Raw genomic sequence first — 144,179 nt, forward strand, 5'->3', positions numbered from 1 at the left:
TGTGCTTGGTTCCCAAATCGGACCGTCGGATTGAAAGATATCACAAGATCAAGTTTTCACGGTTTGCATGTATTCATTTGGGTGGAACTGATCACATGTGATTAATTGAAATTAATTTTGATTGGTGAATACTTAAAATTAATTAAATAATTTTTTGTGATTGGTTGTTGATTTTGATTAAAAATAAGTTTGGTTGTAGGGGAATAAAATGAATAGTTTGATAATGTTGAAATTGGATTGATAATTAAGTTTTTAGGATAATTATCTCTAAGATAATTATTTTTAAGGATTTAATTATCAAGTTAATATGGGTTTTATTAGGAATACAAGTCCAAAATACGTTTAAGTACAATTCCAGGCTTAGAAAAACGCCCAAAAAAAGAGTCCAAAACGTGCAAGAAGGCAAAATTGGACGAAGCACATGTAAGTGCCAGTCGACACTTCAGTAGTGCCGATTGGCATTTCCATAGTGTCGATTGGCACAAAATAAAATCTGAGCCCAGATACGTTTGGTTCAGGTCAAGACCTATTAGATTCGATTTTTTAGAGATAAAACCTAACCCAATTCGTGTCTGCCGATTATCTAAGCAACCCAAACTTATTTTTTAAGCAAATGCACCTCTATAAATAGAGGAGGAAACCCAAAATTCAGCACCCCTCTCTTCCCCTACATTAAAGAAATTATGGAAGCTCTAAAAAGATTCATTCTCTTTGAATTCTAAAATAATCCCCTCTTGTAGAATACATTCATACAAGTATGTTTTTATCTTGTTGTTTATAAGCATGCTTTTACTTCCACTATATCTTTCATGTACATGTGTTTATTCCTTTCATTGTTTAAAAATTGTGTTCTTGGTATGTTTATTGCATGCTTTACCTTTTAAGAAAATTCCACATGATCAGTTTGGATTTTACTGTGTTGATTATCATGCATAGATCTTAGGTTAAATTTCTCTTAAGATTTTAGATCTGCAAGAAAATCTATCACAAAAATTTCATTCTTTTCTACTTTTAAATGTTAGATTTGTATTTTTCAAAACAAAAACCAGATCTGTATTTTTCAAAAAAGTCTTATCTGTATTTTTCAAAACAAAAACTAGATCTGTATTTTTCATAAAAATCTTGTCTATATTTTTCAAAACAAAAACCAAATCTGTATTTTTAAAAACAAAACCAAATCTTTATTTTTCATAAAAAATTTACATTTTCATAAAAAAATTTGTTTTCTCTTATATTTATAAAAATAAAACCTTATCTGAATTTTTATTAAAAACTCATTCTTTCCACCATGGAAACTCAGATCTAAACTTTTAGTCAAGCAATCTCATCAAACCTTTTTCATACAAAATAAGATTGCAGATTTAAGATTCTTAAATAGTATTTTAGCCCTAGATCTAGAATTTGACATGGCATTTGTCGCATCTTATTCACATTTTGCATATGGGTACTTGATGATCAATTAGAGTTTAAAAGATCTCTGTCTGAGCAGAATGGATGCCATCTCATCAAACCTTTTTCATACAAAATAAGATTGCAGATTTAAGATTCTTAAATAGTATTTTAGCCCTAGATCTAGAATTTGACATGGCATTTGTCGCATCTTATTCACATTTTGCTTATGGGTACTTGATGATCAATTAGAGTCTAAAAGATCAGACTCTGTCTGAGCAGAGTGGATGTTTAACGCCTTCCCATTCTATAATCTAACTCCCGTACCATAGATTTTGGTTCATAGAGTAATGCTTTATCTTTTCTTTTGATAGATTGTAACTAGGAAACAAAGTTTTGTAATCTTTTAATATTAGATTGTAAGCTATAAAATAAAGCTATATATAGTTCTTTTCATCAAATTATATTCATTCAAATTAATGAAAATTTGTATTATTTAGATATTTTGTACTCTTTTGTATAGTTCTTTTATTTTTCTTATAAAATAAGTGGTGACTCCATATAATCCCAAAAGAGGGGCGCCGATGTAGACACTCGATTTTGCACCCATGATTTAATCAAGGCCGATGTAGACACTCGATTTTGCATCGATGATTTAATCAAGGAAGATGATTAGAATGACCCTTCATGTACCCAAAATTCATGATTGCATTACATGTATTAATTTGTTCATTGCATATCATAAAAATGATCTTGAAGTTCTAACGGTCGTGATGGTATTCCCGGTTTCCAAATTGAACCGTCGGATTGAAAGATATCACATGATCAAGTTTGCATGGTCAGCATGCATTGTGTCTAAGTAGAGTCGACCACGTATGATTAATTTAAATTAATTTTGATTGGTTAAATAATTAAATAATTTTGTGATTGGTTGATAGTTAGTATCAAAAATAGGATTGCTTGCATGAGAATAAAGGGGTAATTGGATAACGATAAAATTGTGGATAATCTAGACTTTATCAAGATCTATTTTAGAGTATTTATCTATAAGATAATTTTTGATGAAAATGCCTGAATTATCTAGAAAAGAGTTTAAAATTTAGAATACGGATTAAAAGCGCGTCTATGTGCAAGTCTCGATTCAAAAAACCAAAAAAAAAAAGGAGTCTAAAACGATTTGAAATCTTGGTTTTATTAAATGAGAAATAGTTCATAGACGCGCTTGAAGTATTAAAACCAAGATTTTATTAAAAACAGTTCTCATTTAATAAACACAGATTTGACTTTTCTTTGCCAAAACTTTTTTTTTTTTTTTATCACAACACAGATCTGATTTTTTTAACAAAGAAGAGGATGCATTCATAATTAGACTTATGTGATTTAGTTTTTTATGTGCACAACATATCATTCATAGCATGCATAAAAGGGTACATTGGTCATGAGAGTTCAGAAGATCAGACTCTGTCTGGGCGGAATGGGTGTCAACACCTTCCTATTCCGTAACTTAGTCTCCAAATTTAGTGTCTTTGGATAGGTAGACCTAGATTTTATCTTTACTTTTATTTTGGGTAGATTGTAACTAGAACAAAAAGTCATGTATTTTTGATAGTTTATAATTAGGACCCAAAGCCATGTAATACTGAATTTATCAAATATGTATTATTTTTTATTCAATCAATGAGAATGGAACAATTCAGTCATGTAAATTTGTATTTAATTTTTTCTTATTTTTTTGTATAAAAAATAAATGGCAACTCCACACCACTTACCCAAAAAGAGAGGTGCCTTTAAAAAATACCCAAATATCTTTTTTGAGAGCACCCTAATTTTCCCAATGCCTATCTATTTTGATTGAGAGCACCCAAAAACCCTGGTCTCTCTCTCATAGTGGTGTTTGGGTTGTGGTCTAGTGTGGGTTTTGGTAAATTTTGGTTGTGTTTTTTTTTTTTTTTTGTTGGTGATATTGGTTATTATTTTTGGTGTGATTTTGGTTGGTTTTTTAGATTGTTTTGACAATTTCGTTGTGTAGTTGGTTGGATTTTGGTGGATTTGTGTTGTGGTTACAGTGGCTGGTGGTTATGGGTGGATTTGTGTTTAAGGGTTGTGGGTTCAAAAGTATGGAGAAGAGGATAAAGTGGAATAAATTTTGAATAGGGATGGTTTATATTATTTTAATGTGATGGAATTATAAAATAAAATATATGATATAGTTGTAAAATAATGTGTTAAAATAGATAAAATAGATTTTGACATATTGAAATGACGGCTCATTCTACGGTACCCACTGTTTTTTTTGGTGGGTACCGTACCCCCATAAATCTTGATCGTTGATTTTATTTGTTTTAATCCTGATCATTTATTCATTCATAATGTAATACCAATTACCGGTCAAGCAGGTAACGCATAAAATTAAAAACATGTGGAAGAAAAAAATGGTAGCTCCCTTTGGACTTCTCTCTTGCGTTCTCTCTCTCTCTCTCTCGTTTTGCGTTCATAGAAAAATCAAAGGGACTATTTTTTTTCTCTTTTGTTCTTTCTTTCAAATTGCTCTCTTGCTTTCAAATCAATATCCTGGGCGAATCTCCTATTGGAATCTGAATGTTTGCTCTCTCTTTTCTTAGATCAAAATAGATTTGTAAAAGGTAAGGATCAAAAAGACAAAACCCTAATTAATGCAAGCTGTGAAATCCTTGATTTCAACCGTTCACTGCTCTCTCTCTAATCTCTCTCTCAATTTGATAGGATTAAACACTCATCGTGCTTCAATTGGGTACTTCAGATAATGTTTTCAAATTTCATTAGTGTTCTTATGCAACTTACTACGATAGAGATAAAGGGTGGGAATAGAAGAAACTATGATAATCTGCTTATCTAACTCTTTTTTGGGGTTGGGATTGATAAATATTGATTTTTGGAACTTAAAGACATCTTTTCATTGAATTGCATCTATTCAAACTATCAGTCATCTTGAAATAAAGATCGGTAAATTATCACTTAATTCATAAATAAAGATAGGTAAATTATATTCATGACAAAATTTTTTAAAAATTTATAATGATTTATTTTCATTATATAATTTTGTTTTGTTTATTTATTTATTTATTAGTTTTTTATTTTTCATTTTTCAAACATGCTTGATTTTTGGTAATACAAGTGGAGCTATGAGAAGGAAAAAATTGAAGAAGCATAAACTATGGAGTGCTGTTGGCTGGAGTACTAGTTAGGCCTCGGATAATTGTTTTCTGCAGAAAGAGAGTCTGGTCGTTCTTATCTAATGATTGAATTCCTTTTGAAAAGGGAATATTGCATCTTCATTGTGGAACTTCCAATTCTAATAGTTGTAGAAGATACATTTATTCCATATGATCAATTCTTTAACAGCTTGATAGAATGAAATTGTGCAGGTTCCATACAGACAAAAGTTACATGTTTTCACCATATATGCAAGTGAAATGTGCAATTTATATATGTATATATTGTTTAAATTGCACCAGCAAACCTGTGTAGAGTTGTTATATGATATGGTTTGCATCGTACGGTTCTCATCAAGAATTTGTCACCCTTCTTCTAAAGTGACAAGAATAAATTAAGTGATAAAAAATGGGCTCATTGGGGTCTAATTTCTATTTGATAGAGTTTACTCTCCACTTGGAAATCAAGCTTTCTTGCATGCTAAAGTCATATATAATTTGCAAAAAGCAGAACCAGAGCTACAAAGAAGAGAGAGAATAATATAACGTTAAAAAATAAGTAGCAATGCGCTACACAAGTGTTAAAAGTAGGAGTACAAAAGTGACCTCAGTGATAGCCTAAATGTAAAATTATGGTCAGATGTGATATTGGTAGTGCTTACTGTGACGATTAAACTATCAATTGTAAGGAAAAAAATAGGGTACCACTGAATGTGACAAAAGTATGGTTAGGAGTAATGTGGGTACTGCCCAATGTAATAATGGAACGGTCTAATTTGAGAATAAAAAAATAGGGTACCACTGAATGTGACAAAAATAGAGTCAGATGCGATGTTAGTACTATTTAATGTGACAATGGAACCATCAAATGTGAGAAAAAAGTAAGGGAACCACTGACTTATCCTTTGACAAAATGCATTTTACTTGTAATTGGGTAGATTTATGATGTTTTTAATACTTCAAGAAACAAGGGTTCAATATCAAGTGTTGAAATCATCAAATTTGTTCAAGAAATAAACTGAGAAGTGCAAATTCATTAAAACTCGATAGCTGGTTCGACAGCTGCATCTATCAAGCTTAAGAAAGCTGTTTCAGCCCGTGTGCTCGACACCTGCTCGACACCTCCTATCTGTCAAGGTTTAAAAATTTCAGAATTCTGATATAATTTTTTTGGGATCCGTGAATGTGTATTTGGGCTTTCTTTTCTCCTAACCCTAGACATATAAAATGATTGTTTTAAGGGTCGTCAAACAATTCACAAGTTGCACAAGTATTGAGCAAATTCTGTTCAAGCAAATTGTGACCGGAGACGAAGTTCTTGCCCTAGTTCATCTTTTTTTCTTGAAGAAGTTGCTGTATATATGCATCGTAGGGTTTTGTGACCAAGTATCTTCTTGATCTTCATTGTGTGGATGAACTGAAGAACTTTGCAACCAACAATCTTCTTAGTTGGTAATTGAAGTCGCGTATTAGAATTCGCGCAATTAGTTAGTCATGTACTTAGGAGCCGTGCATTGAAAGGGAAACCGTTACTACAGAACAAGTCCAATTAGGTATTGGGGTAAGGGTTCAACTGTAGGTTGGTAAGGTACTTGAGATTCCTTTACTTGTAACCGCTTGTTGTGATAATAATGGAGTTTCGGGAGTGATAACCTAAAAATCACTCGGTGGAATTTTTGCCGCGTAAGTTTTCCCCATTCGTAAACAAATCACCATGTCATTTATTTTCCGCTACATATTTAGTTGTTTGGTAATTTGTTTGTGCTACCACGTGTTTTGCATGTTAATTTGATTAATTAATAAACTTAACTAATTAATCAATTAATTAATTACAAGGGGGTCAATTCGTTTTTGGCCTATTAGATGGAACCATCAAATGTGAGAAAAAAAAGTAAGAGAACAAAAAATATGAGAAAATAACTGTCACATGTGATATTGGAACTGCACAATGTGAGGATGAAATTATCAAATGTGAGAAACAAGTAAGGGAACCACAAAATGTGACAAAAGAACTTTCACATGTGACAAAAATAGATTAGATGCGATGTTGGTACTGCATAATATAACAATGGAACCATCAAATTTGAGAAAAAAAATAAAGGAACCACTATATGTGACAAAAGAACTGTCAAATGTGATATTGAAATTATACAATGTGATAATAGAACCATCAAATGTAAGAAAAAAAAAAAAGGGAACCACCAAATGTAAGAAACAAACTGTTAAATGTGATGTTGAAACTGCACAATGTGAGAATAAAACCGTCAAATGTGAGAAAAAAATAAGGGAACCACCAAATGTGACAAAAGAATTGACACATGTGATGTTGGAACTGCACAATATGACGGTAGAACCGTCAAATGTGAGAAAAAAAAAATCACCCAATATGACAAAAGAACTGACACATATGATGTTGGAACTGCACAATGTGAGGATGGAACCGTCAAATGTGAGAAAAAAGTAAAGGGAACCACTAAATGTGAGAAAAGAACTGTCACATGTGATGTTGGAACTACACAATATGAGGATGGAACCGTCAAATGTAAGAAAAAAAAAAAGGAACCACCAAATGTGACAAAAAAACTGACACATGTGATGTTGGAACTGCACAATATGAGGATGAAACCGTCAAATGTGAGGAAAAAAATAAGGGAACCACCAAATGTGACAAAAGAACTGACATGTGTGATGTTGGAATTGCATAATATGAGAATGGAACCATCAAATGTGAGAAAAAAAAGTAAGGGAACTACCAAATGTGAGAAAAGAACTGTCACATATGATGTTGGAACTGCACAATGTGAAGATAGAACCTTTAAATGTGAGAAAAAAGTAAGGGAACCACCAAATATGAGAAAATAACTGTTACATGTGATATTGGAACTACACAATGTGAGGATGAAACTGTCAAGTGTGAGAAAAAGTAAGGGAACCACCCAATTTGACAAAAGAACTGACACATGTGATGTTGGAACCGCACAATGTAAAAATGGAACCTTCAAATGTGAGGAAAAAAAAGTAAGGGAACCACCAAATATGAGAAAAACACTGTCACATTTGATGTTGGAACTGCACAATGTGATGATGAAACCGTCAAATGTGAGAAAAAAGTAAAGGAACCACCAAATGTGAGAAAAGAACTGTCACATGTGATGTTGGAACTACATAATATGAGGATAGAACCATCAAGTGTGAGAAAAAAGTACGGGAACCACCCAATGTGACAAAAGAATTGTCATATGTGATGTTAGAATCGCACAATGTGAGGATGGAACCATCAAATGTGAGAAAAAAGGTAAGGGAACCACCAAATGTGAGAAAAATACTGTCACATGTGATGTTGGAACTGCACAATGTGAGGATGGAACCGTCAAATGTGAGAAAAAAGTAAAGGAACCACCAAATGTGAGAAAAGAACTGTCACATGTGATGTTGGAACTGCACAATGTGAGGATGAAACCGTCAAGTGTGAGAAAAAAGTAAAGGAACCACCAAATGTGAGAAAAGAACTGTCACATGTGATGTTGGAACTGCACAATGTGAGGATGAAACCGTCAAGTGTGAGAAAAAAGTAAAGGAACCACCCAATGTGATAAAAGAACTGTCATATGTGATGTTGGAACCACACAATGAGAGGATGAAATTGTCAAATGTGAGAAAAAAAAGGTAAAGGAACCACCAAATGTGAGAAAAGAACTATCACATGTGATGTTAGAACTGCATAATGTGATGATAAAACTATCAAATGTGAGAAAAAAGTAAGGGAACCACCAAATGTGAGAAAATAACTGTCACATGTGATGTTGGAATTGCACAATGTGAGGATGGAATCGTCAAATGTAAGAAAAAAGTAATATGATGTAGCAGGTTACCTATTAGTGGGTACCGTACCCTCCCCTTTTTTTGGGGGGTACTGTAGAATTACTCTTGAAATGGCATATGAGATAGCACAACTTATACTAGTGTTCTTATACTTTATTAGGAGAAGCAAAATTCAAATCCACATCCTGGTAATTATCAAATTATAAAAAATAAAAAATGAGCTCTAATCAACTTGTAAGAGATTTCGGGTTCAAAACCTCACTTGCGTTAAAAAAAAAAATTCAGTGCCTTAAAGGTGTGCAGAAAACCCACCGACCCACCAAACCCGACCTAATCCAACTCGACCCACCGGGTTGGGTCGGTTTTTAAGGCTTGGTGGGTTGGGTTGGGTTACAAAAATTTTTTTTAATGGTGGGTCGGGTTGGGTTTGGGTCATAAAATTACAAGCCCACCAAACCCGACCCGATTCACCCATATTTAATATATATTTAAAATATATTTTATATTTAATAATTTTTTTTAAATCAATTGTAGGGCACTTTTATATATATATATATATATATATATATTTAAATATATATTATATATTTAATAATTAAAAAAAAAAACCAACTGTAGAGCAGCATTTCCTCAGTTCCTCCTATTAATATTAATTTAATATATATATAAAATATATTATATATGTAAGGTCTGTCTCTGGGGCCCAGGCCCAAAAGTAGGTTGTTCTGGCCCAAAGGACCTTAGACAATAAATATGTAGAGAGCGGGTTACAGAACTAGGGTTGGACGAAGTGAGCGTTAGTTAATTGCATGTCATGCAGCAGTTTGAACGTAAGAATATCTCCTTAATGTCCACAGGATACTTAGTCCGAGGAAACATATGGGTGCACCTCTAGTTCTGATCAAAGACTATTGCCTTGCTCTTTCTTCCTATCTCCTTTTTGTTTTCCAATTTTCGATCATTTCTTCATGGGGATTCCCTTCTCTTATATAACCTCCTTAAATTGATAAGAGTCTTACACTTGTTAACCATTTGGACCTTCACTTGAGTGCCTGTCCCATCGGACATCCACCTTATCTTTCTGTGAGTTGCATTGGCCAATGTAACATTGTTCGCTTGTCTTCTCCACATTAATGCGGCTGGAAAAGTAGCTTCCTTGCATTTAATGCGGCAGTTGTGGTCTCTACCTAGACATCCTATGCTTTTGTTCTTCTCCCTGCTTTGTGAGGCTTATCCTTATAACCAATATTTGTTTGGAATGATTCCTTATTATGGATAGGGTGCATGTTGGGCTCATATTTGGCGCGTTCGAGGAGACACTCCTCCTCGACCGTCTCCTTTAAATAAGTTTGGACTTATTAGGGTTGGGCTGACAGTTGCTTTGGCGGCCCATTTTCCCTTTGGTCGTAGTTGGACTCTGTATAGGGCCCAAGGCCTGTTGTTTGACTTGAGAATTTTACCCTTACAATATAATTAATAAATTTTTTCAAATAGCCAATTCTTCCTATCCTATATAAAAGTCAATTAATTTACACAAATCCTAATAAATTACTATTGTTGTTTAGTCATTAGTGTTGTTTACCTTTAAGGAGTTACATTGATATTAATTTTTAGGTTTTTTTAATATATTAATATATATATATATATATATTTTTTTTTTCTACTCAATTTAATAATAATAATAATAATAATAAAAAAAATTTGTCAAATTCATGGGTTCAACTCGACCCAACCCGACCCATGTGAGTTGGGTTGGACTTATATGATGGGTTGGGTTAGGTTGAATTTTTTTTGACCGACCATGATGGGTTGGGTCAAAAAATCCCCTCAATCCGACCTATGCACACTCTACAGTGCCTTATCAAAAATTTTTTTTTTTGGGATATTATGGCACCAACGATAATAAAGAGCATTTATTATAAAATAGACGTGATTGGTTAAAATTTGAATAGTGTCTAATATAAAAAAGAAAATAAAAGGTACTCTCCATCCATCAAACATCCCGGCACCATTGTGGATCTAGTAATCCAATTGCCAAACACGGGGAATAGTAAAAGCTGCTGCAACAAGCTATTCCAACCCCATCCCCCGATTTAGATTTGAGAAAGAGAGAGATCCGTCATCCATGGCGGGCGTGTCACTCAAGTGCGGTGACTGTGGAGCCCTGCTGAGGTCTGTAGAGGAAGCCCAGCAACACGCAGAGCTGACTTCCCACTCCAGCTTCTCCGAGTCCACCGAGGCCGTCCTCAACCTTGTCTGCACCACTTGTGCCAAACCATGCCGATCCAAAACGGTTCTTATTTTATTAATTGGATTTGTACTTTCTAGTAATGTGCTTTTTTTTCTAGGTTTTTGTTGTAGGGAAATATAATGTTTTAGATTTCCTAGTCTTAATCGTTTGTTTTTGCTGATGACTCGTAGTTAATTATGTTTCTACAATACAAAATTGTTTTGTTTTTGTTTAGGAAACTGATTTGCATACCAAAAGAACTGGGCATACTGAGTTTGTTGACAAGACTGCTGAGGCCGTGAAACCAATAAGTTTGGAGGTTCCAAAGTCTGTTGCCGACTGTGCCAATGCCAGTACTAGCCACCCTGAAGGTACTATTCATTTTAGTTGGTTTTTTGCTTTCTGGGTTTGATTTGAATTTGCTGCTGATGTATTTGGAAGTATATTACAATTGGATATATGCTCATTTCTGTAGCTAGCTAGCTAGAGTATAAGTTGTTTGGATGGCCACGCCTTGAAAATCTCAATCGTGATTGCTTATTATCATCATGCCTAGATCTCTTATTCGACGATAATATACTTTGCTAGTTGAGCTAACTGGAACCCGCAAATGAATAAATAAGTAAATACACATAATTTTACTAATTAATGGGATTTACATTCCCATCACTTATAAATTTCCTTGTTTGGTTTTAATATTTGTAGAAAATTTAAAAGATGGCAATTGTAAATTTTTGAAGTTTGGAAATAATCAGAAAATAATAGAACAACAAAGGCCACCTTTGATCCTATTGCAAAAATATCTCATCACAAGAACGATATCAAGATAAATAAATACAATACAGCTCACCAAATATCATAACAAAAATGAAACATATATCCTTTCAATGGCAATCAAATACTTTCATTCCCTGAGTTAATTTCACAATAGAACAAACAGAGCAAAACACTATTTTTAGGTTTTGGGTATAACTAGATTTATAAGAAAAAATGCGATCCCAAATGTAGCCAGGGTTTTAGCTTTTTACTTATTCATATTTTGAACAAGGGTTTTTGCTTTTAAGCTGCAAGAAATGCAATATATACTTACAAAACAGAACACAAGGGATCAAACTTTAAGAAGTGGTCTCTGTAATACTAAAGAATATAATCTATGCTAGAGTTCACAACTGTCAACTAATTGGCCTGTCAACATACCCAAAAGGAAAAAACCAAAGATTTTCTGCTACTCTTAATGATCATATATAGTTTTGTGGGTAAAAAAATGTATTAATTTTACCTCAAAGCTCCAGCCTTTTTTACCACCCCCCCCCCCAAAATGCAAATCTCTTAATAGTTTTCAAGAAGTGTGCACAGAAAGTATATCAGACTGGTGCGAGTGTGACCAACCAAATTGGAGCTGTCAAAAATGGTATAAAAGGTTAGAGCCTGAATCAAAAACAAGGACTGGATCCCTTTCAATTGCTGGGTGGGGGTGGGAAGGATTAAATAGATGATAAATAATATTGAGGAGGATAAGAGACTTTGGCTGCCTTGTAAGAGTAAGGGGTTCACGGTTAGTTCTTACTACCATCTTCTTGTTGGTCATAGTGAGCATTTTTTCCCTTGGAAAAATATTTGGAAGCAGAAGATCCCCTCTAGAGTGGCTTTTTTTGTCTGGACCGCAGCCTTGGGGAAATGTTTGACTATTGACAATCTTAGGAAAAGAAAGGTTTGCATTTTGGATTGGTGTTATATGTGCAAGCGTAGTAGTGAAAGTGTTGACCATCTTTTCCTTCATTGCCCGGCTGCTTCGGAGTTATGGGATATGGTTTTTGGTTTATTTGGAGTGTGTTGGATCATGCCCTCGTCTGTTGTTGGTCTCTTTGCTTGTTGGCAAGGTCACTTTGGTCGCCTCCGCAATGGAGCCATTTGGAAGATCATTCCTCTTTGCTTGATGTGGTGTATTTGGAAGGAGAGGAATAGTAGATGTTTTGAAGACTCTGAGCGTGCTATGCCTGACCTCAAGCTTCTTTTCTTCCGAACCTTACTTGAATGGTTCTCTGTGTGGAGAAACCATCCTTTTTCTATTTTGGATTTACTTGACCTTTGTAATTTTCATTCTTGACTTGCTCCCCCTTGTATACTACCTGTGTGCTTGGGTGTATCTTTTTTCTATCAATGAATTCTTATTACTTATCAAAAAAAAAAAAAAATATTGAAGTAGAATTTGACAGGGTAATGGGATGGGAATTGAAAGAGAAAGGAAAAAAATTTTAGAGAGAGATATTGAATTTGAGAAGGAAGAGGGAAGAGACTGAATAGTGGAGTTTATAAATATAAATCACTGGGTCTTGAATTCGTTGGTGTGATGAGAATCCTGCATTACTGTAAATGGAGAAATTCCATCTATTTAGATATAGATTTAAGGTCGAATTTTTTTTTTTGCCGCGGGGGAGGGGTGGGGGGGGGGTGATTTGAAGCCAGAATTTTGCCCACCCCAAATTCTGGCTTAAAATCCCACATGGAAATTCGAAAATTCTTCCTCAGATATTCTACCCAAACAAAGGATTTAATAAATGCCATCTCCAAATTCCAGCTCCAAATGCTCTAACTAAACACATGGGATATTGGTTGCATAATATATTTCTTTCTTTACCCAATTGGTTATGTTGTAATTAATATGAGCATTTTTCTTTTTCATCAGAATTTTTTTATTGGCAAGGCTGTCAATGCTTTTGGTGGTTTGGGTCAAATTGGGATTCTGGAAAAATAAAAGGAAAATGAATAGTTATAGTTATTTCCTAAGTGTGTTTAATCCATATAATTGTGAAAAGTAACGAATTGATGTTGGCTTCTTGGAACCAGTCAATTATTGTTGGTTACCCATAATTTCTTAATTCCTTGATTACCTAATTTATTTTATGTTATTCTTCTAGAAATGGTTGTGCCTGAAGTTGACAAAAAACTGCTTGAGGAACTTGAAGCAATGGGCTTCCCAACAGCGCGAGCAACCCGTGCACTTCATTATAGTGGTTAGTTTATTGTGAAGTCCTTACAAATACTACCAGTAATATCTTTCTTCTCTGATTTTATTTTTTGCAATAACTTCTCATTGATTAAATGTTGTGGCTACTATGTACGTATGTTTTATTGGGCTCATGGGAAATGCTTTAGGCTGGGAATGTAAAGGATACTGATGAAATATTGATTTATCATGTCAGATCGGTTGAATTGTCTTCTCTCATAGGGAATTAAGTTAAAATTTAGTTTGAATTTGTGGTTGGAATCCTTGGAGGCTTTTAAGATTGAAAGCTTTTTGTTAAAGGATTAAAGTGTGGTAATATGGAATGCTTCATGACTTATAATTTTTTTTATAGGTTATAGAACTTTTATTGAAAAAATGAACATCAGGATCATGATGATGAACACCCTGGACATGAAGAAAATACATGAAGCTCAAGAGCTAAAGCTAACAACTAAAAAATGGTAGAAAGCAGGGATTGAAATACATTGTGCAAGGCCCCAATTACGAGCCCATCGACACCTAAATTATAAGTCAGCTTCATGACTTATAATTTAGGTGTCAACTTTCCTTAGAGGTTCTGTTTCACCTAGCCTAGAAATCAAGACTCTTTGGAAATGGTTAAGGAGATGCAATGGAAATATTATCAATAAATGCTAGACCCATCAGTGTATGATGCAATGATACTTGATGGGGTTGTCTTATGCTACCTGTAGGCATTTTATAAGATTGATGGGTTTGTCTGCCTTTGGATTTGGGAATTTTTTACGGTATTCATTTGCATTTCACTGGTTATTTTAATTGTTTTAGTTTTCTCTTCTTCAGGCAATGCTAGTCTTGAGGCTACTATTAATTGGATAGTAGAACATGAGAATGACTGTGATATTGATCAAATGCCCTTGGTATGATATCTGTTATCTTTTTATTTTCATTTTTATTTTTTTAACTACTAGTTTCTTAATGTCTATCCTTCTTTTTATTTATTTATCTGTTTATTTTCATTGCTTTTAGAGACTAAAGCATTACTTCACTTTTTAATTGAAAAAAGGGTAACTGAAGGATTGCTTTATGATGATTTAAGTATCTTACTAGCTTATGTGTGCTCAGATACCTGTTAATACAAAAGTTGAGGCTCCAAAACCTTCTCTTACGCCAGAAGAACTCAAAGCCAAACAACAGGAGCTAAGGTAGAGAGTAATTAATTAATTGTTGACATATCTTTATCTAGTATCATGTTTCTTAATAGTTTTGATGTTGGTAACATGTATATATGTATGTATGTATGTATAGTATTTCTAACTATTTGCAACACTTTTGACAACATTTTTCTTTAGGGAGCTATAATGCACACTTTAGTAACTTTAAAGGCTAACTAATTATTCAAATTATCATTAGTCACAATGCATGTTAATTTTTCTTTTTCAATAAATCTCAAGGGAAAAGGCTCGCAAGAAGAAAGAAGAGGAGGAGAAGAGAATGGAAAGAGAGAGGGAAAAGGTATTTCTAAATGTTCTTTGTTGCTTCTCTCTAATCTTCTTCTTAGTTGCAATCCTGGCATAACTCTATCTTGATAATGCGTGTGTATGTGAGTATATGTTTTTTTTTTTTTTTTTGATAAATAATGTAAGAATATTATTAATAATAATAAAAAAAATTGCCAAACTGAGTACATTGGGGATGTACTATGGAGGCACAAATCAGGAAACAAAAGAACAACGGTCAAGAAACAAAGAAAAGGAAGAATAAGAAAAATGAGAAAAAACCACACTCCATTCAAAGAGAGTGTGTAAGAAGAAAGACTTAATCTCCAGCAAAGAGCGTTCACAACCCTCAAAACTTCTAGCATTCCTTTCACACCAAATGCACCAAATCAAGCAATGAGGCACTAGTCTCCAAACATCAATATGACGACGTCGCACTAACTTTCCTTGCCAGGCCTCAAACAACTCAAACAACATCAATATGACGATCGTCTGCAATATATCTTTTTGAAGAACCTACAATCTTTAGTTGCCAAGGTGATTTTAATCAGTGGATTCATATTTGCAATTGTCCATTACAATTTATTCTAAATTGGTTGTGTAGTAATTACCAAAAAAAAAAAAACCAGAATACTCTCAAATGGCAATTAAGAATGTGAGCATTATATTGATAAAATTAATATGTAAACGTAATCTGTAATTTTAGTTCATTTTGGTAATATCTTAATCTATCCAGTGTGCTTTTATACTATTAAGGTAATTGCCATTTTATCTGCAAACTTAATGCTAATGGCTATTTTGATAGATTTAAAATTTTATGCTCTGTTTTTTTTTTTTTGCATAAAACATTTTTGCTTGTAAATTTTGTTTTCAATAGAAAATGATTTGGTATCTTTTGTTTGGTTTGCAAATAAATCTCTAGTATTTGGTTGCATTGAAAATTCTTGTCTTTTTTTTTTTGGGGGGGGGGGGGGGGGGGGGGAGGGGGAAGATCCCTTTCAATTTTTTTTTTTTTTTTTAAAAAGATGGTTTATTATTATTTATTATTTTTTTTAAGATCATAGGATTTTTAGACTGTCATGTCTCTTATTTGGCAAAAAAGTGGAGGATTTAAATGGGAGTGGATCCTTTCCCAAAAAGAGGGGGAGGTGGTGGTGATGTGGATGAAAGGGGACAGAGGTGTTGTTGGTGTGGGAGTGGGGGAGAAGTAGGTGACAGTGGTGGTGGTGTGGAGGGTTTCATTTTTCTAGGGGGGGAGGTAATGGTGGTGACGGTGAAGAGTGATGCAGCACAAGATTGACATAGGGATTTGTAGGGAAACAAAAAGAACCAAAAAAAAAAAAAAAAAAAAAAAAAAACGATCAAGCGAGTAATCAATGGTAGGGGTTGTTTGGAGTCAACACTAAGGTTGTGTTTGTTTTGCTAAAATATTTTTCCCAGTTGCAGGTGTTTGGTGTGACTAAAAATGCTACTCAAATCTTGAGTTTAAGTCTTTTTTCTTTCTTACTCCTCTCGAATGGTGGTTAGTTTTACCTGCTTTTTCTTGTTTATCTCTTCCTGCTTTGTTTGATCTTTGTAATTTGGTTTCTTGATGTTTTTGCCTTGTTAGTACATTTCCTATGTACGGGGCTGAGTTCTTCTTTTTATATATCTTCCTTTACTTATCAAAAAAAAAAAAAAAAAAAATGCTACTCAACCTGAAAATGATTCCAGTTTGACTGTAAATATGGGGCATTTTCAGTCCAAATATTTTATGCCAGCCTAAAGCCCCAACCTCAACCCCCATCCCCACTGTCAGCAGCCCAACCAACCACTATAGATCTCCGATCTTGTCACTCTCTAATCTTGCAATCTCTGATCTCATCAATCTCAATCTCTCTCTCTCTCTCTCTCTCTCTCTCTCTCTCTCTTATTAACAAAGTTTATTTTATTTTATTCTTAATTTTTTTGGGTTGGAGTATGTTTATCATATATCTGTTTGGGAGTTGACAAAATGTGGAGAGTAGTAGGAAGTATGGTTGTCATTACATTTTCGGGTATGCAACTAAACACTTGAAAATATTTTCTTTTCCGGAAAATATTTTCAAGTGAAACAATATCAGCCTAAGTGGTAGAAAAAATGATAAAATGTAGGAGTCAGTACTAAAGAGTGTGTTTGCAAGGACCTGGGGGGGGGGGGGGGGGTGTGGAGGGAAGGTGATGGGGTGGGTTTAATGAAACTTTATTTGTATATTTTTTAAACAGGGAGGGGGAATGGTTTAAGGGGTTTTGGAATGGAATCTTACCCCTCCAAACCCCCTCATTTTTAATTTCTCCAAATTGGGGTAGTTTGGAGGAACGGGGTGGAGTTTTACTTATATTAAAAAAAATTTAAATTGTCAAATTTGTTCTTATGATATCAATTTATATCTTTATCTTTATAATTAGCAAAAGAGGGTCGTAATTGTCAACTTATGTGATTCTTCCCCTCCCCTCTTCTCCCCCTACTTAATTTTTAGAACATCCAAACAAAGGGGAGTGATATTTATTTCCCCTACTTATTTTTTAAAATATCCAAACACAGGGAAGGGGTAACCATTCCTGATGCAGGTTGTGAAAAGCCATTCTCAGTTTTTTTTTTTTTTTTGGATAGGTAATCAGAGAGCTGTTATTGATGAGAAAAAATGAAAAGTACAAGTTGTTCATGATGATGAACAACAAGAAACAAATGTAACAAACAGCAAAACAAAAGATAGGGAAATCAGAAAGATAATCTAAGGGAAAACATAAACTTTGAAAGAGACGAAGAATCAGTAAAGCCCCAACAACGAGACCACTCAAAATGACTGCGCTGGCATAAAACCTTTAACTCATCCAACGTCTTCTCCATGTTCTCAAAGGAGCGGTGATTTCGTTCCAACCAAACAATCCACATTAAGCACCCTAGAATCAAATTCCAAATATTCGAGTTATGCTTCCCAAGCCATTGATGCCAGCAAGATAACAATCCCGCCACTGATCTTGGCATAACCCAATGAATACCAAAAGCCTGAAGCATGAAGGACCATAAGGTATGTGTAACTGGACAATGAAGCAGAAGATGGTCTACCGATTTACCAAAGGGCGACCCCTAAGCATGAGATTATCCAAAGTGAGAATCTGATCGTGAGCAGCTGTTTACACGAAGAAAGCCACTCACTTAGGAATCTTTGGTTTCTAAACACCCTTCCAAGGAAACAAAAAATTCGGAGTACCCTGAATTGCTTGGTAATAAGATCGGGTATCAAACTTACCATCCCCTTTGAGCTACCAACAAAGGGTATCCCTCCTATTCCCCCGAGGAATACGAGGATGGATAAACTGAAGTAGAGAGTAAGATGCAGCTAGCTTCCAATCTTTAAAAGCTCTATAAAACCTTAAGTCCCACACTCTAAAAGTACCTCCTTCCGGAGTCCACAAAACCTCAGAGATGCATGCATCCTTGGCAGCTGAACACACAGAGCTCAGGATAGAGATTTTTAGGGTATTATCCCTAATCCACCTATCATGCCAGAAGCGGATACGAGTGCCTTCACCCACTACAAAAGACAAATGCTTAAAAAAACTCTCTCACCCTTCATGAATGCTTCTCCAAAGACTACATCCATGAGTCCTCCTGCACACTTTTGTACACCACCCTCCTTGACCCTCACCATATTTTGTGGAGATAACTCTCCGCCAAAGATGGGTAACTTCATGCCCAAAACGCCACAACCATTTCCCTAATAAAGCTTGATTAACGACGCCACACTTTTTATCCCCAAACCACCCAATTTAACAGGTAAACACATATTTTCCTAAGCCACCAAAGGATATTTGAAATTCTCCTCAGAAGACCCCCAAAGGAAATTCCTTTGAATACGTTCCATTCTAGCAGCCACAACTTTAGGAATAGTGAAGAGAGATAAAAAGTACGTTGGAAGACTTGATAGAGTACTCCTTAGTAATGTGAGCCTACCACCCTTAGATAAAAAGAGACGCTTCCACCCTGAAAGTTTCTTCTCCATCTTCTCCAAAATAGGATTTCAAATCGAAGCTGTCTTAAAAGAAGTTCCCAACGGCATTTCCAAATATTTCATAGGCAAACTCCCTGCTCTACATTGAAGAATACTAGCCAATTCAACTAGATTATTCACCTCCCCAACAGGGACAATCTCACTTTTCCCAACATTAACCTTCAAACCCGTAAACGCCTGAAAACAAGACATCGCCAACCTTATGGACAGCAACTGATCCCTAGAGGCATCACAAAATAAGATAGTGTCGTCCGCAAACAACAAATGAGAAATCCACACTAATGGTCCATTAGGCCTTATTTTGGGTTTTTATTTTAGTTATTTAGTTGGGCTTAGTAGTAAAAGCCTAAGGAATCCAAGTCCAAGTCTTATTAGAGTTTTAAGAAATCTTAGTTCAACTAGGAGTAGGTATTAGACTTCCATTTAAAGAGTTGTAATCCTTTCTATTGGAGGCTAGTAATATATTTTCAGAATTTAAGAGTTATGAAGCTTTCTTTTATGGTTTGTGGGATGCAGCCTTCTCCGAGGTGTAATGCCAAGGATAGGTGTGATGCTTAGGAAGTCTAGGTGTGATGCCTAGAAAGTTATCTCTTCTTTCATTTTACTGTTTACAGGTTACTCTTCACAGCACTGGAACAGCAGCCCAAATCCTGAATTTTCTCCTTTGTTTCATCCCAAACCCTACTAATCCTTGTCCCCATTTGAAACCCTATAATCCTTATTATAATCTAGCCTTTTCCCCACCAATAATTTTATTAATCAAGCAAAATCCTTTAAATAGAGTTCCCAAGTTACATCAAGAAAATAAAGGAATTAACTTTATAACTGATTAAGAAAAGGAAAAAGCTCTTAGCCAGTTACATTAAATATGAAAAAAGAAGTAAATAACATTAAATTTACAAATCAAATACGATCTAATAAGTCAATTAGACCGATCTAGCAACAGGCCTTCATCGTCCATCCATTCATTGGGCGGACATCTTCTTGTGTCGGCATCCATAAACACATATGATTGGGGGGCCTATATTTGGTGTTTGCACCAACTCCCTCAATGTAGGGAAAACTTGACCCCTTGAGTGTGGCTCTTAGTGGCTTTTATAATACTCTAGCAAGTTTGAGTCAAGTTGTGCTCATCTCAAGTGATTCATGAGTATTCAGAATATGGTCCTTCCCTATAACAATGTGTACTTGTTCAAGGCCTACAATCTTTGCATCCCATAGACTTCAATGAGAGACTTCTTAGTGTGGGAGATTCATGTTGGTGGTCTTTCAAGACATTTTGGGCATTGTAAGACCATTGAGAAAGTAGAGTGCCAATTTTATTGGCCAAGCCTAAAGAGACTAAGAGAAATGTTCACAAGACAATTGGCCAATGTTGTACATGTTAGTTGGCCAAGCATCACAAGAATAACCCTAGCCTCTACACCCTATTACCCATGTCAGATTGTCCCTGTTAGACATAAGCATGGATTTTGTGCGTGGACTCCCATGTATAGTTAAGCACGGTTCCATTTTAGTGGCAGTAGATAGATTCTCCTAGATACCCCACTGCATCCTGTGCTAAAACCTACGCATCCAAAGTTGTGAAGTTTTATTTTATTGTTAGTATTTTTTATGAGATTGTAAGTTATATGATGTTCCCAAACCATGGTGTCTGATAGGAATGTTAGTGATGGAGGACCATGGCAGCAACCATTGAAGACATATAAAAGGTGTCCTAAGACTTTTAATTAGTTTTAAGTGTTAGGGGTGCTTTAGTAATTTTCTGTTTTCTGGAATGGGCTGTGTTATTAGTCCATTGGGTTTTATTTTAGATTTATTTAATTTGGGTTTAGTTATTTAATTTGGGTTTAGTATTAAAGCCCAAGGAGTCCAAGTCCAAGTCTTATTAGGTTTTTAAGAAATCCTAGTTCTACTAGGATTAGGTTTAGTCTTCTATTTAAAAGAGTTGTGGTATTTTCTATTGAGGTAGAGATTAATAATATTTTCAGATTTTAGAGCTATAAGTGTGTTACGGTTTGTGGGATGCAGACTACTCCTAGGTGTGATGCTTAGGAAGTTTAGGTGTGATTCCTAGAATTTATCTATTTTCTTTTATTTGCTGTTCACGGTTACTATTTACAGCACTGTTCACAGCAACCTAAATCTTGATTTTCACCTTTGTTTCATTCCTAAAGCCCTATTAAACCTTGTTTCCCTTGTCCTACGTCAGTTAGGTTCATGAACTAATTATGGAAAATCATGTTGCACATGGTAGACACAAAATTAAAGTTCTCAATGTCATATCATTCCCAAACAAATGGTTGGATTGAAGTTTTCAAAAGGAATCTTAGAAACCTCCTGAGATGTCATGTGGGTGAAAACAATAAAAAATAGGATTTAATTCTCCCTGCAGCCAAATTTGCATACAGTACTTCTGTCCATAGGATCATGAGTCCATTTGAAGTCGTTCATGGCTACAAGCCTAGGAAGTTATCCAAAAAAGAATTTTTTTTTTTAATAAAAAAAATGGCTACAAGCCTAGGAAGTCTTACGACTCTTATCTCTCTCAATGCCCCTACATGTTAAGAGTCTCTTGAATCCGCAAAAGCATTTGCATGTCAAATTCATGAATTAATCATGAGTTCCTTAAAAAAATTCAAGCAAGTTTCTTTATAAAATTTAGAATGATCCTCATGGATGCTATATGGAATTTAAAGTAGGGGTTATGTCATGATTCAAATTAGGCTTGAGCAGTTTTTCTCTTGAACCTTATAAAATTGCAAGACCATAGTATTGGACCATTCAAAGTGTTTAAAGGGTTGAACCAAATTTTTATGTCATTGATGATTGACCTTCCCTCAAACTATAGAATTAACTTCACTTTTAATATCGAGGATCTAATTGCTTATAAAGGTCCAACAGTCATCCCAACTGATCATTTTGGTGATGGCAATGAGGCATAACTTGCAAAGGAACCTGAGAAGATTGGCGGCTGATGGCTTGACTTTGACGTGGCGGTCTGCACAATTGCTCTTGGTGGTTGTGGTTGGTGATCTGTTGTGGGGAGTCTGGGGACAGATCTGGTGATTTGATGTGAGATTCGCTTGTTGGCGAAGTGGCTTTGGGATTTTTTGTGTGTTATGATTTTTTTTTTTTTTTTTTGGCAGTGACAGTGGGGTGGAGTGGCTGAATGTAGCTTACAGTGGTTGGGTTTTCTGTAGTGGTAAACAGTCAATGGTGAAGGATTTTATTTTTTATTTTTGGAAAAACTGAATGGATCAGTTTGCTTTGATCCCAAAATTGAAGCAGGACAATCAAGAGGAAAATAAAGGAACAAGAAAATTACAAGATAACCCTAAGAATCAGCACCTAAGGGGTGCTTGGAATCAGCACCAAGCAATAAAACCTAGGCATCAGTACCTAAGGTGTCAGCACCCAACAATTTGGAAAATTTTCCATCTGAAATTTCATTAATCTACTGTCTCCCAAATACAACCATCTAGAACCCTTTTATAGAGCTTTTAGGAATAGAAGATAATCCTATCTAAAAATGAAGCTAATACAAAAACTAATCCCTAGCTAAACTCAAATCTAATCCCTATCTAAACTCAAAAATAAAAGTTTACAATAATCCAATCTCCAATGAGATAAAGAAAATTTGAAATAATAAATTTGAAAATAATTTTGTTTGTGCTCCTGCATCACTCAAAGTTTGGCTTCTAGAACCCATCTGCCATATCTGGGAAACAGTTTTATATATCTGCTTATTTATTTTTCAGGAGAGAATTCGAGTGGGCAAAGAACTCCTAGAAGCAAAGAGAATTGAGGAGGAAAATGAAAGAAAACGGTTTGTCTTCATCTGGTGTAATCTTTCTGTTATATCTTACCTATCAAAAAAAAAAAAAAAAATCTGTTATATCTTGCATTTGTGTTCCAATCTACCATTGTGTGACAGAAAATGCTCTTTTTCCAGAGGCCACTATAGTTTTTTTATGGAATGAAAATTCTGTTGTGTTCTTACAGGATATTGGCCTTGCGAAAAGCAGAGAAAGAGGAAGAGAGAAGGGCTAGGGAAAAAATTCGGCAGAAATTGGAAGAAGACAAGGTATGCATCTCTCCAGCCACGTTGTCTAATGTATCGATTAGTTCTCTCATTATGACTTTTAGTAAGGCTTTTTTTTTTGGTTTTGGATAAGATGCTAGCCAAGTACATGGGCTGTATACATTGAGTAAAACACAGAACAGAAAAGAAAGAAAATTAGGAAGACAAAAAATTAAAAATAGTAGCAAGGCATTTATTTTCTAGTAATGTTATCATGTCTAAATGCTTTTTATACATTATAGGCAATTCTTATTTTATGAAATTAACCTCTCAAATCCGGCAAGCGAAATTCCATTTTTCTCTTGAGAGCAGGCTTGAGTTAAGCGTTCTTGACTACAATAAGAATTGCATGATTGTAGGCAATTCTTGTAAATGTTGGATGACTTGTGAAATATAAGTATAGCCAAAAATGGATGATACCTAAAATTAGGTTTAAATTGATTCATCCCAGCTCCCCCAAAGGGCAAGCATGTGAGATGAATATGTAATAAGAGGCCATGTGTCCATTTCTTTTTTGATAAGTAAGAATGATATATATGCAAAAAGGCTGCTCTATGCATGAAAAGCACAGAGCATGCCAACATTTACAAGAAAAGGAAAAAGAGAAAAGAAACAGAAAAAAGAAAAAAAAAAAAAAGCAGCAAATTAATTACAAAAGAGAAGAGAACTAAGAAATGAAGGGAGAGAATCACTAGTCATGAGTCCCTAAGCCCGAGAGCAATCGAATAAAGTTCCGCTAGAAGAAGCAAGCATCTGATCTTGGGAACTATCCAAGTTCTCGAAAGTCCGCTGATTCCACTCCTTCCAAAGACACCATAGTCAGCACAACGAAACTAAATTCTAGATAATAGATGAGTGCTTCCCCAACCAACTCCACCAACCAAAAAGCAGACCTAGAATCGTTCTAGGTATGACCCATGATATACCAAAAGAATTAAAAACAAAACTACACAATTGATAAGCCATCTCATAATGAAGAAATAAGTGATCCACTATCTCCCCACAGCGATGACACATAATACACCAATTTGCAAAATCAAAACCCCTTAGTCTCAAGTTATCACCTGTGAGGATCTTATTCCAAGGTATAGACCAAATGAAAAAGGAAACACGCTGAGGGGCCTTAACTTTCCAAATCCCTTTCCAACGAAAATCAATAGAGGGAGTATCTCGCAGCTTGTTATAAAACAACCAAATGTCAGAGTCCCCATTAGGCTTCAACTTCCACCTCATCTAGTCTCCAACATCCAATAAAGGAATAATAGCTCCCAAAATATGAAGAAAGTTCAACCCTTCATCCATCTCCCAATCATTAAATTACCGGATGAAGCGAACACCCCAACTTCTTCTCTCCTCCGTCCCCAACCTTGTCAAAGAAGATTCTACAGAAGCCTCCCTGTTAGTAGCAATACCATACAGCCTCGGGAAAGCCAGTTGGAAAGGTTGATCCCCACACCATCCGTCCTGCCAAAATCTCAATCTATTCCGATCCCAACAACAAACTTAGTATTTTTGCTAAAATCCTCCCAACTCATACGAATACCTCTCCATAAACCACACCCATGAACTCCCCTACCAAACTTAGAAGTCCATCCCCCCCATGTGTCTATACCCATGAATATAATGAAACCTTCATCTGAGATTCCTTTTATTATGATTATTATCCTACATTATTTTCCCATTCAACTAAAGAATTCTTTTGGAGAAGTGTAACTTATCAAAAAAAAAATTCCATTGGAGAAGTGTCAGGCCACAGATTTGTGCAATATTTGTATGATTTTGAAAGTTACCTCGTAATCTGTAACAGTGAATATTCTATCATTTCCATTCTAATTTTGTATCTAGATTAGTTGTCAGAGGTAAACTGTTCTCTGCAAACTCTTTTGTTCTTATGCAGCTGCTAAAGTTCAGTTCTGGTTGGCAGTTACTGTCAAACCTGTAGCTGTTATTCCTTGGAAATTGACTGTAGTGAATCCCAGACCCAGATACAATAAGGACTGGGCAAAGCTAGTTAGGGTGTTTTCATAATTGATGTACCTCATTAGCACCCTTAAGAAGGGGGCAACAGGTTCTCTACCATGAACTTATGTGGTTAAACATGGTCATATATTAACAGATCATTGTAATATAAGGGAGGAGATTTAATGTCATCTATATTTTGCATGAAAAATGAACTAGGTCAAAGATAGCAAGATGATTAAAAATTTAATGGAGGACATCCAACAGCATCCATCCATGGATGCAAGGAGCACAGTCAATTTTATGTCAGAATATTTTGTTTTTCAGATTTCATTTTTCAATTTTGGATTAGATTTCTTTTTGAATTTGGGCATTAGTGTTGATGAGGATTTTATGGGATTTAGTTGTGCCTTTATGTAATCCCTGGAACTTATTAAAAAGAGGATCTAGGAATAGTTTGAAGCAATGCTATTTTAGTAAAAATTCTGATTAGAGATGATTATCTAAGCTTGATGGTGATTCCAAGCACCCTTGAGTTGTGAAGCCTAGGTTTTTATTCAATTTTTTTTCCTTCACCCTTAGGTTTTTATTCAAATTCTAGGTGGTGAAGCGTAGGATTTGTCCTATTCTTCTTTCTGCTATTTTTATTTACTACCCATTTCGTCTTGTGCCAACTTGGTATCAGAGCCAGATCAAATCTATGTGGTGAAACCTAGGATTTGTCCCGTTCTTCTTTCTTTTGGATCCTAGGAATTCTGTGATAGCTTGTTTGCTGTGTGCACTTTAGTAAAGGGGTAGATTTGTAATTCCTGGACTTCTAGAGGACGTTCATTGTTCAAGATGTGTAATAATTATAAGTCCCTTTTGTCAGGAAGTTAAGGCTCTCGGTATTCAGGTTATGCATGCAGTGACTTACTTTGTGGTGTATGTATTTAGAAGCTCAAAGTGGTGTGCAAAAAGTGGGTTTCCATTTTGCTTAGCATTTATTGGATTGAATAATCCTTTCCCAAGGTAGAAGAAGGGTACTGAGACTGCTATTATTTCATTTGGCAACAATACCTCTCAAAATGCCCCATTGTCCTTTTCAGTAAATTGCTTCTTGTAGGTTGTTAGGCAATTTCTGTTGTTTTTGAGTGAATTATTTATGTCTTTACAGGCAGAAAGAAGGCGGAAGCTTGGATTGCCACCAGAGGATCCTTCAGCTGTAAAACCTTCTGCACCTGTTGTGGAGGAGAAAAAGGTATTGGCTTGTATGGATAAAGAATTGGCCTTTTGAATTTCATTCATAATTTTCTTGAGATTAGTGTAAAGCCCTTAGTAAAAATATATTGTTCTATCAACTTGCAGAGCTCTTTGCCGGTTAGGCCTGCCACAAAAGCAGAGCAAATGAGAGAGTGTTTGAGATCTCTTAAGCAAAATCACAAGGTAAATGCATATGTTATTCCATGACATTAACATTACCTGAAAAACTATGTTCAAATCTTCAATTATACCACTATGAAGTTGTGTTCTTTTCTGAATGGAAGATTTAGTAATTTAATTGCTTAAGGGCATATGATGTTTAATACAGCATTCATATAGGAATTTTTAGTGTTACTTGGATCGTTTATCCCGGTGCTCATAGTAGTCTGTAATAGGCAATGGTCCAGGTCGAAATGTTTCAAGTTAAAAAAAAATAGACTTGGCACAGCCTTCTGTTATCTTCCTGTTTGACAATGTATGTTTTAGTTTTACACTGGGGTTTTTGTTTCTTCTACCTTTTTGGATATTTTTAGATCTTATTTTTCCCCCCCTTTCATTTTGAATCTCTTATGTGTTTTCCATGTACAAGGGCTATGCCCTTCAATTTTCTCATTTGAATCTTATTACCCCCCAAACACCCACCCACACACACACACACACAAACAAAAAGAAACCAATTTTCTTGTGCTAACTTGAGCAATAGACAAAGAAAGGATCCCCATTTATTCATGGGGATTTAGTTGTTAAAACCTTGTGATGCGGGAGACGCAAGAAGAGTTTTATTTAGTATTATTTATGTTTGCAAGTTAATTGTATTTTTATGTTTTAGGTCCTAGTAGTATATTAGGCTATTAGTATTTTAATTTGGAAGCAAGGTTATTTTTATAATAAGGCAATTAGGGTTTCTTAGCCAATTAGAACTAGGGTTTAGCAATCCTTTATAAGCAATCTATTGTACTCCTTGAGAAGGTGGTTGATATTTTGATGAATGAAAAAATGGCAGTTTGGTCTCTCTTTGGTCTGGTGTTGACTCCAGGTCCACCCTAGGAGTGCTGACTCTTAGTGGTTTTCCCGCTTAGTGCTGACTCCAAAATAGGCCTAGGTGTTGACTCTTAGGTCATATCTTTTATTTTATTATTGTTTAATTTTGTTTTGGTTCTCCTGCATCGGTTTTGGTATCAGAACAAACATCGATCTATTTGAAGCATCACCTCCGTAGTCACGAACCAGAAAAGTATTTACAAAAAAAAATCTTTTGCTTTCATTATTTTCCACCCATCTAAATACTACCACACCACACCACACCACACCACTGTAACCCAGATTTCAAACCAAACAGAGAACCTACCAAATTCCCAGACCCAACGTGAATCACCAATCTCTCCTTCCTCAAGCCATATCGCCACCATTAACATAAACATCCCAGCCGGTCCAAGACCCCAACCCCATGGCCATAGATCCTATGTCCACACTCAAATCACCAACCCTTTGCGACCATGAAGACAGGGAAGAAGTCCTGTTGCTGCCGACCCCGAATCTTCAATTTGTGGCCTTCCTTGCGATGGAGATCCACCTCCATCGATTCCCATCTGCCGTTGTGACTACCACTATACTCACTCACAAGCCCCAGTTGCGGCAGCCCAGCATGAGCACCTTCCATCCTTGCTTCATGCCACCATGACCTTCACTTGCTCACCATCGGTCCGCTGCAAGTCTCCCATCGACCCGATCTCAAAGGTAACCCAATACAGACCCCTTCCGCGTTATCCACTTTCTTAACCAAAAAAAAATCCTAACCAACCCATTTTAGAAACAAACCCTTGACCCGGCCCATTTGTTAACAAGCCCTAACCCCACCTTTTACAACACTAGTTTTCTTTAAAAATAAAAAAATAAAAAAAATTCCAGCTCAACTTCAAGCTAGCATTTACCCGACCCAACTACCCCATTGAAGAAGAAAAACTCATAGAAAATGACTTCCTTTGATAGAGAGCTTGAGAAGCAACTTAAAGATAAAGAATTTGAGAAGCAGCTTAAGGAGGATGGGAATAGACTCCTTAACCCTCCTTCCTCCATTGATGATCTCCTCACTCTTCTTGATAAAGTTGAAAATTTGTTAGCATATGTGGAGCAAGAACCATCGAAATCAATGTGAGATGCACTTTTACCCTTAGTGAAGGCGTTGATCATTCAAACTTTTGAGACATGCTGAAATGGATGTGAAAGTTTTAGTTGTATCGTGCATTACTGAAATTGCAAGGATAACAACACTAGATGCTCCATATGGGGATGAGCAAATGAAGGAAATATTTCAAATGATTGTAGCAATATTTGGAAAATTGTCTCATGTGTCCACTTACTGTTATAAAAAGGCAATTTCAATTCTTGATACTTTTGCCAAGGTTAAGTTATTCCTGGTGATGCTGGACCTTAAGTGTAATGCATTGGTTGTTGAGATGTTTTAAAATTTCTTTAAAATAATTAGGTCCAACCATCCACCTACTGCATTTTCAGCCATGGATACAATTATGACTCTGATCATAGATGAAAATGAAGACATTTCCTTGGATCTTCTTAGTTTACTTTTTGCTTGTGTAAGAAAGGAAAATTAAAATGTTTCCCCTACTTTGTGGAAATTGGGGGAGCAAATAATCACTAGGATTAATGCCCAGCTAGAAAAGATAATGGCACCCACTCAAAAACTACCCAGCAAGGTTGAGGGTGGACATGATGTGAAAATTGAACTTGTTGAATGTGCTTCTAATCAACCCTCCATAGTGCTTGAAGATCTACATCTTGGTGAAGTCGAAGAGGTTAAAACCACTGAGCTTCCTATGGTTCATAAGGTACAAGATGATATTATGCTGATTCCACACATTGATTTTTGTGATTCCTGATGAGTTTGATGTGGTGGAACTCAAGGTTTTTATTTTCTCTATGCTCCCTAAGGTGATTCCAGACTTGAAGTAAGTTTTACTTGTTAGCATTCTAATCCTTCAAAGCTTTAAAACTCAAGGTCGAATTTTCTCCAACCAGAGGAGAATGATGCGAGAGACGCAAGAAGATTTTTATTTAGTATTATTTATGTTTGCAAGTCAATTGTATTTTTATGTTTTAGGTCCTAGTAGTTTATTAGGCTGTTAGTATTTTAATTTGGAAGCAAGGTTATTTTTGTAATAAAACATTTAGGGTTTCCTAGCCAATTAGAGTTAGGGTTTAGCAATCCTTTATAAGCAACCTTTTGTACTCCTTGAGAAGGTAATTGATATTTTGATGAATGAAAAGAATGGCAGTTTGGTCTCTCTTTGGTCTGGTGTTGACTCTTAGTGGTTTTCCTGCTTGGTGCTGACTCCAAGCCAGGCCTAGGTGCTGACTTTTAGATCATATCTTTTATTTTATTGTTGTTTAATTTTGTTCTTGTTGTCCTGCGTCACCTTGTGTATCTCTTATTTTAAGAATCAACCTAGGTTTCTCAGTCCAATGGAATTCAATAATTTGCAAAATTTCGGGGTATTTGTTCAATTGTGGTGCTTGAACTGATTCTTGAGAGAGTAGATTCCCGAAGGAAGAGATCAACATAAGCTGAGAGAGTTCAATTTTGAAACCCTAGAATGCCTCAAGTTATGCAAGGTAGCATAGCTAACTTTCTGACAAATGTGTAATGTAATCTAAAATAATAATATTGTTAAATAGATCTACAACTAAAAGACTTCTCAATAAAAAGAAGAAATCTATAATTAAAAGACTTCTCAAGAATCTCAACTAAAAAATACTTATCTATAAAATAGACAACTTTTAGCCCTACAACTAAGAAAATCCTCAGTATAAAAAAAAGCATTGGATAGTGGATACAACTTAATTAACTATAACGCTAATTTATAATACACATGATGGCGGAATCATAACATGGTTAAAGAAAGGATATTCTCTTTGGAAGCCTAAGACTAAGGCAAAGCCCAAGAATAAGTGTCAATGACAGTTAATTAAGTTTTTATATTTTATTTGGTTATTTTTGAGTCAAGGGTATTTTAGTAATTTTACAATTGTTGGGTATGGGTCATAGTTATAGGCCATGGGTTTTATTAATAAGTCTTATTTAATTATGGGTCTTTATGTTTGAGCTTTGGTTTAATTTATTAGGGTTAAATAGTAGTCCTTGTACTATTAGGAATCTTAAAATGTTGGCCTTTGTTGTTTCTTTCTCCTTCTCTCTTCTATTTATTTTCTCTTCTTTTCTTTCTAGGGTTATTGTTCACGTTTAGTGTTCACACAGCCCCTAAACAACCCTAACTTCTCTCTAATTCTTCTTCTTTCCTAACCCTGAACCCACCACAACAAAAGGTTAGACAAATTCCTTATTTGTCCTACATCAAATTGGTATCAGAGTGAAAATCCTACAACAACTTCTTTGTGAAAATCTTCTTCAGCCAACTGCTTGACAGAATTCATTAAAAAAAAAAAATGATGACTAACGCAGAATTAGAGTCTTAATTCAAGGCTTTTTCTCAAGATTACGAAAGCACAAAGAAGACTTTAAATGTGTTATGTGAGAAGGTGAATTCCATTGAGACAAAATTGGAAGACTTATCCGCCATGAGAGGTGAATTCAATAAGCTGTTGGCAATCATTCTTAGCAAATTTTCTGCTGAAACCACCTTTGAATAAGACCCCAAGTTCCCCAATCAGGTCCAAGCACGGCCCCTGTATTCCCCTCAAGTTCAATGCCTTTTTCTTCCACAAATTCCTTTGTTCCAAGCACTAGTTAGGTGCCCCCACAGCAAACACAACCCAATATTGTTTTTCCTCTTGAAGGTGCTGGTTATATGGAAGGGAATCAGCCTTACCATCCATCATCGGTCCGTTCTTATGGGGAGCCTTGATTAACGGATGTGGATAGAGGTGTTAAACTAGAAGTTAGTGATTTTTATGGGGGAGGGCAATCTGGAGGTGTTCTTTGATTGGCTGAATAGTATTGAAAGCTTTTTCAGATGGTATAGCTTAAGTGAAGAGCGAAAACTCTTTTTTGCAGAAGCTAAACTCAAAGGGACAACTAGAATATGGTGGGAAAAGTATCAACAAACTCACTAAATTGCCATTCAATCGTGGGAAGACATGCAAAGTGCTATGACTCGTTACTTTATACCACCAAATTACAAGCAATGAGCCCGCTTACAATTTACACAGTCGGTGCAAGGAAGTTATTCAGTTGAAGAGTATATACCAATAAACTCTATAGCTTGGCTATGAGATTGGGATTCCCATGAAATGAGGATGTGATGATTTCTATGTATCGCCAAGGTTTGAATCCTAATATTTCTTCGGGTTTAGCTGCAAGTAGGCTTTATACTATGGTATACGCAATTCAAATTGCATACCAAATGGAAGAGGAGACTAAAAAGAAGGCCTTAATGAGAGCTCCAGTGGCAAGCAATACCCAAAATTAAACCCTCCCATATTTGGAAGCCCAAACCCCACCGGCCCTCTTTGAACCTTTTTCAGTCTATTCCCACTCTCCCTTTCTCTCCGTCTCCTTCAGCCTCGAGTAGCGTCATGTCCGACGCGGAGCAGCATCTCACCCTCTTGGATCCGACAGGCACCGACAACCTTCTTTCTGCCCTGGACAGCTCCGACGCCTCCGTCACTGAGTCTATGGCCTCCGATGGCTCTTTGCCTCTGACCCACTTTGAACCGTCAGGCACCGACAAGATTCTTCCTGCCCTGGTCAGTTCCGACGCCTCCGTCTCTGAGTCACTGGCCTCCGATGGTTCTTTAAATGATTCCTGGTGCTCCGATGATGATGTGGATTTGCAACGCAACATCCAACAGATCATTCAGCGGCACTCAGAGGATGCCGTCAGGAAATGGGGAAACTCCGACCAGTGGGTTCTCGAATTACGAGATGGGAAGAGGGTGGCAGTTCCGATTCATATTTCTTTGCCTCCGGGAGATGAATTTGCTGGAGTGGACAACTCAAACATTTTAGAGATAGTTCCGGCGAAGGATTCGGAATCTACGGAGTGCTGTTCTGAGTCGGAAAAAGGGATTGAGGTTATTGTGGAGGATTGGTCTCCAGTTTTTTCTTCCGAGAATGCTCAATTCTCTGATTCTTCGCCTCCCCTCAATGTCGATCCTCTGGCTGTCTCTTTTCCTTTGGCTGACTCGGAAGTTTCTGTTCAGCCAGCAACTCTGGTAGTTGAGAACTTGCTGGGTAAAGGCAGTTACTCGGAATGGTTCCTGGATAAATTCCGTGGTTTTGATGATTTTCTTGGGACTTCCCTTAACGGATTAGAAGAGCCAGCAACCAAATTCTTGTTGGCTGTTGAAACTGAGATACAGCAGAGGGAAGTCAAGGATAAAATTGACAAAGTCGAGAAGAGCTCAGGGAGGAAAGGAATAAGAGAATTAAGGGGCTTATTCAGCTCTGTCAATTATGGTTCTGCGTCTTCAAGACGCTCTAGTGTTGGTAAGGACAGGGCTCTCTTTGTTTCCCAATGAATCTGAAGATTATATCCTGGAATGTTAGAGGGTTGAATGACAAAGATAAACGGCTCAAGATTCGCAATTTTTTACGCTCTTGGAGGGCTGATATTGTTTGTTTGCAAGAAACAAAACTGGAATGGGTTACTAGAGGCCTAGTTAGAAGCATTTGGAGTTGTCCCTTCCTTGATTGGTTATATTTAGGCTCTGAAGGTGCTTCCGGTGGTATCCTCCTCATGTGGGATAGAAGGGTGGTGGAAAAGTTAGAGGAAGCAGTGGGGAACTTTTCGATTTCGTGTAGGTTCAAAAATGTTTCTGACCATTTTGAGTGGGCCTTCTCTGGCATCTATGGTCCAAACTTAAACAGGAATCGGCATCTTATGTGGGAAGAGCTGGCTGGCTTGATTAGTTGGTGGAATTTGCCTTGGTGTTTGGGAGGTGATTTTAATGTCATCCGCTTTCCCTCGGAGAGATTAGGGGCAGGAAGATTCTCTCGCTGCATGTATGACTTCTCGGACTTTATTGCTCTTCATGGGCTTATGGATATTCCTTTAGAGGGAGGTCTCTACTCTTGGTCTAATTCCGCCTCTGCCTCTAGAATTGATCGGTTTCTCTTCTCTCCGACTCTAGTTGATCACTTCACTCATTTATCCCAAAAAAGGCTTCCTAGAGTGTTATCCGATCACTTCCCTATTCTTTTGGAGAGTGGGAGTCATCGAAGAGGGCGAATTCCTTTTCGTTTTGAGAATATGTGGTTGAAAGCGGAAGGGTTCTTTGATAAGGTGAAGTCCTGGTGGGAGAATTACCATTTTCATGGGTCCCCTAGTTACATTCTTGCCAAGAAGTTGTCTGCTCTAAAATCGGACCTAAAGAAGTGGAATGAGTCCGATTTCGGCAATATCTCAGCAAAGAAGCAGCTGCTATGGAGTAAGTTGAATGCTTTAGATGTCAAAGAGGACTTTCAACCCTTATCTGAAGAGGAAAAATTGGATCAAGCTTCCCTTCGTGTCGATCTTGAGAAGGCTGCCTTGCTTGAGGAGATTAGTTGGAGGCAAAAGTCCAAAATATTATTTTTAAAGGAGGGTGACTCTAATACAAAGTTTTTTCATAGAATGGCTAATTCTAATAGAAGAAACAATTGTATTGAAACCCTTATGATTGATGGGGCTGAGACTACCAACCAGGATAGGATTGTTGATCATATTGAACAATTCTTTATACACCTATACTCTGAGCAGCAAGTGCAGCGCCATTTTCCGGATGCTTTGGACTTCCCTTGTATCTCTGGGGACAATGCGGATTGGTTAGAAAAACCTTTCGAGGAATCTGAGGTTTTAGAGGTCATCAAGGAGTTTAATGGGGATAAATCTCCTGGGCCTGACGGTTTTTCGATGGCTTTCTTTCAAGCTTGTTGGGGGATTCTCAAAACTGACATCATGGCGGTGTTCCATCACTTCCATGTCTCTGGCCAGTTTGAAAAAAGCTTGAATGCAACCTTCATTGCTCTTATTCCAAAAAAAGCCGCAGCTGTGGAAATAAAAGACTTTCGGCCTATTAGCCTCGTTGGGGGAGTTTATAAAATTCTTGCTAAAGTTTTGGCTTCTCGCTTGCGCTTGGTTTTAGGCGAGATCATCTCCGCTCCTCAGAATGCCTTCATTCTTAATAGGCAAATTCTCGACTCTATCCTCATAGCTAATGAGTGTCTTGACAGTAGACTGAAGTCTGGTCAATCTGGGCTGCTATGTAAACTGGACATTGAGAAAGCTTTCGATCATGTGAACTGGAGCTTTCTTACCCTCTTGCTTGAGCGTTGTGGCTTTCCTGATAGGTGGAGGCGTTGGATCTCTTTTTGTTTATCTACTGTTCGTTTTTCTATCCTTATTAACGGTACTCTCCATGGGTTCTTTGGAAGTTCTAGGGGGTTACGGCAAGGTGATCCTTTGTCTCCCTTATTATTTGTTCTGGTTATGGAGGCTCTCAGTAGGATGTTGGATAAGGCGGTCCTTGAAGGTCGCTTGTCAGGTTTTAATGCAGGTGCTCCTACTGGTAGATCTCTGATGGTTTCTCATCTCCTCTTCGCTGATGATACTCTTATTTTCTGTGATGCTAATATTGATCATCTGCTGATTCTCCGTTTGGTGCTCATTTGGTTTGAGGCTGTGTCTGGTCTGAAGGTCAATTTGGGTAAGTCTGAGCTGGTGGCTGTGGGGGCTGTCCATAACATGGATCTTTTGGTGGCTATCTTAGGCTGCAATCAAGGGTCTCTCCCAATGAAATATTTGGGTCTTCCTTTGGGGGCAAAATTCAAAGACAAGTCTATTTGGAACCCAATTCTTGAGAAGATGGAAAGAAAATTAGCAGGCTGGAAAAAATTATATTTATCTAAGGGAGGTAGAGTCACTTTAATTAAAAGCACGCTCTCTAACCTTCCTACTTATTTTCTCTCCTTATTCCCTATTCCTGCCTCTGTGGCCAACCGTATTGCTAGACTTCAGCGGGACTTCCTGTGGGGTGGCCTAGGAGATGAGCCCAAATTTCATTTGGTTGATTGGTCTACGGTGTGTACCCCGCTTTCTTCAGGTGGTTTAGGGATTAGGAACCTGAGAACTTTCAATATAGCTCTTTTAGGGAAATGGCTTTGGAGATTCGGACTAGAAAGGGATGCTCTCTGGCGTCAAGTGATAGAGGTAAAATATGGTTGTGATCGGGGTGGTTGGTGTTCTAGCTCTTCCTCTAGTCCTTATGGTGTCAGCTTGTGGAAAAATATTAGCAGGGGGTGGCACTCTTTATCTCGGTTTTTTATGTTTGAGATTGGTGATGGTTCAAAAGTGCAGTTTTGGCTTGATCGTTGGTGTGGGACTTCCTCTCTCGCTGTCCGCTTTCCTGATTTATATAGGATAAGCAGTAGCAAAGAGGCAAGTGTGGCGGATCTTATGAGATTCTCCAATGGAGTCCTCCATTGGGAGATTCAGTTTTGTAGGGAGGTGCATAATCGTGAATTGGAAGCTTTCAGGAGCTTCATCAACTCCATTTATAGCACTCCTGTAAGGGGAATTGAGGAGGATAAGAGACTTTGGCTGCCTTGTAAGAGTAAGGGGTTCACGGTTAGTTCCTACTATCATCTTCTTGTTGGTCATTGTGAGCATTTTTTCCCTTGGAAAAATATTTGGAAGCAGAAGATCCCCTCTAGAGTGGCTTTTTTTGTCTGGACCGCAGCCTTGGGGAAATGTTTGACTATTGACAATCTTAGGAAAAGAAAGATTTGCATTTTGGATTGGTGTTATATGTGCAAGCGTAGTAGTGAAAGCGTTGACCATCTTTTCCTTCATTGCCCGGTTGCCTCGGAGTTATGGAATATGGTTTTTGGTTTATTTGGAGTGTGTTGGATCATGCCCTCTTCTGTTGTTGGTCTCTTTGCTTGTTGGCAAGGTCACTTTGGTCGCCTCCGCAATGGAGCCATTTGGAAGATCATTCCTCTTTGCTTGATGTGGTGTATTTGGAAGGAGAGGAATAGTAGATGTTTTGAAGACTCTGAGCGTGCTTTGCCTGACCTCAAGCTTCTTTTCTTCCGATCCTTACTTGAATGGTTCTCTGTGTGGAGAAACCATCCTCTTTCTATTTTGGATTTACTTGACCTTTGTAATTTTCATTCTTGACTTGCTCCCCCTTGTATACTACCTGTGTGCTTGGGTGTATCTTTTTTTCTATCAATGAATTCTTATTACTTATCAAAAAAAAAATATTAGAGGTGAGAGAACAATTGTGGATGTTAATTTGGAGAAGTCTATTGATAAGTCTCAAGGTAATTCTTATCCACCAAACAATAATGTTTGTTCTAATACTTCTACATCACAAGGGAGTAGTTCTAATTCTAGAGCAAAGTGCTTTGATTGTGGAGGTTTTGGCTTATGTTTTTTCAATGTCCTTCAAAACTAGTTGCTATGCTCGGAAAGGATAGTCCTAGTCAAGAGGCAATCAAGGGATCCAAGCAACTTGAAATTCAAGAAGAGATTTGTGAACCTCTCAATGCTAACTTGAAAGAGAACATTGATGACTCAGATTTGGATGATGTGGGTATGCTGAACATTGATGAATTAGTTCTTAATGATGAGGGTATGCTAGGCATCATTCATCCACTTCTTACAGCATTTAACTAAGATGTTTAAGTGAAGAAGACCGCTATCATAGGGGAAAATTTTTTTTAACTCGAGTTAATTGCAAGAAACAAATATGTTCTTGTTAATTGTCACTGGGAGTGGTATTAATACAATATCTGAGGATGCAGTGCAGAAATTGGGATTAAAAGTAGAGCCACTCCTAAATCCTTATTATGTTGCATGGGTCACAAACACAAAGTTGAAGGTTGATAAGCAGTGCCTAGTCACATTTGAAATTGGCAAGCTTAAGGAGACTGTTATGTGTGATGTGCTGCCCCTTAAGCTTTGTCACATAAATTTGGGTCGGCCATGGATATGGGATCACGATGCACGCCATGCTGGATGTGCCAATACTTATTCTTTTTTTGAAGGCAACAAGAAGTACACTCTCACATGTGCAAGAGACATGCCAAACTTGAAGTTAAAGAAGAGTTCCTTCCTTATTCGGAAAATTGTGCCTTCTGATGGTATTTTTGGTCCAACTCCTAACTTGACAGAGTCGAGTTCTTTTCAGAGGGGGAGAATTGATGGCAGAAGCATAACATGGTTAAAGAAAGGATATTCTCTTTGGAAGCCTAAGGCTAAGGTAAAGCCCAAGAATAAGTGTCCATGGTAGTTAATTAAGTTTTTATATTTCATTTGGTTATTCTTGAGTCAAGGGTATTTTAGTAATTTTAAAATTGTTGGGTATGGGCCATGGTTATATGCCATGAGTTTTATTAATGAGTCTTATTTAATTATGGATCTTTTTTTTTTTTTTTTGATTAGTAATAAAAAATTTCATTGATAAAAAAGAGAGACACCCAAGTACACAGGGGGTATACAAGGGTGAACAAATCAAGAACGAACATTACAAAAATCAAGAAAATCCAAAATAGAAGAAAAATGATGATTCCTCCACACAGACAACCAGTCCAATAAAGTTCTGAAAAATAGAAGCTTGATGTCAGGCAAGGAACGCTCGCTGTCTTCGAAACACCTACTATTTCTCTCCTTCTAAATGCACCACAACAAACAATGAGGAACAACCATCCATATATCTCCATTACGATGGTGACCAAATTGACCTTGCCAGCAAGCTAAAAGCCTAACGACAGACATTGGCATAACCCAATAAACTCCAAATAAACCAAATACCATATCCCACAACTCCGAAGCAACCGGGCAATGAAGGAAAAGATGGTCAACAGATTCACAATTTGATTTGCACATATAACACCAATCCAAAATGCAAACCTTTCTTTTCCTTAAATTGTCAATTGTCAGACATTTCCCCAAGGCAGCGGTCTAAACAAAGAAAGCCACTCTAGAAGGAATCTTCTGCTTCCAAATGCTTTTCCAAGGGAAAAACTGCTCACTATGTATGGATCTTTATGTATGGGCTTTGGTTTAATTTATTAGGGTTAAATAGTAGTCCTTGTACTATTAGAAATCCTAATACTACTAGTACAAGTAAGAGTCCTTATATATATTGTGCTAGATGCATTCAAAGAAAATAGAATGAGTTGATTAATAAAATTGAGTGTTTTGAGCAATAGGCACGTTGGCCTTTGTTGTTTTTTTCTCCTTCTCTCTTCTCTTTATTTTCTCTTCTTTCTTTCTAGGATTACTGTTCATGGTTAATGTTCACACAGCCCCTAAACAGCCTTAACTTCTCTCTAATTCTTCTTCTTTCCCAACCCTAAACAACTAAAGGTTAGACAAATCCCTAATTTGTCCTACATCAACACAGCTTAAATAAAACTAAATAATTAAATAAATTTCTACTTTTAATGTTTAAGAGGAGAAGTTTGACTAAACAATACTTGGAAAATTTTTGATTTTGAGAAAACTTCTAACAATCCCATGATGAAGCTTACAGAAAAAAAATGATTATTTTTTGTCAAAATTTTGAAGATGGCTTAGGTAATTGTTAATCATAATCCATAATCATACTCTTACTCAAAAATACAAGAGGCCTGTTACCTACTATGCACAGGTCATAGGTTTGGATATGGATATTGGTACAGGTACAAAGAAACAACATTTCTTGAAAAACCTAGGATAGGATACTTAATTAATTAATAAATATTTATTTTTAGGTATATTTAAATATTTTTGGACATAATTTATGTTTATTTTAAGTTTTAAAATTAAGTAACAACAATAAAATGCTTGAAAGCATATCTAAAATTAATTTAAAGGCAATAATAAACAACAAACAAGTACAATGATACCCATAAAATGTTGTCTCAAATACAAACCAAGAGTTCAAATAAACGAACACCCATGAAGTGTTGTTTAAAGTGCAAACAAAGGGTTCAATGCTTCAAATAAACTACATTTAACATCAAACAAAAAAACAAAAAAGAAAAGACAAGCCTTCGAGATGACAACATAACAACAACATTCTCTTCTTCAACATTGTCCTCATCAATTTCAACAAGCATTACCTCCAACTCTGGCTCATCCAATGATAAAAATGCAGTCTCAAGTAACCTAGGTCCTCCAAATGACTCATCACAAGAATCACCACCAATGTTCCACTTTTGAGATTTTCCTTTAATGTACTCTTTGCTTATTGAAAGAAGTCGAAGATTAGAATAAACAAATAGTAAATCTTCAACATGTTTAGTAGCAATTTTGTTCCTCTTCAAAAAATGAATAAAGCCATTTATCAAAAAAAAAAAAAAAACGAAAGGGAAAAAAGAATAAAGCCATATGTACTCCAATTCCTCCCGGCGCATGATGACTAACAAGGTTGTCCAAGAAGCCTTACAGCTATGCTTTGAAGCATAGGTAATGAGGACCCATGGACTAACCACTAAAGCGTTGGATCTAAGTTATATCTTTCTTCCATGCAATCACCATCATAGGACACATGTCCTGAAAATAAACCGAACTCCATATGCACCTTCTTTCTATCTTCCAAATCTGGAAATCATCTTTTCAAGCACTTTTCTAGGATCATGACCTTTCCCCTCATCAGTCCATTGATTGGTATAATACCTAGTTAAAAATAAATATATAAGTAGTAATACTAAAAATTATGAGTTTATTTACTTCAAAAGGAAGAAAAGAAAAATTAGAAAAGAAAGGAATCTTACTTAGAATTCAAGGGGTGAGCAAGGCAATGAAGTAGTGTGCAGTTTTTGTTCCACCGATCAATGAGTACATTGTATACCACATCATAAAATATACACTACTCGTGTTCTTGCTTACCCTCTAACCGGTATATTTCTTTCTTTCTTTTTCTTTTTTTTTCTTTTCTTTTTTTTTTTTTTCCTTTTTTTTTTATAAAAAAAATATCATTGAATCCCACGTTTCATACACCTCATGAAGAATAGCTTTATCCTTGTCAGCTACTTGAAGCATCTCATAAATAGGTCCTTTGAATTGAAGAATATAGTCAACTTTGTCCCATCATATCTCATCCAAAATATATTCTCTCATAGTTTGACCAAGTGTAACTATCACCCTCCAAAGAGATATCCATTAACCTATTAAAGAGATGAACTCAGAAAAATTATGCATATCCCAAGTGAAGTTTTCTGCCCCCAACGTTCAGGAGGAAAACAAATAGCATTGAAATCACCACCCACACACCATGGCAAATTCCACCAACTATAAAGACCCGCTAACTCCTCCCACATCAGCCTCTTCTCCCTACCCACATTAGGACCATACACACCAGGGAATGCCCATTCAAAATTGTCTCCCACATTCCTAAATTTACAAGACACCGAAAAATCACCCACAACCTATTCCAACTTCTCCACCACCATCCTATCCCACATTACCAAAATCCCACCTGATGCGCCTAATGAGCTCAAGTATACCCAATCAACATGTTGACAACCCCAAAGACTTTTAATAAATCCCCTCGTGATAAGCTCCATCTTAGTCTCCTGCAAGCAAATGACATCAGCTTGCCAAATTCTAATAAGGTTCCAAATTTGAAGTCTTTTATCCTTCTCATTCAGCCACCTCACATTCCAATAGATTATCTTCAAATTCATTGGGACACAATTACAGCCCTTTCCCTATTGGAACCTCTTGCTTTACCAGATGTGGAATCATAATTAATAGAGCTCATCAAGCTCCTCAAATCCCTTAGACCCTTACCTAGTCCCTTTGGTTTTTTTCTCAAAGCATTCCTGGCAGCCCTTTGTCTAATTTTCTCCTCAATAGCCAAGAGGAAATTAGATGCAAGTTCTTCCAAACTTTCAACCAGAGTCTCCAAAAAAGAGCCAAATTTCTAAAACTGCTTTGAAAACCATGGCGACATACTAAAATGGTTTCTAGACTGACCATCTTCCAAAAAGACAAATTAGTTATTGACTTCTTGGGTCTCAATATACTTCGATATAGCTAACGGAATCACATTTAAGGGTTTTGAAATATCCGAACCTCGTCGATCAAATTCAACCATCTAGCAACCTTCTTTGGACGAACTCTCAGAATCTACATCCTCCACCAACACCCTATCCCACTTGGATTGTACCTCTAAAGGCCTCAAAGAATTTCCCGAATAATCCATGGCATTAAGCTTATCCAAAACAGAGCCCCTAAAAAAGCTGTCTCTCGATCTCCATCGGCACCACCACTCTCTTCCCATCATCGAGTTCTAAAACCCACTTGTTTGAAAAGCCCCTCAATTATTCAAGTCCATAGCACTATCGACCTCGGAATTAGACTTCGAAGCCACCATATTGGTTCAAGTGGGAGCCGATATTTGTGGAGTGGAGACTAAATCAGCATGTGGGTTCTCAAGTTTCCTGTAGTTATGCACCTCATTGACCAAAAATGGTTCCAAAAGAAGGGGGGGAGCTGGATTTAGAATTTGTGGGACCAGAAACTCAAAACTAACCTTTGGGTTTTGGATTGCAGACTCAGATTTGCCAATATTGGAGCATGCACCATCATCGGCAAAGGAGGAAATCACCACCATGTTCACCGGCACCACCTCAACAAGAATATGAGACTTGGGGTCAGCTTGGGAAAGAGATGAGACACTTGGCACATTTGGGAGCACTATTGAAGGACTTCTCACGTGATTGGGGTGTAAAGAAGAGGCTGGCTGTTGGGCTTTGGGCTTTTGAACAGACCCAATATGGCCCAAGAAGCTATCCCGAGGCTTCCAAGCAGGTTTTAATATGGGCCTGTTCTCTTTAGCAGGAGCTGGCTCTTTAGTAGGAGTTGGCTGGCCACTGGGCTTTAAGCCCACTTCCTTGACCTATGAAAAAACAACACCCCACTTCCCCTCAAACCCACGTTCCACACGGAAACAAATATCCATTTTTCACCAACGTAACTTCCGCCCCAAACCCAGCTGTTTCTTTTCCACAAAGATCATTGCTGAAATCACATTGATTTCCACTTGAACCTTTTCTTTCCAAGTTTCTTTAATCATCCCCAACAACTTGTCGACATGTCCCATCTCTTTTTGCAAGAGCGTAGTTCTTAATTTATTGTAACTCAGAGGAGCATAGCCCACTAAATTATTATTAGCTGCATTTTTTTAATAAGTAATAAGATTGTATAAATCAGGAAAAATGAGTCTCCCAAGTATAAATGAAATATACTGGGGTAGACAATTAGTTACGAAAATTGCATAAATCTAATAAATCAACAATAGAAAATAAAGAAAGGTTCCTCATGGCTGTTAGCCAATCTAATAAGGTTCTAAAAAAGAACAACTTAAGGTTAGGCAAAGAACTTTAGGTGTCCTCAAAACTCTTGTTATTTCTTTCCCTCCAAATGCACATCAAGCAATGGGGATAACCATCCAAATATGACCATTTCGATGATGACCAAAATGACCTTGCCAACAAGCTAAGAGCTCAACTACAGATTTCAGCATCACCCACGAAACTCCAAACAAAACCAAAATCATGGACCACAAATTTGAAGCAATAGGGCAATGTAGCAAAAGGTGATCAACATATTCACCATTGCATTTACACGTATAGCACCAATTTGTAATCCTTACCTTTCTCTTCCTTAAGTTGTCAATAGTCAAAATTTTACCCAAAGCTGCAGTCCATACAAAGAAGGCTACTCTTAGAGGGGCTTTTGATCTACATATGATTTTCCAAGGGAAAGGATGCTCATTGGTGATTGCAGCTGTATCCAGAAGATGGTAATAGGTACCAACCTTGAAGCCCTTTTTCTTATCAGGTTTTTAGCACATCTTATCCTCCCCAATCCCCCTAAATCTAAAACCATAAATGGTATCCATGAAAGTCATAATGGACTCCAATTCCCAATCTTGTATGGCCTGTGCAAAGTGTAGATCCCAATGAAGAACCCCATTGGTGAACTGCATTAAATCCGCCACACTTGCCCTCCTTATTATGACATATCCAAAATAACGAGGTAGCAAACAGCAAGAGAACTCTCCCACTCCATTGGTCTTGCCAAAATTTCACCCGCGTTCCATCCCCAACTTCAGATAGAATATGGCTTGACACAGATGGCCATCCTTGTCTAATAGTTCTCCACATACCAAATCCATAAGGGTCAAGAATCGGATTAGAACACCATCCCCCCCATTCATTACCATACTTCACTTCTATTACTCTTCTCCATAATGCCTTCCTCAGTTCCTCTCATAACCATAACGCCACAACCATTTCCATTTTCCTAACAAGGCTTCATTAAAAAGCCTCAATCTTCTAATACCCAAACAACCTATAGATAGAGGAGTACAAACATCTGCCCATTTATCAAAATTTATTTCAAAGCTGAAATTGTCTCAAACCATATAAGAATCATACGGAGAAGAAGTAGCTGATCAAGATCTGCATCACAAAAAATAAGAGAATCATCAGCAAAGAGGAGATGAGACATAACCAAAGAATGGCCCTCTACATTGCCTATTTTGAATCCTGATATACGGTCCTCATTTACAGCTTTTATCCAACATTCCCATGGTGTCCATGACAATGACAAATAACAAAGGAGACAATGGATCTCGTTGTCTGAAACCCCTAAAGCTTCCAAAAAAGTCACAAGGAGAACCATTAATCAAGATGGAGAAACGAACAGTATATAAACAGAAGAAAGTCCACTGCTTCCACTTTTCAAAAAACTAATAAAAGAATGAGAAAGTTCCAGTTCACATGATCAAAAGCCTTCTCTACATCCAACTTATGTAGGACCCCTGGTTGTCCAGACTTCAATCTAGCATTCAGACACTCATTAGCAATCAAAACAGAATCAAGAATTTCCCTCTCCAAAAAAAAAGCTTTCTAAGATGCTAAGATGATATCTCCAAGGACAACACACAACCAAATAGCTGAAAATTAGCAATGATTTTATAAACCCCCCAATCAAACTAATAGGACGAAAGTCCCTCACTTCTACTGCCTCATATTTTTTGGGACGAGAGTTATAAATGTAGCATTCAAGCTTTTCTCAAACTGACCTTTACCTTGAAAGCATCGGAATACTGCAAAAAGATCAGATTTAAGAATTCCCTAGCAAGGACAACATGCAACCGAATAGCTAAAAATTTAGCAATGATTTTATAAACCCCCCAATCAAACTAATAGGACGAAAATCCCTCACTTCTACTGCCTCATTTTTTTTTTTTTTTTTTTTTGGGACGAGAGTGATAAAAGTAGCATTCAAGCTTTTTCAAACTGACCTTTACCTTGAAAGTATCGAATTACCACCAAAAGATCAGATTTAAGAATTCCCTAGCAAGATTGAAAAAAAAGGACATAGGGAAACCATCTGGTCTAGGGGATTTATCTCCATTAAAGCCCTGTATAACCTCATGGATTTATGCTTCTTCAAAGGGCCTTTCCAACCATATTGCCTTCTCCCTAGAAAGCTTACGGAACTCCAACACATCCAGGAATGATCTAGAGACTTGCTGCTCAGAATATAAACTCCTATAAAATTAAGTGATACAATCAGTAATCGAGTCCTGATTATATGTTAAGGCGCCATCCACCATAAGACTTGTAATACTGTTGTTTCTTCGATTAGAGTTGGCCATACAGTGAAAGAACTTTGTATTAGAGTCCCCTTCCCTCAAATGCATCCTAGACTTTTGTCTCCAACTAATTTCTTTCAATAGCGTAGTCTTTTCAATATCAGCACGAAGTTGTTCCTCCTCTAATTTTTCCTCACCCATTAAAGGGTATCTTTCTGCTTTAATATCCAAAGCATTTATCTCACTCCACAACTTCTGTTTCCTAGCTGTGACATTACCAAACTCCAATTCATTCCACTTTTTTAAATCCACCTTCAATGCTTTAAACTTCATGGCCAAAAATATAACTAGGTGTCCCCTGAAAACAATATGTCTTCCACCAAGATTTCACCTTTTCCACAAAACCCTCTGCCTTCAACCACATGTTTTCAAAATGGAAAGGTCTACGCCCTATTTGTTGATTTCCTCCCTCGAAAAGAAAAGGAAAATGATCAGATAAAACTCTAGACAATCTTCTTTGAGAAAGATAAGGGAAGAAGTCATCCCAATGATGGGTAAAAAGAAATTGATCTAATCTAGAACCTAAGAAGAATTAGACCAAGTATAAAGGCCACCCTCCAAGGGGGTATCCAATAGCTCATGAGAAGTAATGAAGTCAGAGAACTTATGCATAGCTTGGGTGAAATTCTCAGCTTGTAATCTCTCTAAAGGAAAACAGATTATCTTGGAGGAAGGAGGGAATTATTTTGCGTTACGTATTTTTGAACGGGGCAAATATTTCATGAAGTCAGTGTTTATGGGCAAAAGCGCGGCATTATGGTTGATGAAAAATATAGAACTTATGGTGATTGGGGTGAATCCCAAACAATTTTTCACGCTTAGGGAAGGAGATACTGCATATACCTTGCAACGGGGATCAAACTCTTTTGGTCAGTTTTGCTAGTGACTGAACTCAAAACTGGTGGGCTCCGGAGGTCTGTCATAATCCCGGAAGGGAAAGAAAAATATGGTTGGAAGGTTTTTGGTTTAGAATTGAGGAAGATGTTAGAACCCAACCAATATGCCTTTGGTGGTTCAGGCCAAGTAAAGTTTATTCCTTAGGCACAGAAACGTAATCCATCTCGGTCTTTTGTTGAGACAGTGAAGGGTCCAATGCAGGCAAAGGGTGGTATTCATCCTTTCCATAAACCAAGGCTGTAGGACAGAATATTATAGATGATGCGATGGGGGAGAAACAGCAGAATAGGATGAAGGAAACGATGGCAGTGCCGCTGAATCAGAAGCAGGTGGTTGCTGGTCCGGTGGGTCAGCCTGGTACAGCAGCCGTGAGGGGAGGGGAGGGGAGAGGGAGGAGCATTAATTTGGGCATTAATGTAGGTGAGAATTTACCGGTACAGAATCAAATCAGATCTCCATTAATTTTTGGTTTGAATTCAAATAAAACTGAAAAGGGGAAGGGGCGTGATTTGAGGGATACACGATGGACTGGGAAGGGATTAATAGTGGTGGTGGCTGAGAATGGGAAGAGACGGGTTTTCTGGGATAATTATAAAGAAGGAAAAACTTCCTTTAAATGGGTGCCACGGGCTGTCACAGAGAAGCTGAGTTTCGGGTTGGGCCCAAAACAGCCCGTAACCCATTCTGTGTCTAACTTAAGCCCATTGAGTACAAGCCCATGCAGTTTAGAGGCTGGAGAATGCTCCAACGCTTTTTTAGGCCCACTCTCATCTAAACTTAGTCCCGATGAGACTGAAGAGAGTTCCAGGATACTTACAACTGGGTTAGCGACGCCGGAGGTTTTGTTGAGAGACGATGAAGATGAAAGGAGTTTATCGGTCAGTCCATTGCATGTGGTTTCGTCGGTAGGGGCGACGCAGACCAAGGCAGAGGGAGTTATGCCAATTAATCAGCGTTGGGTTTCACCGGTGGAAGTGTCGGGGCGCACCGAGATTCCTCTGAAAATGGGTTTCAAGCTCAGTTCTGACCGGAATAGTGTTTTGGGACATAATAAGCTGTCGGGTGGGTCGATTTCTGAAGGTAAGAGGCTGGTAACTCTCGAATTTGTGCCGAGATTGATCGGACCTTCTTTTCCCGATCAGTTTCTGGAGTTTTTGCGAGCTGGGTTAATTGGTTTTGGAGTATCGGGTCAGGAAGTTAATACTTTCTCTAGTAAGGAACTTTTAAGTCTTCCTAGGGAGGTCATACTTGTGGAGGATGCAGTTGATTTTTCTGTGGGGTTTGGTGAAACTGAAGTGTCAGATTGTTTACCTCTGCAAATCATTGATCTGGGTGTGTCAACAAAGTTGGTAGAGTTGGAGGAGGGCACTGAGGTATTGAGTATTGAGAATAAGTTAGATATTTCTAGCTGGGTGAAGCACAAAATTCCTGGGTTCAGTAAATTGGTTGGGTTGTCAACGACTAGACATGAGAAGTTGTGCATTGCTCTCTTACAGAGGCTAGAAACTGAGATGGAAGCAGCCAATGTGTTACACAGGAGAGAAATGGGTAGTAAAAAAGTGGCTAAGTCCAAAAACAAGGGACGTAGAGAGTTGCAAAACTTAATATGTTTGGTGAATTATGACAGGAGATAAAAGGTGGTCTTGTGTTGGTGTCAATAGCAGGGGTTAGTTTAGTGTTTATGAAGCTAAGAATGTTTTCGTGGAATGTTAGAGGTTTAAATGATCCTCAAAAACGTCTTGTGGTGAAGAATTTGTTGCGGGAGTGGAAGTGCGATGTTGTTTGTTTACAAGAGACAAAGATTGCTAGCATAAATAGACAGTTGGTTTGTAGTTTGTGGAGCTGTCCATATGTGGATTGGGCTGTTTTGGAGGCTGATCGAACTGCTGGTGGTATCTTGCTTATGTGGGATAAAAGGGTTTTGGAGATGTTATGGTTGGCACTTTCTCAGTTTCGGTAAAGTGGCAAGGGGTGGGGGATGGTTTTATATGGGCATGTTCAGGGGTTTATGGCCCTAATGAGAATATTGAGAGGGGTCACATGTGGGATGAGTTGGTGGGTGTTCAGCAATATTGGAGGTTACTGTGGTATTGCTTTGGTGATTTTAATATTGTTCGCTTTCCTAGCGAGCGTAGGGGTGAGGCACGTTTGACCTTGGCTATGGAAAAATTTTCTGAATTTATTGAGGACCTTAACCTGGTTGATTTGCCTTTAGACGGAGGTAGATATACATGGTCAAGTGGTACTGATAACCCAACGATGTCCAGGATTGATAGAGCGTTGGTCACTCTAGATTGGGAGGACCATTTCTCAGATGTTCTTCAAAGGATTTTACCACGTCCTATTTCAGATCACAGTCCAATTCTTTTGGAGGCAGGGGGAATGGCAAGGGGGAAAAGTCCGTTCAGATTTGAAAATATGTGGTTGAAGACAAAGGGATTTGTGGATAGAGTTCAATTCTGGTGGAATCGGCATTCTTTTGTAGGTACACCTAGTTTCGTGTTTGCAAAAAAATTGAAGGCTCTGAAAGAGGAGATTGTGCAATGGAATCGCCGAGAGTTTGGTAATGTAGAGCGTCAAAAGAAACAATTATTGGAGGAGCTGAAAAAATTAGACACCAAGGAAGGGGACTTTGGTCTCACTGATGGGGAGAAAGGGCATAGAGTAGCTTTGAGGTCCCGGGTGGAGCATCTTCTTTCTTTGGAAGAAATTTCCTGGAGACAAAAATCTAGGATGTTATGTATCAAGGAAGGGGACAACAATACCAAGTTTTTTCATAAGGTGGCTAATTCTCATAGAAGATTTAATCATCTAAGGACTTTGGAGGTGGATGGGGTGGTGTTTGAAGAGGAATCCGAGGTGACTAATCAGGTAGTACAATTTTATAAAACTTTGTACAAGGAGACTGAGGGGTGGAGGCCTTTTGTGGAGGGTTTGGAATTTGATCGTATTGGGGATGTGGAGAGGGTTTGGCTTGAAAGGAAGTTTGAGAGGGAGGAGATACTTCAAGTTGTACGTGATTTGGAAGGGGACAAAGCTCCTGGTCCGGATGGGTTTACTATGGCATTTTATCATCATTGTTGGAGAGTAGTGGAGAAAGACGTCTTAGCGGTCTTTGAAGAGTTTTTTCAACATTGTAAGTTTGAAAAATCCCTTAATGCTACCTTCATTGCATTAATTCCTAAAAAGAATGATGCCTCTAATATTAGAGATTTCCGACCTATTAGCTTGGTGGGGAGTGTGTATAAAATCTTGTCTAAGGTTTTGGCAAATCGATTGAGAGTGGTTTTAGATCAGTTGATTTCTGAGACTCAGAATAGCTTTGTGGGTGGGAGACAAATTCTTGACTCGGTTCTTATTGCGAATGAGTGTGTGGATAGCCGAGGGAAGAGTAGGGTTCCTGGAGTCATTTGTAAACTTGATATTAAGAAAGCCTATGATCATGTGAATTGGGAGGCTTTGTTGAATTTGTTGCATAGAATGGGCTTTGGAGTAAAGTGGTGTCAGTGGATCTGTACTTGTATATCCACAGTTCAGTTCTCTGTTATGATTAATGGGTTTCCAGCTAATTTCTTTGGTAGTTCAAGAGGTTTAAGACAAGGGGATCCACTATCTTCTATGCTGTTTTTGATTATGATGGAGGTGTTTAGTAGGATGTTGAAAAGAGTGGAGGGAGCTGGCTTGATCCGGGGTTTTAAAGTTGACGGTAGGAGGGGTGGTGGGGAATGTGTTACACATCTACTGTTTGCAGACGATACTATCCTATTTTGTGATGCAGATGTGGAGCAAATCATTCATATTCGATTGTTGTTACTTAGTTTTCAGGTGGTAACAGGTTTGAAGGTTAATGTGCATAAGAGTGAAATGGTTCCAATAGGGGAGGTTGATATTGTGCATGCCCTGGCTGATATTTTGGGCTGCAAAGTTGGAAAGTTGCCTATGTCTTATCTTGGCATGCCTTTGGGGGCTTCACACAATTCCCCTTCAATTTGGAATCCTATTTTGGAAAAATTTGAGCGGAGATTAGCCGGGTGGAAGAAACTGTATTTGTCTAAGGGGGGTCGATTAATGTTACTCAAGAGTACACTATCTAGTCTTCCTACCTATTTTCTTTCGCTATTCACAATTCCTACTCATGTGGCTAATAGAATTGAAAAGTTGCAAAGGGATTTTCTATGGGGTGATAGCAAATCTCATCTGGTAGGATGGGATAAAGTTTGTGCGCCTATAGCCAATGGTGGGTTGGGGATAAGGAAACTTACTACGTTCAATAAGGCCTTATTGGGGAAATGGTTGTGGCGGTTTGGGAAGGAAGAGGATCGGTTATGGAGGAGGGTGATAGTTTCAAAATATGGGGAAGAATGGGGGGGTTGGACCTCAAAACTGGGTAGGGGAGTTCATGGGTGTGGTTTGTGGAGAGGTATTCGCATGGGATGGGAGGACTTTAGCAAAAATTGTCAATTTGTTGTTGGGTTGGGGAATAGAGTGAGGTTTTGGCAGGATGGGTGGTGTGGGGATCAACCTTTTCACTTGGCTTTCCCAAGGTTGTATGGTATTGCCATTGATAAGGAGGCATCTGTTGAAGCTTCTTTGTCAAGGCTGGGGGCGGAGGATAGAAGAATTTGGGATGTTCGTTTTATTTGAGAATTTAATGATTGGGAGATGGATGAAGGATGAAGGGCTGCATTTTCTTCGTATTTTGGGAGCTACTACTCCTCCAATGGATGTGGGAGATCGGATGAGATGGAAGTTGAAGCTTGATGGGGATTTTGATATCCGGTCATATTATAACAAATTAAGGAATTCTCCTTCAATTGTCTTTCCTTGGAAAGCTATATGGAAAGTAAAGGCCCCTAGGCGTGTTTCCTTTTTTGTTTGGTGTGTAGCTTGGAATAAGATCCTAACGGGTGATAATCTAAGATTGAGGAGATTGGTTTTTGTGGATTGGTGCATTATGTGTCGAAATTGGGGAGAGACAGTAGATCACTTACTTCTTCATTGTGAGATGGCTTATCAGTTATGGAGCTTTGTCTTTATAACCTTTGGCCTGTCTTGGATTGTACCTAGATTGATCCCAGATTTGCTTTCTGGCTGGTGGAATTGGTTGGAGAAGCACTCGTCTCAGATATGGAATTTAGTTCCATTGTGCATCTTTTGGTGTATTTGGAAGGAACGGAATCGGCGAACTTTTGAGGATTTGGATAGTTCCAGTGATCAGATTTGCTTCTTTCAGTGGGACTCTTTTTGATTGGTCTCGGGCTTGGGGACTCACGACTAGTGATTCTCTCCCTTCTTTCATTAGCTCCCTTTCTCTTTGTAATTAATCTGTGGATTGATTTTCTTCTTTTTTTTATTTTTTTTTTATTTTTTGTTTTCCTTCTTGTATTTTCTGGATTTGCTCTATGTTCTTCATGCATAGAGTAGCCATTCGTATATATAACATTCTTACTTATAAAAAAAAAAAAAATCTCTACCCAGAACCCATGATGGCAATGTCCACCAACTAAAAATGCCCACCAATTCCTCCCACATTAGATGTCGCATACTGTCTAAGTTTGGACCATAAACACTAGAAAGATTCCCACTCAAGTTGATCACTTACATTTTTGAATCTATAGGACATTGAATACTGACCCACAACTTCTTCCAATTTTTCTACCACCCTATGATCCCACATAAGCAAACTTCTTCCAATTTATCCCCTGTTTCTGTTTCTTAGCTTCCTCTGCCCTCTCTTGTATCATATGTTCAACAGCCAGCAAAATATTTGTTACTTGGACCTCTAAACCTTTATGAGATGTATGTCCCCAAAAATTCATCAAACCCGTGAAACCCTTCAAAAGTATGTCCCTTAGTCATCTTAGCTTCTAAATTTTCTGACCCATTGAAATAGCTATCTATGTCCCCCATTGGCTTAGAGAAGGCCAACGACTCAACATTCAAAGGCTCCAAATGCCCTTCGTCTGACTGGGTAGCCTCTTTAGTTCCAACATACTTTTCTGAGAAAGTATCCGAAACCCAGTCTTCCACGGTAACTTTGTCCCATACTTCCTGTCCTTTTACCAAATCTAGAAATCTCACTGGCACCAACAACATCTCTGTCTCATCAGAGTCAATGACAGAACCTGGTGAGAGAGGAATTCGGATCAATACTACAACCCTCCTCCCATCTCGCAACTCAAGGAGCCACTTCTCTGAATTTCTTCATATTTTGATTGTGTCATCACTGTGCTTGAGAAGGATCCTTTGGAGTTCCTGTTGGATGACCTCATCATTCTTGGTGGGTTTCGAATGTGCCACCACAATTTCTTTTGAACTGTCGGGGAGTGTCCGCTCTGATTCAGTTGTATCAGATCATAGGTCCTCATATTCGAGTTGGTCTTCAACTTGAAAAACCTCTGATACTGAGAATAAATGATCCAAGGTCACAGAAGTTGATGCCGCTAACTTAGTGCTACTGGTGTTAAGATCCATGATCTCCTCCACTAGTGAATAGTGGGTAAGGTCGGCACCGAGTGATCAAGCATGGATTGATTTGGAAAAGGTTTGAGAAGGGACGAAGAACTGGAGTATGTAGAATCTAGGTTGTGTTTGTGGTTTCGGGGTGAGGAAGGTTGGGAAAAAGAGCTGAATGTGTTTGTTGTTTTGGATGTATCTGGGTTGTGTTTGTGGTTTTGGATTTGATGTAAGGCTGAGAGGTGGGCGGATAAGGAGGAATTGTGAGTTGAGAGGAATTGGGCTTATTAGATGTGGGTTTAGTATATGAAGGTTGGGGTAGAGGCTTGTTTTGTGTTTGAGTGGTATTGGGCTTTGAAGAAGATATGGGGTTATTGGTAGATTTAGGCATCCAAATCAATTTTTTCTTCAAGTTGGTCTTAGCCCGATGGCCATCTCCACCAACTTTGGCCCATAAAACCTTCCAAAGACCATCTGAAGCCAGCTCAATATTCATATGGACATCCAAAATAACTCTTGTTTGACTCTTTATTGTGTTTGACTCAAGGTACAGATTTACCTTCCCGCACAATGATGGATCCCCTCCTCCATCCATTTAACAATTCTGAAATCAGTAAGAAAGAACCATGGGCATTGGAACCCTGTTGTAGTATGAACTATGAAGGCTTTATCATTCTCTCAGATTGATCTAACAAAATTTCCATCACTTTTTAATGATATTAATTCCTCAATGTTGAGTAACAAACACTTAGCACATTTTTTTCCTAGAAAAATCGAACGTAAAGAGTCACGACCTCTTTCAAAATTCTGTAACAAGTAGTACGTCCCTCCCTCCCCAACGGAAAACTCAAAAGATTTTGATGCAATGAAGAAAAAAACTGACCCACCCATTACAACAGAAAAGAGTAACACAGAAAATAAGTTCTATGACTAATTTGAGGTAGCCGGGCCTCTCCTATGACACACACACACACGCACATATATATATTATTTGCTGCATATTTAATCATCTCATTTTTTTAATAAATTTTTTTTGTTACCTATCAAAAAAAAAGTATTTAATCATCTCATTAAAATATGGGTTCTTAGCAAAGTGAAAGGGTAACCCACCAGAATAGAATGTCCTAGCAACAAGACTATCTAAATGGTCTCGACATGATATTGACCATTAAAAGCCCTCTCCAAAGGATGATTCCCCCATTCAATTTCTTTTTCTGAAATGTTTGACTTGTACCTATAATACCGGCACTATGAATAGGATTAGGACCAGTGGGTAAATGTCTGGCTTAGGCTTCTTCCTTCTTCCTCTGATCAGCCTCTTGGCTTGCATCTTCTATTTAACGCAAAATATGCATTTTTGCAAGATTCTCATTTGAAACTGTAGCTACCTTTATTCCATATTTGTGATTTTTTAACAAATGTGCTATCACCCTAGAATAAGACTCCTTGAAAACATCTCTACAGTAATTACAACTAAAACTAAATACAGTGTTTCCACCACCACCACCACCACCACCAACTACTTTATTCAATATAGTAACAAATCTCCATAGAGGATACTTTTTTCTTCTTCATCTAACTGAGACTAATTATTGGCAAATTTATCAATCAATTTTTGGGTGCTCATTTTACCTACAAACTAGTATTATTCTTGTGCATTGCACAGTTTTGGCTATAAACTTTTAGAATAATTTTGTTAAGAAATAATAAATTAATAATCACTTAAGTCTAGATCATATAAATTGTATATAAAGTATTGTTCTTAAATGCCTCAAGCAATCACACAACATATTTAAATGAAAAAAATTCTTAAATTTAATAATTAAAAACTTAAGGAAACTTAACTAGAGGTTTTTCATTTGCCAGGAAAATAGAAACAAAAAAACAAAATTCTCTTCTAACTTATCAATTGTCATATGACATTTGTAGTTACATGTGACTACATGGTTTTTTCTTTTTTTCAAACCTTTATTTAGAGTTACGTTTTGTTACACAAATGGCCTCTTTTATCTAAACTATATCTCCTTTAAAATGAGTGTAGAGTCATGAAAATTTACCATTAAAGAAGTCCTAATGAAGAAAAAGGATATAGACAATTATTAAAAAAATTTATTAGTTCAAGCAAAGTTGTAGGATCATATTGAGGTTTGGATTCCTTTTCATGATGTAGATTTAATATTACTTGGTTATAGCAATCTTGTGAGGGAATATTTTATTGGTATTCATAACATGCTATGTTTAAGATTTTTTTTTTTCATGAATATTATTTAAATGTCTTGTGGGTGCTAAATATAGGTATGAATATTGATATTTGTAAAAACCAAAACAAAAATTACTTACGGTGAAATTAAAAAAAAAAAAAAAATGTTACATGCTCATAAGGTTAGACAATCTCTTCCAAACTCATATAATATCACTAACAACAAAAATAAAAATATGAATAGTAGCATAAAAATTTTACTATTCAAGAATTTTAATTTAATCTATGACACAAATACAACCTAGAAATAAAAGATGAAGCCCTTGTTGTAGGAGAGAATACAAAATTGGATAATTCTTAAATAATAATTAGATAAAGCATAAATATTTATAAAGGTTTATATAATGGTTTATTTAATTTGCCTGCTCCCTGATGTTAATCAAATGCATGACGTCATTCAATAAAGAATTTTAGAAATCCTAGACTCAAGGCTCTTTTAGACAAATGATGACATCAATTGGAGTAGCAACTAAGTAGATAGATTGAAGGGATAAGGATAAATTAACTTCTTATTCAACCAATAAATAAAAGACTTCTCAAAAAATTTGCTTTTCAACAATTAAAAAAAATTTCAAATGCTGCCACAACTAAAAACTTATAAAAACATTACTTTTCAACCATAAAAAATATATATAGTAAACAGAATAGACCTGCACATAACATGGGTTACATGCTAGTAATTCTTCAAAGATAAAGCATGGAGAGAGAGAGAGAGAGAGGCTTTACGGTATGTTAAAAATAAGACGGGTTCTGTGAACTTATTGATATTTTATGAAGTGGTGGCTGCTCTATCAAATTGACTCCATGCCCTTGAACATGACTGCTTGAGACTTTTGTCTGGTTCAGTTTGACTTGGGAACTTCACTTTATGAGTAACCATATGAATTATAATTTGACTTAATTATGGGGTATATGTTTCCACATTAATCCCAATAAGTAAGTGCATCTCTTTATATATTCAATGTAATGTTGAAGGGAGTATCTTGATTGCTTCTCTTGAGAATGATACAACAAAAGGTTGTTTACTTGATGATAAACGATTGTGTTCCAAATTATTTTTGGGAAACTGTGTTCCACATTTTTCACCATTTACTGAAAGGAGTCAATTGTTTTTCTAGTTTTCTGTGTATTTACTCTGCTCTTGAAATAATTTATTGTAGGTATCATACCTTTTATATAGATTACAATGTGTTCTAACTTTTGTTTACTTTTCTGTGGGAGTAGGATGATGATGCTAAAGTGAAGCGAGCATTCCAGACTCTCCTGACTTATGTAGGAAATGTTGTCAGGAATCCTGCTGAGGAAAAATTCAGAAAGATCAGACTCAGCAACCAATCTTTTCATGTAAGTAATACTTCATGAGTTCAATGTACAGAGTTCACTCTAAGACCAATTAGCCCCTAATTCATTTTTGGTTTTACACATTTCAGGTTGTTAATAGGAAGTTTCAAAATAAAACAAGTTTTGCCTGCTTTGATATGCTATTTCATTTTGTTGGTCCTCTATTCTATTTTGGGATGTCAAAATATAGTCTTCTAAAAAAGTCAATGAACATGAAATTGATAACTTTCATTACTTATCTTTTCAGTTTATTTATAAAGTCAATATCTTTCTTTCACTAGTTTTTAAATTAATGAGGGTAGTTTTGGAAACTTGAATCCTTTTGTTTATAATACAATGCATCAAATGATGTTTCCTTAAAAAGTCAAATTTTCTAAACAGGATCAACAAAATGGGACCAACAGAGTATTCTTTCGTAATGGGAAACATTTTACTTTTTGCTCAAATTCCCCAAAAATAATCTGAAAATAGCCAGAAAAAAGGTAGTTTTTCCCTTTAGTGACCGAGTCATTTCTAAACATGAATGGTTGGACAGACTACCCCAATCACCTGGTTACCATATTCTTCTGTATTCCCAGTCAACACGTGATCTTTGATCTTCAAAATGGTTACGTGCCAATGCCATACCTGACAAACTGAACCATCTTCTTTATTTGTTTGTTTGTTTGTTTCTTTCTTTTTACCTATCAAAAAAAAAAAGTTTGTTTCTTTTTCTCTCCCTGCTATTGTGTTGTCATCATAATTCACCGCATCTATGATTTAACAGGAAAGAGTTGGTGCATTGCAAGGGGGCATTGAGTTTCTTGAGCTGTGCGGGTTTGAGAAAATTGAAGGGGGGGAGTTCTTGCTTATCCCCAGGGACAAGGTTGACATGGCTGTGCTAAATTCAGCTGGGGCTGAGCTGGACTCTGCAATAAAAAATCCCTTTTTTGGAGTTCTTTGATTCGTATAGATTCGTCATGTGTGAAATGGTTGTTATAAGTTAAATAAATATATTTTTTGTTGTGCTGTCTTCAGCTCAAGGTCTTGTTTTGCTTGATTCTGAGATTATGGTCCCATGTTTCAATTTAAATTTGAATGAAATTATGAGCATCTTTACTGTTAATCAATGTAAGCCAGACTATGCCAACCAACCACCTCTCTCTCTCTATCTAGTGGTTTTCTTCTTTCAGCTGAATCTCTCTTCTTCGAGTTGTGGATTTATCAGTTCGGCTCAAGAAGTCAAGTTTAGACCTTTTTCTTTCTTTTTCCTTGGAGTGCCTTTTTAGAATATAAACACCAAGGACTTGAACTTGGTCATGGTTGAACTTTTATTAATTCATGCAAGGGAGGGGATGCTCATTCAAGAATTGAAACCTTATGGCCTGTTTGGAAGTTTAGAGAGAGAGGAGATGGGAGGGGAGTAGAGGGAAGGAGAGTAGTGGAGAGGAGAGTAGAGGGGAATGATTCCCCTTTACCTTGTTTGGATGTTTTTAAAATTAGCAAAGGGGAAGAGAGTAATTAGCCCTTTCTCTTGTTTGGATGTTTTATAAATTAGGATGGAGAGGAGAATAAATAATTTAAATAGACAAATTTACCTCTATTTGAAAATGGACTTGCCACATCAAAAAAAAAAAAAAAAAAAAAAAGACTTGCAAAAAAAGTTTATAATTAATTTATTAGTTTTATAAAGTCTTGAACTTGATTATCATTGTTCAAATCTTGGAATATGTTAGTGAATTTTTTTTTTTTTTTTTTTTTTGGGTGAAGCATAAATAAAATTAAAAAAAAATAATGGCTACTACTCCTTAAATTTTGCGAAAATCGTTCCTCTTGACCGTTGAGAAAATAAAAATAAATAAAAACTTTGCGAAACCCATAACAGGAAGCATATTTTTTTGTATATACTTTCCACAAAAGTATCAACATGTATATCCTTTTCCTGCAACTTCTCAGCAACTAAACAGGACATAAGTTTCTTTCTTATAAATACTGAAACAAAAAAAGTCGGGATTTTTACCGTTGGTATAGAAGTTATCGATCAGGTAGTGAGGAGAGTCAGTGGAGGAGTTCTCATAGACTCAGAGGACTTCAGCATTTCCATCGGAGACAGTGAGAAAGACAACCAGTTCGTTGAAGGACCCATTATTTCTTTTTGCTTTTATAATCTTTTTTTTTTTTTTTTTTTTGCTTTCTGTTTGGTTTCTCTTAAATCTGCAGCATAAGCAAGCACGGAACATTGATTAATCTCAAGTCTTTTTTTCTCATTCAACTTAAATTTTCTCAAGAAACAAACAAAGAATAATCTTTGTGTAATTTTGTTAATTTAGAAAGGGTAAATTAGAGAATTTACTTGGACAATAATTTATCTACTCTACTCTCTCTCCAAATCTCTCCAATTTGGGGGAATTAAAAATAAGGGGTTAGAGGGGGTTGAAACCCCTCCAAACCCCTCCAAATCCCTCCCCCTCATTCTTTAAAAAACTTCCAAACAAGATAATTAGATTACTCCCCCTCCCTCTACTCTACTCTCCCTCCTTTTTTAAACATCCAAACATGCCATTAGTTACTCAAAAAGGAAAAAAGATATATATTTTTAAGTTGATGCCCTGATATCAATTCTTTTTACCTTTTTCCTTTGTTTCAAACGTTCAGTTAATTTGATTTGTGAAACTTTCTCTAATTCTGGTTACTAGAAATGTAACTCGTACCGTACGTTATATTAATGATATTACTTGAAAATTTTTGCCTATAACTTGTCAAGTGTGGCTGTGAAGTGTGAACAACAACCCTTATCATGCAAAAGATCTAAAATGACCTTTTCCTGTTATTTATTTACCTCATGTAACCACTGACCACCACTGACCAATAAATTGCATTGGCCAAGGGGTAGGGTGTTTAACCAAACCACCTATCTGCCAAACTGTGTCAGTTTGTAGGAATTGGTGGGTTGCCATTTCTTTTTTTTCTTTTCTTTTTTAATAGAGGGTTGGGTTGGTTGTAGGTTAGTAGATTCACAAATTCGTCTAACTAAACCCAGCCCACTTATATGATTTTCTTACTTACCTTTTTGCCTCTCCCTAAATAAAAAAATAAACCACTAACTTATTTTCTCAATTCATTTCGATCTCAAATTATTTGTGTTGATTCGATGCACTGATCAAATAATTTGTGTTGGTTTGGTGCTATGCATAAGTTTGCTTAGTGCATCAAACCAACACAAATAAGCTTATGAATTTGTTGTTATTTGTGTTAATAATTGTTGGGAATGTTTTGCAACAAGGTCAAAATGGTAAAGCAATCCCAAAATTCCAAATGTATGATGAACAAAAGGCTAATGTCTATGGTGCTCTAACAAGAGAAATCAAAATGGCAATAATATAAAATGCAAAAAGTATACTTAGAATATTAGGTCTGAAATTTCAACCCATAGATAGTAGGAAAAGGAAAATGAGAGAGGTTGTGAGAGAGAGGGAATGTCCCTCTATACTAATATTTCCGCTCCCTAACTTCAAAATTGTGAGAATGTTTGTTGACTGAATGAGCTTTTACTCTAAAATTTCAGTTTTATAGGTAAAACATGGTTAATTTTGTTTTAATTTGAAGAAAGAGTTTTATACCAGCCTTTAGGTGTCCTTAATGACTGGTTTTTAGACTATCAAATGAGGCTATGGACCTCCAATGTGCTAAATTGATATTTGGCTTGGTATGCCTTTTGTTTGGATAAAAAGGTTGAGTTTCTTTCTACATAATTTTGGAAATGTAGTGGCAAACTCTAATTAGCTATTGTTTCCTTGTTATCATAGGCTCTTGGAAGCTGCATTCGGTGGTTGCAATAGGTTTGGCTAATTGGTTTGAGTTAGTTGTGTTTTTTAGGTAGAAAAATGTAGAGTACAAAACTTGGACCATAGATAGCAAGAACATAAGACCTCTTTTGGGGTAGAAATTTAGGGTACAAGACCTCCTTCATGGGCCTGAGGTGTTGGCAGCGTCTCTTGCCCACTTAGCAGCACACATGGTCTAAACTCATGCAAAATATTCAAAACAAACTGACTCATACCCTCTAAACCACACTTTCTCAATTTCCCTAATATGTCACATGGGCTTGGGTTATACTAAAAAGAATAAAATAAAACATAATACATGAATTAGGCCCACAATGAGATCAGACTCAGTTGAATCAAGCTTGCAAAAACTGTGTCGTGAAAAGGATCGTTAACAATAATCTTATAAATCTGATGTTCTAATGCTCTTTTTTTTAATATTAAAAATAAAAATTGTTCAACCTGATCCACGAGAGTTAGGTTGTACTCCTATGATGAGTTGAGTTTTTTTTCAACCTGATCATGGTGGGTTGGATTGAAAAAACCCCTCAATTCGATTCATACACTACTTTGAAAAGAAATGAGGGAAAAATGTTTGTGTTTGGATGTAGGAAGAATATAAGCGAAATGTATGTATTTTTTTATTCTTTTTCTTGTTTAGTTAGCAAAGGGAGAGAGCTTTTTTTTATATATTCCTTTGAACTTTATAAATTTTATCAAATAAAAATATTTAAACGAACATTCTCTACAATACACATATTTATAGAATTTCATATATGAAATTAAATTAATAATAACTAAAAAGAATTTAGAAAAATTTTGCATCTACAATATTTTCACAACAAATTATAGGTGATATATTATAGGTTCTAATTTGAATCTACCACGTAAATTACTTTTTTACTCACCCATGGTAGCTAGTAATAACTTGCCACTTAAGATTTGTTTTGAAAATATTATGAAAATGTTGTGGATATAGCATTTCTCATGAATTTATCTCAATAGTCATGACATGCATTATTCTTTACACTCCTTTTGAGGGAAGGGAAATGAATAACCAAGAATGGAAATTTTAAAAAAAAATTTAAATATTCCTTTTATTCTCTTGTTTGAGAGTTTAAACGGAGGAATGAAAAATGTAGAAGAGAACATTTACTCTTATTTTCCCTCAAAGCCTCAAAATTTTATTTTTCCCAAAAATTGGGAGGATCGATGGGAATGAAATTTGGTTTAATGAAATTTTCACTAAAAGTCCCAAAATATCTTAGTACATTCATCTTTTATTTTAAAATAGAGATATAGTAGTAGTGTTGTTATAAAATGAAAATGTTAGAGCATCTTCAACGGGCTCTTTAAAGCTTTATTTAGAGAGCAAAGCCACAAAATTGAGCTCCAACACCAACTGCCTCTCCAAAACTCAAAAATCATTTAGGGCACGTTTGATAGACTGTAATAGACACTGTAATGTAATAAATATTCCTATGGCATAATTATTCGGTTGTTTGGTTATGTTTTTATTACAATGATTAGTTATTCTTTATGAATAGCTATTCTTCAAAATGAGGAATAAATTCCTTATGAAAAGTACTGAATATCTATTCATTCACCTTATGTAATAACTTTTAAAAAAAAATTCCTAAAAAGCCATTAGTTGCCACATTTTCAAAAAGAAAGAAAATAAATTTTCCTTATTGTTAATTATTAGCTCTATTTTGAACACTCTAAAATAAGTATATTTTAGAAAATTTGACTTAAAAATTATTTAATTACACCTTCTTTTTATACTCTACTAAATTGTGAATACATATTCAGGATTCTATTTCTAAATAGTCACCAAACTAATGAATAGTAATACTTATTACATTCCAACTTAATGTATTCCTTGTAATACTTATTCTTATTCCCATGTAATAATTATTACAGTGTACCAAACATGCTCTTAATGTTCTACAATAGCTCTCTTGACCAAGAGAGCTACTATTCATTTTCCATATGAATTTAACACAATAAAATATTAAACCATCCTATTTTTTATTAAGTTTTTTTTTTTCTCTCTCTCCCCCATACCCAGCTCTTGTCTCACAGTAGGCCCTAGGCTTCTCACCTAAGGTGTTTGGATTTACCACCAAATAAACATAATGCAATTTTTGTAAATAATCTGAATAATAGTAATCATAGTCTGAAAATACAAAAGAAATCATCTGGAGTTTTATATGCAACTTCTAGGAATCATAATGATAATTTCCACATATGTACTCTAGTGTGGTGTTCGTACCAAAATGTCAATATATACAGCAACATTTATGTGTCCGCATGGACAGAGCCATCTAATTTTTTTTTTTTTAAATAATATAATTATATAACTATATATTTAGGTACTAATTTTAGCAATTTCGTTCAATAAAATTACATTTTGTCTCCCTTATTGATCATTATAAGAGAAATGCTACAGCTACAAACTTTTTTACAACATTTTTACAGACTATTGAGGTAGCAAATTCTTACTGGTTTGCGTCTAAGTCCACCACTTACATCACTTTTTTACTTACTAATAACCACTAATCACAACAAAAATTTGTAAATCTAGTATTTTCCTCCTTTTTTAAAGTCCATAAAAAAATTTGTAGATCTAAAATCTAAAAAAACAATATAAAAGCCCAAAATATTATCCCAACAACAAAAATTACCAATAGCAAAGATAAAAAAAAAAAAAAAAAAAAATATATATATATATATATATATATATTGAGACTAATCAACTAATTTTACCAAAAATAAAAAACTTAGCCCTTTAAAAAACATTAAACAAAATAATTTTGTTCTTACCAACAAAAGACACACTCTACACACACATAAAAATAATAATAATAAAAGAAAACCTTTGCCGGCTAAGTAATAGAGCTGAAAGCTAAAGCCACTGTATATAACTAACAATAAAACTGCCCCCCCCCCCCTAACTTCAAGTCCTGGCTCCGTCCTTGTGTGTCCGTTTGTTAAACCAGCAGCGTCTGACAAGCACTAAAACAAATCAAGTAGTAGATAACTCAAGCAATATTAAAAAATTGTTCGGCACTGGCCATTTGTTAACCTAGCATAGATAATGGTTGGATGCAGTAGCTTGATGTATTTACATTACTCATTAGCTTACAGCTATAGTCATTAGATTACAATAGCAACCATTAGCTTACAGCTGCAGCAGTTAGGAGCTTAATAATGTAGTAGTTTTGATGTAATATTGTAATAAGCAATTTTGAGTAACAACTAGAGTTAGCTAGAGCTTTTGTACAAAATTAGTTAGCAGCTAAGGCTATTAGCAAATAGCAAGTAGTTAATAATTTTGTTAGCAGTTAGTACAATTGGGGTTAGGACATGGGCTGAGTTAGTTAAAGTCCTTAGAAGTTAGTACTTAAGCATAAGGTTGTCAAAATCAGGATTCTACGTAGGATCGTGAAAGATAAGTGAGATCGTAGATTGTAGGATCGGATCGTGGATCGTAAGATCCTACATATTTTCAGGTTTAAAACAAAAACATATTAATAATGACTTTGTATGTTGAATAATCACGTAAGTCATGAATTCATCCATAAAAAAACTAATATTTGCATCATGTGATGTAATTTGCATGTCATACATCACTATGTCTATACTAATGAAACAAATATATTTAAGTTTTGACCTAATGTATCTAAAAAGTTCAATAAATGTCTAATTAGCAACCAAATACCAAAATATTCATCAACACATATGGAAAATATTTTCCAAATTTAAAATCCAAAATAAGTTAGAAAATGGAAACTAGCTAACTACAATATGAAATCCAAAAGCAAGATAAATATTAAGGTGAAATTAACATTTAATTATTCTCATTCTAAGGCTCTTATAACCACTATCCTAAATCATCTATGTAGACAGTGTATATTTGTATTCTAAAATTGCAAAAGACATTAAGATACAACTTCACACTCAACTATTCAATTTATACTACTCAGAAGCAATTACAGAGCATGCTCGAAAAAATCAATCAATTAATATACAAATACAAGCATAATAGATAAAATTATATATAAAAAAAAATATTTTAGTAATATTAGAACACAAATTAGTATATTGATCAAACAAATTTAATAACATTATAGCTTAAAAGGCAGAAAAGCCAACATCAAAAATTTCATTTAGAAATGATGAAGCATTCCTTCATTTTGAATACAAGTGAACTAGAAATTAGAAAACATTTGCTTAGATTAACATAATTTTATTATTAAAAAAAAAAAAAAAAAAAACCATACCATCACAACATGGAAAATTAAAAATCCTTAAAGATTCATCAAAACAAAAAATTTATCCCATAAAAAAAAAAAAAAAAAAACTAAAAATTTATGTTTTGGTAGGATCGGTAGGATCCCATACGATCCTATCATTTTTACAATTCTAGTACGATCCTAAATGTTTTGGTGAGGTGGGATCGTAAAGTCGTGCGATCCTACGATCTAGATCACAATTTTGACAACCATACTTAAGCATGGCCTATATAAATATCCCTAAGCAGCACTAATTACTCAATTTTAAATGCAGTCACACAGATTAGCCTAGTACTTTTTTCAAGAGATGAATTTCTCTTAAGAAGGTTTTGTCACACCTTGTTCCTCGTTCTAAGCAATTCTCATTTCTCTTAATCAATTCCAAGCCTAAATAGCTTAGAAACCCGGAGAAAATGGGCTTTTGCCCTTTTTTAAAAAAAAATCTAGCATTTTGCTCCCTTTTCCAAACTAATTAGGGAAATGGCCCTCTTTTGAAACTCGATTTTCTCAAAATCGAGTTAAAAATAAAAAAATAAAAAAATTCTAGAGCCCTATAGTGGTGTTTTAAGGAGCCTATAGTGACGTTTTAAAGACCTATAGTGGTGTTTTGGAACTCGAGCTCCATGAACTCGAGTTACATGCAAGTTTTTTTTTTTTTTTTTTTTTTTTTACCTATAACTCGAGTTCATGGAGCTCGAGTTCCAAAACGCCACTATAGGCTTTTTAAAACGTCATTATAAGTTCCTTAAAATGCCACTATAGGGCTTAACTCGATTTTAAGAAAATTGAGTTAAAAAAAAAAAATCGAGTTTCAAAAGAATGACATTTCCCTAATTAGTTTGGAAAAGAAGGCAAAATGTTGGATTGTTTGATAGAAAGGGGCAAAGGCCAATTTTGTCTGTAGAAACCCTATATCAAATTGGTATTAGAGTTTGAGATCCTTAGTATTCTGGTTCTTGCATTGTTTCTCAATTTCTGTAACCAAGAACCTGTCACGATCCAATCTTGATTTCATTCCTAGCATTAATACCTTACCTTTATCAAAACTAGAAGCTTTCAATTGTGCTACCGAGATTTTGTAGTAGTGAAAGATGGTATTTAAGAAGCAAAAGAAGGATAAAACGGAAGAAAGGAGTGGTTCAAGAGGCAAATTGGGAGACTCATGCAGCCAATGATCCAGAAGATTGGGAGTAGCACCTAGCCTTAGACTATGAAGTGGACGTGTTGAGGAGGCAAATCCTTGCCTTGACTGAGCAGGTTTGAAGAGAAAAAGACGACAGCCAAACTACCAGGATCAGTATAGAAGTGAGGCATCAAGTGAAGGAAACTACAGGGATCCTTTTGCTTACAACCCAAGGATGAGACATGGAAAGCAAATTCTTGTTCAGGAGCAAAGGGATCATGAGTCAAGGTGGGAATCCAATTTCAAGATTGGGTTACCTATAGCTTGAATCACGAAATTTTTCGTTCATTCCAATACGAGATTTATGCGTTTTTCTCGTTGAATTTGAAATAACTACAAGTGTGATAAGACTTAGCACAAAAAATTGATATCAAAACAGGTACGCTCCCTTTAACAATTTCCGAGGGGAAAAAAAAATTCATAGAATAATACATTTATTATGACAACATTAAAAGAATATTTTAATGGCAATGCCTCAATGAACACGCTCTCAGATTTTTTTTTTTTTTTTAATGAATGCTATAATTTTCTATTTATCCTAATTCAAGTTTTATGCATGTTTTTCCAGTAAGGTTTATGTGTTTGTCAACTAATAAAATGGTTAGTAGTGTCATGAAATCTAATTATAAATAAAATTGAACACACTCACACACAAGAAATAATGATTTCAATGCTTTTCAGTGTTTAGTTTTTGGTGGTAAATCTCATCACACTCTTGACTATTTAGATAATTAACAATTTTAAATAAAATTGAACACACTCACACACAAGAAGTAATGATTTCAATGCTTTTCAGTGTTTAGTTTTTGGTGGTAAATCTCATCACACTCTTGACTATTTAGATAATTAACAAACACATAAATCTCACTAGAGAAAATACATAAACCTCCAACTGGGATGAATGAAATTTTTTGCATCTAAGCATGCACATAACATGTGCTGAGACTAGTATTTTACTATTTTCTTAAGAATTTGCATTTCTTAAAATTTTTAAAGTCAACTTTTAATATACATATAGAGTCAGGTTCAATTGAAAATCTCACCGTTGAATTACAGGTTCTATATGTTCTTAATAATCATACCAACTTTCATGTCAATTGGATTTTATTTACCATTTGATCCAAACTCATATTTTATGCATTATTTTCAACTACAAAAACTTGAATTTAAAAACTTGGTTGATGACATGGTTATTAATCTTTGATCACCTTGAAATTTTGTAAGCATGGAGAATATACGAAAATAATGTAATCTAATGGTAGATTTGTCAAAATTTGCATCAAATTAAAAAATATTAAGTGGTGTAACATTGTTTAGAGTTACACCAGGTGTAATTTAAACTTAACCCATATATATATATATATATATATATATATATATATGTATGTATGTATGTATGTATGTATGTATGTGTGTGTGTGTGTGATTTAGATAATCATACCAACTTTCATGTCAATTGGATGTTATTACGTGTTTTATATGTTCTTAATAATTGTTGATGCCTACTTAGGCAAGAAGGCCCAATAACAAGAAGAAGTCCGACAATATAGAAGGGAATAAAAAAGAAGAGCTAGCAAAGAAAGAAGAAAACCATTAAACCCAAATGGCAGGAACAAAGGTCCATGAGCCTATAAAATAGTAAAAATGCCTTAAAGAAAGCAATCGGGCCCAAGGGAGCCCAAAGAAGGAAGTAGTAAGCACATGAGAATTATAAAAATGGGGCGGAGGAGCCTAAAAGAAAGGAATTAGCAAAAGGGGTTGGTATAAAGGCCAATGAACCCCGAAAGTAAAGGATATGATAATTGGGCCGAGGAAACCCAAAAAACATAGCAAAAGCCCATGGGAATGTAAGAATGGAATAGGCCAAGGATGCCCAAAGGAATAAAGCGGGCCGAGGATACCCAAAGGAATGAAATGGGTCAAGGAAGCCCAAGATGGTATGAGGATTAACCCAGCAGAAACACTGGGCAATGTGAATTGAATAAAAAAAATGCATGGTAGGCCCAAAAGAGGCCCAACAAACACAAACCAAGTGGTAACATCGTAGAAGCAACGGAATGGCATGGCAGGAACACTAGTTGACCCATAAACCAAAAGTAAAGAAAGATAAGGGTTGAACTGAAGGAAGAAAGGCCAATACCCAAGCAAGACCCAGCCCAAAGAATGAAATGAGGTGCAAAGAATGAAGACCCAGTGATCCATCCATGTCACAAGAGGTTAAGAATGAGCAGCATAACATGCAGCAAAAACCAAACAAGCCCCCAGGCTAAGGCAAACGTATGAACAACACACAGACCATGGACTCACATGAAAAGGGAGCACGCATAAGGCTCAGGCACAATCCACTTGTACCTAGCCAATACAGGGGCGGTGGGTCATGGATTAGAGGTAAGAGAGGGTATGGTTTGGCGGTGAGGAGAAAGGGGAAGCTTATTTTGGGGTTCCTGCTCAAGCTCTTTTGGGGGAAATGTCTTGCTGAAATGACATACCACCCAAAAGAGGGAAAGATGAACTGGAATCACTAGGTGTATGCCATAGGAGTTTGTAAGAGAGAATACCCAACCCTTATCCGAATGGAAATGTCTCGGAGAGAAAGGAAACAAAACAAAATTCTTTTGTCTAGGAATGGAATGTGACATGGCCAGCACAAGATAGTGGTGATGGCTGGCTAACCAACAAACCAGTGGGTGGTCTGGGAAGGACACCCACACCAAGCCAAAAGTAGTTGAGGGGTAAAACAGTAAAACTCATCACGGCAAGTAATATAAAAAGGCCTTAGCTATGCACAGTGAAGACAACAACAAAAAGAGGGAAAGACAATCAGAAAGAGTAAGGAAGAACATGTGAGAAATATAGCAAGAAAAAAAAGAAACGAAAAATAAAGAAGAGAATAGGGAACAGATGAATAAGAAAGAAAATAGAGAGTACAAAAGAATAGGGAGGTTAAAAAAGTGAAGTGAGGAAGCAAGAGTGTGATAGGGGCATGTACCAATAGGCTATTCCCTTCTCTCCCTCTTAACAGCCTACTTTCTAGCAAGATTAGGAGGACTCGAGGATAAGCCATTTAGGCCCATTCTTTCAAAGTGGGTAATTTCCGTGGCATGATTTCCCTGTGAGATTGCCCACATTGAAGAGTGGTTCCCTTCCTAGACTTAAATCTCCTAAGGAATCAAGCAAAGTAGACTAACCATTCATTTCTTTAAGTTGATCAAGCATTAACATTACTTCCTTTTCTTTTATTATTGTCACTAACCTATTTCTGCCATACTCGTATTACTGTGTTTTCTTTACTAGAAAAGTGGTTTAATCATTGTTAGCAAATATATTCTTTTTGTCTTATTATATTATGCTCTCCTGCTATAACATTTTTGTGACAACATCTTCTACCATGGGCACGTGATCAAGATTTCAGCAAAGGGGTTCTAACTTGTGTACAAGCTGGCTTGAGGTGAGTTTCAATCAAGCCAGTCCCGACTCTCCTACCCTAGAACTATTGGGCCATGACGCGGCAGGAAGCAATCCAGCCAAGAAGTACAGAAAGGCCAACCACAATAATCATACCAACTTTTAAGTCAATTAGATGTTATTTACCATTTGATCCATAAACTCATATTATATGCATTATTTTAAATTACAAAAACTTGAATTTAAAAAATTGATTAATGACATGATTATTAATCTTTGATCACCTTGAAGCATGGAGAATATACGAAAATAATATAATCTAACAGTAGATTTGTAAAAATTTGCATCAAATTTAAAAAATATTACATGGTGTAACATTGCTTAGAGTTACACTAGGTGTAACATTGCTTGAGTTCAAGTTACACCTGGTGTAACTTTAAGTAATATTACACCATCTAATAACTTGTTATAGAATTCATATTTTAAAAATCCCACCGTTGAATTACATGTTCTATATGTTCTTAACATTTATGCCAATTTTGTTGTCAATTGGATGTTTTTTACCATTTAATTCATAAACTCATCTTTTATGCATTATTTTAAAGTACAAAAATTTGAATTTAAATAGTTGACTAATAACATAACTATTAATTTTTTATCACTTCGAAATTTTGCAAGTATGGAGAATATATGAAGATAATATAATTTAATGGTGGATTTATCAAAATTCGCATTTAATTAAAAAAATTGAGTAGTGTAACGTTACTTAAAGTTACACCAAATATAACTTGAACCCAACCCATATATATATATGTATGTATGTATAAATGTGTGTGTGTGATTTAGATATATTGCAGAAAATTAATTTATTTTTGTAATTATACAAATAATAACAACATAAATAGATCTAATCATCAAAAAAAAAAAAACACAAATAAATTCAAAAGTAAAAAATAACAAGTAGAAGAAATCTATAAAAATAATTAAAAACACATGGACCGAAAGGATGATGCAAAATTGATTAATTCTTGTGGTAGGAAAGTTATATTGGTTGCCCATTTCTAACAATATTTTTTTATTATAAATTTTGTATGTTTACAAAAAACAAAAAAAAAAAAAGAAAAAAAGAAAAAAGAAGAAGAGAAAACAGAAAGGATATTTACGCGGTAGAAAGAAAGAAAGAGTGGCGTGAAATTAGAAAATAGAAAATAGAGAAGAAAAGGTAGCATAGGCCAGGGCGGCGCGTGGACGTGAATTGTGAGGCGAGGTGGGGGTAGTAAAAAGTAAAAAGTAAGGGAAGGGTGTGTTCTGGAATCTCCAGATCAGATCAGATCGCATAGTCAAGTCACGAGACTCACTCATCTCATCTCTGTCGAAGTGAGAAGAAAACCCTAAAGATGGTGAAGAAGCGAGTGCCGGAGTGGCTGAACAGCTCACTATGGTCTTCTTCCACCTCCAACGAAGACGATCATCGCCTCTCTGTCGCCGTACAACCTCCTCCTTCTTCAACCACAACCACAACCACAACATCACAACAATCCAACAACAACAATCACAATCACATTCACACATCCAAAGAAGCTGAAGTTGTTGTTGAAGCAGAAGCAGAAGCAGAAGCAGAAGCAGAAGCAGAGATAGAAACCCATGCTCCAGTCGGTCCCTCCGCCGAGGACATTTCTCGCCAGGCCCAGCTCCTTTCGGAGGTGAGGTATTATTGTTTTAATAGCTTATAGCTTATTATTCTAAATTGTTATTTGATTGATTCCTGTAATTCAATTTTTGTAGATATCAAAGAAAGTTGTAAACATGCGGGAATTGCGCCGGATTGCATCTCAGGGAATACCCGACACTGCTGGAATTCGTTCTACCGTCTGGAAGGTAAACTCTCTCTCTCTCTCTCTCTCTCTCTCATCATGGGGGGAGGGGGTCACTTTTCATCTTAACTTTTAAGAAAAAAATTATTTCTTCAATATTTTCCTTTTTCTAAATTTAACACACTGTGGCGAAGTAAATATATATATATATATATATATATTTTTTTTTTTTTTAAGGCTTGTCGGTTGTTTCTTGTTACAGCTTTTACTTGGCTATCTACCACTGGATCGTTCGCTTTGGCCATCTGAAATGGCTAAGAAGAGGTCACAGTACAAGCAATTTAAAGATGAGCTTTTGATGAATCCTGTATGTTGTTGTTTTGAACAACTTTTAAGTTTTTATACCTTCATCTTCTGTTTCTTCATTTAGTTGAGATGACACACAATAACTCAATCAGTATATTAGATGAGATGAATTAAACATAATGCAGCTCACCATTTTTTCCATATTGAATATGGGCATTCTGCTTCTTTTTTTAATACTCCCCTTATTCTATGTATTTATGTCTGTGTGTCCGTGTGTTTATGCTGAATTGTTCACCTTTTTGTTCAATTGTTGGCTTTCTCCCTCAATTTTAACAGCATTTTTATTTATTTATGACGTGGACCTCACCAAGGCAGGGCCCTTTGGACCCATCTCTGGGGAGTTAACCACATATACACGATCCCACCCTCCAAAACTGTGAATCAAGTAATCCAGGGGAACTCCTAGTGGGGACATTGAACCAAGGATGTTTGGATCTACTGCTCATCCCAAGCCTCCAACCATTAGGTTTCACCTTGATGGGTCACAGTTTTAGCAGCATTGCCAATCAAATCTATGGTGATGTGAAAACACATTAGTCGCCAATGAACTTTAGCTCAAATGGCATCTCTCCCCCCCATAATAAAGAGTGGGAAGATGAGGTTGTGGGTTCAAAATCCAATAGGTGCATGATTAAACTTACCAATTAAGAAAAAAAGAAAGTAAAAGAACTTAATCTAAGTTATATGGACTGGGTAATGACAATAGAGCATGGTCACTAGCCATTTTTATATCCCATTTGATAGATGTTTTAATTAGCAAGCCTTGCATTTTCTTTTATTACTTTAGTTGATTTATACTCTACTTTGTTGAGATCCAGGTTTACCTTCATGACTCTGTAATACTGGAACTTTTTTTTTCCCTCTTCTCTACAATATCTTGATAGACGAGAGAGAGTTTCTTGGGAGGTTTGGTCATGTTTAGCAGAGCAACTAATGCACCGGTAAGAATGAATGAGGGAACAAAAAAGGGTAGACGAAGACCAAAAATAATATTATTAGAAGTAGTAAAAAAGGACATGTCAATTAAGAAAGTAACAAAGATTATGACTTTAAATAGAATAGAATGGAGAACAAGAATACATGTGGCCAACCCTAATTAATTTGTTGAGGATCCATAACCGACCCTAAAATTTTTAGACTAAGGCTTTGTTGTTATTGTACAATATCTTGAAAGATTCCTTTTTTGATTGCCTTTGGAAATAAGATTTATGTTACCGTGCTTCATCTAACTAACCGCAATTCTTTCTTAAAAGGAAAAATGTTTATATTCTTCCTCTTGAATCTTGATTAAGGTAGTGTGAACCAAAGGCTTACAAACACAGGACCTCATCTTAATGAAAAGTAATGAGATATTTAAAATATTAATGAAGTATGCTTTCATGTTGCATCCAGCTTGAGTTTTTTTTTTTTCCCCCCTGCAAAAATTTGGGTTTTCTTAATGTTTCTGTGGCTAGTCAGTCAGAAGTCACAAGGAGGATGGATAAATTCAAAAGTTGTGAGAAAGAAGACTCAAAATGTGAAAGCAGGTGCTTGCTCTCAAGATCAGAAATAACCCATGGGGAGCATCCTTTGAGTCTTGGGAAGACCAGCATATGGAATCAGTTCTTCCAGGTATCATATTAAGTGCGTTCACTTGAAAAATGTTCTAAAAACCCAGAATTGAAAACTCAGAATTTCTTAGTCTATACAAATGAGAATTATGATGCACTTTATAAATAAATTTTAGTTTTGCCATTCACTGTGAAATTAAGTATTTTGGTTTCTTTGGGGTTTATCTTTTAGCGATTGCTCTCTCTCTCTCTCTCTCAAGGACGATTTCAAATATTTGCACCATTGCAATAATGCTAAATTATTTTCCTCTTTAGATACAGTGCACCATTCTTGTTGGAAGGGTCCAGCCATTCAAACAACTATTTTCAGATCCCCACATGATGAACTTTAAATGGGTGATGGTTTTCAGAATATTTTAATGGTGATTATGATGTTTCGTAAACATCACTGGAAGACTTCTATTTTCTATTTCTGTAATTTTGAAGTTTTCTAAAATAGGGTTATATTTCCTTGTTTTAGAGAGTTTTTAGGTGTATTTTAGTCAAAATTCAGTCTTATATTGTAGGATGTTAATTAGGATCTATTTGAGAGTGCTTATGCTTGAATATTACATTTTCTAGAAACTTTAAATTGGCCCCTAAGTTGTAAAACGAAATGTAAAAGATATTCCTAATCTGGTGTATTTCTAATCTCTACCTTGTAGTTGTAGATTCAAGATATTCTAGGGTTTAGTCGCGCACTAACTCTTTCTACGCTATCATGCTGCGATAGGTGGTACTAGAGCCTTGGTTAACCTGGTTTGAATGACCAAAAAATGAAGCTGACTGCAACCACCCTGTTAATGACAATCAAGGGGTGTAAGTCATCTGTGCATCAATGAGAGTTCATAAGGCAGCATTACAATCCTACAAATGACAAGATTTGCTTGTTATTCCAATGTTTTATGCTTCTATGGATTGTGAAAGAGATAGGAACAAATTGTATTGGAGATCTAGCCAGAGGCCAGTCTATTTGTAGACAGGTTTCCAGTCATTTCATTTATCGAATTCCTGATTTGGAAGATTATTTTGATTTTTGGGCGACTTGTGTCAAATAAGATAGATAGCATGGACTGAATGTGGTATCTTACTAGGAAGATGGTGCTAATCAAATTTAAGAATTGAGATAGGCACATGAGTTATCTTGCATTACACATGAGAGGAGAGGAGGCCTGGTGATATAGGACAAGGGGGAACAAGGTAATCTTATTTAGAACACCAGGGACAGATCTGGTATAACTTGGGTTTTGAAGAATTAGGGTTAGGTTTTGGTGGGGAATAGGCTAGAAAATAATGGGGATTATAGAGTTTCCAAACTATTGACAATCTAAGGAAAAGAAAGGTTTGCATTTTGGATTGGTGTTATATGTGCAAGCGTAGTAGTGAAAGTGTTGACCATCTTTTCCTTCATTGCCCGGTTGCTTCGGAGTTATGGGATATGGTTTTTGGTTTATTTGGAGTGTGTTGGATCATGCCCTCGTCTGTTGTTGGTCTCTTTGCTTGCTGGCAAGGTCACTTTGGTCGCCTCCGCAATGGAGTTATTTGGAAGGTCATTCCTCTTTGTTTGATGTGGTGTATTTGGAAGGAGAGGAATAGTAGATGCTTTGAAGACTCTGAGCGTGCATTGCCTGACCTCAAGCTTCTTTTCATCCGAACCTTACTTGAATGGTTCTCTGTGTGGAGAAACCATCCTTTTTCTATTTTGGATTTACTTGACTTTTGTAATTTTCGTTCTTGACTTGCTCCCCCATGTATACTCCCTGTGTGCTTGGGTGTATCTTTTTTATTATCAATGAATTCTTATATCTTATCAAAAAAAAAAAAAGGGTTTTAGGAACAAAATCAAAGGTGAAATTCAAGATTTGGGTTGCTGTGAACAGTGATGTGAACAGTAACTTTGAATAGTTTAATTAAAGAAAATAGATAAATCTAGGAATCACTCCTAGACTTCCTAAGCATCACACCTAGGGTTCCTTGGCATCACACCTCGGAGAAGGTTGCATCACACAAACCATAAAAGAAAGCATTGTAGCTCTTAAATTCTGAAAACATTCATTGTTAATCAACCAATGGAAAGTACTACAACTCTTTAAATAGAAGACTAATTCCTAATCCTAGTTGAACTAGGATTGCTTAAAACCCTAATAAGACTTGGACTTGGACTCCTTGGGCTTTATTACTAAACCCAAACTAAATAACAAAGCAGTGTGTTTACGATTGTAAACACATTGTTCTTTTTCATCAATAAAACTCTTATTATCTATCAAAAAAAAAAAAAAAAAAGAATATTAGGAAATTACAAAGTTGCTCTTGATACATAAAATCAAATAAAATATAGGAAATCTGTCTTCTCACTGCCTCCTGCATCATTCTCCCTTGGTTGGAGAAAACTCAACCTCGAGTTTTGAAGTGTAGAAGTAAAAAGAATCTTGGTTTCTTGAAGTGCATCTTTGACATTGAATAAACACTTTGAATTCGAATTTCCTTTTGTTTCTTAGTTTGTGGCAGTAATGATGATAATTTTACACTCACCAATTCAATTGACCTATTAAACTCTTCGGGAATGACAAAATCGATATCTCAAAAAGTTGGTGTAGGCAATAGAACACTGCTTTGGCAGGCAACATGAAGTTGGGAATAAGATGCTTCGAGGGTTATATTCTTCACTTCTGCCTTGTAATTTTGATATCCTGCCGTTTCAATTTCAACTACTTCATCAACAGTTTCCATCTCTTTCGAGTTTTGTCGTATTACTTCAAGCTTCCCTTGATCACTTGCATCTATCTTCAACTTAGCACCTCCTATGTTGCTTACTACAGAACTTGTACCTTTGACAAAGTCAGTAGAGTACTCATGCAGAGGACATGAGGGCTTTGATAAATCTTTCAAAGAAAAATCAGTGCAATCTTTGGAAAAATCTGCTGGAATTTGAGGCACTTCTATAGGCTGGTCAGGTTTTATTTTCGTACCTTCTAGAAAATAATGGGGATTATAGGGTTTCCAAAGGGACAAGGATTATTAGGGTTTTAGGAATGAAATCAAAGGTGAAATTCAAGATTTGGGTTGCTGTGAACAGTGATATGAACAGTAACTGTGAATAGTAAAATTAAAGAAAATAGATAAATTCTAGGAATCACACCTAGACTTCCTACGCATCACACCTAGGGTTTCTTGGCATCACACCTTGGAGAAGGTTGCATCACACAAACCATAAAAGATAGTATCATAGCTCTTAAATTCTGAAAACATTCATTGTTAATCAACCAATAGAAAGTACTACAACTCTTTAAATAGAAGACTAATACCTAATCCTAGTTAAACTAGGATTTCTTAAAACCCTAATAAGGCTTGGGCTTGGACTCCTTGGGCTGTATTACTAAACCCAAACTAAATAACAAAGCTTAAAATTTGTCTTCTCACTAAAATATAGGAAATCTGTCTTCTCACTGTCTCTTGCATCACCTGGCTACCTCGAATTAGCCATAAAATTTCTTTCTTTCTTTTTTGTTTCTTTTGATACTTTGTCATGGGTGGTTCTATCCTTTTCTTTGTTGAGTCAAAATCACTCTAATTTTCTGTTGAAGAAGGGGGTACTTTTTTACTTATTACGTATTTATGAGAGAGGCAGAGATTCATTACGATCAATGTTCATGGGCAAGGAGAGTGCAAAGAGATTGTTATCTATGATGGAGGACTTTATTTCCACCGAGTCTCCTGGACACTTTGCGCGAACCGTCAAAGATGGAATGACAGTTTTTATTCTACAATTGGGTTCCAATGCACATGGCTCTTTTCTTATGATTTCAGAACTTTTACACAGCCGTTGGAAAGGTTTCATAGTGGTACTAGAGGGGAAATTGGGTAGTGGTTGGAGAGGCTTTGGATTTCACTTGAGGAAGGCTATTGCTCCGGAGACTCTTGTCATTAAACTGCCCCCCAAAGAGTCTATCTAGGATTGAACATAAAGCCTCCAAATCATTTATGACAGCGGTGGTGAAAGGCCGACGAGTTGAATCCAAAACACACAGGATGGCAGCGGCAGAGAGCAGCTATAATGATGGTAGTGGAGGAAATAAAGGAAAACTATTAATGCTGAATTCTCAAAATTCAAATTTTGCAAATCCTGGTAATCAAACCCATGATTCACATGAGAGCAACTCCGGGAAGGAGAAAGCACAGATTGGGGCGAAGATCATGTCAGTCATAAATGAAAATGTTTCGAATGGAACTGAAGGTGGGTTGATTATGGATCTTTATATTAGGATGGAACGTGGGCCTAATGGTAAGTTGGGGGGGGGGGGGGTAGCTGGTCCAAGGTTCTTGAGGTGGACTCTTCGGTTGGTCAAGTTCCATACCCAAAGCCCATTAACAATAATAAGCCCAAACAAAAACTTGTTTTTAAGTGGCGGCCCATACCATCCCAGCCCATTATCCCTTCCATTTTTGCACAAAATCAGACCCACCCACACAGTAAGCCTTCCTCGCATGTTCCTCCCTCTCACCCAAATACTTCGGCATCAACAATAGCTTCTTTGGTGGGTAGCAATAAGACTGATGTTGAGCCAACTTCGACCCTCATGGAACCGACATGCACCGAGAAGCTTCTCTTAGTGATCAACAATTCCTATGCTTCCGTGGATGAGTTTCTGTGTTACGATGCTTCCGTGGATGAGTCCCTGTGTTCCAATGGTGATGTGGCCTTGCAACGTGACATCCAAAGGATCATCCACGAGCATACGGACAACGTCATCAAGAAATGGGGGAATTTCGAGCAGTGGGTTCTTGAATTAAGAGATGGGGGAGGAGGGTGGCAGTTTCGATTCAGATTTCTTTGCCACTAGGAGATGTCGTTGACGGTGTGGATGACTCGAATCAATTGGCAATGGTACTGGGGTTGTCATCAGAATCTAAGGAGATAATATTAGGACAGGAAAAAGGGGATGATGTTGTGGAGGATTGGGTTTCAGATGTCTGTTCTAAGGATGCTTTTTAGTATACTAAGGGATCTTCGCTGCTCTTCGCTACCTCTAACTGTTGAATCACTAGCTTTCTCTTTGCCTATGGGTGTTATGGATAACTGTGAAGGGTCAGCAACTTTGGATGGAGAAATTTCTGGGTAAGGACAATTACTCAGAATGGTTTCATAGTAATTTAGTGGGTTTGATGATTTTTTGGGGACATCTCTCAAAGGTTTGGAATAGACAGCAACCAAGTTTTTGTTGGCTGTTGAAGTTGAGTTATGGCAGAGGGCTACTGAGGAAAAAATTCAAAAAACTGTGAAGAGCTTAGGAAGGAAAGGAATAAGGGAATTGAGAGATTTATTTAGCTTTGTCAATTATGGTTCAACTTCAGCAAGGTGCAGTGGTAATAGTAAGGAAAGGGCTCTAATTGTTCCCCAATGCATTTGAAGATTTTATCTTGAAATGTTAGAGGTTTGAATGAGAATGAAAACGGCTTCAAATTCGTAACTTATTACGTACGTGGAGGGCTGATATCGTTTGTTTGTAAGAGACGAAATTGGAATGGGTTACAAGAGGACTTGTTAGAAGTATATGGAGTTGTCCTTATATAGATTGGTTATATCTGAGTTCAAAGGGTGCTTCTGGTGGAATTTTGCTCATGTGGGACCAAAGGGTGGTTGAAAAGATAGAGGAAATAGTGGGGCATTTTTTGGTTTCTTGTAGGTTCAAAAATGTTAGTGATCAATTTGAGTGGGCTTTCATAGGTGTCTATGGTCCAAATTTGAATAGGAAGCATCAACTTATGTGGGAGGAATGGATAGCTGGTGGAATTAGCCATGGTGTTTGGGAGGTGATTTTAATGTTATTCGTTTTCTATCGGAGAGGTTTGGGGGCGGGAAGATTTACTCACTCCATGTATGACTTTTCAGATTTTATATCTCCTTATGGACTAATGGATAATCCTTTGGAGGGAGGTCTTTACACATGGTCTAACTCTACCTCAACTTCTAGAATGGATCATTTTCTCTTCTCTCCGGTATTGGTAGAGTATTTCACACATTTCTCCCAAAAACGGCTACCTATAGTGTTATCTGATCACTTTCCAATTCTTTTGGAGAGTGGGAGTCATCGAAGAGGGCGAATCCCTTTTTGTTTTGAGAATACGTGGTTGAAGGCGGAGGGGTTTTTGGACAAGGTGAAGTACTGGTGGGAGAATTACCATTTTCAAGGGACTTCTAGTCACATACTTGCCAAGAAGTTGACTGCTCTAAAAAGGGATCTAAAAAAGTGGAACGAAACAGATTTTGGCAATATCACAGCCAAGAAAACAGCAACTATGGTGTAAATTGAATGCTTTAAATGTTAAAGAGGAGAATCAACCTCTAACAGAGGAGGAAAAATTGGAAAAAGCAATCTTTCGCTCCAAACTTGAGAAGACCGCCTTGTTAGAGGAGATTAGCTGGACACAAAAGTCCAGTGTTGTACTTAAAGGAGGGGGACTCCAATACGAGGTTTTTTCATAGGATGGCCAACTCTAATTGAAGAAATAATTGTATTGAAAATCTTATGATTGATGGGGCTTTGTCTTCCAACTAGGATATGATTGCTAACCATATTGAACAATTCTATATGAATTTATACTCTAAGCAGCAAGATTAGCAGCCTTTCCTGGATGTGTTGGATTTTCCTAGGATTTCAGGGGAAAATGTGGATTGGTTAGAGAGACCTTTTGAGGAAACTGAGATTTTTGAAGTCATCAGGGATTTTAATAGGGACAAATCACTTGGGCCAGATGGTTTTCTAATGGCATTCTTTCAAGCTTGCTTGGGGATTCTCAAATCAGATATCATGGTTGTGTTCTACCATTTCCATGTTACAGGTCAATTTGAAAAAAGCTTGAATGCAACTTTCATTGCACTCATTCCTAAAAAAACTGCAGCAGTGGAAGTAAAGGATTTTCGGCCTATCAATCTTTTTAGGGGGTTTATAAAATACTTGCTAAAGTTTTGGCTATTTGACTTCATATTGGTTTTAGGAGATATCATTTCAGCACCTCAGAATGCTTTTGTTCTAAATAGGTAGATTCTTGATTCCGTTCTTATTGCTAATGAATGTCTGATAGTAGGTTGAAGTTTGGTCTGTTAGGGTTGTTATGTAAATTGGACATAGAGAAAGCCTTTGATCATGTGAACTGGGGATTTCTTACATGCTTGAGCTTTGTGGCTTTTCTGATAAGTGGAGGCGGTAGATTTTGTTTTGTTTATCAACGGTTCATTTTTCTATCCTTATTAATGGTTCTCCCTATGGTTTTTTTGGGAGTTCAAGGAGGTTGCGGCAAGGTGATCCTTTGTCCTCTTTGTTATTTGTGTTGGTTATGTAAGCTGTTGGTAGAATGTTGGATAAGGCTGTCCATGAAGGTCGTTTGTCAGGTTTTCATGAAGGTGATTCTACAGGAAGATCTTTGGTGGTTTCTCATCTCCTTTTTGCCATTGATACTCTCATTTTTTGTGATGCTAATCTTGATCAAATGCTGATTCTTCGTGTGGTACTTATTTGGTTTGGGGCTATGTTGGGTCTGAAGATAAACTTGGGTAAGTTTGAACTGGTGCCTGTGGAGGCAGTTCACAACATTGATTTTTGGTGGCTGTCCTAGGCTGTAAACAAGGGTTTTTTCCAATGAAATATTTGGGTCTTCCTTTGGGAGCAAAATTCAAGGACAAGACAATCTGGAATCCAATTCTGGGGAAGTTGGAAAGAAATTAGTAGGTTGGAAAAATTATATTTATCCAAGGGAGATAGAGTCACTTTAATTAAAAGCACTCTCTCAAATTTTCTAACTTATTTTCTTTCTTTATTTCCTATTCTTGCTTCAGTGGCTAACCGAATTGCAACACATCAATGGAACTTTCTATGGGGTGGCCTAGGGGATGAGCCCAAATTTCATCTTGTTAATTGGGCTACTGTTTGTGCTCCACTTTCTTTAGGTGGTTTGGGGATTAGGAGCTTGAGAATTTTTAATGTAGCTTTATTAGGGAAGTGGTTATGGAGATTTGGGTAAGAAAGAGATGCTCCTTGGCGACAAGTGATAGGGGTGAAGTATGGTTGTGAATGGGGTGGTTGCTGTTCTAGCTCATTCTCTGGTCCATATGGAGTTAGTTTGTGGAAAAATATTAGACGGGGGTGACCCTCTTCATCTCGGTTTATCTTGTATGAAATTGGAGATGGATCAAAAGTGCAATTCCAGCTAGATTGATGGTGTGGAACATCTTCTCTTGCAGACTGCTATCTTGAATTGTATAGGATTTGTCGAAACAAAGAGGCAAGTGTGGCTGATCTAATGAGGTACACCAATGGAGTTGATTAGCCAAGACTTAGCAATAATTTTATAAACCCCCCCCAACCAAACTAATGGGCTGAAAATCCCTAATCTCATTTGCTGCATGTTTTTTAGGAATGAAAGTAATAAAAGTTGTGTTTAAACTTTTCTCAAACTGACCATTGGCAAAAAAATGATGAAATACGGCCATAAGATCAGGTTTAACAATCCCCTAGCAAGCTTGGAAAAAAGCCATTGGGAAGCCATCTGGTCCAAGAGATTTATCACCATGAAAACTCTGAACGACATCAAAAATTTCTGCCTCTTCAAAAGGTTTTTCTAACCAATCCGCATTATCGCCAAATATCATTGGAAAAACCAACGAATCCGAAAACGGTCGATCAACCTATTGCTCAGAGTTCAAATTCATGAAGAAATGAGTAATGTAGTTTGCAATTATACCCTGATCTGAAGACAAGGTGCCATTAACCATTAGACTTTCAATACCATTATTTTTTCTGTTAGAATTAGCCATTCTATGAAAGAATCTGGTATTGGCGTCCCCTTCCTTCAAGTGCAACACCCTATACTTTTGTCTCCAACTAATCTCTTCCATAAGAGTCAACTTTTCAATATCTATACGAAAATTAGTTTGTTCTAACTTCTCCTCAGCTGTTAATCTATGAGTCTCCTCTTTAGCATCCAAAACATTAAGCTTGCTCCAAAGGTCCTGTTTCTTAAATGTGACATTGCCAAACTCAGTCTCATTCCACTTTTTAAATCCAACTTCAATGTAGCCAACTTCTTAGCTAGTATAAAACTTGGGGTTCCTTGGAACAAATAGGATGCCCACCACTTCTTCACTTTGTCGACAAAATTTTCCACCCTTAACCACATATTTTCAAAATGGAAGGGAATTCTACCTCTTCGCTGACTCCCACCCTCCAACAAAATAGGAAAATGGTTAGAAAGTACTCTAGACATCCTTTTTTGGGTGAACTGTCTGAAGTGATCTACCAAAAGTGGGGAGAAAAGGAACTGATCTAGCCAAGAAGCTGAGGATGTATTGGACTAGGTGTAAAGGCCCCCTTCCATATGTATATCCATCAACCCATGCAAAGAAACAAAGTCAGAAAATCCATACATAGCCCAAGAGTAGCTAGCAGCCCCCAATTGCTCTGATGGGAAACGGATTATATTAAAGTCCCCTTCGAGGCACCAAGGCAAATCCCACCAACTGATTAGCCCGGTTAGTTCCTCCCACATCAACCTACGCCTTTTGTTCAAATTTGGCCCATATACGCTTGTAAAAGCCCACTCAAATTGGTCGCCTACATTTTTAAACTTGCATGAAACCAAAAAATGCCCCATTGCTTCCTCCACCTTTTCCACAACCTGTCTATCCCACATCAATAAAATGCCTCCAGAAGCACTATCTGAACTCAGGTACAACCAATCTACATATGGACAACTTCATATACTTCGAACAATACCTCTAGTAATCCTCTCTAGTTTGGTCTCTTGCAAACACACAATATCAGCCTTCCAGGATCGCAACAAGTTACGAATCTGAAGCCTCTTGTCAACTTCATTCAGCCCTCTAGCATTCCAAGAAAGAAGCTTCAAATTCATTGAGCAACAGAAAGAACCCGATTCCTATACCAATTCGCCTAGCAGATGTAGAGCCATAATTAATAGAACTAAACAACCCTTTCAACTCTCTTAAACCTTTCACCCTCGAACCTTTTAAACCACATGTTTTCTTGTTCACCTCAGCCCTTCGATTTAATTCAACTTCAACAGCTAATAAAAATTCTGTTGCTTGATCTTCCAAACCCTCAAGGGACGTGCCAAGGAAGCTATCGAAATTATTGAATCTCTTTTGAAACCAATTGGAATAAGGTTCTTGACTCTCTGAAGTATCTCAAAATGCTTTTGTGAGGGACAGACAGATCCTTGACCCTGTTCTTATTACTAATGAATGTCTTGATAGTAGATGGAAGTCTGGGGTGCTGGGGCTGATTTGTAAGCTTGATGTTGAGAAGGCTTTTGACCATGTAAGCTGGAGTTTTCTGCTGCAGATGTTAGAAAGAAGTGGGTTATTTGCCAAATGGAGACAATGGATCTTCTTTTGTCTATCTAGAGTCTGTTTCTCCATCTTGATTAATGGCTCTCCTTGTGGATTCTTCGGTAGCACCAGAGGTTTGAGGCAAGGTGATCCATTGTCTCCATTGTTGTTTGTTTTGGTGATAGAAGCTCTTGGAAGAATGTTGGATAAAGCAGTTCATGAAGGATGCATGCCAAGATTTAGTGTGGATAACTTGGAGGGAAGATCCTTGGCAGTGTCTCATCTCCTTTTTGCAAATGATATGCTAATTTTTTGTGAGGCTGATTTAGAACAGATTTTGATTCTTCGTATGATTCTTATCTGGTTTGAGGCGGTGTTGGGTCTAAAGATAATCCTGGGCAAGTCAGAATTGGTACCGGTTGGGGTAGTCCATAATATTGACCTTTTGTTGGTTGTTCTTGGCTACAAGCAGGGTTCTCTTCCAATGAAATATCTGGGTCTTCCTTTGGGTGCTAAATTCAAGGATAAGACTATATGGAATCCAATTCTAGAGAAAATGGAGAGGAGATTGGTGGGTTGGAAATGCTTATATTTATCCAAGGGAGGTAGAGTCACCCTAATCAAAAGCACCCTATCTAATTTACCCACTTATTTTCTATCTTTATTTCCTATACCTACTAGTGTGGCTAACCGAATTGAGAGGCTCCAGCAGAATTTCTTATGGGGCAGTTTTGGAGATGATCCTAAAATTCATTTGGTTAAATGGGCTACTATTTGTGCTCCTATTTCTTCAGGTGGCTTAGGGATAAGGAAGATAAGACTTTTCAATGAAGCTTTACTTGGGAAGTGACTATGGAGATTTGGGATTGAGAAGAATGCCCTTTGGAGACAAGTGATAGAGATGAAATATGGATGTGTGTGTTTGTGGGGGAGGGGGGGGGGGGGGTGCTGGTGTACCAGATCTGTGAATGACCCTTATGGTGTTGGTTTATGGAAAAATATTAGTCAGGGATGGCCTTCTTTCTCACGCCATATTCTGTATGATATTGTTGATGGGTCTAGAATGAAGTTTTGGCAAGACCGGTGGTGTGAAGAGACATCTCTTGCTGTTAGATATCCTGACTTGTTCAGATTTTGTAGGAATAAGGATGCCAGTGTGGCTGAGCTTATGAAGTCCTCCAATGGTGTCCTCTTTTGGAATGTGAGATTCTTTAGGGGTGTGCATGCTCGGGATCTAGAGGCTATGTCAGACTTCATGGAAACTATATATGGTTCTTCTATAAGGGGGCTAGATGAGGATAAAATGTGTTGGATACCTAGCAAAGATAAGGGTTTCATGGTTAGTGATTATTATAGAATTTTAGTTGGCAACACTTTCTATGGTTTTCCTTGGAAAAGTGTTTGGAAGCAGAAGATTCCCTCTAGAGTAGCTTTCTTTGTTTGGATTGTTGCCTTAGGGAAATGCTTGACGATTGATAATTTACGAAAAAGGAAGGTGTGGATTTTGGATTGGTGCTACATGTGTAAGAGAAATGGTGAATCGGTTGACTATCTATTCCTTCATTGTCCTGTTGCTATGGATCTATGGTCTATGGTTTTGTCTATTTGGAGTAACTTGGGTTATGCCGCATGTTATTTTGGGGCTATTAGGGTGTTGGCAAGGCAACTTTGGTCGTCATCAAAATGGTTATATTTGGTCCATCATTCCTCATTGCTTAATGTGGTGTCTTTGGAGGGAGAGAAATAGTAGATGTTTTGAAGATATTGAAAGATCTATTCCGAACCTCAAGTTACTCTTTTTTAGAACTTTAATGGCTTGGTTGTTTGCTTTGCAAAATCAATCATTCCCTTCTTTTATTGATTTCCTAGACTCTTGCAATTTTTGTATTTGATTTCTTAACCCTTGTTCACTCCCTGTGTACTAGGGTGTTCCTTTTTGTTATCAATATAACTTATTACTTATCAAAAAAAAGGTACACCAATGGAGTCCTTCATTAGGATATACATTTTTATAGGGATGTGCATAATTGGGAATTAGAAGCTTTTTGGAGCTTCATGGATACCATTTATGGCACTCCTGTAAGGGGGATTGGGGAGGATAAGAGATGTTGGTTATCTAATAAGAGTAAGGGGTTTATGGTTAGTGCGTATTTCCATCTTCTAGCTTGGAAGTGTGGTAGAGACAATTGTGGGGCCATAAAAGTCTTTATGAAGCTGAAAATGGTTTCATGGAATGTTCGAGGTTTGAATGACTCCCAGAAACGTCTGGTGGTGAGAAACTTGTTACGTGAGTGGCAGTGTGATGTGGTATGCCTTCAAGAAACAAAGCTTGCCGGCATAGATAGACAGTTGGTTTGCAGTATATGGGGCTGTCAGTATGTGGATTGGGTGGCTTTAGATGCTGATCAGACGACAGGTGGGGTCTTGATTATGTGGGATAGGAGGGTTTTGGAAAAGTTGGAGGTTTTGGTGGGCTCGTTTTCGATGTCAGTTCAGTGGAAAGGTGTGGAGGACGGTTTTAGTTGGGCATGTTTAGGGGTGTATGGCCCGAATGATAACAACTTGAGGGGTGTTCTGTGGGATGAGTTGGTTGGTATTCAGCAGTATTGAAATGTTCCTTGGTGTTGTTTTGGGGATTTTAATGTTGTTCGTTTCCCTAGTGAGCGGAGGGGTGGGTCTAGGCTTACTTTGGCTATGGAAAAATTTTCTGGATTTATTGAAGATTTAAACTTGATAGATTTGCCTCTAGAGGGAGGGAGTTATACATGGTCTAGCAGTACTGACCAGCCATCCACGTCTAGGATCGATAGGGCTCTAGTGTCACAAGATTAGGAGCAACACTTTCCAGATGTAATCCAACAGATTCTCCCACGACTTGTTTCAGATCATTTCCCAATTCTTTTGGAGGCGGGGGTATGGTGAGGGGGAAAAGTCCTTTCCAGTTTGAGAATGTGTGGTTGAAAACGGATGGGTTTGTTGATAAGAGAAAATTCTTGGTGGAATCGACATTCTATTTCGGGTACTCGTAGTTATGTGTTTGCAAAAAAATTGAAAGCGTTGAAAGAAGATATTATTCAGTGGAATCGCCAAGAGTTTGGTAATGTTGGACGTAGGAAGAAAGATTTACTGAGGACTCTAGAGTTACTAGATGCTAAGGAAGGGGTCCTTGGACTCACTGAGTGGGAGAGAGTTGAGAAGGTTGAAGTGAGAGCGCAAGTAGAGCATCTTCTTTCCCCAGAGGAGATTTCATGGAGACAAAAATCGAGGATGCTATGCATTAAGGAGGGAGATAATAATACTAAGGTCTTCCACAAGATGGCCAATTCTCATAGAAGGTATAACCATTTGAGTTTCTTAGAAGTGGATGGGGTGATTAATGAGGATGAAGCAGAAATGGCTGCTTAGGTAGTTCAATTTTATAAAACTCTGTATCAGGAGCTTGAGGAGTGGAGACCGTTTGTGGAAGGACTGGAGTTTGATCAAATAGGGGAGTTGGAGAAGGGCTGGTTGGAGAGGAGATTTGAGAAGGACGAGATTCTATCAATGGTCAGAGATATGGAAGGGGATAAAGTTTCAGGTCCAGATGGATTTTTTATGGCCTTTTTCCATCATTGCTGAAGAGTGGTAGAAAGAGATGTTTTAGCAGTTTTTGAAGAGTTCTATCAACACTTTAAGTTTGAGAAATCTCTTAATGCTACCTATTTAGCTTTGATTCCTAAGAAGAATGATGCCTCAAACATTCGTAATTTTAGACCTATCAGTTTGGTGGGGAGTTTATATAAAATCTTAGCCAAGGTTTTGGCAAATAGATTGAAAGTGGTGTTAGATAAACTGATATTTGAAACTCAAAATAGTTTTGTGGGAAGTAGGCAGAGCCTTGATTCAGTTCTCATTGCTAATTAGTGTGTTTGATAGCAAAATGGAGAGTAAGATGCTGGGAGTGATCTATAAATTAGATGTTGAGAAAGCTTATGATAATGTGAATTGGGAGGCTCTTCTGAAGTTGTTGAAGAAAATGGGTTTTAGGGAGACTTGGTGTAGCTGGATTCGAACATGTATCTCTACAGTGCAGTTTTCAGTGTTGTTCAATGGGTCCCCAACTGACTTCTTTGGTAGCTCTAGAGGTTTGAGACAAGGGGAACCGTTGTCTCCCTTGTTATTTTTGGTTATGATGGAGGTGTTTAGTAGGATGGTGAAGAGAATGGAAGGGGCAGGTTTACTTAGTGGTTTTAAGGCGGATGGTAGGAGGAGTAGAGGGGAAAGTGTTTCACATTTGCTTTTTGTAGATGATACTATTTTGTTCTGTGATGCTAAGGTGGAGCAAGTCCTACATGTTCGATTATTACTACTTTGTTTCTAGGTTGTGACTGGTCTGAAGGTTAACATAGCTAAAAGTGAAATGGTTTCTATAGGGGAGGTAAATAATGTGCATGCTTTGGCAGAGATATTGGGTTGCAGGGTGGGGGGTCTTGCCAATGACATATCTGGGTATGCTGTTGGGGGCGTCCCATAAGTCCTCTATTTGGAACCCTATTTTGGAAAAAATGGAACGGAAGTTAACAGGGTGGAAAAAATTGTTCTTATCGAAAGGTGGTAGGCTGACATTGCTTAAAAGCATGCTTGCTAGTCTCCCCACTTATTTTTTTATCTCTATTCACCATTCCTATTCATGTGGCAAACAAAATTGAGAAGCTGCAAATGGACTTCCTTTGGGGACACACATCTGTTAGGTTGGGATAAGGTGTGTATGCCTATTGCTAATGGCGGTTTGGGTATTAGGAAATTGACCACTTTCAATAAAGCTTTACTAGGAAAGTGGCTTTGGTGTTTTTGAATCGAGGAGAATAGGCTTTGGAGGAGGGTGATAGCTTTGAAGTTTGATTGTGGGGGGGGACCTCTAAGTTGGGAAGGGGTGGTCATGGATGTGGTTTATGGAGAAGTATCCAGATGGGCTGGGGAGTTTTTAACAGCAATGTTCAGTATAAGGTTGGGGTGGGGGATAGAGTGAAATTTTGGAAAGACAGGTGGTGTGGAGATCTTCCTCTCTAATTGGCTTTTCCAGTATTGTACAATTTTGCTGCAAACAGAAAGGCTTTCGTAGAGTCATCTTTGATAGGTCAAGGGGCAGGGGTTAGGAGAACTTGGGATGTTCGTTTCATTCGGGATCCTAATGATTAGGAGGCAAATGTGGTGGACGAGTTCTTTCGATTCTTGGCATCCAAGGTTCTTTCAGGGACTGATGGTGATCGTTTGAAATGGAAGTTGACAAAAAATGGGGACTTTACTATCCGTTCATATTATCATAAGTTATATGGCTCTTCTTCTGTGATTTTTCCTTGGAAAGGTATTTGGAAGGTTAAGGCACCTCGACGTGTCTCTTTCTTTGTTTGGACAGCTGTATGGGATTGGATCCTCACGGGAGATAACTTGTGGCTTAGGGGCTTTGACTTCGTTGACTAGTGCATTATGTGTCGTTGCTGTGGTGAGACAATGGATCATTTGTTGTTACATTGTGGAAAGGCTAATCGGCTGTGGTGCTTTGTCTTTAGGAGTTTTGGGATTTCATGGGTTCCCTCACGGATGGTGTCAAACCTTTTATTTAGTTGGTGGAATTGGCTGGGGAAGAATGCATCCTACATTTGGAACTTAATTCCGCTATGTTTGATGTGGTGTATTTGGAGGGAACACAACTGGAGAATGTTTGAGGATTTGGATAGATATGAGGACCAAATGCTTGCTCTCTTTTCTGGTTCCTTTTTTGATTGGGCTAGAGCTTGGGGACTCACATCTAGTGACTCTTTTCCTCTTTTCCTTAGCTCTCTTTCTTTGTAATTTATGTTTTCTTTGTTTTTTGTTTGCTGATGTTCCTTCTCTTTTGTACTTTTGTTTTGATGATGCTTATTTGCATCTAGCAGTTTTCTTGAATATACTTTCTCTTACCTATCAAAAAAAAAAAATCTTCTAGCTGGCCATAGTGAGCGGTTTTTCCCTTAGACGAGCATTTGAAAGTAGAAGATTCATTCTAGAGTGACTTTCTTTGTATGGATTGTTGCCTTGGGGAAATGTCTGACAATTGACAATTTAAGGAAAAGAAAGGTTTGCATTTTGGATTGGTGTTATATGTGCAAGTGTAATAGTGAAACTGTTGACCATCTATTCCTTCATTGTTCGGTTGCTTTGGAGCTATGGGGTATGGTTTTTGGTTTATTTGGAGTTTGTTGGGTTATGCCAATGTCTGTTGTTGAGCTTCTTGCTTGCTGGTAAGGTTGATTTGGTTGCCATGGTAATGGATATATATGGATTGTTGTTCCTCATTTTTTGATGTGGTGTATTTGGAAGGAAAGAAATAGTAGGTGTTTTGAAGACAGTGAGCATTCTTTGCTTGATCTCAAGCTTTTATTTTTTAGAACCTTATTGAACTGGTTCTCAGTGTGGAGAAACCAACCCTTTTCTTCAATTTTGGATTTACTTGATTTTGTAATTTTTGTATTTGATATGTACACCCTTGTATACTCCTTGTGTACTTTGTTGTCTCTTTTCTTGATATCAATAAATTTTTATTACTTATCAAAAAAGAAAAAAAGAAAAAAAGAAAAAAAAGAGAGATAGCAATGTTGTCAAATAGTGGGTAATTATGTAGTGTATCAAGGTAAGCAAAATAAATGAAGATTTGGTTTATTTCTTTTTCCTTGCGACAATTATGATAATATGTTGTACAAGTGATTTTAATAGATATGTAAATTCATATGAAGAACCAAGTCCAGATTATTGCCCAAAAAGTTATTTTGATCAATTCCAACTTCAAGCATCGAGGGAATATACAAATTTAGGAGTCAATGATTTGAAGCCAAACTTTGAAGGAAAAATTAAAGAGGTTGAAAAAGATCAAGTCTTATAACGAGCTGATGAATTGAAAGTTGAACATGGTATCTTCCAAAAATTCCAAGAGGACAATGGAGTTGTTTGAGAAAATTGAGAAGATTGATGAAGATCCCATTTCGTGCAAAGATTTATTGAAGAAATTATCAAAATTATAGGTAAGCTCATGACCCACAAGTTCAATTATCCAATTGATTTTGTGAACAACAAAGTATTGCAATATTTGAATTTTATTGGAGTTGAAAGATTTAATTTGGGTTGTCAATTCTTATTTGGTGAATATTGTCAATTGCATGAAAACCAAGGAGAAAGAATCTCATATTACTTTGTTTTTAATGGTGGGTTTCTAAGTATGAAAAGAAGATTGAGAGATTGAAGTATTTGTTCTCTTGGTATGGAATATCTCAAATCCCGAGTGTTAACTTACAATGAATTCTTTTCAAGTAGAGGTGTAGGGCGTTGTACACGTTATTGGAAGACTTATTTTTATTGTAGTAGTTTTCGAATTTTATAGAATAGGGTTCTATTTCCTGTTTTAGAGAGTTTTAGTATATTAATTAAGATCTTTTTAGGATTTTTTTTATTGGAAATTAGTCTTCTAGACCCTTTAAATTGGCCCTTAAGTTTTACAACAAAATGGAGAAGTATTCTATCAATAAAAAAAATTAGTATTTTGCTCTTTTTGGTGGATTTTAGAACTTAATCTTGTGGATTCAATGTGTTCTAGGGTTTAGTCATGCACTACCCCTTCCTAAGCTACCATGCTGCCCCAGATTATGATTTTTTCCTTAAAAAAATGATATAGGATTATGATTTTCTTCTGAATTGAGTTTGGGATATTTTCAGTTGGTCGCATCCTAACAGAATGTGCTGAATGTGTCCACATATACTATGATGGCCAATAAACTCGTTCAAGGGAATTTTCCTGCCCCAAAAAGAATAAGGCAGAGGGTAAAGTTTGGGTTCAAAACTTACCAGGTGCATGTCTAATGTCCAGCAAGAAAAAAGAAAAAAAAGGTTCCACATATTTCAGAATGAGCCTTGGATCCACTGCAGCACTGTCTTCTTGTTCTTGACAAAATTTGCTTGCATTAGCTATTATGTCTGATGTTTCCTGCTATCTAGTCCAGATTGTAGCTTGAGAATGATTGATGTCTACTATTTCCCCAAAAGATTACTGTCTTCTGATTAAGTGCAAAACCAAGCCCCTTGTGCTATTGAACAGTAATAAATGATATTAGCTGGTGCTAGTGTAGTATTCTTGTGAAATTTGTAATTATATATATGGGTTTGTAGGACACAGAGATCATAGAACAGATTGACCGAGATGTGAAGCGCACCCATCCAGACATGCACTTTTTCTCTGGCGACTTGCCTTTTGCAAAATCTAATCAGGTATGTTCTCCGTTTTTGTTTTAAAATTTAATGTATGTGTGCATATAACCTTTTGACTAGGATGAGTATAAGGAGTTGTACTGACTTATATGCCTCACATTTTCAGGAGGCTTTAAAGAACATATTAATTGTTTTTGCAAAGTTGAATCCGGGTATAAGATATGTTCAGGGGATGAATGAAATTCTGGCTCCTTTATTCTATGTATTCAGAAATGACCCTGATGAGGAATATGCTGTAAGTACATGTCAATTTATTTGTTTTGTTTTGTGCTGTTTTTTAGGATGATGCCTCTGTTTCGTCTTTATCTTGTTTGTGTTTGAACTGTAATCTACTTCTATAGTCTATCAAACTGAATTTAAGGTTATGAATTTAGGTAATCAGAAATAGTAGTTGGATGCTCATGTGCTGCTGCACTTTATTGTTTCAATGTAATTTCTTGGGATTGAGGCCATACAAATAGGATCTCACTAGGTACCTAATTGCTTAATTCAGTTGAGTGTTTAATAAATGTTTTTAATAAACATTTCATTTCCACTAGATATTTGCTTTCTAGGATTTAAGTGTTGTATTACCGCTTTAAGTTTCCAGATTGGCAAGCATTTGATATCAGAATATTAGGCTGTCTTTTATTCTATAGCTACTGTTGCTTTGTCCCATAAAAGCATATTCCCATAAAAAGGGAGAGCTTTTATGTCTAAGTTTTGATTGCTTATGGTTTAGCTACTTCTTAGTTCTTTCTGCTCTTACGGAAGAGGTGCTTCTTCTGCTCTGGTAGAAAAGGTGCATAAGAACTTACAGTTGGCTACAGAAAATCTTATTTTGCAAACAATTTTTTCTAGGCCCATGGTTTTCAGCATTGACCAAATTTCTTCCCTGCTGGTTTTTCTTGAATGGTAGGTCATTGCAATTTTGCTTTCTTCCGTGAATTTGATTTTACATCTCAAAATATGTATATATTGAACATTTCATGCCCCTCCTATTGCTGACTTCACTGGATTAGCCGATATAACATTTCATAGTTAAAAACAAAGATTTTGGAGAAGATTTTGCTATTTAACTACTCACTATTTTTTCTTTTATTTAATAGTGCTGTTTTTGTTATTATTATTATTAATATTGTTATTGTTATTATGATCTCTGGTCTTTCGGTTTTTTAAATGTTCATTACAAATAGATTCATTGTTATTTTCTTCCTTTCCACCTCTAGTAGGTTACAAAATTTGGTTCTTCTCTAAAAGCCATGTTGTAGATTCTAGAGTTGCACAGCCTTTTGGTGCTATTTCTCTTTTCGATATGTAATGAACAAGTTATTAGAAATTGAAAGGACGTCGCCCTAGTACACACAATTTATGCAAGATAAAAACCTCTTTCAACAATTTTTGTTACTTGTTCTAGAAGGGTAATTATAAATAAATAAATAAATAATAATAATAGTAATAGTAAGAGTAATAACTGGGAACTAGCATCCATTTTCTTCCTGTTTACCTTCTCTACTGCCTTGTAACCCCTGTATCTTTGTTCATGGTTTCAACCATGTTCTTGAGTTTTCCTCTAGCGTTGTTATTGACCTATGTAGATTTGTCACTTGTATTAGTTTTGAGATTTAATATATATCATATAGCTTTAAAATTATCCATATTAAGATCTATGCCTCGACAAAATGCTTTCGAACATTCTCCAAATCCTTAGAATATTAAAATGGAAGAAGTTGATCTTCAAACCAAAGAATTAAACAAAGTTTAACACTAGATTTAAAGATAAAAATAAGACTTGCATTGTGTGTAAAGCACCATATTTTTCTGGTATGATGAGAATCACTTGCCTATGCCAATATGTGCTTGCCCCAGTAACTATTAACAGCATGATCACAACATGGAGAAATCATGTGTCCTACCTTTTGTGGTCTTTCTACTTCTATAGAGAAACCTCGGACACTGTTTAGACTTTTTGTTTAATCTTTTGAGTCAATCCAAGAAAAGAATGGCGGTTTTGACAGAGGAAATCAGTATTAAAATTTTAATTTTTCAGTCCATCTTAAGGGTCAGTTACGGCCTTTGGCTATGAAATGGGGTTAGCACTCACTGATCCCTTAGACCTCTAATGAACGTGGGATTCGATCCAATTGCTCTTGACAATGGCCAAAGAATTTACTGTTTTTGTCACCTTCGAAATCAGAATCAGATTTGTTTCTGATTCAATGTTGGTCTGAAATCCTTTTTTTTTGGCAAGAAATCCTAGTGATTAAGATATTGCATCCATTAGCTTTTCTTGGAAAGGCATTTGGAAGGTCAAGGCACCTCGGCATGTTTCTTTCTTTATGTGAACTGCAGCTTGGGATAAGATTCTTAAGGGTGATAATTTGCGGAATGAGGGTTTTGATATTGTTAACTGGTGCATTATGTGTCGCTGTTGTGGGGAGACAGTAGATCATTTGTTGCTTCATTGTGAGAAGGCTCATTGGTGGTGGAGCTTTGTCTTTAGATCTTTTGGGATTTCTTGGGTATTACTAGGTTCGGTTGCAGATTTACTTTTTGATTGGTGGAGTTGGTTGGGGGATGTACTCATCTAACACTTGGAATTTAGTCCCTTTGTGTCTAATTTGGTGTATTTTGAAGGAACGTTGTCGGCAGACTTTTGAGGACATGGATAGATCTGATGACCAGTTGCTTGCCTCTTTTTGTGGTTCTCTTTTTGATTGATCTAAGGCTTGGGGACTCACATCTAGTGATTCTATCCCTATGTTCCTTAGCTCTCTCCTTTGTAATTAATTTTCTGTGTTTTTTTTTTTCCTCCTTTTTGTACTTCTGGTTTTGCTTTATGCTTTTTTAGCATAGAGCAGTTTTTTGAATGTACATCTTTCTTATCCAAAAAAAAGAAAAAAAAAGAAGAAGTTTTGAATAATGCAATTTCCATCTGTAGCTATCATGTCTTTTAGTTTCATTTTTCATTTCTTTTCCTAATTTGTAAGTTATGCAGGCCTCTGCTGAAGCAGACACGTTCTTTTGTTTTGTTGAGTTATTGAGTGGATTCCGTGATCACTTCTGTCAGCAACTTGACAATAGTGTAGTGGGAATCCGTTCCACAATAACAAAGTTGTCACAGCTTCTTAAGGAACATGATGAGGAACTGTGGCGTCATCTTGAGGTCACAACCAAAGTAAGACAAGATTCTAACTTATAAATTTTTTGTTGCTTTTAGTTGCCCTTATCGTACCATCTCTTTTTCTGTTAGAGAACTGGGTGGTTCTTGATCCAAGCATCCCAATTCAGAAAACTCCCTGGGTACCTTCTAGCTTAAACATATCTCTTGATGGGATAATGGTTCCATTCTGGGTGCAATACTAAATATAAGATTCATACTGAAGAAAAAGCTAAAAGTAAAAAAATCAAATATGTTATAAATTAGTACCTGTTGCCTGTTGGTGACGTGCTGGGTGCTGAAGAAGAGAAGTAATGCAAATTCTTGGTTGTAAGGTGTCCAACCTACTTGTGAAATATTTAGGTCCAAAAATCCAATATATTCTAAATTAGTACCTTTTGGTGACATGCTGAGTGCGAAAGAAAAGAAGTAACACAAAATCTTGGTTGTAAGGTGTCCATCTTCCAAATCATGGTAATATGGGATAGTTTATTGAAACTATGGAAGCTGGAAGAAGCTTTATTAATGCAAAGGAGGTAGAATTATGTTGATTAAAAGCACTATCTAGCCTACTAACCTTCTTTTTAATGCTCTTTCCCCTTTGCCTGTCAGCTTTGGTAAAATACTCTGAGAGATTTTCTTTGGGGTGGCATTGATAATGACTTCAATTTTCAATTTGTTAAACATGCCTTGTCAGTGAAATGTTATGGTGTTATGCAGTGGAAAGAGATGTTCTTTGGAGAAGGGTGATGGAAAAAAAGTACAGTGGTTCATGGGAGCTTGAACTGGTCAAATTTTCATTGGAACCTAAGCTTTATTAGAGTGGTACAAGATTGGGAGATTCAATCCTCAGTTTGCTTTCGTGATGTACTTTATACTACTAAAGTTGGGTGGGAGGCTAGAAACCACCGACGCAGCTACAAGGTTGCTACACTGGAGTCCGACACGGCATCCGGTGTCCGACTTGCCGACTCTCCCTTTTTTTTTTTTTTGATTTGCGCCAACTCGGCCAGATTCGCGCCGATTCGGGCCAAAATGGGCCGATTCGAGCTGATTCCGGCAGAAACGGGAACCGATACGGCCAATTCCGGCCGAAACGGCAATCGAAACAGGCTGATGCGGCCGATTCCGGTCGAAACAGCCACCAAAACAGGCCGATATGGCTGATTCCGGCTGAAATAGTCGCCGAAACAGGCCGAAATAGGCAGCGGCTGCCATTCTTCTGCTTCATGTGGCCTTGTGAAAGGAAAAAAAAAAAAAAAAGATAAGGAAGAAGAAGATGAGAAGACAAAAAAAAAAAAGGATGGAAGAAGAATAAAGGTATGTAACAAAAGAATATAAATTAAGTAGGTGGGAAAGTCAATTATTTAATGTCGGTGGGCTTGGGAATTGGAAAATGAGTAAAGGAACCTACTTGAAATGTGGTTTTTTGTTTACAATTACCAAAAGTATTGATTTTATTAAAAACAAATCATAAATAATTGTTTTTTAATAATAAATTCTACCATTTATTTGAATTTTTTATATAAAAATATTAAATTAACTATATAAAAATATTTTTAATAATTTTTTAATCGCCGAATCCCGCCGCATCCGCACCCATCTTTTTCAAAAATTGCTGAGTCCCGCACCCGTACCCAAGTCCCGAAACGCACCCTTGCTTCATAGGTGGGAGGGAGAGGATAGACTTATTTGGGTACTTTCTATAACCATGGTTTTGGAAGTTAAAACTTTTTTAAGAAATTGGAGGGTGGTGATTCTTTTCCTTGAGGAGGTAATTGGAAGGTTTAAATCTCTAGTAAGAGTGGTTTTTTTTTTTTTTTTTTTTATTTTATTTTATAATTTTTAAAAATGATAATAATAATAATAATAATTATTATTATTATTATTGTTGTTGTTGTTGTTGTTGTTTCTAAATTTGGATAGTGGCATTAGGGAAGATTCTAATGATGGATAATTAAGGAAGCTAATAAATATCAATTGTCCCAAAAGCTTAAACTATAACTATAAAAAAATGGTGAGTTGAATTATTTAACCATAATTTTAACACTCCTGATTTAGTCACCAATCTCCTCCATAATTCTATAACTATCAGAAAATGGTAGCCAGGCCTCCATAGTTTATAAAATATTGTTAACTGTAGCTTATTAATCAATTTCTATTAAGCACCTTTCTGTTTTGTAATAAAATGACAGGTCAACCCCCAATTTTATGCATTTCGGTGGATTACTCTTCTCTTGACTCAGGAATTCAATTTTGCGGACAGTCTTCACATTTGGGACACACTCCTAAGCGACCTTGATGGTCCTCTGGTAGGATTATGTTTGTTTCTGGCATTATTCTATTTGACATTCTTTGACTGTAGAAAATATTTAAACCTTTTGTAGCTGAAGAGGAGAGAGAGAGAAAAGCTGGATGGTTGTAAATAACCCAAGCATTCCATTTCCCTTGAGCTGTGCTAGGGAATCAATTTAGCACACAATGTCTTTTTCTAATAATAATAATAAACTCATGCATTGGACAGTTTGAAGTTTGAACTGACAATGTGACCCATCACTCCCTACTTATGGGGTGGAAGTACCACTAGACCCAAAGGCCTTCGGCAAGTAGCACACAATGTGAATGTTATTTACCCGTATCACTAATGATTTAGCAATCAAACTTTATGGGTTTCAAATCTTGTGATCCACAAAACAAAAAGACGCTCTTTCATAGGTTCCATGTAAATGCTTTTGGATGATGTATATTGCCATTAACTGAAAAACAGGTTTAAAAGTACCGACATGGTTACTATACTAAATCTATGTTTGCAGGAAACCCTTCTTCGGGTATGCTGTGCTATGCTAATACTCATCCGGAGGCGCCTTCTAGCTGGTGATTTCACTTCTAATCTCAAACTGCTCCAAAACTATCCCCCAACAAACATCAGTCATTTGCTCTATGTTGCCAACAAGCTGCGTGTACAATCCTTGGGCTAATTTTCTGAGCCACACTTTTTCCCTCTGTCCTCCCTCATTTTTGTGTTCCAAAATTTAATGTTTGTAAATTATTGGATGTATATCTGGATTGAAAATAATAACTGATAGGCAGGAGGGTTTTTTTTTGGGAACTCAAATTCATTGTTTACCTTTATGTAACAGGCATGTGTAATTTTCCATCGTGCTACCCCCCCCTAATTCTAGATTGATTAGGCGGTTGACCAAGAACATTTGTTAATTGTCATATTTTTCGTTTGATGTCTATATGATTCAAGATATTGTTAGTTGAGTTTACAGTTTACTTTTTCAGAATTGCATGCTAGTAAACCTTAGGCATTAAATGAATCCTTAGCCCATCTGGCCCCTGTGAATTTGGCTCAAGTCTTCTTCCAAGAAAGAACTAGGAACATGCCAGACTGTACTAACAAGATGGTCAATCTCAGATCTAACAGATTTGGTGGTGATTGCTTGCTCCTTCAAGTTGGAGCGAAACATAAAAAATCAAAATCGAAATTGAAAAAGGCAACTGAAAAAATGGAAAAAAGCAACTTAAATCATTGCGGGCGTTTCAAAATTTTATTTATTTATTTACTTTTCAGTTCATTCGATACATAATTTATTTGATATTCACAAAAGAGAAAAACAAAATCTACTTATTTTTTTAAAAAAAAATCTATATTTGATGATTGATGCCATTTAAAATAAGAAATGGATCCACACACAAAATAGAGTGACCTCTTGACAGATTTCACAACACGGACGCGTAGGGACAAGTATAAGTTGAATGTGGATGGGGCTCTTTTCTCAAGGTTGGCCTCATCAAATGAGGAACATCCCCTGCTGAAACTAACTCTAACTTACTCAAATTCCACATTCGAATTAGAAATAATCTCAATCCATTTAATAATATTAATGTGCCATCCACAAAAAGAGGATGCATCACCATCAACATGTAGAAGTTCCACTTAAAAAACCCAAGATATACCACCGCACACCCTTGGTATGATGGTCACTTCACAAGTATAAGTGCTTGGGTGTGAGGGGTAAGGGCCGGGGTTCAAGCCTTCAGGAGGGAGCTTTACACACATATACACTTAGTTTAGACTAGAGTAGAATTCTGTCTTGTAAAAAAAAAAAAAAAAAAAAAAAAAAAAAAACCAAGATATAACCATCTTTTACCGATTTTCATTGGTGATAATGAATTCCCTTGTGAAGATGCAAAATAAAATCCATCTCCTCCATTTCTCCGAAAATCCACATCATCCAAAAAGATATATAAGGAAATCCCAATTGATATAATTATAAGTTTTTCCACGTCTAACTTACAAAATATCCTTAACTTACCTGTCTTCAATCTGCTAGCCAAACACTCATTAGCAATAAGCGAAGAGTCTAAAATACATCTTTCATTTACAAAAGTATTCTTTGACAATAATAATTTTATAGACCCCACCCGCTAGTTGGCCTAAAATCCATCATATCCACAACATTTGACTTTTTTGGAATAAGAGCGATGAATTTACCTTGTGCATACAAATATTGAAACAACATTATTATTTGTGAGAAATACTTCAGCAAGTTTGGAAGAAAACCATAGGAAAACCATTCAGCCTTAGCGCCTTATCTCCATTAAACTATTGTATCACACCAAGAACTTCTTTATCAAACAAATCTATCCAACCAATCTGCATTTTCCTCAAAATTTCATGAAAACACCAAGCCTACCAACCAGGGTCTTTGACTACCATCCTCAAAATATAGATGCTTGTAAAATTGAAAAATATAGTTAGACATGGTTTTAGGATCCCTGGTCAACTCCTCATCCACCAAAAGACTGATAATGTCGTTAAACCTTTTATGAGAGTTAGCTACCAATGAAAGAACATCGTGTTTTTGTGCTCCTCTTAATCACAGAGCCCTAAACTTTTGTCTCCAACTAATTTCCTCCAAAAGGGTAGTCCTTTTAAGCTCTAATCGAATCTAATCCTTCTCTTATCACCTTGTGTAAGTTGATGACTTTTTCTTAGGTATCTAGCTTAGTAAGATCATCTCATAGCCATAACTTCTCTTTCTTTATCTCCACTTTCCTACATTCTTCATTATTCCATTTCTTTAGATCCAATTTCATATCTTGAAGTTTATTAGCCAATTTTTACCTCGAGGTCCCTAGAAATAGTATGACTACCACCATGATTTCACCTTATCAACAAATCCCTCAGCCTTAAGCCACATATTCTCTAATCTAAAATGTCTACAACCTCTTTAGAGATTACCACAATCTAACAGAAGCGAGAAGTGGTCTGAAGTAATTTACGCAATATTATTTGGAGAAATATTAGGGAAATAGTCCTCCCAATCTCTAGATGCTAGTAACCAATCAATTCTTGACATTGAGGCCAAATTATACCAAGTAAACTATCCCCCTTCCATGGGAAAATCCACCAATCAAAGAACTAAAATGAAATCCGAAAACTCATGCATTGCGTTGGTGAAATTCTTTGTGCCTAGATGCTCCATGGGGAACCTATACAAATTATAATCCCCCTTCACACACCAAGGTATTTTCCACCAAACTATATATGAGTGTGTATATATATATAATAGTCGAAACATTTGACTTTTTGTTGACTAATTCTCATTGCACCTCGTTTTTACACAAATTTGTGCCACATATACATTTAAAAACACCGAAAAGTTGTGCCTTTTGAATGAAAAGGTGCACATTGATTGAAAATGTGCATTTTGAACGAAAATATGCATATTGACCGAAAATGTGCCTATTGAATAAAAAAAATGTATATTGATTGAAAATGTGCCTGTTGAATGCAAAGTTGTCTATTGACCGAAAATGTGCATATTGAATGAAAGTGTGTCTGTTGAAGAGTCATAATCATTTGGGTATAAATAGTGGTTCATATTCATTTGGTAACTTCTTCTCAACTTCTTTTCTTTCATCTTTCTTAGAAAGACAAGAAACCTTTGGATATTCTTCAAAATTGCTATTTATAAGTCCAGTTTTTTTTTTTTTTTTTTGTTAAATAGTGAAAAGATCCAAGAATCAAGCCACACAAACGGTAGAAACAATAATACTGAACAATTTTTTAACATTTTTTGTGATTGTTGCATGATTGCATTAAGTTCTGTGGCTATTGCAATTGCTGACTATTTATGTTGATGATTCCTTGGATATCAATGGGTTGACAAGACTCGAGCGATGATCTTTGGGCTATATCATGTAATACAAAGAACACTGAATCAGAGGGGACCGGCCAAAAGTCCTCCGATGATGAAGTTAGTTACTTTTGAACTCTCTGTAAGGAAGAAGAAGTATTTTCTTAAAGTAAAATTGTCTGAATCCCCTTACCCTTCATCGAAGAAGCCTTATATAGTATGCTGTGGAACGGTTATCTGTTTAGTAATCGTTCCAATGTCGAGGAGTTCGGAGAATTGGGGGTAACTTCCATAACCGCTATGGAAGTTACCAGGGTTGGACGGGCCAGTGAACTTGTCCATCCTTAGTAAAGATGGACGAGACCTCCACGATGAACTCGTCCATCTTTAGTAAAATATGGACGAGACCATCTTGGAAGGCTTGCCCTGCGTAAATGATGTGTAGGATTCCATGAGGTATTGTCCGTCCATAGATGGACGAGGTTAGCCAGAACGCTTGGAACATTCACTTCGCCTATTGTAGCTTCTTTCATTGGACGAGACATATGGACGAGTTATGGACTTGGATGATTTGTGACACCATCAGTTGCCCCCTCGTCCATGTGGGTCGTCCAAAGAGTTGGACGTCCTTGGACGTATATATAATTGGCTAATAATTAATGCACCACGTGTCATTTTTTTATTGGCGACTGATTCTGTCGATTTATTTTTCCGAGGTAGATGCCACGTGTCGTTTTCGTATTGGTTGGGTAGTTTTGAATACCCGAGATTAATATGAGGAGGCAAACACATGAAGAACGTGAAGGAGGACAAACACAGAGTCATGGCGGTAGAGAGAATATCGAAATTGGAAGTCAGTTAAGAGGCACCACTTCACGAACGGTACCAAACTTGAAGGAAGAAATGGACCAAATGAAGAGAGTTATGGAGGAAATGAAAGAGAATATGAGAAGGGCGAATCCGATAGAAGATTTGGTTCACAGGACTGATTCTCCCTTTACGGCTTCCATCAACGGTCACCCCCTACCATCAAAGTTCAAGTTGCCTTCTCTGGATTCATATGATAGAACACGTGACCCGTTTGATCACATAGCCACTTTCAAGACCACCATGCATCTTCAAGGGGTGCCTGATGAGATAATGTGTAGAGCCTTCCCTACCACCCTTAAGGGTTCAACGCGAGTTTGGTTTAGCAAAATACCCTCAAATTCGGTGAGTTCTTTTGAAGAGTTGAGCAAATTGTTTGTTAACAATTTTATTGGGGGACAAAGGCACAAGCGTTCCTCGTCCAGTTTGTTGACAATAGAGCAGGGAGAGAACGAGAGCCTTCGGTCATTTATCACCCGTTTCAACAGAGAAGCTCTCAGTGTGGATGAAGCAGATGATAAGCTTCTACTAGCAGCCTTCCATAACGAGGTGAATTCGGATATGTTTATACACAAACTCTATGAAAAAGAGCCCCAGTCCATGGCCGAACTCGTCCATTCGGCTTAGAATTTTATGAATACAGAAGATGCAATCATCGCTAAGAAGAGGAAGAGGTCGGAAAGAATGGACGCAAATCCTAGTCGCCATCACGAGCAAGGTACTCGTCCAAAGAAGGGACAGACGGAAGAAAGGAGAGACCGAGAAAGTAAGAAGCCAGGCCCTTCAGTACGGAACCAGCAATATACCCCTTTAAACGCCCCACTTGAGCAAGTCCTTATGCAAATCAAGGATGATCCTTCCCTGAAATGGCCGGAGAAAATGAAGGGGGATCCCAACAAGCGCAATAGGAACAAGTATTGTCGCTTCCATAGGGATCATGGTCATGACACAGATGAGTGTTTTGATTTAAAGCAACAAGTTGAAAATCTTATAAGGCAAGGGAAGTTGAGGGGTTTCCTTGGACGAGAAACAGAAAGGGAAGATGGAAGAATCATCACGACCACCACTCGGGGAGATAAGAGTCATTATTGGGGGAAGTTCAACTGGCCAGTAGTCCAAGTCCAAGAAAGCATACTTGAAGGTAGTGCAGAGCGTCCAACTTTCTGGACGATCACCGAGAGCAAGGTCCACGGACGAGCAGGCAATCACTTTCACGGACGAGGATGCTGACAGAATTCATCACCCTCATGACGATGCTCTCGTCATCTCTTTATTAATTGCAAACTACATAACTAGAAAAGTGCTTGTGGACAATGGAAGCTCAACAGACTTTTTATACTATCCAGCTTTTCAGCAAATGAGATTAGGACGAGACCAGCTTCGTCCAGTGAACTCCCCCCTAGTAGGCTTTGGTGAGATGAAGGTGCAACCAGTGGGTACTATTTCCCTATCCGTGGTAGTGGGGGCATACCCACGACAAATCACCAAGGATGTAAACTTCCTTGTGGTAGATTTGTCCATCCTCCTACAATGCCATAATTGGGAGACCAACTTTGAATAGTTGGAAAGCCGTTACCTCTACTTACCACTTATCAGTCAAGTTTCCAACAGAACACGGGGTAGGGCAGGTACAAGGGGACCAACTGGCAGCAAGAGAATGTTACTTGGCCATGTTGGCCATGGATGAACAAGTTCAAGCCATGAACATTGAAGAAAAGAAGGTTGTAGCAGAGCCTACTGAAGCATTGGAAGACATTTCCTTGGATGAAGATAACCCTGAGAGGTGTACCAGGGTTGGAGCAGATTTAGAAGAGAAGATTAAAAAGGACCTCATCCAGTTTTTGAAGAAAAACATCGATGTGTTTGCATGGAGTCACGAGGATATGCCGGGTATAGACCCTGGTGTCATTACCCACCGTTTGAATGTATGTCCTTCCTCCAAGCCTGTGTGGCAAAAGAAGAGGGTGTTTACCCCTGAGAGAGATGGTGCAATCAAGGACGAGGTCCAAAAGCTGATGGTAGCGAAGTTCATTCGGGAAGTGTACTACCCGGATTGGTTGGCCAATGTAGTAATGGTCAAAAAGGCAAATGGCAAGTGGAGAATGTGCGTGGACTTCACTGATCTGAACAAGGCTTGCCCCAAGGATAGTTACCCGCTACCGCGCATTGACCAGTTAGTAGACTCAACTGCAGGCCACAAATTGCTTAGTTTCATGGATGCCTTTTCGAGATACAATCAGATAAGGATGGACGAGGTTGACCAAGAGAAGACATCTTTTGTCACTAGTCAAGGCTTATTCTACTACAAGGTAATGCCATTTGGTTTAAAGAACGCAGGGGCGACATATTAGAGGTTGGTCAACCACATGTTTCGTCCGCAGATTGGGCGGAATGTGGAAGTCTATGTAGATGACATGCTGGTGAAAAGTCAGGATGAGGGAAGGCATCTAGACGACCTGCAGGAGACATTTGACACACTGAGACAGTATCACATGAAGCTGAATCCTAGCAAATGCGCTTTTGGAGTATCGTCAGGGAAATTCCTTGGCTTTATGGTCTCCCACAGGGGAATTGAAGCAAATCCAAATAAAATTCAAGCAATATTGGACATGAAGCCACTGCAAAATACCAAGAAATCCAATCCCTCACTGGACGAGTTGCCGCGCTTAACAGGTTTGTCTCTAAAGCTACTGATAAGTGTTTGCCATTTTTTAAGGTTCTCAAAAAAGTATTCGAATGGACTGACGAGTGTCAGAGAGCTTTCGAAGATTTGAAGGCATACCTTACCAAGGCACCGCTGCTGAGTCCATCAGTGGAGGGAGAGGAATTATATTTATACTTAGCGGTAACCCCGCATGCCGTGAGCTCAGCATTGATAAGAGAGGAAGATAAAGTGCAAAGACCTGTGTACTATACAAGCAAGGCATTGAAAGGAGCGGAAGGACGGTATCCACAAATGGAGAAATTAGCCTTCACACTGATCACCGCTTCTAGGAAGCTGAGGCATTATTTCCAAGCGCACGTCATTAATGTCATGACAGATCATCCGCTCAAGAAGGTAATGAATAGACTGGAAGCTGCAGGACGATTAATCCAGTGGGCTGTGGAGCTCAGTGAGTTTGATATTAGGTATCAACCAAGGCATGCCATAAAAGCTCAAGCCCTAGCAGATTTTATTGCGAAGTTTACCCCAAGTCATAATGAGACAGAAGACAGTAAGAGATGGATCGTCCACGTGGATGGTTCATCTACACGGCATGCAGGAGGAATTGGTGTGGTCCTGCAATCGCCAGAAGGAGATAAACTGAAACATAAAGTCCGTCTACAGTATCAAGCAACTAACAATGAAGTCGAATATGAAGCCCTCCTCAAAGGGCTAGAATTGGCTAAGTCTATGGAAGCCAAGTCCGTATGTGTCATGGGGGATTCTCAACTGATCATGGGGCAAGTAAATGGGATGTATGAAGCAAAGGAAGAACGAATGAAGAAATACCTTGGTAGGGTGATGCGCCTTGTGAAAAGATTTGAAAAAGCTGACTTCGTTCAAATCCCAAGGGAGGAGAACGTGGAAGCTGATACTATAGCAAAAGAAGCCTCAGCAAATGAATCAATAGAGAAGTCAGATGAAGTTCAATATATGCCAAGTATAGATGTCTCGGAAGTACAACAGGTGGATAACAGAGAAAATTGGATGACCCCCATTATATCATACTTGAAAGACGGACGACTACCAGAAGAGAAGGACGAGGCCAGGAAGATGAGGGTGAGGTCATCAAGATACGTCCTTATGAATGAAGTGCTATACAAGAGAGGTTTCTCTCAGCCTTACCTTAGATGCTTAGCTCCGGACGAAGCAAACTACGTACTGAGAGAAGTTCATGAAGGGGCATGTGGCAATCATTCGGGAGTCAGATCACTTGTCCACAAGGTTGTCCGTGTAGGGTATTACTGGCCGAACATGTAAGCTAATGCTAAAGCATACGTTAAGGTCTGTGACCAGTGCCAGCGATTTAGCAACGTCCCCAGGCAACCATCGGAATACCTCACCCCAATGGTGGCACCGTGGCCCTTCGCACAATGGGGACTGGATATTTTGGGTCCTTTCCCTTTGGGAATAAGGCAGATGAAGTTTTTAGTGGTGGGCATCGATTACTTCACCAAATGGGTGGAAGCATAACCGTTGGCAATATCACACAACAGAATGTGAAAAATTTCGTGTGGAAGAACATTGTATGCAGATTTGGAGTGCCGAAGGTATTGGTGTCTAACAACGGACGACAATTTGACAATGCACTCTTCAAGGACTTTTGCTTACACTTTGGAATTCAGAACCATTATTCCTCACCTGCACACCCCCAAGCCAACGGCCAAGTTGAAGTTACAAACCGATTCTTGTTGAAAATCATCAAGACTCGGCTTGAGGGGGCAAAGGGAGTATGGTCAGATGAATTACCAGGAGTTTTATGGGCGTACAGGACCACAGTGAGAACGCCTACAGGGGAGACTCCTTTCAAGCTAGCCTATGGAAGCGATGCAGTCATACCTGTAGAAGTGTATATGGCTAATCACAGGGTGATGATGTATCAAGACAAGGATAATGAGGACCAGCTTCGTCTGAACCTCGATCTAATAGACGAGGTAAGGGCAAACGCAGAACACAGGGTAGCAAAGTACAAGAACCTCATGGCTAGGTAGTATGATGCGATGGTGAAGCCTAGGCGTTTCAACATAGGAGATCTCGTCCTGAGAAAGGTCTCTTTGTCAACGAAGAACCCAGCACATGGGAAGTTGGGCCCAAACTGGGAAGGACCCAATAGAGTTATCAACTGTAAAAGGCAAGAATCCTACTACCTGGAGGCCCTGGACGGGAGAAAGTTGGAACATCCTTGGAATGTGGAGCACCTGAGGAGGTACTATCAGTAAGAGTGAACCTATGGACGAGACTGGGTCTTATTTGTCTACTAACGTACTACTATGTTTGATGCTGTTTGTGTTTGATACTACTAGTGTTTGATACTACTATGTTTGGTGATGTTTGTGTGTGAAGTTTGAAACTACTATCTTATTACTTATTATGGTTGTGTTATGGTTATGGACGAAGTCATGAAGTATGTACTTATTAAATAAAGAGGCATCAGTGTGCATGTGCCTTATCTGTAAACAATATCTATGTTATGTGCAAAATGTTGTGTGAATTTTACATTTCCATGATATTGTCGTCCAAGCCAATCCTCAAGAGGATTGAAAGATCCAAGACGAACAAAATCTCTGGACGCAGAGATGTAACGTCTAAATTTTCTTGAATAAAGCAAGGAAAAAAAACTTAACCACACTCGCCCAAATTCTAAAAATTAAAAAACATCATCAAGGTTTCATTTCTAGACAAAACGGATGAAGACAGGCCGAAAAATAGAGAAGAAAAAAAATTTTCTTCCTATCCGTTCGAACCCGACCCGAGTTAGAAAATTCAAAAATACATGCAAAAAAATTTTAAAAATTAAAAGACATCATCCAGGTTTTATTTCAAGACGAAACAGGCCAAGACAGGCCGAAAAATAGAGAACAAAAATAATTTCCTTCCTATACGTTCGAACCCGACCCGAGTTAGAAAATTCAAAAATAAATGGAAAAAAATTCTAAAAATTAAAAAACATCATCAAGGTTTCATTTCTAGATGAAACGGATGAAGACAGGCCGAAAAATAGAGAAGAAAAATTTTTTCTTCCTATCCGTTCGAACCCGACCCGAGTTAGAAAATTCAAAAATACATGCAAAAAAATTTTAAAAATTAAAAGACATCATCCAGGTTTTATTTCAAGACGAAACGGGCCAAGACTGGCCGAAAAATAGAGAATAAAAAAAATTTCCTCCCTATCCGTTTGAACCCGACCCGAGTTAGAAAATTCAAATATAAATGCAAAAGAAATTTAAAAATTAAAAAACATAATCCAGGCTTCATTTCAATACGAAACGGGTCAGGACAGACCGAAAAATAGAGAATAAAAAAATTTCTTCCCTATCCGTTTGAACCCGACCTGAGTTAGGAAATTCAAATATAAATACAAAAAAATTTTAAAAATTAAAAAACATCGTCCAGGCTTTATTTCAAGAGGAAACGGGCCAAGACAGGCCGAAAAATAGAGAACAAAAATAATTTCCTTCCTATACGTTTGAACCCGACCCGAGTTAAAAAACTCAAAAATAAATGGAAAAAAATTCTAAAAATTAAAAAACATCATCCAGGTTTCATTTCGAGACGAAACGGGTGAAGACAGGCCGAAAAATAGAGAAGAAAAAAAAATTTCTTCCTATTCGTTCAGACCCGACCCGAGTTAAAAAATTCAAAAATAAATGCAAAAAAATTTTAAAAATTAAAAGACATCCTCCAGGCTTCATTTCAAGACGAAACGGGTCAGGACAGGCCGAAAAAAAGAGAATAAAAAAAATTTCCTCCCTATCCATTCGAACCCGACCCGAGTTAGAAAATTCAAAAATAAATGCAAAAAAAATTCTAAAAATTAAAAAACATCATCCAGGTTTCATTTCGAGACGAAACGGGTGAAGACAGGCCAAAAAATAGAGAAAAAAAAAATTTCCTTCCTATCCGTTCGAACCCGACCCGAGTTAGAAAATTCAAATATAAATGTAAAAAAAATTTCAAAATTAAAAAATATCATCCAGACTTCATTTAAAGAATTAACGGGCCAAGACAGGCCGAAAAATAGAGAACAAAAATAATTTCCTCCCTATCCGTTCGAACCCGACCCGAGTTAGAAAATTCAAAAATAAATGCAAAAAAAATCAAAAAATTAAAAGACATCATCCAGGCTTCATTTCAAGACGAAACGGGTTAGGACAGGCCGAAAAATAGAGAATAAAAAAAATTTCCTCCCTATCCGTTTGAACCTGACCCGAGTTAGAAAATTCAAAAATAAATGGAAAAAAATTATAAAAATTAAAAAACATCATCCAGGTTTCATTTCGAGACGAAACGGGTGAAGAGAAGTCGAAAAATAGAGAAGAAAAAAAATTTTCTTCCTATCCGTTCGAACCCGACCCGAGTTAGAAAATTTAAAAATAAATGCAAAAAAATTTTAAAAATTAAAAGAAATCATCCAGGCTTCATTTCAAGACGAATCGGGTCAGGACAAGCCGAAAAATAGAGAATAAAAAAAATTTCCTTCCCATCCGTTTGAACCCGACCCGAGTTAGAAAATTCAAATATAAATGCAAAAAAATTTTAAAAATTAAAAGACATCATCCAGGCTTCATTTCAAGACGAATCGGGTCAGGACAGGCCGAAAAATAGAGCATAAAAAAAAATTTCCTTCCTATCCGTTTGAACCCGACCCGAGTTAGAAAATTCAAATATAAATGCAAAAAAATTTAAAAAATTAAAAAATATCATCCAGGCTTTATTTCAAGATGAAACGGGCAAGACAGGCCGAAAAATAGAGAACAAAAATAATTTCCTTTCTATACGTTCGAACCCGACCCGAGTTAGAAAATTCAAAAATAAATGGAAAAAAATTGTAAAAATTAAAAAACATCATCCCAGTTTCATTTTGAGACGAAACGGGTGAAGACAGGCCGAAAAATAGAGAAGAAAAAAAAATTTCTTTCTATTCGTTCGAACCCGACCCGAGTTAGAAAATTCAAAAATAAATGCAAAAAAATTTTAAAAATTAAAAGACATCATCCAGGTTTCATTTCGAGATGAAACGGGTGAAGACAGGCCGAAAAATAGAGAAGAAAAAAAAATTTCTTCTATTCGTTCGAACCCGACCCAAGTTAGAAAATTCAAAAATAAATGCAAAAAAATTCTAAAAATTAAAAAACAACATTCAGGTTTCATTTCGAGACGAAACGGGTGAAGACAGGCCAAAAAATAGAGAAAAAAAATTACCTTCCTATCCGTTCGAACCCGACCCGAGTTAGAAAATTCAAATATAAATGTAAAAAAATTTTCAAAATTAAAAAATATCATCCAGACTTCATTTAAAGACTTAACGGGCCAAGACAGGCCGAAAAATAGAGAACAAAAATAATTTCCTTTCTATACGTTCGAACCCGACCCGAGTTAGAAAATTCAAAAATAAATGGAAAAAAATTGTAAAAATTAAAAAACATCATCCTGGTTTCATTTCGAGATGAAACGGGTGAAGACAGGCCGAAAAATAGAGAAGAAAAAAAATTTTCCACCTACTCGTTCGAACCCGACCAGAGTTAGAAAATTCAAAAATAAATGCAAAAAAATTTTAAAAATTAAAAGACACCATCCAGGCTTCATTTCAAGACGAAACGGGTCAGGACAGGCTGAAAAATAGAGAATAAAAAAAATTTCCTCCCTATCCGTTTGAAACCGACCCGAGTTAGAAAATTCAAAAATAAATGCAAAAAAATTCTAAAAAATAAAAAACATCATCCAGGTTTCATTTCGAGACGAAACGGGTAAAGACAGGCCAAAAAATAGAGAAAAAAAAAATTTTCCTTCCTATCCGTTCGAACCCGACCCGAGTTAGAAAATTCAAATATAAATGTAAAAAATTTTCAAAATTAAAAAATATCATTCAGACCTCATTTAAAGACTTAACGGGCCAAGACAGGCCGAAAAATAGAGAACAAAAATAATTTCCTCCCTATCCGTTCGAACCCAACCCGAGTTAGAAAATTCAAAAATAAATGCAAAAAAAAATCTAAAAATTAAAAACATCATCCAGGCTTCATTTTAAGATGAAACGGGTTAGGACAGGCCGAAAAATAGAGAATAAAAAAAATTTCCACCCTATCCGTTTGAACCCGACTTGAGTTAGAAAATTCAAATATAAATGCAAAAAAATATTAAAAATTAAAAAACATCATCCAGGCTTCATTTCAATACGAAACGGGTCAAGACAGGCCGAAAAATAGAGAATAAAAAAAATTTCCTCCCTATCCGTTTGAACCCGACCCGAATTAGAAAATTCAAATATAAATGCAAAAAAATTTCAAAAATTAAAAAACATCATCCAGGCTTTATTTCAAGAGGAAACGGGCCAAGACAGGCCGAAAAATAGAGAACAAAAATAATTTTCTTCCTATACGTTCGAACCCGATCCGAGTTAGAAAATTCAAAAATAAATGGAAAAAAATTCTAAAAATTAAAAAACATCATCAAGGTTTCATTTCGAGATGAAACGGATGAAGACAGGCCGAAAAATAAAGAAGAAACAAAATTTTCTTCCTATCCGTTCGAACCCGACCCGAGTTAGAAAATTCAAAAATACATGCAAAAAAATTTTAAAAATTAAAAGACATCATCCAGGCTTCATTTCGAGACGAAACGGGTCAGGACAGGCCGAAAAATAGAGAATAAAAATAATTTCGACCCTATCCGTTTGAACCCGACCCGAGTTAGAAAATTCTAATATAAATGCAAAAAAATTTTAAAAATTAAAAAACATCATCCAAGTTTTATTTCAAGACGAAACGGACCAAGACAGGCCGAAAAATAGAGAACAAAAATAATTTCCTTCCTATACGTTCAAACCCGACCCGAGTTAGAAAATTCAAAAATAAATGGAAAAAAATTCTAAAAATTAAAAAACATCATCAAGGTTTCATTTGGAGACGAAACGGATGAAGACAGGCCGAAAAATAGAGAAGAAAAAAATTTTTGTTCCTATCCGTTCGAAACCGACCCGAGTTAGAAAATTCAAAAATACATGCAACAAAATTTTAAAAATTAAAAGACATCATCCAGGCTTCATTTCAAGACGAAACGGGTCAGGACAGGCCAAAAAATAGAGAATAAAAAAAATTTCGACCCTATCCGTTTGAACCCGACCCGAGTTAGAAAATTCTAATATAAATGCAAAAAAATTTTAAAAATTAAAAAACATCATCCAGGTTTTTTTTCAAGACGAAACGAGCCAAGACAGGCCGAAAAATAGAGAACAAAAATAATTTCCTTCCTATACGTTCGAACCCGACCCGAGTTAGAAAATTCAAAAATAAATGGAAAAAAATTCTAAAAATTAAAAAACATCGTCAACGTTTCATTTCGAGACGAAACGGATGAAGGCAGGCCGAAAAATAGAGAAGAAAAATTTTTTTCTTCCTATCCGTTCGAACCCGACCCGAGTTAGAAAATTCAAAAATACATGCAAAAAAATTTAAAAAATTAAAAGACATCATCCAGGCTTCATTTCAAGACGAAACGGGTCAGGACCTGCCAAAAAATAGAGAATAAAAAAAATTTCGACCCTATCCGTTTGAACCTGACCCGAGTTAGAAAATTCTAATATAAATGCAAAAAAATTTTAAAAATTATAAAACATCATCCAGGTTTTTTTTCAAGACGAAACGAGCCAAGACAGGCCGAAAAATAGAGAACAAAAATAATTTCCTTCCTATACGTTCGAACCCGACCCGAGTTAGAAAATTCAAAAATAAATGGAAAAAAATTCTAAAAATTAAAAAACATCATCCAGGTTTCATTTCGAGACGAAACGGGTGAAGGCAGGCCAAAAAATAGAGAAGAAGAAAAATTCTCTTCTATTCGTTCGAACCCGACCCGAGTTAGAAAATACAAAAATAAATGCAAAAAAATTCTAAAAATTAAAAAACAACATCCAGGTTTCATTTCGATACGAAATGTGTGAAGACAGGCCAAAAAATAGAGAAAAAAAAAATTACCTTCCTATCCGTTCGAACCCGACCCGAGTTAGAAAATTCAAATATAAATGTAAAAATATTTTCAAAATTAAAAAATATCATCCAGACTTCATTTAAAGACTTAACGGGCCAAGACAGGCCAAAAAATAGAGAACAAAAATAATTTCCTCCCTATCCGTTCGAACCCGACCCGAGTTAGAAAATTCAAAAATAAATGTAAAAAAATCTAAAAATTAAAAGACATCATCCAGGCTTCATTTCAAGACGAAACGGGTTAGGACAGGCCGAAAAATAGAGAATAAAAAAAATTTCCTTCCTATCCGTTCGAACCCGACCCGAGTTAGAAAATTTAAATATAAATGCAAAAAAATTTTAAAAATTAAAAAACATCATCCAGGCTTCATTTCAATACGAAACGGGCCAGGATAGGCCGAAAAATAGAGAATAAAAATAATTTCCTTTCTATATGTTCAAACCCGACCCGAGTTAGAAAATTCAAAAATAAATGGAAAAAAATTCTAAAAATTAAAAAATATAATTCTGGTTTCATTTCGAGACGAAACGGGTGAAGAGAAGTCGAGAAATAGAGAAGAAAAAAAAATTTCTTCCTATCCGTTCGAACCCGACCCGAGTTAGAAAATTTAAAAATAAATGCAAAAAAATTTTAAAAATTAAAAGACATCATCCAGGCTTCATTTCAAGACGAAACGGCTCAGGACTGGCCGAAAAATAGGGAATAAAAAAAATTTCGACCCTATCCGTTTGAACCCGAACCGAGTTAGAAAATTCTAATATAAAAGCAAAAAAATTTTAAAAATTAAAAAACATCAGCCAGGTTTTATTTCAAGACGAAACGGGCCAAGACAGGCCGAAAAATAGAGAACAAAAATAATTTCCTTCCTATACGTTCGAACCCGACCCGAGTTAGAAAATTTAAAAATAAATGGAAAAATTTTCTAAAAATTAAAAAACATCATCTAGGTTTCATTTCGAGACGAAACAGGTGAAGACAGGTCGAAAAATAGAGAAGAAAAAAAAATTTCTTCTATTCGTTCGAACCCGACCCGAGTTAGAAAATTCAAAAATAAATGCAAAAAAATTCTAAAAATTAAAAAACAATATTCAGGGTTCATTTCGAGACGAAAAGGGTGAAGACAGGCCAAAAAATAGAGAAAAAAAAATTACCTTCCTATCCGTTCGAACCCGACACGAGTTAGAAAATTCAAAAATAAATGCAAAAAAATTCTAAAAATTAAAAAACAACATTCAGGTTTCATTTCGAGACGAAACGGGTGAAGACAAGCCAAAAAATAGAGAAAAAAAAATTACCTTCCTATCCGTTCGAACCCGACCCGAGTTAGAAAATTCAAATATAAATGTAAAAAAATTTTCAAAATTAAAAAATATCATCCAGACTTCATTTAAAGACTTAACGGGCCAAGACAGGCCGAAAAATAGAGAACAAAAATAATTTACTTTCTATACGTTCGAACCCGACCCTAGTTAGAAAATTCAAAAATAAATGGAAAAAAATTGTAAAAATTAAAAAACATCATCCCGGTTTCATTTCGAGACGAAACGGGTGAAGACAGGCCGAAAAATAGAGAAGAAAAAAAATTTTCCTCCTACTCGTTCGAACCCGACCCGAGTTAGAAAATTCAAAAGTAAATGCAAAAAAATTTTAAAAATTAAAAGACATCATCCAGGCTTCATTTCAAGACGAAACCGGTCAGGACAGGCTGAAAAATAGGGAATAAAAAAAATTTCCTCCCTATCCGTTTGAAACCGACCCGAGTTAGAAAATTCAAAAATAAATGCAAAAAAATTCTAAAAATTAAAAAACATCATCCAAGTTTCATTTCGAGACGAAACGGATGAAGACAGGCCAAAAAATAGAGAAAAAAAAATTTTCCTTCCTATCCGTTCGAACCCGACCCGAGTTAGAAAATTCAAATATAAATGTAAAAAATTTTCAAAATTAAAAAATATCATTCAGACCTCATTTAAAGAATTAACGGGCCAAGACAGGCCGAAAAATAGAGAACAAAAATAATTTCCTCCCTATCCGTTCGAATCCAACCCGAGTTAGAAAATTCAAAAATAAATGCAAAAAAAATCTAAAAATTAAAAACATCATCCAGGCTTCATTTCCAGACGAAACGGGTTAGGACAGGCCGAAAAATAGAGAATAAAAAAAATTTCCACTCTATCCGTTTGAACCCGACCCGAGTTAGAAAATTCAAATATAAATGCAAAAAAATATTAAAAATTAAAAAACATCATCCAGGCTTCATTTCAATACGAAACAGGTCAAGACAGGCCGCAAAATAGAGAATAAAAAAAATTTCCTCCCTATCCGTTTGAACCCGACCCGAGTTAGAAAATTCAAATATAAATGCAAAAAAATTTCAAAAATTAAAAAACATCATCCAGGCTTTATTTCAAGAGGAAACGGGCCAAGACAGCCCGAAAAATAGAGAACAAAAATAATTTCCATCCTATATGTTCGAACCCGACCCTAGTTAGAAAATTCAAAAATAAATGGAAAAAAATTCTAAAAATTAAAAAACATCATCAAGGTTTCATTTCGAGATGAAACGGATGAAGACAGGCCGAAAAATAGAGAAGAAAAAAATTTTTCTTCCTATCCGTTCGAACCCGACCCGAGTTAGAAAATTCAAAAATACATGCAAAAAAATTTAAAAAATTAAAAGACATCATCCAGGATTCATTTCAAGACGAAACGGGTCAGGACAGGCCGAAAAATAGAGAATAAAAATAATTTCGACCCTATCCGTTTGAACCCGACCCGAGTTAGAAAATTCTAATATAAATGCAAAAAAATTTTAAAAATTAAAAAACATCATCCAGGTTTTATTTCAAGACGAAACGGATCAAGACAGGCCGAAAAATAGAGAACAAAAATAATTTCCTTCCTATACGTTCGAACCCGACCCGAGTTAGAAAATTCAAAAATACATGCAACAAAATTTTAAAAATTAAAAGACATCATCCAGGCTTCAGTTCAAGACGAAACGGGTTAGGACAGGCCAAAAAATAGAGAATAAAAAAAATTTCGACCCTATCCGTTTGAACCCGACCCGAGTTAGAAAATTCTAATATAAATGCAAAAAAATTTTAAAAATTAAAAAACATCATCCAGGTTTTATTTCAAGACGAAACGGGCCAAGACAGGCCGAAAAATAGAGAACAAAAATAATTTCCTTCCTATACGTTCGAACCCGACCCGAGTTAGAAAATTTAAAAATAAATGGAAAAAAATTCTAAAAATTAAAAAACATCATCTAGGTTTCATTTCGAGACGAAACGGGTGAAGAGAGGCCGAAAAATAGAGAAGAAAAAAAAATTTCTTCTATTCGTTCGAACCCGACCCGAGTTAGAAAATTCAAAAATAAATGCAAAAAAATTCTAAAAATTAAAAAACAACATTCAGGATTCATTTCGAGACGAAACGGGTGAAGACAGGCCAAAAAATAGAGAAAAAAAAATTACCTTCCTATCCGTTCGAACCCGACCCGAGTTAGAAAATTCAAATATAAATGTAAAAAAATTTTCAAAATTAAAAAATATTATCCAGACTTCATTTAAAGACTTAACGGGCCAAGACAGGCCGAAAAATAGAGAACAAAAATAATTTCCTTTCTATACGTTCGAATCTGACCCGAGTTAGAAAATTCAAAAATAAATGGAAAAAAATTGTAAAAATTAAAAAACATCATCCCGATTTCATTTTGAGACGAAACGGGTGAAGACAGACCGAAAAATAGAGAAGAAAAAAAATTTTCCTCCTACTCGTTCGAACCCGACCCGAGTTAGAAAATTCAAAAGTAAATGCAAAAAAATTTTAAAAATTAAAAGACATCATCCAGGCTTCATTTCAAGACGAAACGGGTCCGGACAGGCTGAAAAATAGAGAATAAAAAAAATTTCCTCCCTATCCGTTTGAAACCGACCCGAGTTAGAAAATTCAAAAATAAATGCAAAAAAATTCTAAAAATTAAAAAACATCATCCACGTTTCATTTCGAGACGAAACGGTTGAAGACAGGCCAAAAAATAGAGAAAAAAAATTTTTCCTTCCTATCCGTTCGAACCCGACCCGAGTTAGAAAATTAAAATATAAATGTAAAAAATTTCCAAAATTAAAAAATATCATTCAGACCTCATTTAAAGACTTAACGGGCCAAGACAGGCCGAAAAATAGAGAACAAACATAATTTCCTCCCAATCCGTTCGAACCCAACCCGAGTTAGAAAATTCAAAAATAAATGTAAAAAAAATCTAAAAATTAAAAACATCATCCAAGCTTCATTTCAAGACGAAACGGGTTAGGACAGGCCGAAAAATAGAGAATAAGAAAAATTTCCACTCTATCCTTTTGAACCCGACCAGAGTTAGAAAATTCAAATATAAATGCAAAAAAATATTAAAAATTAAAAAACATCATCCAGGCTTCATTTCCATACGAAACGGGTCAAGACAGGCCGAAAAATAGAGAATAAAAAAAATTTCCTCCCTATCCGTTTGAACCCGACCCGAGTTAGAAAATTCAAATATAAATGCAAAAAAATTTCAAAAATTAAAAAACATCATCCAGGCTTTATTTCAAGAGGAAACGGGCCGAGACAGGCCGAAAAATAGAGAACAAAAATAATTTCCTTCCTATACGTTCGAACCCAACCCGAGTTAGAAAATTCAAAGTAAATGGAAAAAAATTCTAAAAATTAAAAAACATCATCAAGGTTTCATTTCGAGATGAAACGGATGAAGACAGGCCGAAAAATAGAGAAGAAAAAAATTTTTCTTCCTATCCGTTCGAACCCGACCCGAGTTAGAAAATTCAAAAATACATGCAAAAAAATTTAAAAAATTAAAAGACATCATCCAGGCTTCATTTCAAGACGAAACGGGTCAGGACAGGCCGTAAAATAGAGAATAAAAATAATTTCGACCCTATCCGTTCGAACCCGACCCGAGTTAGAAAATTCAAATATAAATGTAAAAATATTTTCAAAATTAAAAAATATCATCCAGACTTCATTTGAAGACTTAACGGGCCAAGATAGGCCAAAAAATAGAGAACAAAAATAATTTCCTCCCTATCCGTTCGAACCCAACCCGAGTTAGAAAATTCAAAAATAAATGTAAAAAAAATCTAAAAATTAAAGAACATCATCCAGGCTTCATTTCAAGACGAAACGGGTTAGGATAGGCTGAAAAATAGAGAATAAAAAAAATTTCCTCCCTATCCGTTCGAACCCGACCCGAGTTAAAAAATTCAAATATAAATGCAAAAAAATTTTAAAAATTAAAAAACATCATCCAGGCTTCATTTCAATACGACACGGGCCAGGACAGGCCGAAAAATAGAGAATAAAAACAATATCCTTTCTATACGTTCGAACTCGACCCGAGTTAGAAAATTCAAAAATAAATGGAAAAAAATTCTAAAAATTAAAAAATCTAATTCTGGTTTCATTTCGAGATGAAACGGGTGAAGAGAAATCGAGAAATAGAGAAGAAAAAAAAATTTCTTCCTATCCGTTCGAACCCGACCCGAGTTAGAAAATTTAAAAATAAATGCAAAAAAATTTTAAAAATTAAAAGACATCATCCAGGCTTCATTTGAAGACGAAACGGCTCAGGACTGACCGAAAAATAGGGAATAAAAAAAATTTCGACCCTATCCGTTTGAACCCCACCCGAGTTAGAAAATTCTAATATAAATGGAAAAAAATTTTAAAAATTAAAAAACATCATCCAGGTTTTATTTCAAGACGAAACGGGCCAAGACAGGCCGAAAAATAGAGAACAAAAATAATTTCCTTCCTATACGTTCGAACCCAACCCGAGTTAGAAAATTTAAAAATAAATGGAAAAAAATTCTAAAAATTAAAAAACAACATTCAGGTTTCATTTCGAGACGAAACGGGTAAGGACAGGCCAAAAAATAGAGAAAAAAAAATTACCTTCCTATGCGTTCGAACCCGACCCGAGTTAGAAAATTCAAATATAACTGTAAAAAATTTTCAAAATTAAAAAATATCATCCAGACTTCATTTAAAGACTTAAGGGGCCAAGGCAGGCCGAAAAATAGAGAACAAAAATAATTTCCTTTCTATACGTTCGAACCCGACCCGAGTTAGAAAATTCAAAAATAAATGGAAAAAAATTGTAAAAATTAAAAAACATCATCCCGGTTTCATTTCGAGACGAAACGGGTGAAGACAGGACGAAAAATAGAGAAGAAAAAAAATTTTCTTCCTACTCGTTCGAACCCGACCCGAGTTAGAAAATTCAAAAATAAATGCAAAAAAATTTTAAAAAATAAAAGACATCATCCAGGCTTCATTTCTAGACGAAACGGGTCAGGACAGGCTGAAAAATAGAGAATAAAAAAAATTTCCTCCCTATCCGTTAGAAACCGACCAGATTTAGAAAATTCAAAAATAAATGCAAAAAAATTCTAAAAATTAAAAAACATCAACCAGGTTTCATTTCGAGACGAAACGGGTGAAGACAGGCCAAAAAATAGGGAAAAAAAATTTTCCTTCCTATCCGTTCGAACCCGACCCGAGTTAGAAAATTCAAATATAAATGTAAAAAATTTTCAAAATTAAAAAATATCATCTAGACTTCATTTAAAGACTTAACGGGCCAAGACAGGCCGAAAAATAGAGATCAAAAATAATTTCCTCCCTATCCGTTCGAACCCAACCCGAGTTAGAAAATTCAAAAATAAATGCAAAAAAAATCTAAAAATTAAAAACATCATCCAGGCTTCATTTCAAGACGAAACGGGTTAGGACAGGCCGAAAAATAGAGAATAAAAAAAATTTCCACTCTATCCGTTTGAACCCGACCCGAGTTAGAAAATTCAAATATAAATGCAAAAAAATATTAAAAATTAAAAAACATCATCCAGGCTTCATTTCAATACGAAACGGGTCAAGACAGGCCGAAAAATAGAGAATAAAAAAAATTTCCTCCCTATCCGTTTGAACCCGACCCGAGTTAGAAAATTCAAATATAAATGCAAAAAAATTTCAAAAATTAAAAAACATCATCCAGGCTTTATTTCAAGAGGAAACGGGCCAAGACAGGCCGAAAAATAGAGAACAAAAATAATTTCCTTCCTATACGTTCGAACCCGACCCGAGTTAGAAAATTAAAAAATAAATGGAAAAAAATTCTAAAAATTAAAAAACATCATCTACGTTTCATTTCGAGACGAAACGGATGAAGGCAGGCTGAAAAATAGAGAAGAAAAAAATTTTTCTTCCTATCCGTTCGAACCCGACCCGAGTTAGAAAATTCAAAAGTACATGCAAAAAAATTTAAAAAATTAAAAGACATCATCCAGGCTTCATTTCAAGACGAAACGGGTCAGGACCGACCGAAAAATAGAGAATAAAAATAATTTCGACCCTATCCGTTTGAATCCGACCCGAGTTAGAAAATTCTAATATAAATGCAAAAAAATTTTAAAAATTAAAAAACATCATCCAGCTTTTATTTCAAGACGAAACGGACCAAGACAGGCCAAAAATAGAGAACAAAAATAATTTCCTTCCTATACGTTCGAACCCGACCCGAGTTAGAAAATTCAAAAATAAATGGAAAAAATTCTAAAAATTGAAAAACATCATCAAGGTTTCATTTGGAGACGAAACGGATGAAGACAGGCCGAAAAATAGGGAAGAAAAAAAATTTTTCTACCTATCCGTTCGAAACCGACCCGAGTTAGAAAATTCAAAAATACATGCAAAAAAATTTTAAAAATTAAAAGACATCATCCAGGCTTCATTTAAAGACGAAACGGGTCAGGACAGGCCGAAAAATAGAGAATAAAAAAAATTTCCTTCCTATACGTTCGAACCCGACCCGAGTTAGAAAATTCAAAAAAAAATGGAAAAAAATTCTAAAAATTAAAAAACATCATCCAGGTTTCATTTCGAGACGAAACGGGTGAAGACAGGCCGAAAAATAGAGAAGAAGGAAAATTTTCTTCTATTCGTTCGAACCCGACCCGAGTTAGAAAATTCAAAAATAAACGCAAAAAAATTCTAAAAATTAAAAAACAACATCCAGGTTTCATTTCGATACGAAACTGGTGAAGAGAGGCCAAAAAATAGAGAAAAAAAAAATTACCTTCTTATCCGTTCGAACCCGACCCGAGTTAGAAAATTCAAATATAAATGTAAAAATATTTTCAAAATTAAAAAATATCATCCAGACTTCATTTAAAGACTTAACAGGCCAAGACAGGCCCAAAAATTGAGAACAAAAATAATTTCCTCCCTATCCGTTCAAACCCGACCCTAGTTAGAAAATTCAAAAATAAATGTAAAAAAAATCTAAAAATTAAAAGAGATCATCCAGGCTTCATTTATAGACGAAACGGGTTGGGCAGGCCGAAAAATAGAGAATAAAAAAAATTTCCTCCCTATCCGTTCGAACCCGACCCGAGTTAGAAAATTCAAATATAAATGCAAAAAAATTTTAAAAATTAAAAAACATCATCCAGGCTTTATTTCAAAACGAAACGAGTCAGGACAGGCTGAAAAATAGAGAATAAAAAAAATTTCCTTTCTATACGTTGGAACCCGACCCGAGTTAGAAAATTCAAAAATAAATGGAAAAAAATTCTAAAAATTAAAAAATATCATTCTGGTTTCATTTCGAGACGAAACGGATGAAGAGAAGTCGAGAAATAGAGAAGAAAAAAAAATTTCTTCCTATCCGTTCGAAATCGACCCGAGTTAGAAAATTTAAAAATAAATGCAAAAAAATTTTAAAAATTAAAAGACATCATCCAGGCTTCATTTCAAGACGAAACAGGTCAGGACTGGCCGAAAAATAGGGAATAAAAAAAATTTCGACCCTATCCGTTTGAACCCGACCAGAGTTAGAAAATTCTAATATAAATGCAAAAAAAATTTAAAAATTAAAAAACATCGTCCAGGCTTTATTTCAAGAGGAAACGGGCTAAGACAGGCCGAAAAATAGAGAACAAAAATAACTTCCTTCCTATACGGCTGAACCCGACCCGAGTTAAAAGACTAAAAAATAAATGGAAAAAAATTCTAAAAATTAAAAAACATCATCCAGGTTTCATTTCGAGACGAAACGGGTGAAGACAGGCCGAAAAATAGAGAAGAAAAAAAACTTTCTTCCTATTCGTTCAGACCCGACCCGAGTTAAAAAATTTAAAAATAAATGCAACAAAATTTTAAAAATTAAAAGACATCCTCCAGGCTTCATTTCAAGACGAAACGGGTCAGGACTGGCCAAAAAATAGAGAATAAAAAAAATTTCCTCCCTATCCATTCGAACCCGACCCGAGTTAGAAAATTCAAAAATAAATGCATAAAAATTCTAAAAATTAAAAAACATCATCCAGGTTTCATTTCGAGACGAAACGGGTGAAGACAGGCCAAAAAATAGAGAAAAAAAAAATTTCCTTCCTATCCGTTCGAACACGACCCGAGTTAGAAAATTCAAATATAAATGTAAAAAAATTTTCAAAATTAAAAAATATCATCAAGACTTCATTTAAAGAATTAACGGGCCAGGACTGGCCGAAAAATAGAGAACAAAAATAATTTCCTCCCTATCCGTTCGAACCCGACCCGAGTTAGAAAATTGAAAAATAAATGCAAAAAAAATCTAAAAATTAAAAGACATCATCCAGGCTTCATTTCAAGACGAAACGGGTTAGGACAGGCCGAAAAATAGAGAATAAAAAAAATTCCCTCCCTATCCGTTTGAACCCGACCCGAGTTAGAAAATTCAAATATAAATGCAAAAAAATTTTAAAAATTAAAAAACATCATCCAGGCTTCATTGCAATACGAAACGGGTCGGGACAGGCCGAAAAATAGAGAATAAAAAAAATTTCCTCCCTATCCGTTTGAACCCGACCCTAGTTAGAAAATTCAAAAATACATGCAAAAAAATTTTAAAAATTAATAGACATCATCCGGGCTTCATTTCAAGACGAAACGGGTTAGGACAGGCCGAAAAATAGAGAATAAAAAAAATTTCGACCCTACCGTTTGAATCCGACCCGAGTTAGAAAATTCTAATATAAATGCAAAAAAATTTTAAAAATTAAAAAACATCATCCAGGTTTTATTTCATGACGAAACTGGCCATGGCAGTCCGAAAAAGAGAGAACAAAAATAATTTCCTTCCTATACGTTCGAACCCGACCCGAGATAGAAAATTTAAAAATAAATGGAAAAAAATTCTAAAAATTAAAAAAGATCATCTAGGTTTCATTTCGAGACGAAATGGGTGAAGACAGGCCGAAAAATAGAGAAGAAAAAAAATTTTCTTCTATTCGTTCGAACCCGACCCGAGTTAGAAAATTCAAAAATAAATGCAAAAAAAATCTAAAAATTAAAAAACAACATTCAGGTTTCATTTCGAGACGAAACGGGTGAAGACAGGCCAAAAAATAGAGAAAAAAAAAATTACCTTCCTATCCGTTCGAACCCGACCAGAGTTAGAAAATTCAAAAATAAATGCAAAAAAAATCTAAAAATTAAAAGACATCATCCAGGCTTCATTTCAAGACGAAACGGATTTGGACAGGCCGAAAAATAGAGAATAAAAAAAATTTCCTCCCTATCCGTTTGAACCCGACCCGAGTTAGAAAATTCAAATATAAATTCAAAAAAATTTTAAAAATTAAAAAACATCATCCAGGCTTCAGTTCAATACGAAACAGGTCAGGACAGGCCGAAAAATAGAGAATAAAAAAAATTTCCTCCCTATCCGTTTGAACCGGACCCGAGTTAGGAAATTCAAATATATATGCAAAAAAATTTTAAAAATAAAAAAACATCGTCCAGGCTTTATTTCAAGAGGAAACGGGCCAAGACAGGCCGAAAACTAGAGAACAAAAATAATTTCCTTCCTATACGTTCGAACCCGACCCGAGTTAGAAAACTCAAAAATAAATGGAAAAAAATTCAAAAAATTAAAAAACATCATCAAGATTACATTTCGAGATGAAACGGGTGAAGACAGGCCGAGAAATAGAGAAGAAAAAAAATTTTCTTCCTATTCGTTCGGACCCGACCCGAGTTAGAAAATTCAAATATAAATGTAAAAAAATTTTCAAAATTAAAAAGTATCATCCAGACTTCATTTAAAGACTTAACGGGCCAAGACAGGCCGAAAAATAGAGAACAAAAATAATTTCCTCCCTTTCCGTTCGAACCCGACCCGAGTTAGAAAATTCAAAAATAAATGCAAGAAAAATCTAAAAATGATATGACATCATCCAGGCTTCATTTCAAGATGAAACGGGCTAGGACAGGCCGTAAAATAGAGAAAAAAAAAATTTCCTCCCTATCCGTTTACACCCGACCCGAGTTAGAACATTCAAATATAAATGTAAAAATATTTTAAAAATTAAAAAACATCATCCAGGCTTCATTTCAATACGAAACGGGTCAGGACAGGCCGAAAAATAGAGAATAAAAAAAATTTCCTCCATATCCGTTTGAACCAGACCCGAGTTAGGAAATTCAAATATAAATGCAAAAAAATTGTAAAAATTAAAAAACATCGTCCAGGCTTTATTTCAACAGGAAACGGGCCAAGACAGGCCGAAAAATAGAGAACAAAAATAATTTCCTTCCTATACGTTCGAACCCGACCCGAGTTAGAAAACTCAAGAATAAATGGAAAAATATTCTGAAAACTAAAAAACATCATCCAAGTTTCATTTCGAGACGAAACGGGTGAAGACAGGCCGAAAAATAGAGAACAAAAATAATTTCCTCCCTTTCCGTTCGAACCCGACCCGAGTTAGAAAATTCAAAAATAAATGCAAAAAAAATCTAAAAATGAAAAGACATCATCCAGGCTTCATTTCAAGACGAAACGGGTTAGGACAGGCCGTAAAATAGAGAATAAAAAAAATTTCCTCCCTATCCGTTTGAACCCGACCCGAGTTAAAACATTCAAATATAAATGCAAAAAAATTTTAGAAATTAAAAAACATCATCCAGGCTTCATTTCAATACGAAACGGATCAGGACAGGCCGAAAAATGGAGAATAAAAAAAATTTCCTCCCGATCCGTTTGAACCCGACCCGAGTTAGAAAATTCAAATATAAATGCAAAAAAATTTTAAAAACTAAAAAACATCGTCCAGGCTTTATTTCAAGAGGAAACGGGCCAAGACAGGCCGAAAAATAGAGAACAAAAGTAATTTCCTTCCTATACGTTCGAACCCGACCCGAGTTAGAAAATTATAAAATAAATGGAAAAAAATTCTATAAATTAAAAAACATCATCAAGGTTTCATTTCGAAACGAAACGGATGAAGACAGGTTGAAAAATAGAGAAGAAAAAAAATTTTATTCCCATTCGTTCAGACCCGACCCGAGTTAAAAAATTAAAAAATAAATGCAAAAAAATTTTAAAAATTATAAGACATCCTCCAGGCTTCATTTCAAGACGAAACGAGTCAGGACAGGCCGAAAAATAGAGAATAAAAAAAAATTCCTTCCTATCCATTCGAACCTGACCCGAGTTAGAAAATTCAAAAATAAATGCAAAAAAATTCTAAAAATTAAAAAACATCATCCAGGTTTCATTTCGAGACGAAACGGGTGAAGACTGGCCAAAAAATAGAGAAAAAAAAATTTTCCTTCCTATCCGTTCGAACCCGACCCGAGTTAGAAAATTCAAATATAAATGTAAAAAAATTTTCAAAATTAAAAAATATCATCCAGACTTCATTTAAAGACTTAACGGGCCAGGGCAGGCCGAAAAATAAAGAAAAAAAATAATTTCCTCCCTATCCGTTCGAACCCGACCCGAGTTAGAATATTCAAAAATAAATGCAAAAAAAATCTAAAAATTAAAAGACATCATCCAGGCTTCATTTCATGACGAAACGGGTTAGGACAGGCCGAAAAATAGAGAATAAAAAAAATTTCCTCCCTATCCGTTTGAACCCGACCCGAGTTAGAAAATTCAAATATAAATGCAAAAAAATTTTAAAAACTAAAAAACATCGTCCAAGCTTTATTTCAAGAGGAAACGGGCCAAGACAGGCCGAAAAATAGAGAACAAAAGTAATTTCCTTCCTATACGTTCGAACCCGACCCGAGTTAGAAAATTATAAAATAAATGGAAAAAAATTCTATAAATTAAAAAACATCATGAAGGTTTCATTTCGAAACGAAACGGATGAACACAGGCTGAAAAATAGAGAAGAAAAAAAAATTTATTCCCATTCGTTCAGACCCGACCCGAGTTAAAAAATTAAAAAATAAATGCAAAAAAATTTTGAAAATGATAAGACATCCTCCAGGCTTCATTTCAAGACGAAACGAGTCAGGACAGGCCGAAAAATAGAGAATAAAAAAAATTTCCTCCCTATCCATTCGAACCCGACCCGAGTTAGAAAATTCAAAAATAAATGCAAAAAAATTCTAAAAATTAAAAAACATCATCCAGGTTTCATTTCGAAACGAAACGGGTGAAGACTGGCCAAAAAATAGAGAAAAAAAAATTTTCCTTCCTATCCGTTCGAACCCGACCCGAGTTAGAAAATTCAAAAATAAATGCAAAAAAAATCTAAAAATTAAAAGACATCATCCAGGCTTCATTTCAAGACGAAACGGGTTAGGACAGGCCGAAAAATAGAGAATAAAAAAAATTTCCTCCCTATCCGTTCGAACCCGACCCGAGTTAGAAAATTCAAAAATAAATGCAAAAAAAATCTAAAAATTAAAAGACATCACCCAGGCTTCATTTCAAGACGAAACGGGTTAGGACAGGCCGAAAAATAGAGAATAAAAAAAATTTCCTCCCTATCCGTTTGAACCCGACCCGAGTTAGAAAATTCAAATATAAGTTCAAAAAAATTTTAAAAATTAAAAAACATCATCCAGGCTTCAGTTCAATACGAAACAGGTCAGGACAGGCCGAAAAATAGAGAATAAAAAAAATTTCCTCCCTATCCGTTTGAACCGGACCCGAGTTAGGAAATTCAAATATAAATGCAAAAAAATTTTAAAAATAAAAAAACATCGTCCAGGCTTTATTTCAAGAGGAAACGGGCCAAGACAGGCTGAAAACTAGAGAACAAAAATAATTTCCTTCCTATACGTTCGAACCCGACCTGAGTTAGAAAACTCAAAAATAAATGGAAAAAAATTCTAAAAATTAAAAAACATCATCAAGGTTTCATTTCAAGATAAAACGAGTGAAGACAAGCCGAGAAATAGAGAAGAAAAAAAATTTTCTTCCTATTCGTTCAGACCCGACCCGAGTTAAAAAATTAAAAAATAAATGCAAAAAAATTTTAAAAATTATAAGACATCCTCCAGGCTTCATTTCAAGAGGAAACGGGTCAGGACAGGCCGAAAAATAGAAAATAAAAAAAATTTCCTCCCTATCCATTCTAACCCGACCCGAGTTAGAAAATTCAAAAATAAATGCGAAAAAATTCTAAAAATTAAAAAACATCATCCAGGTTTCATTTCGAGACGAAACGGGTGAAGACAGGCCAAAAAATAGAGAAAAAAAAATTTTCCTTCCTATCCGTTCGAACCCGACCCGAGTTAGAAAATTCAAATATAAATGTAAAAATATTTTTAAAATTAAAAAATATCATCCAGACTTCATTTAAAGACTTAACGGGCCAAGACAGGCCAAAAAATAGAGAACAAAAATAATTTCCATCCTATACGTTCGAACCCGACCCGAGTTAGAAAATTTAAAAATAAATGGAAAAAAATTCTAAAAATTAAAAAACATCATCTAGGTTTCATTTCGAGACGAAACGGGTGAAGAGAGGCCGAAAAATAGAGAAGAAAAAAAAATTTCTTCTATTCGTTCGAACCCGACCCGAGTTAGAAAATTCAAAAATAAATGCAAAAAAATTCTAAAAATTAAAAAACAACATTCAGGTTTCATTTCGAGACGAAACGGCTGAAGACAGGCCAAAAAATAGAGAAAAAAAAAATTACCTTCCTATCCGTTCGAACCCGACCCGAGTTAGAAAATTCAAAAATAAATGCAAAAAAAATCTAAAAATTAAAAGACATCATCCAGGCTTCATTTCAAGACGAAACGGGTCAGGACAGGCCGAAAAATAGAGAAGAAAAAAAATTTCCTCCCTATCCGTTTGAACCCGACCCGAGTTAGAAAATTCAAATATAAATTCAAAAAAATTTTAAAAATTAAAAAACATCATCCAGGCTTCAGTTCAATACGAAACAGGTCAGGACAGGCCGAAAAATAGAGAATAAAAAAAATTTCCTCCCTATCGGTTTGAACGTGACCCGAGTTAGGAAATTCAAATATAAATGCAAAAAACTTTTAAAAATAAAAAAACATCGTCCAGGCTTTATTTCAAGAGGAAACGGGCCAAGACAGGCCGAAAACTAGAGAACAAAAATAATTTCCTTTCTATACGTTCGAACCCGACCCGAGTTAGAAAACTCAAAAATAAATGGAAAAAAATTCAAAAAATTAAAAATCATCATCAAGGTTTCATTTCGAGATGAAACGGGTGAAGACAGGCCGAGAAATAGAGAAGAAAAAAAATTTTCTTCCTATTCGTTCAGACCCGACCCGAGTTAGAAAATTCAAATATAAATGTAAAAAAATTTTCAAAATTAAAAAGTATCATCCAGACTTCATTTAAAGACTTAACGGGCCAAGACAGGCCGAAAAATAGAGAACAAAAATAATTTCCTCCCTTTCCGTTCGAACCCGACCCGAGTTAGAAAATTCAAAAATAAATGCAAGAAAAATCTAAAAATGAAATGACATCATCCAGGCTTCATTTCAAGACGAAACGGGCTAGGACAGGCCGTAAAATAGAGAATAAAAAAAATTTCCTCCCTATCCGTTTAAACCCGACCCGAGTTAGAACATTAAAATATAAATGTAAAAAAATTTTCAAAATTAAAAAGTATCATCCAGACTTCATTTAAAGACTTAACGGGCCAAGACAGGCCGAAAAATAGAGAACAAAAATAATTTCCTCCCTTTCCGTTCGAACCCGACCCGAGTTAGAAAATTCAAAAATAAATGCAAGAAAAATCTAAAAATGAAATGACATCATCCAGGCTTCATTTCAAGACGAAACGGGCTAGGACAGGCCGAAAAATAGAGAATAAAAAAAATTTCCTCCATATCCGTTTGAACCAGACCCGAGTTAGGAAATTCAAATATAAATGAAAAAAATTTTAAAAACTAAAAAACATCGTCCAGGCTTTATTTCAAGAGGAAACGGGCCAAGACAGGCCGAAAAATAGAGAACAAAAGTAATTTCCTTCCTATACGTTCGAACCCGACCCAAGTTAGAAAATTATAAAATAAATGGAAAAAAATTCTATAAATTAAAAAACATCATCAAGGTTTCATTTCGAAACGAAACGGATGAAGACAGGCTGAAAAATAGAGAAGAAAAAAAATTTTATTCCCATTCGTTCAGACCCGACACGAGTTAAAAAATTAAAAAATAAATGCAAAAAAATTTTAAAAATTATAAGACATCCTCCAGGCTTCATTTCAAGACAAAACGAGTCAGGACATGCCGAAAAATAGAGAATAAAAAAAATTTCCTCCCTATCCAGTCGAACCCGACCCGACTTAGAAAATTCAAATATAAATGTAAAAAAATTTTCAAAATTAAAAAATATCATCCAGACTTCATTTAAAGACTTAACGGGCCAAGACAGGCCGAAAAATAAAGAACAAAAATAATTTCCTCCCTATCCGTTCGAACCCGACCCGAGTTAGAAAATTCAAAAATAAATGCAAAAAAATCTAAAAATTAAAAGACATCATCCAGGCTTCATTTCATGACGAAACGGGTTAGGACAGGCCGAAAAATAGAGAATAAAAAAAATTTCCTCCCTATCCGTTTGAACCCGACCCGAGTTAGAAAATTGAAATATAAATTCAAAAAATTTTAAAAATTAAAAAACATCATCCAGGCTTCATTTCAATACGAAACGGGTCAGGACAGGCTGAAAAATAGAGAATAAAAAAAATTTCCTCCTTATCCGTTTGAACCTGACCCGAGTTAGCAAATTCAAATATAAATGCAAAAAAATTTTAAAAATAGAAAAACATCATCCAGGCTTTATTTCAAGAGGAAACGGGCCAAGACAGGCCGAAAACTAGAGAACAAAAATAATTTCCTTCCTATACGTTCGAACCCGACCCGGGTTAGAAAACTCAAAAATAAATGGAAAAAAATTCTAAAAATTAAAAAACATCATCAAGGTTTCATTTCGAGATAAAACGAGTGAAGACAAGCCGAGAAATAGAGAGGAAAAAAAAATTTCTTCCTATTCGTTCAGACCCGACCCGAGTTAAAAAATTAAAAAATAAATGCAAAAAAATTTTAAAAATTATAAGACATCCTCCAGGCTTCATTTCAAGAGGAAACGGGTCAGGACAGGCCGAAAAATAGAGAATAAAAAAAATTTCCTCCCTATCCATTCTAACCCGACCCGAGTTAGAAAATTCAAAAATAAATGCGAAAAAATTCTAAAAATTAAAAAACATCATCCAGGTTTCATTTCGAGACGAAACGGGTGAAGACAGGCCAAAAAATAGTGAAAAAAAAATTTTCCTTCCTATCCGTTCGAACCCGACCCGAGTTAGAAAATTCAAATATAAATGTAAAAATATTTTCAAAATTAAAAAATATCATCCAGACTTCATTTAAAGACTTAACGGGCCAAGACAGGAAAAAAAATAGAGAACAAAAATAATTTCCTCCCTATCCGTTCGAACCTGACCCGAGTTAGAAAATTCAAAAATAAATGTAAAAAAAAATCTAAAAATTAAAAGACATCATCCAGGCTTCATTTATAGACGAAACGGGTTGGGCAGGCCGAAAAATAGAGAATAAAAAAAATTTCCTCCCTATTCTTTCGAACCCGACCCGAGTTAGAAAATTCAAATATAAATGCAAAAAAATTTTAAAAATTAAAAAACATCATCCAGGCTTTATTTCAATACGAAACGGGTCAGGACAGGCTGAAAAATAGCGAATAAAAAAAATTTCCTTTCTATACGTTCGAACCCGACCCGAGTTAGAAAATTCAAAAATAAATGGAAAAATATTCTAAAAATTAAAAAATATCATTCTGGTTTCATTTCGAGTCGAAACGGATGAAGAGAAGTCGAGAAATAGAGAAGAAAAAAAAATTTCTTCCTATCCGTTCGAAACCGACCCGAGTTAGAAAATTTTAAAATAAATGCAAAAAAATTTTAAAAATTAAAAGACATCATCCAGGCTTCATTTCAAGACGAAACAGGTCAGGACTGGCCGATAAATAGGGAATAAAAAAAATTTCGACCCTATCCGTTTGAACCAGACCCGAGTTAGAAAATTCTAATATAAATGCAAAAAAATTTTAAAAATTAAAAAACACCATCCAGGTTTTATTTCAAGACGAAACGGGCCAAGACAGGCCGAAAAATAGAGAACAAAAATAATTTCCTTCCTATACGTTCGAACCCGACCTGAGTTAGAAAATTCAAAAATAAATGGAAAAAAATTCTAAAAATTAAAAAATATCATTCTGGTTTCATTTCGAGACGAAACGGATGAAGAGAAGTCGAGAAATAGAGAAGAAAAAAAAATTTCTTCCTATCCGTTCGAAACCGACCCGAGTTAGAAAATTTAAAAATAAATGCAAAAAAATTTTAAAAATTAAAAGACATCATCCAGGCTTCATTTCAAGACGAAACAGGTTAGGACTGGTCGAAAAATAGGGAATAAAAAAAATTTCGACCCTATCCGTTTGAACCCGACCCGAGTTAGAAAATTCTAAAATAAATGGAAAAAAATTCTAAAAATTAAAAAACATCATCCAGGTTTTATTTCAAGACGAAACGGGCCAAGACAGGCCGAAAATTGAGAACAAAAATAATTTCCTTCCTATACGTTCGAAACCGACCCGAGTTAGAAAATTTAAAAATAAATGGAAAAAAATTCTAAAAATTAAAAAACATCATCTAGGTTTCATTTCGATACGAAACGGGTGAAGACAGGCCGAAAAATAGAGAAGAAAAAAAAATTTCTTCTATTCGTTCGAACCCGACCCAAGTTAGAAAATTCAAAAATAAATGCAAAAAAATTCTAAAAATTAAAAAACAACATTCAGGTTTCATTTCGAGACGAAACGGGTGAAGACAGGCCAAAAAATAGAGAAAAAAAAAATTACCTTCCTATCCGTTCGAACCTGCCCCGAGTTAGAAAATTCAAATATAAATGTAAAAAAATTTTCAAAATTAAAAAATATCATCCAGACTTCATTTAAACACTTAACGGGCCAAGACAGAAAGAAAAATAGAGAACAAAAATAATTTCCTCCCTATCCGTTCGAACCCGACCCGAGTTAGAAAATATAAAAATAAATGCAAAAAAAATCTAAAAAATAAAAGACATCATCCAGGCTTCATTTCAAGACGAAATGGGTTAGGACAGGCCGAAAAATAGAGAATAAAAAAAATTTCCACCCTATCCGTTTGAACCCGACCCGAGTTAGAAAATTCAAATATAAATGCAAAAAAATTTTAAAAATTAAAAAACATCATCCAGGCTTCATTTCAATACAAAACGGGTCAGGACAGGCCGAAAAATTGAGAATAAAAAAAATTTCCTCCCTATCCGTTTGAACCCGACCCGAGTTAGGAAATTCAAATATAAATGCAAAAAAATTTTAAAAATTAAAAAACATCGTCCAGGCTTTATTTCAAGAGGAAATGGGCCAAGACAGGCCGAAAAATAGAGAACAAAAATAATTTCCTTCCTATACGTTCGAACCCGACCCGAGTTAGAAAACTCAAAAATAAATGGAAAAAAATTCTAAAAATTAAAAAACATCATCTAGGTTTCATTTCGAGACGAAATTGGTGAAGACAGGCCGAAAAATAGAGAAGAAAAAAAAATTTCTTCTATTCGTTCGAACCCGACCCGAAATAGAAAATTCAAAAATAAATGCAAAAAAATTCTAAACATTAAAAAACAACATTCAGGTTTCATTTCGAGACGAAACGGGTTAGGACAGGCCGAAAAATAGAGAATAAAAAAAATTTCCACTCTATCCATTTGAACCCGACCCGAGTTAGAAAATTCAAATATAAATGCGAAAAAATTTTAAAAATTAAAAAACATCATCCAGACTTCATTTCAATACAAAATGGGTCAGGACAGGCCGAAAAATTGAGAATAAAAAAAATTTCCTCCCTATCCGTTTGAACCCGACCCGAGTTAGGAAATTCAAATATAAATGCAAAAAAATTTTAAAAATTAAAAAACATCGTCCAGGCTTTATTTCAAGAGGAAATGGGCCAAGACAGGCCGAAAAATAGAGAACAAAAATAATTTCCTTCCTATACGTTCGAACCCGACCGGAGTTAGAAAACTCAAAAATAAATATAAAAAAATTCTAAAAATTAAAAAACATCATCAACGTTTCATTTCGAGATGAAACTGGTGAAGACAGGCCGAAAAATAGAGAAGAAAATTTTTTTTCTTCCTATCCGTTCGAACCCGACCCAAGTTAGAAAATTCAAAAATAAAAGGAAAAAAATTTAAAAAATTAAAAGACATCATCCAGGCTTCATTTGAAGACGAAACGGGTCAGGACAGAAGGAAAAATAGAGAATAAAAAAAATTTCGACCCTATCCGTTTGAACCCGACCCGAGTTAGAAAATTCAATTATAAATGCTAAAAAATTTTAAAAATTAAAAAATATCATCCAGGTTTTATTTCAAGACGAAACGGGCCAAGATAGGCCGAAAAATAGAGAACAAAAATAATTTCCTTCCTATACGTTCAAACCCGACCCGAGTTAGAAAATTCAAAAATAAATGCAAAAAAATTCTAAAAATTAAAAAACATCATCCAGGTTTAATTTTGAGACGAAACAGGTGAAGACAGGCCAAAAAATAGAGAAAAAAAAATTTCCTTCCTATCCGTTCGAACCCGACCCGAGTTAGAAAATTAAAATATAAATGTAAAAAAATTTTCAAAATTAAAAAATATCATCCAGACTTCATTTAAAGACTTAACGGGCCAACACAGGACCAAAAATAGAGAACAAAAATAATTTCCTCCATATCCGTTCGAACCCAACCCGAGTTAGAAAATTCAAAAATAAATGCAAAAAAAAAATCTAAAAATTAAAAGATATCATCCATGCTTCATTTCAAGACGAAACGGGTTAGGACAGGCCGAAAAATAGAGAATAAAAAAAATTTCCTCACTATCCATTCGAACCCGACCCGAGTTAGAAAATTCAAATATAAATGCAAAAAAATTTTAAAAATTAAAAAACATCATCCAGGCTTCATTTCAATACGAAACGGATCAGGACAGGCCGAAAAATAGAGAATAAAAAAAAATTTCCTTTCTATACGTTCGAACTCGACCCAAGTGAGAAAATTCAAAAATAAATGGAAAAAAATTCTAAAAAATAAAAAACATCATCCTGGTTTCAATTCGAGACGAAACGGCTTAGGACAGGCCGAAAAATAGAGAATAAAAAAAATTTTCTCCCTATCCGTTTAAACCCGCCTCGAGTTAGAAAATTCAAATATAAATGCAAAAAAATTTTAAAAATTAAAAAACATCATCCAAGCCTCATTTCAATACGAAACGGGTCAGGACAGGCCGAAAAATAGATAACAAAAATAATTTCCTCCCTATCCGTTCGAACCCGACCCGAGTTAGAAAATTCAAAAATAAATGCAAAAAAAATCTAAAAATTAAAAGACATCATCCAGGCTTCATTTCAAGACGAAACAGGTTAGGACAGACCGAAAAATAGAAAATAAAAAAAATTTCCTCCCTATCCGTATGAACCCGACCCGCGTTAGAAAATTCAAATATAAATGCAAAAAAATTTTAAAAATGAAAAAACACCATCCAAGCTTCATTTCAATACGAAACGGGTCAGGACAGGCCGAAAAATAGAGAATAAAAAAAATTTCCTCCCTCTCCGTTTGAACCCAACCCGAGTTAGAAAATTCAAATATAAATGCAAAAAAATTTTAAAAATTAAAAAACATCGTCCAGGCTTTATTTCAAGAGGAAACGGGCCAAGACAGGCCAAAAAATAGAGAACAAAAATAATTTCCTTCCTATACGTTCGAACCCGACCCGAGTTAGAAAATTCAAAAATAAATGGAAAAAAATTCTAAAAATTAAAAAACATCATCAAGGTTTCATTTCTAGACGAAACGGATGAAGACAGGCTGAAAAATAGAGAAGAAAAAAATTTTTCTTCCTATCCATTCGAACTCGACCCGAGTTAGAAAATTCAAAAATACATGCAAAAAAATTTTAAAAATTAAAAGACATCATCTAGGTTTTATTTCAAGACGAAATGGGCCAAGACTGGCCGAAAAATAGAGAATAAAAAAAATTTTCTCCCTATCCGTTTGAACCCGACCCGAGTTAGAAAATTCAAATATAAATGCAAAAAATTTTTAAAAATTAAAAAACATCATCCAGGCTTCGTTTCAATACGAAACGGGTCAGGACAGGCCGAAAAATAGAGAATATAAAAATTTCCTCCCTATCCGTTTGAACCCGACCTTTGTTAGGAAATTCAAATATAAATGCAAAAAAATTTTAAAAATTAAAAAACATCATCCAGGCTTTATTTCAAGAGGAAACGGGCGAAGACAGGCCGAAAAATAGAGAACAAAAATAATTTCCTTCCTATACGTTCGAACCCGACCCGAGTTAAAAGACTAAAAAATAAATGGAAAAAAATTCTAAAAATTAAAAAGCATCATCCAGGTTTCATTTCGAGACGAAACGGGTGAAGACAGGCCGAAAAATAGAGAAGAAAAAAAACTTTCTTCCTATTCGTTCAGACCCGACCCGAGTTAAAAAATTCAAAAATAAATGCAACAAAATTTTAAAAATTAAAAGACATCCTCCAGGCTTCATTTCAAGACGAAACGGGTCAGGACTGGCCGAAAAATAGAGAATAAAAAAAATTTCCTCCCTATCCATTCGAACCCGACCCGAGTTAGAAAATTCAAAAATAAATGCAAAAAAATTCTAAAAATTAAAAAACATCATCCAGGTTTCATTTCGAGACGAAACGGGTGAAGACAGGCCAAAAAATAGAGAAAAAAAAATTTCCTTCCTATCCGTTCGAACTCGACCCGAGTTTGAAAATTCAAATATAAATGTAAAAAAATTTTCAAAATTAAAAAATATCATCCAGACTTCATTTAAAGAATTAACGGGCCAAGACTGGCCGAAAAATAGAGAACAAAAATAATTTCCTCCCTATCCGTTCGAATCCGACCCGAGTTAGAAAATTGAAAATTAAATGCAAAAAAAATCTAAAAATTAAAAGACATCATCCAGGCTTCATTTCAAGACGAAACGGGTTAGGACAGGTCGAAAAATAAAGAATAAAAAAATTTTCCTCCCTATCCGTTTGAACCCGACCCGAATTAGAAAATTCAAATATAAATGCAAAAAAATTTTAAAAATTAAAAAACATCATCCGGGCTTCATTACAATAAGAAAGGGGTCAGGACAGGCCGAAAAATAGAGAATAAAAAAAATTTCCTCCCTATCCGTTTGAACCCGACCCGAGTTAGAAAATTCAAATATAAATGGAAAAAAATTTTAAAAATTAAAAAACATCATTCAGGCTTTATTTCAAGAGGAAACGGGCCAAGACAGGCCGAAAAATAGAGAACAAAAATAATTTCCTTCCTATACGTTCGAACCCGACCCGAGTTAGAAAATTCAAAAATAAATGGAAAAAAAATTCTAAAAATTAAAAAACATCATCAAGGTTTCATTTCTAGACGAAACGGATGAAGACAGGCCGAAAAATAGAGAAGAAAATTTTTTTTCTTCCTATCCGTTCGAACCCGACCCGAGAAGAAAATTCAAATATAAATGCAAAAAAATTTTAAAAATTAAAAAACATCATCCAGGTTTTATTTCAAGACGAAACTGGCCAAGGCAGTCCGAAAAATAGAGAACAAAAATAATTTCCTTCCTATACGTTCGAACCCGACCCGAGATAGAAAATTTAAAAATAAATGGAAAAAAATTCTAAAAATTAAAAAACATCATCTAGGTTTCATTTCGAGACGAAACGGGTGAAGACAGGCCGAAAAATAGAGAAGAAAAAAAATATTCTTCTATTCGTTCGAACCCGACCCGAGTTAGAAAATTCAAAAATAAATGCAAAACAATTCTAAAAATTAAAAAACAACATTCAGGTTTCATTTCGAGACGAAACGGGTGAATACAGGCGAAAAAATAGAGAATAAAAAAAATTTCGACCCTATCCGTTTGAACCCGACCCGAGTTAGAAAATTCAAATATAAATGCTAAAAAATTTTAAAAATTAAAAAACATCATCCAGGTTTTATTTCAAGACGAAACGGGTTAGGATAGGCCGAAAAATAGAGAACAAAAATAATTTCCTTCCTTTACGTTCGAACCCAACCCGAGTTAGAAAATTCAAAAATAAATGGAAAAAAATTCTAAAAATTAAAAAACATCATCCAAGTTTCATTTCGAGACGAAACGGGTGAAGACAGTCTGAAAAATAGAGAAGAAAAAAAAATTTCTTCCTGTTCGTTCAGACCCGACCCGAGTTAAAAAATTCAAAAATAAATGCAAAAAAATTTTAAAAATTAAAAGACATCCTCTAGGCTTCATTTCAAGATGAAACGGGTCGGGAGAGGCCGAAAAATAGAGAATAAAAAAAATTTCCTCCGTATCCGTTTGAACCGAACCCGAGTTAGAAAATTCAAAAATAAATGCAAAAAAATTTAAAAAATTAAAAAACATTGTCCAGGCTACATTGCACGACGAAACGGGCTAAGACAGGCCAAAAAATGGAGAAAAAAAATTTTCCTTCCTATCAGTTCGAACCCGACCCGGGTTAGAAAATTCAAAAATAAATGCAAAAAAATTCTAAAAATTAAAAAACATCATCCAGACTTCATTTAAAGACTTAACGGGCCAAGACAGGACGAAAAATAGAGAACAAAAAAAATTTCCCTCCTATTCGTTCGAATCCGACCCGAGTTAGAAGATTCAAAAATAAATGGAAAAAAATTCTAAAAATTAAAAAACATCATCCAGGTTTCATTTTCAGACGAAACGGGTGAAGACAGGCCGAAAAATAGAGAAGAAAAAAAATTTTCATCCTATTCGTTCGAAACAGACCCGAGTCAGAAAATTCAAAAATAAATGCAAAAAAATTTTAAAAATTAAAAGACATCATCTAGGCTTCATTTCAAGACGAAACGGGTTAGGACAGGCCGAAAAATAGAGAATAAAAAAAATTTCCTCCCGATCCGTTTGAACCCGACCCGAGTTAGAAAATTCAAATATAAATGCAAAAAAATTTAAAAAACTAAAAAATATCGTCCAGGCTTTATTTCAAGAGGAAACGGGCCAAGACAGGCCGAAAAATAGAGAACAAAAGTAATTTCCTTCCTATACGTTCGAACCCGACCCGAGTTAGATAATTATAAAATAAATGGAAAAAAATTCTATAAATTAAAAAACATCATCAAGGATTCATTTCGAGACGAAACGAATGAAGACAGGCTGAAAAATAGTGAAGAAAAAAAATTTTATTCCCATTCGTTCAGACCCGACCTGAGTTAAAAAATTAAAAAATAAATGCAAAAAAATTTTAACAATTATAAGACATCCTCCAAGCTTCATTTCAAGACGAAACGGGTCAGGACAGGCCGAAAAATAGAGAATAAAAAAAATTTCCTCCCTATCCATTCGAACCCGACCCGAGTTAGAAAATTCAAAAATAAATGCAAAAAAATTCTAAAAATTAAAAAACATCATCCAGGTTTCATTTCGAGACGAAACGGGTGAAGACAGGCCAAAAAATAGAGAAAAAAAATTTTTCCTTCCTATCCGTTCGAACCCGACCCAAGTTAGAAAATTCAAATATAAATGTAAAAAAATTTTCAAAATTAAAAAATATCATCCAGACTTCATTTAAAGACTTAACGGGCCAAGACAGGCCGAAAAATAAAGAACAAAAATAATTTCCTCCCTATCCGTTCGAACCCGACCCAAGTTAGAAAATTCAAAGATAAATGCAAAAAAATCTAAAAATTAAAAGACATCATCCAGGCTTCATTTCAAGACGAAACAGGTTAGGACAGGCCGAAAAATAGAGAATAAAAAAAATTTCCTCCCTATCCGTTTGAACCCGACCCGAGTTAGAAAATTAAAATATAAATTCAAAAAAATTTTAAAAATTAAAAAACATCATCCAGGCTTCATTTCAATACGAAACGGGTCAGGACAGGCCGAAAAATAGAGAATAAAAAAAATTTCCTCCCTATCCGTTTGAACCTGACGCGAGTTAGCAAATTCAAATATAAATGCAAAAAAATTTTAAAAATAAAAAAACATCGTCCAGGCTTTATTTCAAGAGGAAACGGGCCAAGACAGGCCGAAAACCAGAGAACAAAAAAAATTTCCTTCCTATACGTTCGAACCCGACCCGAGTTAGAAAACTCAAAAATAAATGGAAAAAAATTCTAAAAATTAAAAAACATCATCAAGGTTTCATTTCGAGATAAAACGGGTGAAGACAAGCCGAGAAATAGAGAAGAAAAAAAATTTTCTTCCTATTCGTTCAGACCCGACCCGAGTTAAAAAATTAAAAAATAAATGCAAAAAAATTTTGAAAATGATAAGACATCCTCCAGGCTTCATTTCAAGACGAAACGGGTCAGGACAGGCCGAAAAATAGAGAATAAAAAAAATTTCCTCCCTATCCATTCGAACTCGACCCAAGTTATAAAATTCGCAAATAAATGCAAAAAAATTCTAAAAATTAAAAAACATCATCCAGTTTTCATTTAGAGACGAAACGGATGAAGACAGGCCAAAAAATAGAGAAAAAAAAATTTCCTCCCTATCCGTTTGAACCAGACCCGAGTTAAGAAATTCAAATATAAATGCAAAAAAATTTTAAAAATTAAAAAACATCGTCCAGGCTTTATTTCAAGAGGAAACGGGCCAAGACAGGCCGAAAAATAGAGAACAAAAATAATTTCCTTCCTATACGTTCGAACCCGACCAGAGTTAGAAAACTCAAAAATAAATGGAAAAAAATTCTAAAAATTAAAAAACATCATCAACGTTTCATTTCAAGACGAAACGGGTGAAGACAGGCCGAAAAATAGAGAAGAAAAAAATTTTTCTTCCTATCCGTTCGAACCCGACCCGAGTTAGAAAATTCAAAAATAAAAGCAAAAAAATTTTAAAAATTGAAAGACATCATCCAGGCTTTATTTCAAGACGAAACGGGTCAGGACAAGCGGAAAAATAGAGAATAAAAAAAATTTCGACCCTATCCGTTTGAACCCGACCCGAGTTAGAAAATTCAAATATAAATGCTAAAAAATTTTAAAAATTAAAAAACATCATCCAGGTTTTATTTCAAGACGAAACGGGCCAAGATAGGCGGAAAAATAGAGAACAAAAATAATTTCCTTCCTTTACGTTCGAACCCAACCCGAGTTAGAAAATTCAAAAATAAATGGAAAAAAATTCTAAAAATTAAAAAACATCATCCAAGTTTCATTTCGAGACGAAACGGGTGAAGACAGTCCGAAAAATAGAGAAGAAAAAAAATTTTCTTCCTGTTCGTTCAGACCCGACCCGAGTTAAAAAATTCAAAAACAAATGCAAAAAAAATTTAAAAATTAAAAGACATCCTCTAGGCTTCATTTCAAGATGGAATGGGTCGGGAGAGGCCGAAAAATAGAGAATAAAAAAAATTTCCTCCGTATCCGTTTGAACCGAACCCGAGTTAGAAAATTCAAAAATAAATGCAAAAAAATTAAAAAAATTAAAAAACATTGTCCAGGCTACATTTCACGACGAAACGGGCTAAGACAGGCCAAAAAATGGAGAAAAAAATTTTTCCTTCCTATCAGTTCGAACCCGACCCGGGTTAGAAAATTCAAAAATAAATGCAAAAAAAATCTAAAAATAAAAAAACATCATCCAGACTTCATTTAAAGACTTAACGGGCCAAGACAGGACGAAAAATAGAGAACAAAAAAAATCTCCCTCCTATTCGTTCGAACCGGACCCGAGTTAGAAGATTCCAAAATAAATGGAAAAAAATTCTAAAAATTAATAAACATCATCCAGGTTTCATTTTCAGACGAAACGGGTGAAGACAGGCCGAAAAATAGAGAAGAAAAAAGATTTTCTTCCTATTCGTTCGAAACTGACCCGAGTCAGAAAATTCAAAAATAAATGCAAAAAAATTTTAAAAATTAAAAGACATCATCTAGGCTTCATTTCAAGACGAAACGGGTCAGGACAGGCCGAAAAATAGAGAATAAAAAAAATTTCCTCCCTATCCGTTTGAACCCGACCCGAGTTTGAAAATTCAAATATAAATGCAAAAAAAATTTAAAAATTAAAAAACATCGTCCAGGCTTTATTTATAGAGGAAACAAGCCACGACAGGCCGAAAAATAGAGAACAAAAATAATTTCCTTCCTATACGTTCGAACCCGACCCGAGTTAGAAAATTCAAAAATAAATGGAAAAAAATTCTAAAAATTAAAAAACATCATATCCGTTCGAACCCGACCAGAGTTATAAAATTCAAAAATAAATGCAGAAAAATTTTAAAAATTAAAAAACATCATCCAGGCTTCATTTCCTGACGAAACAGATCAGGACAGGCCGAAAAATAGAGAATAAAAAAAATTTAATCCCTATCAGTTTGAACCCGACCCGAGTCAGAAAATTCAAATATAAATGCAAAAAAATTTTAAAAATTAAAAAACATCGTCCAGGCTTCATTTCAAGACGAAACGGGCTAAGACAGACCGAAAAATAGAGAACTAAAACAATTTCCTTCCTATCTGTTCGAACCCGACCCGAGTTAGAAAATTCAAAAATAAATGCAGAAAAATTTTAAAAATTAAAAAACATCATCCAGGGTTCATTTCAAGACGAAACGGGTCAGGACAGGCCGAAAAATAGGGAATAAAAAAAATTTCCTCCCTATCCGTTTGAACTCGACCCGAGTTAGAAAATTCAAATATAAATGCAGAAAAATTTTCAAAATTAAAAAAACATCGTCCAGGCTTCATTTCCAGACGAAACGGTCTAAGACAGGCCAAAAAATAGAGAACAAAAATAATTTCGTTCTTATCCGTTCGAACCCGACCCGAGTTAGAAAATTCAAAAATAAATGCAGAAAAATTTTAAAAATTAAAAAACATCATCCAGGCTTTATTTCAAGACGAAATGGGCCAAGACAGGCCGAAAAATAGAGAACAAAAATAATTTCCTTCTTATTCGTTCGAACCCGACCCGGGTTAGAAAATTCAAAAATAAATGCAGAAAAAACTTAAAAATTAAAAAACATCATCCAGGCTTCATTTCAATACGAAACGGGTCAGGACAGGCCGAAAAATAGAGAATAAAAAAAATTTCCTCCCAATTCGTTTGAACCCGACCTGAGTTTGAAAATTCAAATATAAATGCAAAAAGAATTTTAAAAATTAAAAAACATCGTCCAAGGTTCATTTCACGGCAAAACGGGCCAAGATAGGCCGAAAAATAGAGAAAAAAAAAATTCCTTCCTTTCCGTTCGAACTCGACCCGAGTTAGAAAATTCAAAAATAATTGCAAAACAATTCTAAAAATTAAAAGTCATCATCCAAGCTTCATTTCAAGACGAAACGGATCAGGACAGGCCGAAAAATAGAGAATAAAAAAATTTCCTCCCTATCCGTTTGAACCCGACCCGAGATAGAAAATTCAAATATAAATGCAAAAAAATTTTAAAAATTAAAAAACATCATCCAGGCTTCATTTCAAGACGAAACGGGCTAAGACAGGCCGAAAAATAGAGAACAAAACAATTTCCTTCTTATCCGTTCGAACCCGACCCGAGTTAGAAAATTCAAAAATAAATGCAGAAAAATTTTAAAAATTAAAAAACAACATCCAGGATTCATTTCAAGACGAAACGGCTCAGGACAGGCCGAAAAATAGAGAACAAAAAAAATTTCCTCCCTATCCGTTTGAACCCGACCCGAGTTAGAAAATTCAAATATAAATGCAAAAAAAATTTTAGAAATTAAAAAACATCATCCAAGCTTCGTTTCACGGCAAAACGGGCCAAGACAGGTCGAAAAATAGAGAAAAAAAAAATTCATTCCTATCCGTTCGAACCCGACCCGAGTTTGAAAATTTAAAAATAAATGAAAAAAAATTATAAAAATTAAAAGACATCATCCAGGCTTCATTTCAAGACAAAACGGGTCAGGACAGGCCGAAATATAGAGAATAAAAGAAATTTCCACCCTATCCGTTTGAATCCGACCCGACTTAGAAAATTCAAATATAAATGCAAAAAAATTTTAAAAATTAAAAAACATCGTCCAGGCTTCATTTCAAGACGAAACGGGCTAAGCCAGGCCGAAAAATAGAGAACAAAAATAATTTCCTTCTTATCCGTTCGAACCCGACCCGAGTTAGAAAATTCAAAAATAAATGCAGAAAAATTTTAAAAATTAAAAAACATCATCCAGGCTTCATTTCATGACGAAACGGGTCAGGACAGGCCGAAAAATAGAGAATAAAAAAAATTTAATCCCTATCCGTTTGAACCCGACCCGAGTCAGAAAATTCAAATATAAATGCAAAAAAATTTTAAAAATTAAAAAACATCGTCCAGGCTTCATTTCATGACGAAACGGGCTAAGACAGGCCGAAAAATAGAGAACTAAAACAATTTCCTTCCTATCTGTTCGAACCCGACCCGAGTTAGAAAATTCAAAAATAAATGCAGAAAAATTTTAAAAATTAAAAAACATCATTCAGGGTTCATTTCAAGACGAAACGGGTCAGGACAGGCCGAAAAATAGGGAATAAAAAAAATTTCCTCCCTATCCGTTTGAACCCGACCCGAGTTAGAAAATTCAAATATAAATGCAGAAAAATTTTCAAAATTAAAAAAACATCGTCCAGGCTTCATTTCCAGACGAAACGGGCTAAGACAGGCCGAAAAATAGAGAACAAAAATAATGTCGTTCTTATCTGTTGGAACCCGACCTGAATTAGAAAATTCAAAAATAAATGCAGAAAAATTTTAAAAATTAAAAAACATCATCCAGGCTTCATTTCAAGACGATACGGATCAGGACAGGCCGAAAAATAGAAAATAAAAAGAATTTCATCCCTATCTGTTTGAACCCGACTCGAGTTAGAAAATTCAAATATAAATGCAAAAAAAAATTTAAAAATTAAAAAACATCGTCCAAGCTTCATTTCACGGCAAAACGGGCCAAGACAGGCCGAAAAATAGAAAAAAAAATTTTTCCTTCCTATCCGTTTTAAACCGACCCGAGTTAGAAAATTCAAAAATAAATGCAAAAAAACATATAAAAATTAATAGACATCATCCAGGCTTCATTTCAAGATGAAACGGGTCAGGATAGACCGAAAAATAGAGAATAAAAAAAATTTCCTCCCTGTCCGTTTGAACCCGACCCGAGTTAGAAAATTGAAATATCAATGCAAAAAAATTTTAAAAATTCAAAAACAACGTCCAGGCTTCATTTAACGACGATACTAGCCAAATCAGGCCGAAAAATAGAGAAGAAAAATAATTTCCTTCCTATCCTTTCGAACCCGACCCGAGTTAGAAAATTCAAATATAAATGCAAAAAAAATTTAAAAATTAAAAAATATCATCCAGGCTTTATTTCGAGACGAAACGGGCCAAGACAGGCTGGAAAATAGAGAACAAAAATAATTTCCTTCCTATCCGTTCGAACCCGACCCAAGTTAGAAAATTAAAATATAAATGCAAAAAAATTTTAAAAATTAAAAAAACATCATCCAGGCTTTATTTCAAGACGAAATTAGCCAAGACAGGCCGAAAAATAGAGAACAAAAATAATTTCCTTCTTATTCGTTCGAACCCGACCCGAGTTACAAAATTCAAAAATAAATGCAGAAAAATCTTAAAAATTAAAAAACATCATCCAGGCTTCATTTCAATACGAAACGGGTCAGGACAGGCCGAAAAATAGAGAATAAAAAAAATTTCCTCCCAATTCGTTTGAACCCGACCCGAGTTAGAAAATTCAAATATAAATGCAACAAGAATTTTAAAAATTAAAAAACATCGTCCATGGTTCATTTCACGGCAAAACGGGCCAAGATAGGCCGAA

General features: G+C 35.8%; 2 protein-coding genes across 6 annotated transcripts; both read left to right on the plus strand.

Annotated features, from left to right (window-relative positions):
• Positions 1-10,380: 10,380 nt before the first annotated feature.
• LOC126688418 (uncharacterized) lies at positions 10,381-57,113 on the plus strand. 2 transcript variants are annotated; one of them, XM_050383099.1, is made up of 13 exons: positions 10,381-10,695; positions 10,868-11,003; positions 13,551-13,646; positions 14,462-14,538; positions 14,744-14,823; positions 15,073-15,133; positions 22,913-22,980; positions 23,157-23,238; positions 26,351-26,434; positions 26,542-26,619; positions 41,940-42,197; positions 55,892-56,011; positions 56,775-57,113. In XM_050383099.1, the coding sequence occupies exons 1-13, from the start codon at positions 10,528-10,530 to the stop codon at positions 56,949-56,951; spliced, it is 1,485 nt and encodes a 494-aa protein (XP_050239056.1). In that variant the 5' UTR covers positions 10,381-10,527; the 3' UTR covers positions 56,952-57,113. The 2 variants fall into 2 exon arrangements, with proteins under 2 accessions (XP_050239056.1, XP_050239057.1); XM_050383100.1 differs by lacking the exon at positions 41,940-42,197 and having other exon boundaries at positions 10,383-10,695.
• A 12,747-nt stretch (positions 57,114-69,860) lies between these two features.
• LOC126688419 (uncharacterized) lies at positions 69,861-97,491 on the plus strand. 4 transcript variants are annotated; one of them, XR_007644259.1, is made up of 10 exons: positions 69,861-70,400; positions 70,483-70,575; positions 70,774-70,878; positions 72,336-72,488; positions 90,987-91,085; positions 91,192-91,320; positions 94,063-94,242; positions 94,945-95,544; positions 96,420-96,536; positions 97,038-97,071. XR_007644259.1 is itself a non-coding variant. In XM_050383101.1 (9 exons), exons 1-9 carry the CDS (start codon positions 70,095-70,097, stop codon positions 97,200-97,202), a joined length of 1,347 nt encoding a protein of 448 aa, XP_050239058.1. In that variant the 5' UTR covers positions 69,865-70,094; the 3' UTR covers positions 97,203-97,491. The 4 variants fall into 4 exon arrangements, 3 of the variants coding, with proteins under 3 accessions (XP_050239061.1, XP_050239060.1, XP_050239058.1); XM_050383101.1 differs by lacking the exon at positions 94,945-95,544 and having other exon boundaries at positions 69,865-70,400; positions 97,038-97,491; XM_050383104.1 differs by lacking the exons at positions 94,063-94,242; positions 94,945-95,544 and having other exon boundaries at positions 69,863-70,400; positions 97,038-97,491.
• Positions 97,492-144,179: the final 46,688 nt, after the last annotated feature.

Source organism: Quercus robur, chromosome 6 (genome assembly GCF_932294415.1).
Source record: "Quercus robur chromosome 6, dhQueRobu3.1, whole genome shotgun sequence".
NCBI classification, from domain to species: domain Eukaryota; kingdom Viridiplantae; phylum Streptophyta; class Magnoliopsida; order Fagales; family Fagaceae; genus Quercus; species Quercus robur.

Coding starts and splice junctions, on each gene's coding strand:
- LOC126688418 (XM_050383099.1), top strand. CDS start 10,528: ATGGCGGGCGTGTCACTCAAGTGCGGTGACTGTGGAGCCCTGCTGAGG. Junction 14,539..14,743: donor ATATTGATCAAATGCCCTTG/GTATGATATCTG, acceptor ATGTGTGCTCAG/ATACCTGTTAATACAAAAGT. Junction 56,012..56,774: donor TCAGCAACCAATCTTTTCAT/GTAAGTAATACT, acceptor ATGATTTAACAG/GAAAGAGTTGGTGCATTGCA.
- LOC126688419 (XM_050383101.1), top strand. CDS start 70,095: ATGGTGAAGAAGCGAGTGCCGGAGTGGCTGAACAGCTCACTATGGTCT. Junction 72,489..90,986: donor TATGGAATCAGTTCTTCCAG/GTATCATATTAA, acceptor ATGGGTTTGTAG/GACACAGAGATCATAGAACA. Junction 91,086..91,191: donor CTTTTGCAAAATCTAATCAG/GTATGTTCTCCG, acceptor TCACATTTTCAG/GAGGCTTTAAAGAACATATT.